This window comes from Rhipicephalus sanguineus, chromosome 1 (assembly GCF_013339695.2).
Source record: "Rhipicephalus sanguineus isolate Rsan-2018 chromosome 1, BIME_Rsan_1.4, whole genome shotgun sequence".
NCBI lineage: Eukaryota > Metazoa > Arthropoda > Arachnida > Ixodida > Ixodidae > Rhipicephalus > Rhipicephalus sanguineus.
This window is the reverse complement of record NC_051176.1, coordinates 134,707,376-134,851,554: the sequence shown is the minus strand read 5'-3', so window position 1 is coordinate 134,851,554 and position 144,179 is coordinate 134,707,376. Positions and strand designations below refer to the sequence as shown.

Sequence of the window (144,179 nt, the reverse complement as noted above, 5' to 3'; positions counted from 1 at the left end):
TTGTCCTCCGATGGACACGAATGGAAGTGAACGATAAAGTAAACAGCTGCGAGCAGTTCCAGAGCGGCCTATGTACGCTACCACTGGCGATAAAGTCCCCACACGATCTAACCGGAGAGCGCTTTTTGTTTGTTTTTTTTTTTGTTTTTTTTGGACAGCCGACATGGAATCGATCGAACGCTCGGGGCGCCATAGTAGCCACTGCACCACGCGCCGCGGCTGCTGGCCCGCTGCATCGTGTAAGGTCAGAAAATATGGCTCACGCGCCCAGTTTTCGTACGGTCGCTGTTGGGACGGACCTGAGAAGAGTGTACCTAGTTCAGACGCTGCCGGCTACACTGAGCAGCGCGCGTAAAGTACAGAACTCAAGGCTGACGCGGTATATATAGGCGCACTAAATACGGTACGACGAGGCAGTCGTGACGCACTGGCCCGCGCGTCCATGTTTGCGAAAGCTTCGTGCACGCAGTGTGATGTAAGAGCCCTTAAAGGGACCAAGACAGTGACGCAAGCAACTTCAAAATGGGTTTAGGCAGAGACAAGACTTAATCTCAAGCGTTCATTCTACGTTTATGAAAGGTGCCCGTTGGACTTGTTGGTGTAGGTTTAAGGTGTAGCGCACCCTAACACAGGACAAGAGAGAGCTCAAAGCGCACACACACGCACACTTAGCGCTACGCGTTTGTGTGGGTGTTCGTGTCCAATATTGTCCTAGGTTAGGTGCGCCTTATCCTAATCCTGCACTTAATTGCCTACTTTGAATCACCGTAGAAGAGCGTAAGGCGTCAAGCCAGGATACATGCTATATGAATAGTTAACTACGATTAAAGCCCCAATATACAAAAACGCAAAAGGAATGTCCGTTGAAAGTACCTTTATTCTCCCTCATGAAATGCGTGATCCATTTGGAACAATGAAATCGATGATTTTATGATTCACCGTTGCCAGTGGCGTAGGCAGCAATTTTTTTCGGGGGGAGGGGGGGGGCACCTCCTTGATCCGACATTGGGTCCGGGCAGATAAGTGGGGTCGAGTTTCATTTTGTCCTCTGTATTCCATGGGGAAAAATATTCGGGGGGGGGGGGGGCGGGTGTGCCCCCCTCCCCCCTAGATACGCCCCTGACCGTTGCGTAGTGAAACCCTCACCCTTGCTCACCAGTATACATGCGAAGGCTGGACCGCTCCAGTGCAGGAGGTATACGCCAGTCACACATATAGGCGCTTGTAGCATATTAACGCACGTTAAAGAAGGTTCTTCCATGAGTAGCTTCATGAGTGGAAGTGTCTCTCATTATTCTGACCTTCCTGCCACGGAGTAATACATGGTGGAATATACGCGACGTGGAAAGAGTCTCTCAGGCGGAGCGAGTGCCAGCCATGTCTGCCAGACCAACCCCGCCTGTAGCAACACCATGACCACTACCGAGAGCAGCCGGTCCTGTAAACTACCCTGCATCGCAGTCGAGAAAACAGCTGGGCACGACTGCAGTAATTCGGAGAGATGCTCTTTCTCTGATTCCGCGTTCTCCAATATTTCGTCAAGATATCGTGTCATTTGCTGCCGGTGACAAAAAAAAGAAATAAATTGCTTCCACAAAGCTTTCGCCTAACATTCAGTTGCCATCCTCGGCTTTTCTGCTTGCTACATTATTGTATTTGTCAATGGGCCTTTGCGGAATAGGGACACTGAGCAGCAGCTACGCGCGCTTCCCCTGTCAAAAAAAGCGCACCTTTATTTTCGATCTTCATTTCCATAAAGATGTTCAGTTGAAAGTACTTTCTCACACATACTTTAAACAACCCCTCCCGGTGCCTCTTTCCTTTCTTCTTGCTATTTCATTTTTTTTTCGCAGATGTCAGGTTCATTATGCTGACGCTGAAACGTGCTTCGTGGCTACAGATTACGCTCTTCGTAATTGTCGTTTTATGCAATATATATAATGATACACGTTTCACTTAATTTCTGGGTCTTTACCTGCCAAATCCACGATATGATCATGAGACAAGCCGTAGAGGTAGATTACGGTTTAATTTTCACCGCCTGAGGCTCCTTAACATGTACCTAAGTCTAAGTGCACCGGTGTTCTTGCATTTTGCCCCCACTCCCCTTCCCTTTCCGCTGGCGTAGGGTAGCCAACCGGACTTCTGTCTGGTTAACCTCCCTGCCTTCTCCCTTTCGTATTCCTTCCTTCCTTCCTGCCCCCATCAAAATGCGACTATCATGGTCGGGAATCGAACTTGCGACCCCGAGCTCGGCAGTGCGACACCTTACCTGCTAAGCTATCACGGCGAGTCGGCATGCATTTTTTTTTTTAAAAGAAAGTATGTTGTAGCAAAGGCACACCGCCTCATGGTGATTCCACTATGCCGCGATTGTAAGCAATGCGCGCTCCATATTTGAACACAAACATGACGAGACCCCATTTGTAAAATTTTGCTAGCGCAGAGCTCCAACGAATAACGCAGCATAATTAACTTGGTAGATACAACTCCGCGCTAACGTCACCGAAATCGCGCAGTTCATCCACCGTGGCAGGAACGCGAAGACTGCCAGGGCACGGGCAAGCGCTCCCTGACGACCTCAAGTGCCCCCTCATTTTGTTTTCGTTTCAGCGGCACGCAAAGCCGACGCAAATAAGCAAGAAAAAAGTGCGTGGGAGGCAAGCTGGCGCGTTTCTGTGGCCTCGCTAAGCCTCTTACATCGAAGTACACGTTCAGTCGCAGGTACGCGATAATCACCGACTTAGCTCGCTCATAAATTTGCTTTCCAGTGGCGCTTTTTGGTAAAAACCTAATTCTTAGAAAAAATATATCGGTACACCTTGTTTTTCTGCTGTTTCCTCGTTTAAACGTACCGAACAACGTGGTCGTGTATCATGCCCTTCTGTTGGCACCACAAACACCCTTACGTCCGTTATGCAACTATGCCGTAGAAGCCCAATGTGGAGGAATTGCAAACGCTGCTGCTGCCGGAGCAGAAAGAAAGAAATGTGATACCGTAGTTTCCGTGACAGGTTGTCAAGGTATACAAAGGAATAGCTCGGTGGCGACTAACCTCATGAATTTCAGATTCGAAATTCGGTGACACCAGTGCGAGGCGGACACAATTAACACGTCGTCCGCGACCACGTAACTAGCAATTTAATTTTTCCCGGAGCCTAATCAGCGAAGATAAGGAGTTGTTTACGACGAGCGAGGCTAATTACGGTTGTATTGTCCGAAGCAGACCCGCACGGGGGTTCCGCTTGCGATGACCCGCTGGCGAGCCTCGCCGCGGGAGAGATGCACGCTTTCTTCTTTATTTCGTAGTTTCTTTTCTCTTCCTTTGTTCTGCACCACCTCCCTTGCAGCGAGGATTTCCCACCGCTGAAGAGATGTCCGAAGAACGCGTGGACTCCTTCGATAGCGAACAGTAATGTAACGGAGGCCCTCGATTTCATTCTCCCCTCCCGCCGAACCTAGCTACTGTGTCGAGCGGCGAGACAGTCGTAAAAAAGAAATAAAGAATGGAGAAAACGACGAGGAGCTCAGCACCGTCGCACAGAGCGAGAGGAAAGGGCATCCCACCCACGCGTCGGGTTGTTGTCGCCGTCGGCCTGCCGCGCATCTGCGAAAATGCATCTCCTCCGCGCTCTGTTACCCAACAGGACCATCCCTGCGGAACGCACCGCGCACCGGGAATGCTGCCCGCACGGGACTTGTTCGAGGAACGGCGCGAGAAGGTGTACATTCCGAACGGTTTATCTCGGATCTCGGAGACGAGCGCATTGTTTTGTCAGGCCGAAGAAAGGACACACATCAGTGGACTCCGACACCCCTCCTCCCACTTTCTAAAATACTGCGGCGTTGCTGGCTCTGGACAAATGCAAGGACTGAAGAGAGGGGAAAGGAAGATGCTAGATCGCCCTCTCGTGTGGCCAAAACAAATAAGGACACCTTCGAAGCGTTCTTTGTTTTCGAAACCTATTTGCCCGGCCGCCGTTTATTTCTTTCTGCCTCTCCTATGCCACCCGCGACAAACACGCACCTAGGGAGGAGGGACGGCCGCTTGCGCGCTAGAACACAAGGCGATAGCGAAAGAAGAGACGTAGGAGCCAGGGAGTGTGTTTTGGGGCATTAAAAAGCTCGGGAAGGGTGGGTGTGTGTGTGTGTTACGCTTAGAGGGGTGGTCGCATGCGTGGCCGAGAAACTGAGGAGGGGAAATACAGGCCCGTAAGTACGGGACATCCTTTCGTTTCTGGAACGTTTCGCACAACCAGCGCCGTGGATAACATCGCGCGGTGGTTCACTCACGCTGCGGCGGCGATAACTAGGGCGCCGCGAGCGCGCTCGCTGCACTGTACGTGTATGTAAGAACACGATGCCCACGGCCGCTCCGCTTATCACCGTCGCTGCAGCAGTTTCGGCACGAGTGGTCAGGTGCGAAGAAGGGGAAGCAGAACCGGCAACAGAGAAAAGAAGAAAGAGGGTCAGCCGCAAGAACGCGAAAGCAGCGGCGGCGTCTCGGCCCGTTTTGCACCGGAGGCCGTCCCGAAGGGCCGGCGAAGAAAAACTCAACCGGTGAATTGAAGAGGTTGGGGCGGGGGGGGGGGGGGTCGTGCAACAAAGACATCTACAAAGATCGCAATCCGGACGGACAAAGTAATAGCGAGTAGCGACGTGGTGTACGCCAAAAGTCTTCGCTTCATTAGAATTCCTTCGACACACATATGCAGTCCAGCGCCTCCCTCCTGTATTTTCTGCACGCCTTCTAATCTCGCGCTACATCGAACGGAGAACAGTCGAACGCTATGAATGGTGTCAGCCACAGGCGTCCTGTAATGTTCGGCGTAGATTATTAGTCGGGAGTGTCCTCCTCGGGTGTGGTCGAGAAAACAACCGCGCGTCGTTTCTGTTCCTTCTCTCGTCAGGTTCAGTGGCCCGTTCGCCCGATTTACGCGTATGCATGAGCGAGATTATCAGAACGGGTTTGCTCGGCAAACGCGCCACTGACCATTGGCCTCGCCCAGAATTGTTCAGATGAGTTCGTTCTCGTTGAAGCATACGTTAAGAGCATGGGTCCAGGCGCTGACTGATTGAGCATTTGATCCGTTTTAATGTGACCGAAGACGTGGCGCCGTGCAGTGGAGTGCTTCAGGTTAATTTTGACCACTTAAGCTTCTAAGAGTTAACTGAAAGCTAACTGCTCGTACGCGAGTGATATTGATTGCACCCCCATCTTATATTGCCCCGGAAGGACCTACGACTTTGGGGACGGAGCTGGCTTCTGCTTCTATGTAGAAGGCGCAACCACTGCACCATTGCTATTACAACGACCAGCGACTGGGCGCGTCCCAGCCAAGTTTAGCCAAGCTTGAAGAAAATGCAAGCAAAAACGCGTACAATAAACGGTTATTAGACTACACGGTGTTTGGTCATCACTTTCGCCAAGGATACTATCTTCGTGCATCAGTGACTTAGCTAATGCAAACAAATAACCAAAAAATAAAACAAGCAACACTTTGGATAACGTTAGCTCAGACCCCCCTACATATGGTGCCGTCTACTCTGCGGAAAATCACGCTCTACATTCAATCGCATTTCAAAAGATAGTCTACTAAGGGCAAAGAAAGCTCTATAGGAAAGCGATGTAATTTATATAGGAATTTTCGTACGAAGTGTCCCTGTGGCCATCTATCACAACAGTCGTTTTCTGGAATCGTCACGAGAAAACAGGTTCACGAGTAGACGACACAGCGTAATGTTCCTCGGCGATCACGTATTTTGAGCGGTTGAAAGCTCCGTCGCTCAAACCAGTATCATTTCTACCTTTTCTGTTCTTTTATTTTCATCTGCTCTTCCATTCGGGTATTTTGTCACGTTCATGGATGGTGTTTAGTAGCCAGTTTTTATTCTAGCGATTATTCAATGACTCCATTATCGAATCTAAGGTGCGCACGACGATTTTTTGTTGCTTTATTAGCCGAGAAATGTTAAGCTGACTGACTAACTTGTTAATTTAACACAAACTGACTGTGTAACCGAATTAACGAATGAAGATATATCTTATCCTGCCAACCATGGATCTGTGCTTCGCGTGAGGTTTTATTAAATATGTCACACGCACTAACTTGAAGCTCTGTCATGCCAGTAACTGTTTTAAAGTAGAATAATATTTCATCTAATCTAGAAATTTAACAACAGAGTGTATTGGTGCTAGACTGCCAATTTACAACAATTTACCGCGGCTCGCAGGTGTGTCTCGGCGCGTTACGCAACTTCCTCCTGTTAAGGGCTACCACATTTTTTTTTTTCTTAAAGGTGTTTTGCTTGGAATCAACGGAACATCGTGCCAGACAGGTGGATCTCTGTTGTCATCTTTTCGCGGTCTGCTGCTTTGAACGAGCACCAGCAGAGCACTGAGTCTCAGTGCTAACTTGTGTGCAGCTATCGACAACGAGGTCTCTTCTAGCGCAGTCTCGCTGCTAACGAAGTCCGCGTCCAGTGGCAGCGAAGGCAAGCACGAACTGGTTTTAGCTAAAGGAAAGATTGGCGCGGCAAATTTGCACATGGTGTACGTAGCGTCAGACCATATCAGCGGATGCCCGCAAAGTGGAGGAAGATTCGTCATGAGAGGGAAAATTGTCATCTGACGTGCAAGAAGACACGGAAGATACTCACACGAATTTCTCGGCTGAAGAAAAATTCTGCAGAGGCAATCGACGATGATTGTCAATGCACTGCGAACAGCTACATGTATCCGTTTCAAGAAACTTATTCGGTATATTGCATTAAACATGCGCATCACGGTGTATACTTGTTCCAACAAGGGCACTTACCTATGTGGAGTTCGTTGTTCTGTTGTGTAATCTTGTAGAGAACAGAGTTGCTACGGCCCAAAAGACGCGGGTTCCACCGCGGCCGCGGCGGTTGAATTCCGATGGAGGCGAAATTGTCGAGGCTCGTGTACATGGATTTAGGTGCACGTCAGGGAACCTCAGGTGGTTGGAATTTTTTGCAGCCCTCCACTACGGCGTGTCTCATAATCATACCGTTGTTTTGGCACGTAAAACCGCTTTAGTTATTATTATTATTATTATTATTATTATTATTATTATTATTATTATTATTATTATTATTATTATTATTATTATTATTATTATTATTATTATTTTATTATAACACAGTGGCTAACCAGCACATATGTAGCAGATACCATATGGTGACGTACGCGCACCGAAACACGGATAAGCTTGTGCAACAAGCGAATAAATAAATAAATAAATAAATAAATAAATAAATAAATAAATAAATAAATAAATAAATAAATAAGTCATACTATCTCCTTTATTGGCTTACTTTGCTGTGACGCAGGCTGTTGAAAAGATATAGTGCAATACTGAACTGGAACTGTGAACTGGTGAGCCCGACCAAGCATGCGTACGAAACCACAAACCTCGTGAGAATAGGTGTGATGTGCTCTTGGCGGCATATTTCTTGAACTCAGGTTGCTTAAGTACTGTTACTTTCTTTGTTTCGCTCTGTAGTTGTGCAGAGAGAGAGGTAAAAGCAAAGGAAAGGCAGGGAGGTTAACCAGGTTGTACCCGGTTTGCTAATAGTTGTGCAGAACGCAGTATAAAGCAACCAGAGCTACTGTCGACTAGTTACGATGAGATATATCAACCACGGGTATATACGCCGTTTAGCGCCGCTTCTGCAGCGGCAGGTGCTTCCAATAAAGGGCCGTCTAGTGGGATTGGAAGGCTGAGGACAACGGAGGAGTGCGTCCAATTAGAAGCAGCAAGGCAACTATAGCTAAGCGACGAAAACTCGGTTTGCGATCTAAAGGATCCTATTGCCATTAAAAATCCGGTCCTGTCGTTCCTTTTCACCGCGGAGTACAAAGTAGAGACACTGTATGGTTCCCATAGGTAGCACACAAAGCAAGTATGATTCACCGAATTCGTCTTGGTGTGGCCTTCACAAGACGTTATGCACATATCATCGGCTGCGGTGACACCGGTCCCAACTGTGATCACTGTCAAGTGCCAGAAACACTCGAGCACATATTTTGTACCTGCCCAGCATACGTACGCGAACGACAGAAACTGATTTCCTCTAATGAAGGAGTGCATAATAGGCCATTAACTGATGAGGATGTGTTGGGCCCTTGGCCTGACGCCAACAATACAACTGTGGTCATAAGAGCGGTCGTACCTTTCCTACAAGCCACTGGACTGGATGCGCGGCCTGACGCGCCACCTTGACGGGACTGTGCATACTCACCTCCCTCACTTACCGTAGTCATCCATCACCCTTTTACAGCGAAAGCTGTTATGGGATCATTTCAACGGCCGTTGTTGGCGCCGCAGTTGTCCACCGCCGCCGCCGCCGCCGCCGGTGTCCGTAACCGCTATCGCACGAAATAAAAAAAAAGGAAATAATAAAAAATTCTAGGATGGAACGAGGTTCGTATCTGGGCTCTCTGCGTGGGAGCCCAGTGTTCCACCTCAGGGCCATGCCGGCGCTTGAAACTGCGTTGCAAAAAGACCCTATACAGGCTTGTCGCGAAGGAACCACATTAACATATCTAATGTAGTGTGGCAGAAGAGTAAAATAACAACCAGGCGTCACACAACCGCGAATTCTGTACCCGGGCGTCACACAATGCGAATAGTGCAACGAGTGGGTTGTTGAATGCTTCCAACCCATTACAAAGGCCTCTGCGATAATTCTTCATCGTCATCAGCCACAGCATCCACGAAGTGCACATAATGCCTTACAGGTGTTTAGCGAGTACCACGGTTCTCCGCAGAATGACGAAAAATTTCATAGTGGCTGCTTCCCTACTTCACAAAAATTATGATTTATAGCGTAGTCGGTTCCTCGTAAGTGCACTTCTATTGGTTGCCAAGGAAGCCCATAAGGCTCTCATGATCCATTTCCTCAGGTTCTCAATAGAGTTAATTCCCTCTCTCTCTATCTCTCTCTCTCGCTCTCCGTATCTCCGGTTAACGTATGGTATAAAGCGTGGTGGGACAGTTAAATAGCGACCGGGCGTCACACAATATGAATTACGTAGCTAGTGGGTCGTTTAAAGCTTCCAACCCATTACAAAGGGCTCAGCCATAATTCTTCATCGTCATCAACCGTCGCATCAACAAAATGCACATAATGCCTTACAGATGGTACCTCGCTTCTCCGCAGAATAACAAATAATGTCGTAGTGAGTGCTTCCCAACTTCCCAAAAATTATGATTTTGGCGTAGTGGGTACGTTGCTAATGTATACTTGTATTAGTAGCCATAAGAGAGTTTATAACGGGCTCTAGAAATGCCGCTTTTCCAGCTTTCGCTGTGACTGTGCTGCGCTTTCCGCGCAGGCCTGGCGTTTTTTTTTTCTCCCCTTTCCCCACCCCCGGTGTAGAGTAGCAGGCTAGAACATACTATCGCTCAGGCCGACCTCTCTGCCTTTCTATAAATAAACCTCTCTCTCTCTCTTATGTGTCGTTTCCAGGTATCTGCTATTCTCTCGATTTTCATTCCCTTGTTTTCCTAATGTCACCACTTAACCTTAGCGGAGTATATGATGTAGACTGCCAATGTTTTATCTAATATGTTTTGATTTTTCCAATAATTCTGTTCATTTGCTGCTGTCAGTTATTACCTACAATGCTTGTATAATGAACCGAGGGTCCCACTACAGTTCTTTTACTTTGGGACCCTTGCCTGTACATTCGCTAATCTTGTATTGCCTCTTGAAATCAATAAACTGAAACTGAGACTGAAACTGAAATAGCGGGACTACATTTTATTAACTATATTTCTCGATCGTCTCCAAAGTAAGGAAGGGAAAAGAAAGACAGAAGGCGAGAAGGCGAGAAGGTTAACCAGACAAGCGTTTCGTTGGCTACCCTACGCTGAGGGAATGGGAAAGGTGAGACCAGGGTTTCCAAGTGTGGCTACCTTGCGCCAATTTGGCTACACTTTCAGGTCAGTGGCGGCAGCAAAAACGCCTTGGCTGCTAGGTTACTTTTTGGCTACTTTAATTTCTTCAACCTGAGTCAATTCATGAATATCTGGTGACGCCACAGCCACCGAAGCTAAAGCATTAAGTGCCAAAACATGGTGGCCAAGGTGTGTTCCCTGCTCCCAAAATTAAATTTGGCGCTTGCAGAACACCAAAGCAAATTCAGATGTGTGGCTGGGATTAAGGGAAAAGTGTTGCATGGAGCCTGAATTTGCCTGTGCCTGAGCGTGACATTACGCCAAAGTTGGTGTAAAGTGGCGCTCATTTCTGGCAAGGAATCATGTTAACAAATGTAATATAGCGTGGTAGAAGAGTAAGATAACAACACACGTCACAGAATGCGAAGTGCGTAACGTGGTTTAAAGCTTCCTACCCATTACAAAGTGCTAGAACATAATTCTTCATCGTCACCAGCCACAGCATCAACACAGTGCGCATAATGTCTTATATACGCGTAGTGGGTACTTCGCTCCTCCACAGAATGATGAGTAATGGCGAAGTGGGTACTTCCCTATATTGCAAAATTTTGATGATTTATGGCGTCGTGGCCACCGTGCAACTCTACTTGCAGTAGTCGCCCAAAGAGAGTTTACAACGGGCTCTAGAAAGGCCGCTCCTCCAGCTTTCGCTGTCAATGTGCTGCGTGTTCCGCGCAGGACTGGTATTTCTTTTGTTTTTTTTTTTAATAGCAAACTCATGCCGTAGTCATATTTATTGCGGCCAAAAGGCTGTTGTTTCCAGTACTTTTCAGAAGACTCGCGCAAGACGCAAAAACAGAGTGCCATTTTTGCAACAGCACAAGGCACTTCATTACGCTGAGTGAAATCATTGTTAATTCGACAATTAATGCTTGAATCTCCACCATTCCAATATTAAAGTGTTTACACCATATTTGGTTACATTTTTGCCAGAAGGCTTTTGAATTTAGCCGTTTAAATATGAACTTGCCAACTGTTTTCACACACGCTTGGCTACGTTGGCTACTTTTACTACCCTTGATTTAAGTTGCCTACTTTTTGGCTAGATTTTCGAATTTTTGTGGCTACTTTTTGTCTTTTTAACCTGGCAACCCTGTGTGAGACCGAGAGAGGGAGAGAGAGACAATGAAAGAAGGAAACAAGCAGTGAACATCTGGTATTGGACCACAAGTCAAAGGCGTACGCACAGGCCAGTCGTCCTAGAGAAGCAGACAAGTGCCTTCACTGCCTTGTGGGCCGACGAGCGATGGAGCCAGTGTTATTTCTAGAAGCACCCGCACCAAAGCGACCAATCGTAAAGTCAATGCAAGGCGTTAGAAAGCGTTTGTCTTTCTGAAGCAAATTTATAGAACAGCTGATAACGCTGCCTGCCGTCGTCGCGAGGAGGACTTCGAATGCGCATCGTGACTGTCCTGGTACGATGCACGCAGACAGTCGCTTGCGACTGCGCTATGTCGCGTTAGTGACCGACCCTTGTCAGAACGAATCCTTTAGGAATACCCACTTGATAAGCCATTGCAGCGAAGCTCTGCGAACGCGTTGTTGCAAAAGCTAAATTCCAATTTCCAACCCTTTCCCAGCGGCAGAGCGGCAGAGCGGCGTGCGGGATTAGTTTTTGTTTTTTTGGGATTCTTGTGGTAATTACTAATTAGTCATTCTCTTGTAGCGTTGCTAATAAATGTGCTCTATAATAACACCGGCTGTTGCAAATTAGACTAAGGTAATTGTTGATTGAAGGGTCAGTGCCTAAGAGTCTCAAAAGGAAAGAAAAGAAAAAGTAACTGCCCAGGTTAAAGAGAAGAGACGATGCTGCGTTTTTTTTTTCTTCTCTTCGAACATGTTCATTATTATGATTTTATTTTTTACCGCGGAAGATATCGCGGTAAAATCTGAGCTAGCTTAATGAACTTCATGTCCGGCTTAGCATCATATATAGGGGATGACGGCGCCGTCGGCCAGTATTCTTCATTACGCGCTGGGCCGATCGGCAAAGCAATCAGGCCAGCTTGCCCTTTCACCTCAGCCGCGTTAGGCCGGATGCAGCGCACCGATGAATCCTGTTCTCGATGCGATGCCAATGAGATGGCACGAGGTGCTAATAATTAGGTCAGTTTCCCGTGGGACCCACTCTGAGCACACGAGCAGCGGCTGGAAATATGTTCCGTCTGCGCTCGAGCGTTGCTTTTTAAATCGAGACTTTCTTTGCCACGGAGAATGCGGATTTTCACGGTTGTTACCAGGATTCCAGTGCTTGGAGATCTCGAGCTCGAAATCGATCTTCCAACTGCTGGCCTCCTGCTTAGTTAACATAGCAGCTTTCCCAAAGTTTTTGTCATCCCGGGTCCAATCTATAGGATACAGGTCGTTTCTGATAATGATTATTTCGTAGATATGCTAATTAGTTCTGCCCATCTCTACGGCCGAGTCAAGGGTTCCTTTCATGACAGGTCGTCTACTTCGAATGAGACAATGACTAAGCGCAAAATCAGCGAGAAATTTGTCAAAAGAAATGCTAACAAATTCCAAGAAGCAGATGGTCATCTGTGCTTGTAATAGACAACTCTCAGGAAGCACTGGGAGGAAAGCAGCACATCGCGCGAAAAGGAGAACATCTGCTTTTATTTTCACTGGGGCTTCGTCATAAAATAATAATGTTATCAAATATGTACACCGGGTGCACCGTCTGTTATTATTACGTGGCACTGGCACGTGTCCTAGTGGTCGCTTGCTATACACTCCTATCCAACCAAAAAAAAGAAATAAAGTACGGCCGTTCAGAAGGTACTCGTGGTCAAAACCGTGCAATTTATTTTCTTACCCTATAAGGATTCTAAGCATCGGCATACTACGTTCGGAAGTGGAAACAATTTCAGAGTGTCATGTGCACCAGATGTTCAAGTGTGCAGTTGCGCAGCTTCACTTTGATCGTATTTACTGTGATATTGCTTAGCCACGGGAGCCGCTTGCTCTGGTACAGACTCGCTAAATAAACCTGTTGGCGATCTTGGAAACGCATTTGCTGTAACGATGTCCGATCGCAGGTATTCTTGGTTGTGTCACCAACACCTACCGTCTGACAAGACGTCAGCGAAGTTGCTGGTGGTGCGCTCGCTCACTCTTACTCCGGATCCAAGTGATCCGGAGTGGACGTTTCGTGCGTAGACCGAATCCGTTGCTTGTGTTACTGCTTTCCTTTCATCTTTTGCTCGAGTTGCTTCGATAAGACATTTGACCGCACGTCAGGATCCAGTAGTTAAGGTACTACAGCTGGTGTTTTCGTGGGGCGTAGTCATACATTTAAGAAGCATGCGAGCTATTTGTCACGTGGAGCTGCCTTCGGCGTCTTTCTTTCGCTGTTACCTTAATACTAAAGCACGTTCTGCAGGCCTATTTGCGACGCCATTTGAGACCCAAGAACCCACTCATGTTGCATTACCGTTTGGCTCGGCGCTCAACCGCTCCGGTGGCTAATCATGTCAGCAGGGGTGGATGTGAATTTTTGTTTTGTTCGTCGTCACCGCATCACGTGATAGGGCATTCGTCGGCGCAACAGTCATCAGCATTGCCGTCGACTGCGCTTCTGAGCTTTTGTTTGCCGCTTCCATTGCGACAACTGTTTCTTTAATGGTATAAAGTCAAATTAGAAAGCTCTGAATTGGCACTGCTACAGCGAGTCGTAATTAATTCCTGCCTCTGTGCGATTACGCAATCCTCGGGCATATAACGTGCAAAAATCACCGTAAACAAATTTATTAAAATGACTGACAACCGATTTTTATTGAGCCAGTTTTTTAGCTTAAAGCTGCAGCGGTTGGTTCCAAAAGCGCGTGGATATTTTGTAACAAGAATTTTTTTATCTGAGAAGCCACTAAAAAAGTTCGAGTCCCTCCTCCAGCAACGCTGGGAAGCGATAGCGATGCCGATAGCCCTCCTCGCAAACTGTTCATTACGCTCAACGTTCTGCTTTCACAGGAGGGAGTGCAACTGTGGCTAACCACCTTCATTTTGACATTTTCAACCGTTTTTTATTATAAAAAGCAGGTAAGTAAGTTTTCCGAACGCTCGTCGTCACGTCAGTGGCGTAGGCAGAAATTTTTTTCGGGGGGGGGGGCTACTCCTTGATCCGACATTGGGTCCGGGCAGATAAGTGGGGTCGAGTGTCATATTGTCCTCTGTATCTCATGGAGAAAAAAAATTTCGGGGAGGGGGGGGGCACGTCAGTGGTTGGTCTATGTCACTGGGGGGCGCAAGGGGAGGGGCGGGGCGGGGGCAGCAACCTACGCATTGCCGCTTCGCCGTTCTCACTGTTTTGGCTGCTAACATCACTACTGCAGAGCCAGGGTCGACAGCGACGTGCCGTTATACTAGGGACGTCAGATAGTGACATTTATGTTCAGGTCACGTGACCTCGAGCTGTCGCGGTGCAAGTAGACTCGTCCACCTATGACGGCTTCGTTGGCGACAGCGTATTCTGTAGCGGTGATTATGTGGCCGGCCCCGAACGGGCGAGAACGGCTCACTTTTGTTATTTTCGATGTCGTCGGCAATAAAATATCGTTATGCCCGCTCTTGATTATCATCATAGCTGCTTTTCTCCATGTTGGATGTCTCAGGCGCCCCAATGCACGGCATTCTGTAGTGAGGCGGACGACACCGTCCAGAAGCAGCCTCAGCAGAAAGAGCAGTGGCAGAAAAAAATTCGTGCGGCTGTACTTTAAGTTTCTGCCATACCTAGCTGATTTTATAAGCTGAACAAGAACGCACTTAATGCCCGTCGGTTACGCTATTTCGCAGAAAGCCAATAAAAAAATACAACCTTCCTTAAAACAAAACGTCTGGCATAGATTTAATAGAAACAGAACCGTATAAGCCAATCACAATGTCCTCACGACGAAAACAAAATAGACGTTTTTTTTCTTTTGCTCGAAGTGCACCGAGCTGGTGTCCTTGCGCGCAGTTTCCCGCATGCAGCAATGATTTGACCCTATACGTACCAAGAGGCGTGTCTTTCACTGAAACAGTAATGAAATTACTGTCATTGTCTGAAGCCCTCTGCGCTATCAAGTATTCACGATGACATCAAAACCCATCTCAGTCGCTGAATAGTTCTGGCGTTCAGTTGCTGACCTTGAGGTCACGTGTTCGTTTCCAAGTTCCTGTGGCAGCGGAATGTAAGAATGACCGTCATTTAGGTTATAGTTCCTCCGTATAGGTCAAAACCAACGAAGACCGTGACCAACAGGTGCTATGCAAAAGTGGTTTTTGATAGCTTCGAAATAATTTCGGGAGGTATCTAGTCCAACGCTATTAACGAATCGACATCCACCTTGCATACTGACATTTTCTTTAAAAAAACGTATTTTTATAAGAACGTTTTATACAGTTGACACTCGATTTAACGAAGTGATGACCACGCTCTAATTACTTCGTTAAACGACCCCTAAGCCACCAAGGGTTCAAAGAGGAGAGAGTGGTTTCTTTCTCGCCTCCACTCTCCTTTCTTCAATCTCCTTCTCGCCACTTATTTCTTCACAAAACACGTGGACAATGTCAGCACTGAGCGTCGAATCTATCAGGACTTCGCGCAGCATCTCGGCTACGCGCTGTTATCTCCGCTTGGTGATGATAACAAAGGCATTACACAATACACATTCCTTGAATTATTAGCTCAGTGCATCAGGCTTTGCATGTTCGTCGCAAATCGCAAGTGGCGAGAGTTATAGCACATTTCAAGCATATTGCCAGTAGCGCCGACGAAGCAGCGCTCATTTTATTCGACGGGACTACAACTTATTTCAAAATTTCATACTCGTAACACTGGTGTACTCATTGGGGACTACTGCTAACAACAAATATTTTTAAAAATTAACGACGTAAAAAAAACTGCGCAAAAGTATTCGTCCGAATCTTATTTATTTGTTTATTTATTCTTTATTAGAGCTATAGCTTTATTCCTCCGGGTGCAAAACCAGAAAATGCCTCGTTCCTTGAATCTGACCTTCGCGCTCAGTCAAGGTCATGACGCCCGCCACGGTGGGCTAGTGGCTACGGTGCTCGACTGCTGACACGAAGGTCGCGGGATTAAATGCTGGCCGCGGTGGCTGCATTTCGATGGAGACGAAATGCTAGAGGCCCGTGAACTTAGATTTAGGTGCACGTTAAAGAACACCAGGTGGTCAAAATTTCCGGAGCTCTCCGATACGGCGTCCCTTATAATTATGTCGTGGTTTTGGGACGTAAAACACCAACAATTCTTATTATTAGGGTCATGCCAGCTCGACGCGCATCGCGTGTCGTCGCAGCGCCGGCCAACGAGCTTCAGCAAAACGTTAGTGCGGTGCGTTCGCGAAAACGAACAGCAGCTCAAGCTTATAGTCTTTCGTGCCGACACCGCCAGGGGCGCTGGCTGCATCCAAGTTCACAGCATGTTTGCACCAAGAGCGTCGACGGCGCCTAGCAGCGCCTTTGTGTGTTTTCTTGTGGTGCAATTGTAGATGCGGTAGTAGCTGCTACGAAAGAGGCCGTGGAGCCTTGAGCCTCACGAGCTATCGCTAGACAAACTTGGTTTCACCGCGTTCAACCACGGCAATTCTATCATTCATTCAACGGAATTATCGACCGGACCAAGGTGACAAAACCACACAACCAAAAGGGAATCGTGTGGCGACTCTAAATAAGGTAAGTGTAACGCTAGTTTCAGAGCGCAATGGGGCTCTCTTATCTTGACTTTTGCTGGGAAAGAATATTTCCAGTTGAAGCAATAAAAATTAAAAGCGGCTGTAGGTGCGTGAACGAACACGAAATCGTAATTTGTCAAACGTGTCAATCGTCTCACCACCTGTCTCGGAACTGCGCTCTCCCCTTCAAACATCTTCTCAGTGCACCTTATATATGAGCCACAGAAAGCCTTCGATTTTGAACGCTTGCTCTTGGCCGCTGACACAGATGTCCATCGCGGAACGCCATACATTCTGTGGCTTGCAGACTGCACTTCATACGTTCGATTGCGTTTGTGAATTTCTCTACATATAAAGAAGGAGTTCTAAATTGCAAAAAAAAAAAACTTTTTTTTTTTTTTGATGTGACGTATTGTCGTGAATGGCTTCTTCTTCGTGTCACGCCTGAAGCATCGGGAAAAGCAAAAAATCCAGCTATGCATCGTGATAGCTTAGCAGGCTGAGGTGTTGCGCGTCTAGGCTCAAGGTCGTGGGTTCGATTTTCGGCCAGGGCGGCCGCAAAAAGATGGGGGCGAAATGTAGTAGCACTCGTGTACTTAGATTTTGGTACACGTTAGAGAACCCAAGGTGGTCGCCTCTACGACGTACCTAATAATCACATAGTGGTTTTGACGCGTAAAATTGCAGTTCATTGTCTGCTGCGCTGTTCAGCACGAGATGGCGAGTTCGCTTTCAGGCCGCCGACAAAGCAATATAAAAAATTGTGAGCAGCTCTACTCTAAGTGAATGCTGGGAACGTGCAATGCACGCCCTGTCCCTGTGTTTCTCTTTTCGCGGCATTTTTTCGCGCCCGCACCTCGGGATCCGCTCAATACCGGTGTTTCGCTTGTGTTTCTTTGGCTGTCACCATGGGATTTTTCTTACGTTGTCGCCGTTTGGCCGCTGTATCCTGTTTTCGTAAAGTAGAGTTGAGCAATCGACGTAGTCGCTCTTCCTCTGCTCGCTTAGTCCTGACGGCGGGATCTGCTCTTCGTCGGCACTTCCGTTCTCGGGGGAGCGCGCGCTGTCGTTCTCGGCGAGCCTCCTGGCGGGAAAGACCCTTCGCTAGGGCGGCTAGAGGCGAAGGTAGGGTGGCTAGAGCTAGCCACCCTACCTTCGCCAGCCGTCGCCTTCCTATTGGCTGCTGCGTGGGAGCACCTCTAGCGGCGAAACCCTCAGAAACTTTTCAATGATGGGATGTTGGCACCCTCTCTCGGCCTAGCGGCAAAACTCGGTGGCTGTTTCGCTTAGAACTGCGTGACCATGCCGCCGTCCGCCTTCCGTCTATAAGTGCATTGCACTTAAAACGTTCGGGCGTGTAGAGTTGGGTGCACTTAAAAGAAATCCTGAGTGTCAGAATGAATATACAGCACTCCGTTATACTGCGTGTCTCATGACCCAAGTGTTGCTTTGGGATGTTAACAACTCGAATCAACCAATTCAACCGGGAACCGATTCTGTCTGCTCGATTACTACGACATCAGCAGCGATGTCCCGGCATATTGTCGGCTTACAATGATTTGGGCCTCTGTTTCGCTTAAGCGAGGTCTCGAAGTTATACGCACATGCAGTGGCAGGAAACAATGCCATAGGCCCTATATTCACAAGATGTATTGAACCATAGTGTATTTCCTTACCGGTCGATGTTTGGATTCCCGGTCACTCATTATAACGACCAACCTGATAGCGAAACAATCACCGGAGCGGTGGCCAATCGCAGTCGTATATATTAAATAAGAAATGCTGTGTGGACGCGAGTGCCAATTAATTTTTGCGCCATTTAAATCGAGCAAAAATTCCCTAAGTACACTATGTCGTTTACATTTATACACAATTGATACAACAACACATTTGCATAGCACTAATTGGAAATACGGGGGAAATTTCCTGTCAAATAAGAGGAGGTTGTTCATTTCATCCCGGACCTCTTCAAACAGCGTCATGCCTATACAGACCACGCTATCAATGACAGCTTACCGCTCGAGACGTCGTACAAATGATTCGGCAAAAAACACGTCAGAACAAACAGTTCCCGCCCTCTGGTAACGACCCCGCCCTTGCGTGTGGACCCATGGCACTGGAGAGGGCCGAGGCAGAACGCGTGGTTTTCAATCGTCGGTGAATGGGGCCACACGAGCGACGCCCTACGCGCGATGAGAAATGGCTGATAAGCGAAGGATGACAGTCGCCGGCTGTTGAAAACAGCCCCGTTGAAACCGATTTCGCAAGGGTGCCGCTTGCGAGTCCCGCGCACTCACACGCGGAACGCCTCGGTTCGCTTGTGCAAACTGCATGTATGTACTACACATGTATGTGCATACACCGGGTACACCGCGGACAAGGATGGAGGGCGACCGCTAACGGGTGGGGGGTAAAGGCTCCTCCCGGGGACGGTGCGCCATTAGGGATGGGGGAAGACCTGAGGGCGACGGATGCTCGCGAAAACGATCATGATGGGCGAGGAAAGAAAACGCTGCCGCTTCCGTTTTGCGCAACCGGAGACGCGCTACTTCTTGGCAGCGGGTCATTGGGTCCACCCGGCGGTCTTCGGCTATGCGGGACGCTCTAACGCAGCTCACGCACGCGAGGAGGCGGCGCCACGCGCGCTGTCCCGCGCTGATGCATGCACGCCTCGTCCCTCGATAAGAGGAATGAGGCCGTATTCAGCCGTTTGAGCGATCGGCGGCCGCGCAGAGTTCCTGTGACGGCCATGTTAGTAGACAGTGTTCAAAAGCGCCAACAGCAGTACACTCAACAATAGCCCTGGGCCAAGAGATCCATTCTTGAACTGTAGGAGGAAAGAAAGAGCATTGAAGAAGCGTCGTTAGCACGAAGTGCGAGCGTACAACGCTAGAGTGGTTTATCCTCGAGCACCTCGCGTGCGATGGTGGCAAATAAGGTTCATGATTTAAATCGATATTGTGGTGGAGCAGAAAAAAAAAAAGATACTCCCGGCTTGCGCAGAACACGCAGCACAGACTAAGCTGGAGGAGAGGCCTTCTAAGATCCCGTTGTAACCTCTCTTAGGACGCCTACTGAAGTACGGTTGCCAAGTACCCACTGTGGCATAATTCATCATAACTTTGCGAAGTAGCGAAGTAATGGCTTCGCGTCTCTGAGGCAATATTTGTACCTATGTGGTTGCACACTTTGCTGATGCTGTGTCTAATGACGACGGTGAAATATGGCTGGGCCCTTTGTAACGGTGGCCAGCTTTAAACCACGCATTCGTTTCGCAATTCACATGGTGTGAAGCCTGGTGTCATTTCGCGCTTATGCCACGCAATATTACATCTGCTAACGAGACTCGTCACCCGACATGATGCCTGTATATGGTATTTTTCTAATGCAGTTTTTATTACTGACGTGGCTCGGTGGTAGAATACTTCACTGTCACGCAGAATGCCTTCATTCGATTTCGGCTTGTTTTCTTTCTTTCTTCGGCAGACGAGAGACGGCAGCCGGTTTCGGCGGACGACATCGCCGTCGAAGCCGGCTGTTGTTGTGCGGTCATAAGAGATTACGCTGTAAAACCCTTAATCTGGCCATTCAACGGCCAAGATCTTGTAGGTGCACTTGCAGTCGCTCCACCATCGTGGTTGCCAACGACGTAACTTTACAATCTGATAAAGTAAAGGAAGCAGCCAGACGCTGAATGCACGTTAACTTCGCAATATTGATAACATGGAAATGATTCCAAACGATGCTGCAGCGTGCTCCAGCAACGGGCGAATCGGAGGTCTATACTGGACATGTTTTAGCTGTAACTCTTGTGTCGTACGTGCTAAATCGACGGTATGATTATGAGGCACGCCGCAATGGGGGACAACGGATTAGTTTTGACCAGCTGGGGTTCTTTAACGTACCCCTAAATCTAAGTACACGGGTGTTCCTGCATTTCGTCCCACTTGAAATGCGGTCGCTGTGGCCGGGAATCGAAGCCGCGTCCTCGAGGTTAGCAGTGCGATACCTTACCTGCTTAGACCACCGGGCGAGTCCGTGGGAGCTGAAACACTTGGAACCTCGACCGAAATCAAACGAAGGCTGTGACTAAACTGACGAACACACTGCTTGCGTTTTCAAAACGACCCCCACCCCCACTTTCTTTTTTCGGTTTTGTATAAACAATGAGGTTTAGATTTCTTTAAAAGTCATATAACGGAAACCATGTCGGTGCTGCGATCCTTATGCAACTACTTAAATATTTCTCTCCTCCTTCCCTCCCCCTACAAGCTAAGTACAAGCTTGCAAACGCTGACATTGTGTGGTCCCTCCAGCGCCCGCTTTTTTGTGTTGCTCGGGGAGTTATGCTCTCAGCAACCGCGCCCACTTACAGTGCACCCCATTCCTATCTGTCTTTTAATCCATTGATTCTCTCACATTTCAGTTTGTTCTACTCCAGAATGCATTCAAGGAATACCATTTTTCATCTTCCTTGGAAATGTCTTCCTCAGTCACTCTTCCGTGCATTCTGCACGCAGAAGTCTAACCTCTAACGCTTCCTCAACATGAACCTCCACAGGTCGGTCACCTTTAACTGCGCCGTAATAAATGGCAGGCCACGAGGAAGTCATACTGGGTGTTCGGAGGCCGCTATCGACAAAAAACATGTCGATGGCTGTTGCTCTTGGAGTTATGTTTACTCCTTCGCAGACAGAAAGAGAGAGAGAGAGAGAAAGCAGACAGAAAAGTCGAACAAGCGTTGTCGGTCATGTCTTAGGTGACAGCGAAAGAAAAAAAAAAGAAAAAACGCAGGGCCCGTCCGGGATTTGAACCCGGGACCTCTCGCACCCAAAGCGAGAATCATACCCCTAGACCAACGAGCCACACACGTTACGCGTTATCTGCGCAGTTTCACTGTTTCAGCATCTTGGCCGACTGCCAGAGGCAAAACAGTACAAAAGAAAGTTACATAGGCAACATTCATTGCATGCGAACTTAGCGCTAAAAGAAAAGAAAAGAAAGAACAGGTTTGCCCATAATTTGATCACGGGTCTTTCCTCACAATACGACAATCATTCTCCCAGACCAACGAGTTCCTTATTGTCTTTTTACTTTCTTAGGTGTCTTAGAAATTCAGTGTCACTTACGTAACAGGCGTACTTCACTTGTCTCCACAAAACACATACAATGTATCCGGTTTTATTTATTTATTGCGAATTGTAATTTTAAAGACTGGAACGTCTGCTTCTCCCCGACGTCAGATTGCTTAAATGAATGAAATATGATTGGAGCAGTGATGCGTTTCGTGTAAGCAACAGACGCTGGATGCGGCAGGCGTTGCCTCCAAACACTCTTACGCTTCGAGCTGGTTTATATTTATGCGGTAAGCATTCTAAGACTACTTCGCTCGGAAAACAGCGCGTCCGTCCGCCTATAAGATAACGCTTTAGGGGCCATAGCAATACACGCGATCTTATGTTGGTATATATCACAATGTTTTGCTGTAGGAAGAAAGCAGGACAATACGGTTGCCCCAGCAAGTGACCACACCATAGCGGTGGCGCACACGAAAAGCAGGAGAGTACAGCTGCTGGAGCAAATAACCGTATCATACAGTCGGCGCATAAGGAAAGTATGCCACTGCAGTTGCCGCAACGAGTGATTATAGTATAGGCTAACGTCGGGTTAGTTGGCTAGTGTTGGCTCATATTGCCATATAGAGTTAGATAATGGTGTTGCAAGCAGCGATTACGATCTCTATGAAAATTTTCCTTATAATGATATTCTCCTGGAATCTCATTTTACTGATGAAAAAAACTGTTTTATTTGATCAGGACCGTTAGGTTAATGACTCTCATTGCATTTTCTCAGGTGAAATGTCAGGGTTAGGCCACGTTTCGAAAGCTAAATTGGAAGCTGACGTTGACCATCACGTGACATCCTGAGGAAAACGGTGGAACGTCAATCCAGAGTAGCCAGCCTCATCTTGCCGAAAAACGGCCGAATAACCCCGAAAGCCATGCGCACGCCACCGGTGACGGCAGCCTGCAGGACTCAAGAGTTCCCGTCAGCAACTTTGATTCACTTTAGGCTCATTCTATTCACCTGTATGCGCCGCCTTTAACCACAAAGTTGCTGAGTGACGCAACCTGCCATTTGTTTCAGCGATGCAACGATGCATGCTCTGAACCGCGCCGCTCGAACCGCGCCACTGGAAAGGCTTCACGATTTTCCTGCGTTCTACACACAGACGGTGCCGACTTGTTGCAGGCGTGCATGCAGGTGCGAAGCAGCAACAAAGCAGACGATACATTATAGAGGCTAGATCTTCTAAAGCCCCGCTTACGTGCATCTGCTGCGGATATACACAACGCGGGAAGATTGTTGACGCGCACATGTGCATAGCGTACATTTTTACCGCAACCCGTAAGTGACCTATTGCTGTGCGCGTTGTTCGAACTAACGCGATTTTTTAATTAAATTCCACTCCACTGGCAACGTTTCTCAGCGCTGATGGTTTCCGTGAACTCATTATTGCCCTGTAAAAACAAAGGGGAAATAAAAGGAAAGAGATAGAGAAAAAAAAACCTTCCCCATGTTCACCAGCGAAGGTACGACAATTTAAGATCACGATATGTTCGACGGCCCACATTACTCTCAGAGATATCCTGCCGTAATGTCTGCAGCGTAGCAACAGCCATGTTCCACGTCAAAAAAACGAACTCTTAAGAAACGAACCATGCGTGCAGTTCGAACGCGTTTTTTTTTTTCAGGCCTCTCAGAGTTCAAGTGCACAAGCCGTCCACCATGCACCTGACATTGGTTTCGCGTGTCCTGCCGTGCTTGCACGGCTGAATTCGAGCTGCAAAATGTCCTAACTTCCCGTGCCCCACCGTGAACTGGTTCACAGTGGAGCAGGCGAAACGAACCTAACTCGCCACCTTGTCGAACAACGTGAGTAAACATTACGGTGCTGTCTTGCGCACTTTTGTTTTTTTAAATGCGAAGCATTTCTTAGCGAACTTCTGCGAGTTTGGGCGTATCTATCTATCTATCTATCTATCTATCTATCTATCTATCTATCTATCTATCTATCTATCTATCTATCTATCTATCTATCTATCTATCTATCTATCTATCTATCTATCTATCTATCTATCTATCTATCTATCTATCTATCTATCTATCTAGCCGCCTACGACTTTGTGCTCTCCTGGCCGTTTCGTTAATTGGATGTATACCAAAATTGGTATGGAATAACATGACCATATTACGAACATAAATGACATGTCATACATGAAAATCATGACATGCATGTCATGAACAGCATGATTTACATTCCACGGCCTTGGGGCTCTTGCGGCCATTCCGTTAATTTCATATATACCAAAACTGGTATGACGTGACAAGAGTTCATGGCGAACATAATGACAGGTCCTAACGTGCAAATCATGACACGCATGTCATGTGCGGCATGTGCGGCATGATTTACATGACATGGTCTCGGGGCGCTCGCGGCCGTTTAAATGAATGGATACATACAAAAACTGGTATGACGAGACATTTCGACATGACGAACATAACTGCCACGTGGTAACATGAAAATCATGACACGCGTGTTATGCACGTCATGATTTACATGCCACGCTCATGACGCACTCGCGGCCGTTTCGCTAGGTTAATATACACCAAAATTGGTATTGCGCGATGTGACTGTATGAAGAACATGAATAACAGGTGGTAACATGAAAACCATGACATGCATGTCATGTATGTCATGCTTTACATGCCACGCTCATGGTGCATTCGCGGCCGTTTCGCTGGCTTGATATACACCAAAATTGGTATTGCGCGACGCGACTCTATGACGAACGTAAGTTAGAGGTGGTAACATGAAAATCATGGCACGCGTGTCATGCACGATATAATTTACATGCCACGCTCATGACGCACTCGCGGCCGTTTCGCTAGGTTGATATACACCATAATTGGTATTGCGCGATGTGACTGTATGAAGAACAATATAACAGGTGGTAACATGAAAACCATGACATGCGTGTCATGTATGTCATGATTTACATGCCACGCTCATGGTGCATTCGCGGCCGTTTCGCTGGCTTGATATACACCAAAATTGGTATTGCGCGACGCGACTGTATGATGAACGTAAATTAGAGGTGGTAACATGAAAACCATGACATGCATGTCATGTATGTCATGATTTACATGCCACGCTGATGGTGCATTCGCGGCCGTTTCGCGGGCTTGATATACCCCAAAATTGGTATTGCAAGACACGACTGTATGACGAACGCAAATTAGAGGTGGTAACATGAAAATCATGACACGCGTGTCATGCACGACATAATTTACATGCCCCGCTCATGACGCACTCGCGGCCGTTTCGCTAATTGATATGAACCAAAATTGGTATTGCGCGATGTGACTGTATCAAGAACATGGATAACAGGTGGTAACATGAAAACCATGACATGCATGTCATGATTTACATGCCACGCTCATGGTGCATTCGCGGACGTTTCACTAGCTTGATATACGCCAAAATTGGTATTGCGCGACGCGCCTGTATGACGAACGTTAATGAGAGGTGGTATCACGAAAATCGTGACAGGCAAGTCATGTGCCACATGATTTACATGCCACGCTCATGATGCGCTCGCGGCCGTTTCGCTCGCTTGATATACACCAAAATTGGTATTGCGCAACGTGACTGTATGACAAACATATATTACAGGTGGTAACTTGAAAATTATGATATGCATATCATTTACGGCATGATTTGCATGCCACGCTCATTGTCCGATCGCGGCCGTTTCGCTAGCTTGATATACACCAAAATTGGTATTGTGTGATGTGACTGTATGACGAACATAAATGACAGGTCCTAACATGTGAATTATGTTATGTATGTCATGTACGGTATGATTTACATGACACTGTTATGGTGCGCTTCCGGCCGTTTAGATAAGTGGATATATACCAAAATTGGTATGGCATGACAGGAGTGCGTGATGAACATAAATGACCGGTCATGCAGTGTATATACCAGAATATACGTTTCATTGGCATGGTGTATACCACATTGCGCATGCATGCGTGCATGGCAAACATGCGATATATGGTGAAGTAGATGTCATGGTATGAACGATTTCATTTGGCTCAAAAATAAACAAAGCGATGTATGCAGCTCTTTGCTGGCTGCTTCGCATTACATCGATTCCCACAGTGCGTGGGATCTGCCGGATTTTTTTTCCTATATATTAAAGAAACCACCGTTGTCGTAGCATCTCATAAACCGGGAAGTCATCGATCTTTATTACAATATAGACCAGGTTATTTTTACTCTCGAACCCACGTTTAGAAGAGGCATACATAATCTTCACCCCAGTTAACAAAAAACGCAGAAATCAAAAGGACACGCTGGCAGTAAGCTATCCGCCTATACTGATACGCATTTTCGGTGCAAGGTAGCCTGGTTGAACTCCCATTATTTCCTTCGTGACTTCCTTCCCTCTTTTTAACAGCGAATCTATTTAAGGCAGCCGTCATTTGCGCAGCCTATCCGTTGTGGCCTGCCCTGTGTGGCCTATTAGGTATGTGCCACAGGAATTGGGTAAATCCCACTACTCGCCACTGGTCCGCTAAAAAGGAAGAAGGCCCAACACTATAGGAAACGCAAAAGGCAACGGCTACTGCGAGAAGACCCCGAAGCGATGGAAGGCCTATGCTAACGACAACGTGCCCGTAGATCTATGAGAGGTGCGAACGCTTGGTTTCAGCGCGAGTTTCTGTCTCTGGAGTTTGGACATCCGTGTCGTGCCTGCGACTGTCTGTGGTTTAACTCCAACCTCTCTGTGTTGAGAATCAACGTATAAAAGCCTAGCATCACCTATACCTAAGGCCTAGAAACAGCCTAGAAACAACCAAATTAGTCTTCAGAATCGTCCAGATTCGCCGTGTCAAGCTTTGCGCGGCTTAATGCAAGCTTCGCCAATTGTTTTGGCAGTCCTCTTGCATTGTTTCTTCAGCAATTTTTTAATTGAAATAAAAATTCACGTTTTTAACTCGAAAGGCGAAGCATTGACCGCGATAGCAATGCATTAGACAACTATATAAAGTTAGGCTCATGTATTGTCGGACCTATATAGTGCAGGACACATCCCCACTCTAATTAAATGAATGAGCCTGCTGTCACGCGGGCACCGATAAACACGAACACAACACACTCAATGTCCGCGAACAGTGATTTTCACAAGGCTGGCGTGATGAAAAACAGGAATAGAAGGGACAGGCCCGTAGCCAGGAATTTTTTTTCGGGGGGGGGGGGCACTTGCTGAAAACCTTGACTTTTTGAGAAAAATACTTATTTTTGTTATTTATTTTTGGTAAAAACACCTACTTCACCAAAATTTCGGGGAGGGGGCTGGCCCCTAGCCCCCCCCCCCCCTCCTGGCTACGGGCCTGAGAAGGGAGCAAACGTATCGCGTTGACGCTTGCTTCTGTGAGGTAACGCAGCCTCCAACATTATGCACGCGGAGACCAAGCACATGAAGTGACGAGCCATGTCGGCTTGCCCAGCTTTAAACTGCCCTTTTTACCAACATCACAGCGCTGAATATACAGGAGGAGGAGGCGCATATTTGAGCTTTCCGCTTATAAGGGAGTACGGCGCAGCGTCATTGGGGAGAGCTAAGGGGAGTGAAAGATAAGAATATAAAGGCAGTGTCGCCGCAGCGGTGGTCAAGTGGTAGAGCGTCTGCCCCCGATGCGTGAGGAATTGGATACGATTTCCGGTGCCGCCAAGCACCCAGAAGTATTGCCGATCCGCCTTTCCTCGTGATGCCACAACGCAAGCGCTATTCCCCTAGTGGAAAAGTATTGCAACGCCTCCTGATCTCGGAGGCTTTCATTCTGGCGATTCCGGTTGGCCCGACACCAACCAAGACGCTACCAATACAGCAGAGGGCAGCAGAGTAAAATGAAAAAATGCGGATTGCGGGAGAGCTACCTCAACGTGGCGCTCGGTGGCTTAGGTACTCACACCAAGAAGGTGAGCTCTGCTTTTCTCTCTCCTCTATCGTTCACTCCCATTCTGCCTGCGACGGCATAGGCGCTGTGCCGTGCGCCCAGCAAGGGCTGCAGAAATAGCGGCTTTTCCTCAGCTTCAACCTGAATTTTCTCCCCGCGCGCCCCCTCCAAACGACATACGGTGTTGCGATGCTGAGCCCGATATCGAAATTTTATCCTAGCCGAAGCAGCCGCATTTCGATCGTGTGTAATGTAAGAACGCTAAGTTCGATTTAGGAGCGCGTTAAGAAGGTATCAGGTGGTGGAATCAATCCGGAGTCCACTGCGCGACTTATTACTATAGTCGGGTACAACACACACACACACACACACACACACACACACACACACACACACACACACACACACACACACACACACACACACACACACACACACACACACACACACACACACACACACACACACACACACACACACACACACACACACACACACACACACACACACACACACGCACGCACACACACACACACACACGCACACACACACACACACACACACAAAAAGGGGACTTTTTTTCGAGGGGCTCGTTTATATGCCAGACACAACATAAATTGAACAGACAGTTAGGTCAGGGAAAGCACAGATCACGTTAATGGTTGCATTTAACTGTAGCGTACTAACTCTCACGTAAATTGAAATGAATTGGACGAAAAATGACCCTTTCCGCCGGTGGGCTCTAAACCCACATCTTAGAATTAGGGGGGGGGGGGTATTAGACAGCTGCCGCTTCTCACAAAGATCACGTACCACGTGACAACAGGCCTCTGGCAAAAAAGAGTGTTCCACACTCGGCGCCTGGGCTACGAGCGGAGCTGGCTAACATGCCCAGGGATTACACGCACAGAAATACGCAACGAAGGGGACGGGGAGGCGCCTTCCGTCGTAGCTGAATTGGTAGAGCATCGCACGCGTGATTCGAAGGTTATAGGTTCACATCCCCTATACGGAAGGGGTGATTTTTCGTTCACTTCATTTCAATTTACATCACAATTAGTGCACTACAGTTAAATTCAACAATTAAAATCATCTACGCTTTCCCTGGCCTAATTGCAGTTCATTTCACTTGGTTGTGTATACATACACAACGCAAACAAAGGATGGCTGGACTTTCTTTCATATGGATCAATCAAAACGCGATAGTGAGATGTGTCTTCATAGAAGTAGCTACACAGGACGTTTGCACAGTGTATTCATAGGCAATGAAAGCGCTACTGAAATACCTAAGCTCAACAGATCTGTGCGAACACCTGTAGACTGGATGTGCTTCCCCATGTGTGCTTGCGATTCTGTCCATTTCTCTCTTTTCACCCCTTCATTCTCTCTTCCAGTGCAGGGTAGCGAACCGGACGTGCGTGTGCTTAACCCTCCCAGCCTTTCCTTCCTTCTCTCTCTCTCTCTTTCATTGGAGGAAACCGGCATAAAACGCGTTCAGGTTGAAAAACAACTTCGTAAACCAGACCTAGGACCGAAGAGCCACGGGCGCCTAATGTTAGCAGCATCATTTCGCATTCTCAATCTTTTAGTGAACTGCAAAAAAGGAAAGAAAATGGGGCTCGTCCGGGATTTGAACCCGGGACCTCTCGCACCCTAAGCGAGAATCATACCCCTAGACCAACGAGCCGACGACGATCAGCAGCTTTAATCTTTTGTTATATGTTTTCTGGCTGTGTGAAGAAAAAAAAATAGAAGCACGAGCAAACGTGAATATTTACATCCAGGATAACTGTGCAGAAATGAAGCGAAACTCAAATCGTCCCGTACTTGAATCCGGGACATCTCGCATCCTATTCGAGAGCCGTACCTCTAGACCAACGAGCCAAACCAGCTGTGTACCAGTGCCACAGATACATATCTTCATTGGCGTAGTCAGAGGGGGGGGGGGTACAACCTCTCCCCCCCACACCACAGGCATAAGGTATGTCCACATACTTCATGCCTTTCTGTTTCCTACCTTCCGTCCTATGTGCACATATACACGCGCACATACAAACACACGAACATGCTTAACGGGGGGCTGGACTCCCTTCCCACCCCCCTGAAAAAAAAAATTCTGGCTACGCCCTCGCATATCGGTAATGATTGTGATACTTTCTTGCAATCCCACGAGGTCACTATAAGTCATGACCACTCCAAACTAAGCGAGAATCATGTCCCTAGGTCAACGAGCTCTTCTTTTTTTTTTCTAAATTGTCTGTTCTCAACAGCTTTACGTCACAACACCATAAGTCGGCAAAATAATTGGAGCTCACTCAGAATCACTCAAGAAATATATTTTGCTCTGACGGCTCACTCGAATTCAGACTCACAAAAAATTTCCTCAACCGCACTCACTCGGACTCAGACTCACTAAACTTTTTCTCAACCAGGCTCACTCGGACTCAAGCTCGCCAACATATCGCTCAGCCGTACTCACTCAGACTCAGACTCACGGCTTGACCTGAGTCTGAGTTAGCCTGAGTGAGTCGACTCGTTAGTCCCTTCGCGTAAAATTAGCTTTTTATATCATTGTGTTAATGCTCTTTAACGCCAATATCTCACATAATCGGTGCTCTACAATACGTCTTTTGATCTTGTACTTTCAAATACGAATTATCCGTGGTTTTACTCCAGTAAGGACACTTTATGAAATAGGCAAATCACACGAGATATTTTTATTGGGGAACCTCCCGTGAAAGAGTTTGCGTGGGGAAGTTAGGGACCCCCCTCCCCTCCCTTTCAACTCACGCATGTGATCAATAAACATTGTGGTGGCGCATGAACGCTAGTGCGTTGAGATATGTGTGAATAGAACTGAGTATAAACGTAAGCCGTTATAAGGCTGATAGCAATGCTGAAGATCAGTAGATGGAACCTTAGGTCGGCGATAAAAGGTGGAGCTCACTCAGACTCACTCAGTACATATATTTTGAGCTTAGGGCTCACTCGAACTCAGACTCACCAATATTTTCCTCAGCCGGACTCACTCGGACTCAGACTCACTAAATTTTTTCTCAGCCGTACTCATTCGGGCTCGAACTCACCAAAAATATTAGTCACCCGGACTCACTTAGACTCAGACTCACGGCCCGATCTGAGTCTGAGTGAGGCTGGCACAACACATACATCAATATTCACACACATACCTCAAGATTTGCACGGTCAGGGTGCCAGTGTGTAACTTGAAGAAAAACAGTTTCACTCCTGGCTGCATCTCCATTCTTTTTCGATATTTTCAAACGCCCTGTTGATCCTTGGATTCTTCTGTATATGGATCGGTACACTGGCACTGGAAAAATATTATTACGCAGATCCCTGTACACCGTGGCGTATTATGCGAGTGTTGTGTGCCTCGCCAGTGCTCGTGCAGAAGTTGCAGCGCGCATTTATCGTTCCTATTTGGGCGTCCAATTGGTAACGCTACAGCCACGCAAATCTCGTCGTGTAAAACTTCAGGGCTTGTGTCTTGGCCTGGGCGTTAAACTCAGCGTACGCGCGAGTAACGCTATGTCTGAGTGCTTATCATTCGTTCTCTCTTTCCTTCTTCGTTTCTTTATTCGTTTTCTGCTCCCTTCCCTCTCTCACGGGTAGGGTAGCAAATCGGGAACAACCAGGTTTCGTAAGCTGATTCCTTTCTTTCCTTTAGGGACGTCAACGACCCGCGTTTTTCGCGAGCGGTATGGGAAGTGAGTCTGTCGTGCTTTGCCACAGCTCGTTATCAGCAGTACATTTTATCTTCTGTGCGGCGGTTGTTTTTCAGGGAGATAGTCGCAAGCATAGAGTTTCAAGCATGGGTCGCAAGTGTGCGGTTTTTTTTAGACACTTTCGAAATATTATCTGCCCAGCGTTAAAAACAAAAAGAGAGAAAAGTGCTACCCATACATTAACTAACCGGGCGTGCTCGGTCCCAATGCCATGGTTCGTGCCATGCTGCTGCTCATGTTGATTTTTTTTTCTTTCAGAGCCACAAAACCTTTATGGGTGATAAGCTCTTAACCCAGTAGTATTATTCAAGAAATAATGATGGTAACAAATAATGGAAAAGAAATATGTAAATGAAAGTATGAACGAGACACTAAAGAAACTGCAGTAGTGCGTAACAGCATTTAGTGAGCACTGCATGAACTTAACTAGTTGAGCAAATATAAACAAATTGAAATGTAAAAGATAACAATAATGTCTAATGTATTTGTAAACTGTAATGAAAAACAAAAACAAACAAACAAACAAAAGTGCATCTTTGCTCACATTAAAAAAATCATGGTATCGTTCGGGTCTACTCCCAGACCAATTAGCTTTATTTATTTATTTATTTATTTATTTATTTATTTATTTATTTATTTATTTATTTATTTATTTATTTATTTATTTATCACCCTTCTGCACAGTGCATAAAAAGTTATCGCTCTCTACAAAGGATAATAGTGTCAACCGGCCTTCGTTTGGCACGTGCTTAAGTTTAGCGAGCTCTTTTCACAATTAAATCCTTTCTGGTTTTTCAGTCTGAGCATTGTATACTCCTTTTATGTAACACACGCCTCCAGTGAAATATCTATATAGTGTTGTGCCAGAGCACCTGACCGAACGGGGAAACGAACAAACACCTGCACTTCGTTGGAAGTTCACGGCATCGCGGTCAGCGTTTGCCCTGCGACCAAGAAAAGGGCCAGCTCCTGCCACCTGGAAGAAGGGATCAACCCCTGCATGCTTTGTCTGCAATCCCGGAAAACGGCGTCTTCGCCCAGCCGGCCCCGTCAACTGAGGCCAGTCGTTCTTCCTAAAGTCCCTAGATTTTTAACAGGGAAAAATCTAGGGACTTTAGTTCTTCCAAGCTACCCAGCTACGGAAAGCAGCATTCCTGAGGATGATGGAAAGGCTGCTCGACACCTGGGACCAAAGAGCCTCCCTGTCCACACCTGGGATCAAAGAGCCACCCTATCAACAATGGACTGGTCCCTTATTTAAGACCGGGCTGGTCCGCTGTTAGAGAGACGCCCCAGCCGACTTGGTCGTGCTGGCAGGCTCTGTCCTGCTATAACCTGCTATAACCTGCTATTACCTGCTATACCTGCTATAAACGTTGTTACTGTTTTGTAAACGTTTTCCTCCCTGCTCTGCTCCTCAGCGATAAGTCCGATCTTCGGCATCATCGGCTCGCCAGCCTCCCGGCTTTTCATCGACGCGAAAACCCCATTCGTAACAATAGACTTCGAATATTTATGTTCGGATGCCTAACACCCATCTGCTCCCGCCACAGGCTGTGTAACCCTAATAACATAGACATATGTCACATGGTACTCCTACATTTCCTGTTGGGAGAAAACGAATGCGATATAGTTTATTGACAAGCCTTTCTTTATAGTTGTCTGAATTACGTCCCAGTGGAACGCGGTGTCCCAACCGTCTATGAATGTTTGTTGTAGTCCAAGCCACAAACAGGGGGGCTCCTACTCACGCATTTGGAAGGAGATAGTGTTTCGTTTTACTCGTTTGAGGGGACAAAAAGGCCATTTTTTTAAGTAAAGTGATGCAATTGAGACTATATACGGCATTTCCCGAGTTTATTGTATTTACAGATGTAAACGAAGGACGCATGACACAATTTGTGCTCCAGTTAAAATGCGCTTCTCGGTGGAGTGCCTTTGCCCCGTCAAAAAGAAAGAAAGAAAGAAAGAAAGAAAGAAAGAAAGAAAGAAAGAAAGAAAGAAAGAAAGAAAGAAAGAAAGAAAGAAAGAAAGAAAGAAAGAAAGAAAGAAAGAAAGAAAGAAAGAAAGAAAGAAAGAAAGAAAGAACACTTTACAAAAATCTAATTGTTGTGGCGTGGCCGGTGCTGATAAACAGAACAATGCTTAGTGTAGGAAGTGAAATAAATTTCCCGTAAGGTCGTCGGCTAAGTCTTTCTTTCTGCCATTGCATTCGAACGCAATACCAGCAAAACCGCGGCTGCGTGAAATGGTTTCATTTGTTCAGTAGATTAACGAGCCGAGCGTGTCCGGTACCAGCGCCACTGACACATATCGGTAATGATGACGGTGCATTTTTTCCAAAGCCACGAAACCAGTATTGGGGTTGGCCACGAACCAGGTAGTATTAATAAAGATTCCACAATCATAGCAATAACTGAAGAAAAAAACACGTAAATGAACATATGAAATAAACTTATACGATAGATTCAAGCAGCCTTGCATGAACAGGAATAAATGTAAATGAGGAAGAAATACCAATAATACTTAATATACTGACATGCTGGAAAAAAAAAAAACTACGAAACAGGCAAATAGCCGCATTAAAAAAATTCACGGGCTCGTCCGGGATTTGAACCCGGGACCTCTCGCACCCTAAGCGAGAATCATACCCCTAGACCAACGAGCCAGACGCGCTCAGTCCCCTTGCAACGGATACATATACACAAGGCTGTTGATGATGACGCTCCTCTCTCCCGGCCCCCCTGTTTCTTTTTTAATATCGCGAATCCACTGTTATGGATAAGCCACAAACTGGGTAGTATATTACAGAACTATTAACGATAACGATATCATATATAAAAGAAACACAAAAAATATATAAAGGAAATGTGAGCTAAATCTTATTCGACAGTGTGTACTAGCATCTAGTCAGCCTTTGACGATATCACCTGCAATAAGTAAAAAAATCAATAACGTGAGATGTCCTGGTAAACAGGAATGAAAAAAATCAAAATATACAGCAGAAACCCTCTATCGATGTTCATCCCTTAAAAGAGTTAAATGTGGGACTAGTTTGTCATTCCGACATTAGATTCACCGTAAATAGTGCCACGGAACGGGACAACAGAAAGGAAGACGAACGCTGGCGCAAGCAGACGACTGATTTTATTGAAGGCGGAACCGCAGGGTGTCCCAGCTATCACGCAGGACGATTTAAAAAAAGAGGAAGGCGTTACGCGAAGCGAACCTTCTGCATATTGTTCCTAGTACACTGGAGTAGCCAGTGCTATTTTTTTCGTTAATGAGATTTAATTAATTAGTCGTAATTATATTTACAGCTCGACGAGTACTCACCTAATTGTCAAAATGTCAATGAGGCGCATCTAGGCATGTTCAAATGGCATCGAACTGCGCTGTTTTCAACAACGTGTTATTTGCGTGCTCATTTTTTCCGGTTCATCAAGAAAGCCCGCGAATAATGAAAAGTGACGCGTGACTAGGTCGCTGCGCGCATCGGGAACCAACGCCCTCAAACAAGCTCGCTACGAGGTAGCCAGTATCAAGGAAAAAAATGCAGAAAGAAAAAAAATATTTGTATTGCCCTATCTAACACTCCCTGGCCGAAGAAACACACCGCTTGGTTTTACAGAGTCAGGCCGTAATCAGAACAGCGCTCTGCTGCGTGACTTTTTGTGCGTGCGTGCTCTCCTTCTCTCTCTCTCTCTATCTTTATATCTCCCCATCCCTTCCCCCAGTGTAGGGTAGCATACCGGTCCTTCTAGACTGGTTAACATCCCTGCCTTTCCTTTCTCTCTTGTTCCTTCCTTCCTTCCTGCCGCGTTATCAATGAGAACAATCGGCAGTGAGATATGGATAATGATAGTGGCGTATTATCAAAGGGAATGAATCCCAGTGAAACTGCGAAGCATATTGTTGGCACCCGACCTGTACCCTTGCCAAAATGCGGAACGCTGTCTCTGGCAACGGACAACAGGATAATCGGTTTGCAGTAAGCTTATTTGAAGGCGCTGGTTTCCTTTGCGGGTGGGAGCGTAGTCACGTGTTATTTTTCATATTTCGCGGGCTTTCTTTATCAGCTGGAAAAAATGAGCACGTAATTAATGCGTTGCTGAAAATAGCGCTGTTAGATGCCATTTGAGCATGCCTAGATACGCCTCATTGGCATTTTGACAATTAGGTGAGTACTTGTAGAGTTAAAATATAATTACGGCTAATTAATTTAACCTCAGTAACGAAAAAAACAGTAGTGGCTACTGCAGTGTACTAGTAACAATATGCAATAGGTTAGCTTCGCGTAACGCCGTTCCTCTTTTTTTTAATCGTGCTGCGTGATAGCTGGGACACCCTGTATATCGACAGGCTGCATAGGCGTAACGTTACTACGAATAATGGAACGTAGGGAACAGAAATTTTCGCACCTGGTTTGTTAACTTCTGTTTGCTATGTTCCATTGTCCCTTGTATAACGTTGCGCCTACGCAGCTTGTGAATATGTATGTATATATATATATATATATATATATATATATATATATATATATATATATATATATATATATATATACATATATATATATATATATATATATATATATATATATATATATATATATATATATATATATATATATATATATATATATATATATATATATATATATATATATATACCCCTTGGATGCGGGCCCTTGGATGTGGGTTGCGAGCTTCTGTTTCGCTACCTCACAGTGTCCTGCAGATGTGCCAAATGTCTGACGGAGTTGCGCCGTGAAGGCTGCCCAATCAGGAAAGTCGCTTTCATGGTTGTAGAAGCAGGTTTTAGCCACTATATACCTGTGGTTCTGCCTTCAATAGAATCAGTTGTCTGCTTGCGCCCGTGTTCGTCATCCTTTCTGTTGTCCCGTTGCGCGTTTCCATATCCTAAAGAGCGCGATAACGGAACTTCCGACCTCCGTCGCCTGAGCACGCAGAAACGTCACGATATGACACCACATGGTAGAGCGGCGCGTCGCAGTTGTCTGCGGTTCCGGCAGTAGGGACGCTGGCAAAATAGTGAGAATCGCGAAGCGGCACGGCTTAGATTACTTGGCCCCCAGTGACCCGGGCCAACTACCGACACTGGCCAAACAGCGATACTTAAGCAAAGCCACGCAGGAACCTTCCCGCCCATTCAAATTTTACGGCGGTGGTATACGACGTCATCGGTGACGTTTCAGTTCAGGTGAGTTTCAGCTCAGGTGGCGGCGACTGGAAGTTCCGCTGTTGGTCTATTTAGGATATGTAAACACGCTGTCCCGTTCCGTTGCGCTGTTTACGATTAGTCGAATGTTTATTTCACTCAACAAGTGACGCATTGAAGTGCATCAGAGAAAATTATCGATTCGATTGAACGGCTACTCGACGACTCTTCGTCAGTGTTGTGAAAACGCGTCAAGTGCCTCAACGCGCTGGCTTGTTCGCAGAAAATTATTCGGGAAATCAGCGGTGCTGGGGAAAACACCTTCCAGTGTCTGAACGCGCTTGCTTGCACGCGGGACAACGACCATCTATTCCGCGCGGTTAGATATCCGTCTGTGGAGATCCGCCTGCATCTAATAAAATCTTCCTCCTCGGCCCCTTTGTAGTGGTTAGCGCAATCTTAGTTACGTTTATCCGGTGTAGATACACACTGCGTTGAAGTAACTTCCGGTTAGACGAGCCATGCTTTACGCCTTTAATAGAAGAATGACCACCTTTGACCATGATTTGAACTAGGGACATCTCACCCTTCAGACTAATCAGCCTTTTCCTGCTTTTATTACCAAATTTATATTTTCACAGCAGTGCGTGCTTTGTCTTAGAGCCATTCATAGGTAAGCGCAAGGATGATGATTCTTTCATTTCCAATGGCATAAACACACTATGAGAGATACGCCACGAATCGGGTAGTATTAGTAAAAACAAAATGATTAATAATTAGCAAACCAAATGAATAAAAGACAAATGTGCAAATTACGATATGCAATGAACTTCCTGGTTAGATGAAGAATCCGCAATTTGTGTGTCGTTTTTCTGCCACAGCTTTTCTGCAACGCCTCTCTGCCAGGGATTTTTTGATGACGGCGGCGTCGCACAATGAGCCAAATAAGGCTCTCGCATTAAAAACTGATAGAAACGGTCTACTGGTGAATTTCCAGGTAGTCCGTAAACAATATCTATGACACCTTCAAAACTGTAGCGTCCTTCTTCTCTTTATTGCCCAAAGAACATGATATAGCTACTTGTTACTGTTGTCTTTTATTTTTGCACCAGAAGTGTGACATAGTCGCGTGTTGAGTGAAACTGTAGGGGCATATTATTTTTCTGCATAGTATAATTACTTGTGACAACAGTGCTGGGCTGCTTTTTTCTTTCTGCGCTGATGGTTGCGGCATCTGTATATGTTCTCTATGCTTTCATTAGCAAGCCAAATAAAATGCTTTGTAGAAGCTCTCTTGGAGGCTGCCTTGGTTCTTTTTTTTTTCTTTTTGTTTGTGACGCTGTCAAACACACGGACACACGCTCGCGCACCACGCTTTTCGCTGCAGACTTCTAGCCGGGAAGTTGATCACGCATTAAAATGTGGTGGAGCATTACGTGACGCAGCTATAGCCGTGCCCAGTCAACCTCCTCAGAAATCATCCGGGGCCTATCAGCGCGCTGTATTTTGGGGACGAGTCGGCCCTTCACGGTTGCCAGACCGTTTAGGAGATTGTTTGGTGAAGGTAACGTTTACTGGCACCGGCCAGCTCGGTGCTGCCTTCAGGACGATAGCCTGCCACATTAGGTCTATGGATTCGTTATCCTGCGCTTTTTTTTGTCCGGTTCTTTTCCGAAAGATACTTCCATTTGCTATAGATTTCAGTGATCAGTGCTTCGACAAGGATGTATTAGCGACAGCTCAACGCAGCTTCCGAGATCCGTTCTTGGTTTCTGCGTCCATTAGGCCTCAAAAAAAGCCTATATTGTTGGGCATAACCTCGGAGATTCTACTTCGTACCCGGCAAGCCCGACACACCGTTGGATCTGAGTGACCATACATTACGAAGCAGCCTTGCATGAACAGGAATAAATATAAGTAAGGAACAAATACTACTAATGTGGCACGGTGCAATTAAAAAAAAAACTATTAAAAAGGCAGATGCAGACATATAGCCACATAAAAAAAACTCACGGGCTCGTCCGGGATTTGAAACCGGGACCTCTCGCACCCTTAGCGAGAATCATGCCCCTAGACCAACGAGCCGGACTTGCTTTGAATGCAGCAATGCACTGGTGACTCCTCGTTACATTATGAGTATGTGATCGCCGCTGAAACCTATTTCTTACAAGTTCTTGATCATCTAGACGTTTCCTTGTGGCATCTAGGATACAATCTACCCATCTTGTGCATGAGCGGCCTCATTGTGTCTTACCGTCCACTTTGGCAAACATTAATTTCCCCTCCATTCTGCTGGAGGACCTCATGACACAACCACAGTAAGAAAGCTTTAGTTTCATGGCATTTGCTTCGAAAGAACATTCGGGATAGATATCTACTATAAACGACATGTTTATTCGTTTGACAGTCCATGGCATTCTCAAAACACTGCGCTAGCATCATAGCTCAAAAGGATCAAGTTTTCTTCTTTCATATTTCCGCAAGATCCGCGTCTCGCGCCAGTGTACATATTACCGAGAAAAGACCACGGCGTTTACCATTAGAGCTTTAGTTTTGAAGCTGACGTCCTTGTGCTCCATAATTCTTGAAAGTTCACCCATTGCTATTTTTCCCAATACTTTATCCTTCGCTGTGTTTCTTTTATGGAGCTGCCGTCAGCGCCTCTCTTGCATCCTAGGAAAACGCAGTGTTCTACAACATTTATCACGTCGTTATTTGTCTGAATGTTCTGCGTTTCACCTGCTGTACTAATTCAGTCTTTTTTTTTTTTTTGCTTCGAAAAATCCCCAGGAAATCCCCAGGAAGGAATCGGAAGAAGACACGGTATGTGCCAATTATAAACAGAATATTCTCGTGGTCAGCACGCCATCAGAGGAGCGCGCCGAAAAATACAGAGCCATCGCTCGACTGCGGATAGGGGACAAGGAGTTCGAAGCCAACGCGTACGAGTCGGCTCCGGAAGATACATCTAAGGGAGTGATACGAGGAGTAACGCACGAAGTGTCTCCAAGAGAAATAGTGGAGATGCTAGTAACACCAAGGAATCCGACGGTCCTCATGGCCAAGAGGATGGGAAACACCACGAACGTTATCATCCTTTTCGACGGGCATCACGTCCCAAATTACGTGAGATACGGAAGGGCACTGGTCAAGTGCTCACTATACCGAAAGCACATCGACGTGTGCTACCAGTGTGGACGCCTCGGTCATAGAGCCGATGTCTGCCCGAACCCGAACAGCAGGATATGCAGAGGCTGCGGGACAGAGAACTCGCCGCAGGACCACGAGTGTGAAGCGAAGTGCCAGCTCTGCGGCAAAGACCACCCTACGGCGGATCGCCGGTGCAAGGCCAGATACAAGATACCGTATCTGGTAAAGAGGCGCCGATGGGAACGAGCACGACGAGAGGAAGAAGAAGCGATGTACTACGAAAAGGAAGCGGAAGCACTGTACAGGCAAGGACGGCATGACTGGAGACAACAACCGGAACATCAGGCAACGGACGGATCCGGACCGGATGCCTTCCCCAAGCACCAAGCAAGGGAAAAAGGCCGCTCGACGTCCAATAACAAAACAAGATCAGGTTCCAGGTCCAGATCGAGGTCCAGATCGAGGTCCACGTCGATGTCAAGACCCAACATCAGCACTACCGGATCTCCCCGACCACAGGAGGGAGCAGGATCCCAGAGCCCAAAGGGAACGAGTAGCATCAACGGCACCGCGGGACCCTTCAAGGAGAGCTGGGCGGACGCGGCTTCTGGGGCGCGCGCGGAGGCAGAGGCTGCTCTTCAAAACAGAATTAAGACGCTAGAGAACGAATTGGCGCACATCAGGCAGAGCAATGTTGCATTTATGGATGAAATTCGAAAACTCAGGGCAGAGAACGAGCTTTTGAAAAGCGGCAGAGTTACCCGCAACGAGGAAACCTCGCGAGTTGTAGCGGAGGAAAAAGACGCAGCGATGAAAGACGAGGCAGCAGTGCCCATTAAACGTAAAACCGAGAATGCGCCGATTAAAACCGGAGTAAAGAAACCGAAGCCAGCGAAGACGCTCCCAGAAGGGCAGGAGGAATTTGCAAAAAACATCGAAGCCAAAGTCGAACAGATTGAAACTACATTTCAAACTAAACTCGAACAACAAGAAGTGGGATTTGAGGCCAAGCTAGATGCGCTAGGCAAGACAATATTGCAGCAAGTGCAACAAATGATGGCTGATTTCGATGCGAAACTAGCAATATGGGGTCCGCAGACAAGTGGGGGAGGACCAGTTAAGACATCTATCAAGCCGTACACTAGGACCCCGATACCCGCCGAGGCATCGGAAAACCTGTAACGCCGCCATGGACAGACGAAACAGATACACGATTTGGCAATGGAATTGTAGAGGATACGATCGAAAACGATACATTTTGCAACAGCACCTTAAAGCCACAGATAGCCCGCATATTATAATGGTGCAGGAAACGCACGGGCTGGCAAAATTATCAGGATACAAGTCATTTGGTAGTGCCGATGGGGACACAAAGGTGCTAACGACGTTGGTTAAGCGAAATCACACGGTCGTGCAACACAACACGGCGGTTAAGACAATAGATCATATTCTCCTCGAACTCATACCCATGCGAAAAACGGAGGACAGTCTTTTCATATTAAACATTTACAGGAGTCCCAAATGCAGACAACATAAATTTCGCACGCTGTTTCGAAAAACCCTCGCCATAACGGGCAACCGAGCGGTAGTGATCGGAGGCGATTTCAACGCCCAGCACGGCGCATGGGGCTACAGAATAGAAACCCAGAAAGGCAGGAACCTCTGGCTGGACGCGCAACAGGAAGGCCTGACGCTTGTGACCGAACCGTCGGTGCCTACGAGAACGGGTACCAGTGTTTGCGCGGATACTACGCCAGATTTGACATTCACCAAGAACATAATAGACACGCAGTGGATAAATACGCACCACGACTTGGGAAGCGATCACAATATACTTGAAATAACGGTGAGGGCAGGACCGCGCAAGAAAATAGGCAGACAACTTAAAATTGTGGACTGGGACAAATTCAGAAAAATAAGAGAGCAGGCCACCGAACCGACACAGGGTATTGAGGAATGGACCGAAAAATTAAAGCGAGACGTGACGGCAGCTACGCAAACGGTCCCACCGGAAGCGCAGCTACAAAATGTAGACAGTAAGCTTCTACACATGTGGGAAGCTAAGGTAGGGTTACAGCGGAGGTGGAAGAAGCAAAGACATAACCGGACTCTTCGTAGAAGGATAGCTAAATTGAACAGAGATATAGAGCAGTATGCCCAACAGCTATGCAGACAACAATGGGAGGAAAAATGCAACGACATGGACAGTCAGATCGGAATGGCAAAAACGTGGAACATCCTTAGATATTTGTTAAACCCGGACGGGACTAAGTCAGCACAAAGGCACCATATAAATCGGCTAATAAAAGCGTAGCAAGGAACCGAGCAGGACTTGCTCAAAGAAATCGCGAAAAGATACATCTCGCAATCGATTCCCGTCACACACCTTGACTACACAGGGCAGGCAAATGCCGATTTAGACAACGAAATCAGCGAGGCAGAAGTCCGGGCAGCCCTGCAAAAACTCAATACTAAATCGGCACCAGGGCTAGATGGGATAACGAACAAAACGCTCAGGAACTTGGACGATGAGTCCATAACTAAGTTAACAGAATATCTTAACGAATGCTGGGAGGCAGGGCAGATTCCGCAGCAATGGAAGACGGCTCAAATCGTGCTAATACCCGAGCCGGGCAAGAGACTGCAGATTGAGAACTTAAGACCCATATCTCTCACATCTTGCGTGGGGAAACTCATGGAGCACGTGGTCCTGGCTAGAATAACCACCTACCTCGAAGACCGTGACACGCTCCCACTCACAATGCTAGGATTCAGGAGAAACCTCTCTACGCAGGATGCGATGTTACAGCTAAAACATCAGATTATTGAAGATCCAGGCAGATCGACAAAGGCCATTCTTGGGTTGGACCTAAAGAAGGCCTTCGACAGCGTAACACATGCAACGATACTAGAGAGAGTACGAGATCTAGGCCTGGGAAAACGGACGTACGACTACGTACGCAATTTCCTAACGGGAAGAAAGGCAAAGATCACCGTAGGGGACCTAGTTTCGGAGGACATTGTCATGGGCAGCGCAGGTACGCCGCAAGGCTCGGTATTATCACCAATGCTATTCAATCTCGCCCTGATCGGACTGCCGGCCAAGCTCCAAGAAATCGAGGGACTCAGTCATACAATATACGCAGACGACATCACCCTATGGGTGAGAAGCGGGAGTGACGGGCAAATAGAGGAAACGCTTCAAACAGCCGTCGAAACGGTCGAACGGTATCTAGAGGGGACAGGGCTAGTGTGCTCGGCGGAAAAATCGGAGCTGTTGTTGTACAGACCGACTCGCAGAGGACGCAAACCAGGCAACTACAGAGGAGATCTCGGTCACAGAGAGGAAATACACATAAGAACGGCCGATGGCAATACTATACCAAAGGTCGACAGGATCAGGGTACTCGGGCTTCTCATCGAAGCCAAGGGAAACAATGGTGAAACCCTCAGAAGACTGGAGGCAACTGTAGCTCAAATAATGAGGCTCATCGCAAGAATAGCAAATAAACACAGCGGTATGCGAGAGGAAAACACGATCAGGTTAATACAGGCCTTCGTCATAAGCAGAATAGTATACGTAGCACCGTACTTGAAATGGCAGGTCGCGGAGAAGATCAAACTAGAATGCCTCATTCGGAAGAAGAAGAAGAAGAAGAGGAAGAGCAGAGGAAGGCAGGGAGGTTAACCAGAAGTTTGCATCCGGTATGCTACCCTGCACTGGGGTTGGGGAATAGGGGGTTGAAAGCGAGAGAGAGAAAATAAATAATAAGAAAGAAAACAAAAAAAAAAAACAATCACATCCACACACACACAAGAGCGTTCCGCTCAGAGGCGCTCTGACAGGCCAGTGGATCGCAGGAAGGCGAGTAGTGCTTGTAAAGCCTTCTTCTGCGACGTTATGTCCGGACGATGGCGTAAAAGTCTTTCTTCTGATAGAGGCTGGTCGTCTATCTTGTTGAGAGCATGGCAAAGAGATTGTCTCTGTGTTCTATACTTCGGACAGTCACACAGAACATGCCGAATCGTTTCTTCGTCGCCGCAGTGTTCACAGGCGGTGGAGTCGGCCATCCCTATGCGAAATGCATACGCATGGGTAAACGCGACGCCCAGCCATAATCTACAGAGAACGGTAGCGTCACCTCGGCGAAGTCTTGATGGCAGTCGAAGGCTTAACGTTGGATCAAAGGTGTGTAGTCGTGCATGCATGAAATGTGGCTCATTCCAATTTGACATGGTGCATTGGCGAGCGAGCATGCGGAGCTTCCGAGCAGCGTCTGTCCTAGAAAGAGGTATCGACAGGTCGCGGTCCTCTGTATGGGCTGAACGGGCAGCTTGATCGGCCCGTTCATTGCCGATAATCCCACAGTGACTTGGTAGCCATTGAAATGTAATGCAATGTCCTTTCTCGGTGAGGTTGTGGAACATCTCGGCAGTCTCAAATACCAATTGTTCGTGCGGACCGCGGCGTAAAGTCGACAGTAGAGACTGCAGTGCCGCCTTGGAGTCGCAGAAAATCGTCCACCTTTTTCTCATTTGGTCGTTAATGAAAAGCAGCGCGGCGCGAAGCGCTGTGAGCTCTGCTGCCGTCGATGTTGTTGGGTGAGCGGTCCTGAACTTGATAGTTGTGGCGATCGTTGGAATCACGACCGCCGCTGTTGAACTGCTCGGTAGGACGGAGCCGTCAGTGTAGACGTGAGTCGAGTCGTGATACTTCTCGTACAATAGAAGTAAAGCGAGCTGTTTAAGAGCTGGTGCTGACAGATCTTGTTTTTTCTGGACGCCTGGTATTGTCAGGTTGATGACTGGTTGTTTCAGGCACCATGGAGGAACCGAAGGTCTCGCCGCCGGTGTGAAGCCAGTCGGTAGAGAGTCGCCGTGTGCGGTTACTGTTCGGCAAAAGGAGGTGCGTGGTCTGTCCGCTGGTAGAGAGGCTAGGTGGTGGTGTGGTGTCCGGGCAAGATGCCTTATTGAGGTTGAAGCCTCATTCGGAAAATATTCAAACTAGCCATAGGGCTGCCTATTAGCACCAGCACGGACAAGTTGCTACAATTAGGCCTGCACAATACGATAGACGAGCTCATTGAAGCGCAACGTACGGCACAATATGAACGTCTCTCTAAGACACGAGCAGGAAGACATATCCTAGAGCGCCTAGGCATAGGCTATCACACGCAACACGGCGTCAAGGTGGACATCCCAAGAGAGGCGAGGGAAAGAATGATAATACTCCCCATACCAAAGAACATGCACCCAGAACACAATACGGACCGACGAGAGAAAAGAGCAAGGGAAATACAGAAGAAGTTCGGCAATGACAAGGACGCAGTATTCGTAGACGCTGCTCGATACAAGCGCAGACGGGGGTTTAGGGCAGCCGTACTCGATAGCGACAAACGCTGTAAGACGTGTGCGATGATACGCACCACAAGTAACGAGACAGCGGAAGAGGTAGCCATAGCGCTCGCGGTAGCTCAGACACACGCAACTGTGATAGTCAGCGACTCTCAGACGGCTGTAAGGAACTTTGCCAACAGCCGCATCTCCCCGGAGGCACTACGCATTCTGCTTGTAGGAGGCCAAGCGTGCAAAAGAGATATATTCATTACATGGACACCCGCTCACGCTCTCGCGGAGGACAGCAGCAACGGCGCGGTACACGACGCGGCTCGAGGACTTACGGACCGAGCTGCGATCTCACGTGCCGCCGCAGCACCCTCCGGACGTGACGGCGCGGTAGACGAATGGGAGTGGGAAGACCGAATGACCAGATACAACGACATCACAAAACATTATAGGTTACAGAGGGGCATATTTCCGCCACCTCACCCAAAATTGACAAAAAAGCAGTCTGTCGAATGGCGGCGGTTACAAACTAGGACGTATCCGAATCCCGCGCTCTCGCACATCATATATCCGGATATATACGAAACGGACCAATGTAAACAATGTGAATCCAGAGCCACTCTGGAGCATATGTTATGGGAATGCCGAGGGATTAGTCCCAATACCGAGAAAGCGGCCTCTAGTGACAGCCTTCGCGCACGCTGGGAAGCCGCGCTGCTCAGCTCCGCCCTCGAGGATCAGCTCTGGGCCGTCCAGCGGGCCGAGGAAGCCGCCAGGGTTCAAGGACTCCTGGCCGTCTCTTAGGCGGGGCCATCGGCCCGCCCCACCAACTCGCAGGACTCGTAATAAAGTTATTTCCTCCTCCTTCGAAAAATATCAACATTCTCGACTTCTTCTATTACCTTCATAATGAGTGTTCTTAAGTATGCTGTAATATTTCTGCTTCTAACATAGTGTCGTTGTAGTAGTGCTTACATTTGTTCCTCCAATTGTTACTCCTATACCCCCCTTAGCGAGGTCACTGTTTCTGAGTACATATTCTGCGTATAAATTAAATAGGTATCTTGAAGAAACAAAATCTTGCCTGACTACCTTCTGTAGCTTAAATCAATCTGTGTTACTAACATTTTTCATAACAAGGACTTCTTGTGCCGTGTGTACTGTCGCGAGTTCGTGATGTTAAAGAAGACAGCAGTCGGCGTGTTCAAGACGAAACTCTTTATTCTTGTGCCCAAGAAATGAAAAGTTATAATACAAGCAATACACGCTGTACTCTGATAGCGGCAAGCGCTGTCGTCGGTCTTCAGTAATCTGATCGGCAGTAAAGCACGTCAGCAGTAAAGCGCATTTTGTACCTGTGGCGCCGAAGGTTCCAGCGTTATCGGTTGTGGCCGGGTTAGTTCCAGAATAAATTCTACAGTTCGCGGTGCACGCTGAAGCTTATCAGAAGATTCTAAAATAATCTGGAATGTTCCAAGACATTTGGGCGTGGTTTGCGCAAGGCAGCGGTTATACGTGTAACGGACCGGTTACATAAAAATACAAAAAAAGGCGCGCGTGGCCATACGTTTCATATTGCAGAATTATAAGGTGTTCGGAAATGCCCACTCTCCTATGATATACCCGGAACCTTGAGTGGTCGAGTTAAAAGCCCTGCTACAATGAATGAAACAAAAAACGCAAAGACTACTGGTGTTTTCGCCTAACATTACTTTTCACTCCATTGAGCTGGTAGTTCGTATAAGGCCACAATGAGAAAGTTTCGCAGGTTTCCGGCAACCATCTCATACTTGCAATGCCGTCTCTCGTGTCATACCCTTTTCTGAAACCTGCTCGCTTCGTTCATCTCTTTCTACGTGTAAGGTTATATCCTTTGTCGTAATGGTTTGAGGAGTAGCTTACTATAATGAGAAATTGAGGCGATGTTTCTATAGCTTGAGCATTCTTTCGCGTCGCCTTTTATGTGCAGTGGGATAAAGAGAGACCTGCTCCAGTTTATTCGCCGTTCTGCTGCCTTCCAAATTTGTTGGCAGATTTTAGTGGCAGCCTTTATTGTTTCTGGTTCAAGTGCCTTGACCAGCTCTATATGAATGTTGTATGGCCTACTTGCTTTACCGGTATTAGCTGCTGTATAGCCCATTTTATTTCATCTTCTAAAACCGCTTCTCTACACAAGGCTGTTCCGCCGTTTCATTTGTCTTAATTCGTATATCCTGTGCATTCTTTCCATCGCTTCTTTAAGTCTTCCCACATCATAAGAGTCTTTCCTTTCGTGTTAGGGACTACATTGAGTTTGAGCTGGAAAATTCGAGTGATTTCATTCACTTTGCTGAAGAGGTCCCTTACTTTTCCATTCAAACAGCTCTCCTCGATTTCTTTACGTTGTCCCTTTCTGTCCTTCTTCTTTGTCTGTCTGAGTTCGTTTGCGAAACTAGGCAGTTAGTGACCTTGCCTGTGCCGTGTCCCCCTTAGCTTTGGCCAGGATTCTTTCTTGCGCTACGCTGGCTACTTCCTTTGAGGTCATGGGTATCTTTTTTTCTCTCTCTCTCTTTTACTTTCTCGAAGTATGTTTTTCGGCTTCCTCGGTAAAAATATTTTTTTAGGAGCGGAGCTCCTTATAGCATCACCTTGTCGGTCGTCGCTCCATCCGGCGTGCCCCCGCCGTCGCGTCTCCCGTATCATTCAATAGATGGCGCTGTCCCATAGAGATGCATGCAAACTGCAGTTGGATGACGATATACTAGATGGCGCTGTCCCATAGAGATAGAAAAAAATAAAAAAATAAAATAAATAAAGAAAAGTTAAAATTAAAAATAAAAGAATTAAAACAATAAAGAAAAACAAAAAGATGAAAAAAAGGAAAAAGGGAAAATAATCAAAGCGGCGTATCGCTTTGATTACTGCCGGGCGAAACCACTGAACATTTCACGGTGTAACCATGATTGCTTCAGGAGCTTCGCCCAAGCTCTTCATCATTCACCCGTGGATATCCTGTAATTTTTTTTGTATCACTCCAATACTCATCCGGTACCCTATCCACGAGATCCAAACCTTAGGATTGGTTGCTGACATCAACGTTATATCTAATGGTATACAACCAATTAATGTTGTAACTAATATATAGATGACTTCCCTAGCCTTGCGCCATCTAATACGCACCTCTACTAGCTAGCTATAATTCATTATATATTCCAAAATCTTCCCCATGAGGTCTGCTGCAGTTGATTACCGAGCTTTTCCATTCGTTATTGCTAATGTATGGCTTTTTAAAAACAATCAGATGGTCATGTTTCACATAAAAAGTATTCGCGGGGTCAGCCGCGATTTGAATTCAGGGCCTCTCGCACCAGAAGTGAGAATTAGGCCCCCAGACCAACGCGTCGGAAAGGCTTGCTTTCTTAATTTATCTCATTAACGTATTCTTAATTTTATCAATAAATGTATTTAGGAGTAGGTTGGGGCCTATGGGTGGCGCCGGCTACTCCTCTTCTGATGCAAATAGTACTCGTCGTAATGTTGTCACCAAGCACAACAACTGGACAAATAAAGACATTAGTGGAACATTCATATAGTAAGTCTCAGTACTGCAATACAAATGTTCACGCTATAAAAGAGTTCACACTGGCCGCGGCGGTTGTACAGTACTTACGGTGCTCGGCTGCTGACCCGAAAGACGCGGGTTCGATCCCGGCCGGGGCGGTCGCATTTCAATGGAGGCGAAATGCTAGAAGCCCGCCTACCTAAATTTAGGGGCACGTTAGTAAACTCCAGGGGGTCATAATTTCCGGAGCCCTCCACTATGGCGTGTCTCATGACCAGATTATGGTTTTGGTACGTAAATCTCTATAATTTATTATTATAAAGAGTCCACGCCGCATAAATGTTGTCTTGGTGGACTGCCAATAAAGAAGTGTACTTTAAAAATTTTCAAGTTGCCGTGTTTGGTCATAAAAAGAAAAAATGTCGCCCGCATCTTCCCACGGGGGGAACTCGAGTAAATGCGTCGCAGAGTGGTGGGGGTATCGCATGAATGTTGCGTAATTGCGTTTCGCAGAAGCGTCGCGCTGCCCGAGTGATGGATCCACTGCTCGACGTTCACGAACGGTTGCTGCTTCTCGAGCACGACGTTCAGGATCCACAGCCCGTCGTTGCCGTTTCGCAGCTGCTTTTCGTTCCCCGAGTGAAGGATCCGCAGCCCGTCGTTGCTGTCTCGCAGCAGCTTCTCGTGCACGAAGTTCCGGGTCCGCAGTTCGCTTCAAACGCTTGCGTTCAGCGTCGTATGCTCGTCTCTTCGCAGCCTTGTCTTCTGCGTTGCTTGCTGTTGTTGACGCCGACGACGGTGAGGGTGGGGTAACGTTGCCTTCAACGAGTGATGGGACGCTAATTGAAGGTACTGTTGCTTCCATCGCATCTACTCGAGTCAAGCAAAGCGTCAAGTCAAGCGAAAGCCAAGTAAAGACGCCCTTGACTGAATTCCGAATGCGCGCTCCGCCGCTTATATACACACCGCCCGCGTTCGATCGAGAGGAGGGAGGGACGGAGAGGAGGGAGGGAGGGAGAGGAGAGGCCTGCTGCCGGCACGAGACGAGCCGAGCATGCGAGGGAGGGAGAGGAGAGGCTTGCTGCCGGCACGAGACGAGCCGAGCATGCGCAGTGGGGGTGTGGACGGCGGCCGACGCCGCAGGTGCGACTAACAAATGCTCCGCATTTAAAAAAATCCTCATGGGCTTGTCCGGGATTTGAACCCAGGCCCTCTCACACCCAAAGCGAGAATTATACCCCTAGACCAACGAGCCGGGCGTGGTAGAAGCCAACCCCATGGCTTCTATCACGCCCAGTGCGGCCCAATGCGGCACTTGATGCATTCGCCTCAATATAAAGTTCGTAAGCATCGCACAAAGGAAACGTGAACGCGAACACTAAGCATGGGCATGCTGCGCAGTGTCCAGTCTTGATGCGACCACGTTTTCTTGGTCATTCGAGATGCAGGTAACCGAGATGCGGATTCGAGACGCCGATGCGGGTATCAGTGTTCCATATTGAAGTTGTGTTCCTGCAGATTTACATACGGTAATGCTAAATCTGGTGTTTCCCTATTTTTCTCGCCTTTGCATTTCATCGTTCTCATATGTATGCATGACTGTATACTTTTCAAATCAACTGCAGCTCCGAGTGTTCCACTCGTTCTAGCCAGCGATCCAAAGGCTTCCTATATTTCCATGTTAGCATGCTAGTTTCACACCTCGTTCGCACCTCCATTCCCCGCGAAAATGTTTCCCTTATTCCTTCCCGTAATACAGATAATTTCCTTGAAGTCGCTCTTATAAATGATCTATTGGCTTTATAGTTATTGAACTCATTGTTGGAAGCAGTGTTTCGGATTCGCATTCGATTAACTCTCCCCGAAGCTATTTAAACTGTAGCAGCAATCGCTTCAACTAGGAACTGCTGTACTTTGATGTTTCCCTGTTTCTAAAAAAAGTTGATCATATATGCCGGAGTGCATCTTCCGGAGCTTTTGCACGGTTTGTCTGTCTCACTTTCTTGCCCTTGCACAGGAATTAAGATGATTCTTCCACGCACCACTTTCTCCAAAGCACCTGTGTTAAGTCACTGAAAGCTGCACATTCTATCGCGAAGCACGTTCTTGTACTCCTCTGAAGAACGTGGTCATAGGTCGCCGTTCCACAGACTGCGCAGTGAGCACACGACGCAACTGCGTGTGTAAACTTAACATTTAATTGACTCAATAAGGAAAATACCCCTCTTTTGGGCATGTTCGCGCAGCTACATCGCCCCACCTTCTAGCTGTGCTATAGTAGCAGTTGTCTTTACTTGCTCTGCCCACCTTTTGTTCCTGCTTTTTTTTTTCGCTTGTGAAAGCAGCGTTGTGTTGACGCTGTCACACAGCGCACAAGAGACCTCTGCTGCCGGTTGGCTATCCGGACGATAATTGCCTCCGCACACACGAGCGGGTGCGACCCTGAGAACAGGTAAGCAGAAGCCATGTGTTCATTTCCCCCCATCTTTATACCATAGCGGGTCCAGCGGGATACGAAGTTACAACGGCCCGCGAGTTGTTGTCCACGCTGACGCCACGCCAATGTCGTGAAGAGTTCTCGCGGAAGAGAACGCTCGCGTCATTTCGCGTCGTTAAGAAGCGCCACAACAATTTCAGGCGTTGCGCTGTAAGTGCTCGGGAAAGAACACCTGACGAAGCTGCTAAGCGAGGACACCGCTGAATGGCTCGGCTACCTGTTCCGGCTTCCTCCTGGGGTCGCTTATCTGGGGTCACGGGATTGAAGGCCGACCACTGCAGTGGAATTTGCGTAACGGCGGAATTACGACAAATAAGTTCTGTGTGTACTGTATAGATCATGGCGAATCAAAAAAAAAAAAAAAGATCATTGACCTGCATGGCTTGAACTCTCCCTCAGGTGAAACGGGCGTTTATTGGGCAAGTGATCGCATACGAGGAAAGCCACTGCGTGTCTATGAATGGAGGCGCTAGAGCGTGGTTACATATATAACGTGACAGCGATAAAAGAAAATGAATATGTTCTAAAGGGGCTTTTTCGCCTCCCCGGAATAATGTAACTGACTACTCTGCTCCGCGATTCTCCCATGCAGCATTGTGCGGATTGATGACTGAAACCCGAAACAAAGTAATAATAATATCTGGGGTTTAACGTCCCAAAACCACGATATGATTACGAGAGACGCCATAGTGGAGGGCTCCGGAAATTTCGACCACATAGGGTTCTTTAACGTGCACCTAAATCTAAGTACACGGGCCTCAAACATTTTCGCCTCCATCGAAAATGCAGCCGCCGCGGCCGGGATTCGATCCCGCGACCTTCAGGTCAGCAGTCGAGCGCCATAACCACTAGACCACCGTGGAGGGGCCGAAACAAAGTAATCTTACATACATTATATGCATTATATGCCTACGATAATGCTCAACCTTCCAATCAATAACAAAAAGCCAAGCAAATCCAACGCATTATTTCATTCTAAATGAAGGGAGGCGCTACACACTATGAAAAAACAGTCTCTTTTGACTCCTTTCGGGGGGTATTGACTTCGACGTACATGACTCTCTTTAAAGAGGCACGTCAACTCTCTTTGGAGATCATTATACTCTTTTCGGAGAGTCGTGTGACCCAGAAGAGAGTTAAAGTGCCCCTTTCAAGAGGGTCATACTCCCCAAAAGGAGTCACACATACTTTTTTTTTTTTCTTAGAGTGCATGGTCGAATATATATATATATATATATATATATATATATATATATATATATATATATATCAAACGTTTATTGAGGGAAAAAAAGAAAAAAAAAAGTGTTAAGGGAGCGGGTGGGTGGGGCCCCTATTCCAGGGCTCCACTGGCTTGAGCGGCCCGCCGCGCCTGGTCGAGGAGTGCTAGTTGCACCACCCGATCCTCACTGGCGAGCAAAGTCTCCCACTGCTCCCTTCCGGAAATTTTGCCGGCTATTTGCGGCGAGTTAATTTCGGGTGGCCTGTTCTGGCAATCCCACGTTATGTGGGCGAGAGTGGGCCAGCCTCCGCACCACGGACAGCTATCGCTGTACATTGTGGGGTGAATGGCATGTTTCAAAGAAAGGTTCGGATGTGTATGTGTTTGTATACGGCGCCAGTTGTAAGAGTCCCGCCCGGATAGATCAGGGTGGGGTGAACTGTACTGTCGTCGCTCAAGCCGTTGGTGCTCAAGGATGTCTCGCGGTAAGAAAGGGCTTTCGTCGGAGCGGTCGGCCGCTCGGTTTATAAAAGCACGAGCTGCGCCGTCCGCTCTCTCATTGCCATCGAGTCCTGCGTGACCCAGGCACCAGATGATCGCATGGTCCTGCGTTAGGTCGGGTCCTAATAGGCGAATGGTGCTGTGTGGTAGTCTCCCGGTGAGAAAGAGTCTACATGCGACCTTGGAATCGGTAAGAATAAGTGATGATTGTCCCAGGATATCCTTAGTTTTAATTGCTAGCGCGATGGCTGAAGCTTCTGCGGTATTCGCGGACGCAGCTCGAGTAGTGGCGCATGTCAGAAGCCCTTGACTTGCGGCTGCGAGGGCGTACTTGTTGGTACCGAATCGGGCGACATCTGTGTATACCGTGTCAGGATTTCCCCCGAATTGCCGCTGTAACTTGCGAGCTCGAGCGCTTCTACGACCTTTGTGGTATTGTGGGCTCATGTTTTTGGGAATAGGGGCTACTAAGATCCTTTCACGTACCTGTTTAGCCATGGACTCTAGTTCTTCTCCCGCATACTGAGGACGAGATGGGTAACCTACACGGCATAGCAATTTTCTTCCAGGAGTGGTTAAGCTAAGCCTTTCGCGTTGAGAAATGAGCACTGCCGCGCGTAGCTCCTCATAATTATTGTGGATACCGAGGGCTTCTAGGCGTTCAGTGGATGTTCCGATTGGTAGGCCGAGAGCCGCTTTGTACGATGTTCGGATCAACGCATCTAGGGCCTTTAGATCTGTCTTATTGGGGTCCTGGAAAGGAAGACTATATGTGAGCCGACTGAGGACAAAAGCCCGAACAAGCCGGAGCGTCTCAGATTCCTTGAAACCTTTTCGGTGATAGGTGACTCTATAAATCATACAGGAGATCTGCTTCACCGTCGTTCGGAGAGTTTTGATTGTGTGGTCCACTCGCTTGTTACTCTGAAGCCAGAGTCCGAGGACTCGCATTTTCTGGACCTCTCTTATCTGGTAGTCTCCTAGAAAGAGGTTGACCGGCTCGTGAATTCTACGGCCTCGGCCTCGGATTCTAATAAATTCAGATTTTTCGGGGGCACAGCTCATTCCGCTGCGGCGAGCGAAGTTTTCAACAGCGGTCACTGCGTCTTGTAGGATTTGTTCTTTTTGTCCTAAAGAGCCACTGGCGGCCCATAGGGTAACGTCGTCCGCATATAACGCATACCCCAGCCCTGGAATGCCGTCGAGGTATTTGGCTAAGCGCCTCATGCCGATGTTAAAGGGGAGGGGGGAGAGTATCGCCCCCTGCGGTGTACCTTTATTGGGCATGTGGAAAGGATCTGAGCGCGTAGTGCCTGCGACATATGATTGTCGAAAGAATAATGTTAACGACAGGTGTATGCATAGAGACACTACAGATTGTTTTTTAGACTGTTTTTTTAGACAATACAGATTTTTTTACAAAAAATGCTATGAAAGTCAGGCTCCTGTCGTCATCGCACACGAACTCTATGTCGAGGCGGAAGTACTTTATTGATTAGGAAGGGTGACCGCAAGAAACACACAAGACGAAAAAAGAGACAACACGAAGCCGTAGTGGTTTGTTTTATGGAATCCCTCAGACACCACATGATCGATGTCTAAATCTGCTTACCTCGACTAGCGTTACTAACACAAGTGCCATTGTAAGTTGTAGTAGAAACAACAAACTTGAACATGTAAACTTGCCCTGATGTGCGTAGTACATGGGCAATACGCTTGCGACAATACGCAATACGCCGGGACAGTGTGCGCACTCTCGACGGCTTTCTACATGTGCATCGAAAGGCAACTACAACACACCGAAGTGCCCCTCCAACATCTCATGCCGAAGCAATCCTAGCGCCTAAAATGAACCTAACTTCTCCTAGACGAAGCGAATTCCCCATATTACTGCCAAATTTGCTACATTAACTACGAACGCTTTCTGACAAGAGTGTCACCATTTTCCTTCGCTCTGCCCTTTCGAAACATCTTGTAAACCTTTTAACCGCATCACTGCCATACACTAATTATGATCTGCGCTTTGCGGGATGCGCCTCACTTCGATAGAGTGAGACCTAATCGCGACTGCCTGTTCGAGAGAACAAAATACATTTCTTACACGGATCGTTATTGAACACCGGATAAGATTAACTTATCGTGATCTGAGGCATGTAATCAGACCAAGAATTCATTCCTTATAGCCAAACGACATCAACGGTGCACAAGTCATCATGTCATTCTTCTTTCCTCGCATTTTCGCTGAATCATCGGTGGTGCCCGTCTCACTGATGACGCGGAATAAACTGAGATTATCTACCACCCTTGCTATAGAAGTTGGGGCAGCTTCGCACTGGTGGTACCAAGCCTCAAGGAACAGCGGAGCTGGGCGTCCTTCCTTAGCATATCAGCCAAGCCTAGCCTAGAGGTAGTCAGTGAAGCTTAGATATAGCCACATGAGCATAGAGAGGCGCAGTTAAGCCTGGAAAGCAAAGTTGACGCTCTCTCTATTTATTTCCTTCGCTTTCTTTCTCTCTTCTTTCTATCTCTCTTTGTCAATTTCTCGCTTCTTTACTTCTGTCTCTTTCTGTTTCTCTTTCTTTCTTTCTTTCTTTCTTTCTTTCTTTCTTTCTTTCTTTCTTTCTTTCTTTCTTTCTTTCTTTCTTTCTTTCTTTCTTTCTTTCTTTCTCTCTCTGTTTTTCTCGTTCTCTCGTCCATAGCAACGCAATCATATGGTTCACAGAAGTGCTTGTTCTGCTAGTGTGGCTCGATAGGCGAGAGGTTACGACGCTCGCCTTCAAACCGTCAGTACCCAGGTTCGAATCCTGCCTCGCCAAGGAATTTTATTTCGTTTTATTTATATATCCTCCTTCTGCTCTCCACTTCTCTCCTCCTACTCTCCTTCCTCCAACGCGCAGCTATGCGCGTTGGAGGAAATCACAGTTTCGCCGTAAGCGCGAAGCAATGAATGCGATGAATGAGCTTTCGTGCTGTCAGTCCTCTAAACGCAAAGCGTTGAGAACACAGCAAGTTTTCGAGCCGTCTCTTGATGTCTGTCGAGATAGCGCTCGCGACCGCGCCCTTATGAGCAAAACTCGCGGTTGCTGCTCGAGCGACGCAGCCGACAATATGCAATATGTCGGCTGCGCCGGATTACATTGTCCTCCCCCACCGACGCTCCTTCACCTGGCGAAAGACGGCCGGGGCGCTTGCTCTCTGCTTGAGTAGCTATCGACTGCAGGCCTCGCAGGCGGGATGATGTTATCGCATGCACCCTTCGTGCGACGGAGATGGCCGGCTCGTTTCATCTCTGCTTCAGCCGCGTTCGTCCTCAGCGCTTGCGTGCTTTTACTCGCGCGTAGAGCTAACGATGCGCAGGGCGATGTTATCGATTTGGACTTTATACAGAGCACGACGGCGGTGGCAACGGCAAAAACTCGCCGGGAGCGTCCATATAATTGCTATCGCAATAAGAAATCTACTAAAAGCCCTTGCGAAGAATATAACGGGAGAACTTTGGTTATGCAGCCAGAGCGAGTAATTTTACCCGGTTTCAATTTCTAAATCCTTATCGGAACTGTGATAAAGTACTAAGCACAAGTTTCACTTCTTTCTTGTACCGAAAGCGCTAATAATTAAAACTTTTATTTTGGTTTTGGGCCGCTGAGATTGGATTCTGGTGGCGAACTGTAATTGTGAGGCTTCATAAAGAAGTGTTCGACGTGTACAATGTATTGTATCCACGTCATCGAGCAAGTATTTGAGCAACCTACGGAGTGCATCAAACCTATGTATATAGATATACGCCGGCAGATTTCTCTGTATTTCAATACAAAACTCTCTCTCTCTTTCTGTATACGTTTTTCATAAAAAGAAATTAATTCAGCAGAGATTAACATTGTTATGAAAGGCTTGCGTAATCATTTAGTACAGGCAGCATATGGGAACACCTTTGCGAATATCTATGGAGACTACACATCTGCCTTAATTCTCCACAAAGCGAAAAAATACCGAAAAAGAAGGCGACCAGGCAACGCGACACAATCTTTCCAATGCTATTAACTGATGCTCAGAGGTAATCAAGCTATTAGGTTTGGACGGCTTATGAAGGAAGATCAATCATTAATATCTGACGAAGCTACGATTTGCAGATTACATGGTCCTCTTCAGCAATATTGGTGGCGACTTGCAACAAATATCTCAGGATATTTGCCGAAAGGTTCCAAAAGTAAGGTAGAGGATTGACATGGAGAAGACAAAGGGTAATCTTCAACACCCCAGAATTGGCAGTCAGCCCCTATAATATGTACAAGAGTTCGTTTGTGGCGATGAGCGACCTCGCCGACCGGCGAAGTCTCGGTCTTACGAGTGAGAGAGCGAGCCCGACACGACCGCTGGGATCAGAGGTCCTTTAATAACTGATTCGAACGTTAACGTGCCTAGGTCCGTACCAACGGCACCTGCCTCGTGCAAGAGGCAGGGCCTGCGACTGTAATAGACTTTCATCCGAAAGTCTATTACAGTCGCAGAATTGGTGACTCTAACGTCTTTCCTGATCTGGGTGGAAAGATTAAAGAAGACTCACCTGGTACCTTATTATCATGAAGAGTTCAAGCTCCTCATGTTTAATCCTGCCCCAAAATCCACCATTACCTTGGCACTGTGCTCACATGCCGAACCCCGTATGCCTCCTGCGGCTCTTCTCTCTAACTAATTGCCTTATTCGTGACCAGGAAGAAGGACATGCAATGCACAAGCTCTTGGTCTGCGGGCTTTATTTTGTTCTATTTCTCTCTTTCTCTCCTTATTTTGCTGCAAGACATATTTTTAAAACTTTGACAACGTGGGGAAATGGAAATTGATCACAGCCACCCCAGTATCGGCTATCGATCATCTCCGCGGTGCATCCTGGACCTAAGTGTCAAACATCTATCGGTCTCGCGCTTAGAAGTGGATACATTGTTTGTATTCTTTTTGTATATTTATTATTATTTTCATCCTCTTGACCTGTAATTGGTATACCCGGCTAAAATTATTTCGCAGGCCACCCTAGGCTGTGCTTGTGGATGTCTGCTGGAAGACATCACCCGGCTCTTGAAGGAGTGCCCTCGACAAGTGAACAGATTGTCGTAAAGAGAAAACTTTAACTGATCTGACGGTGACCTTTATACGTCTCGAAACTACTAGACTGGTGGGTTGACATTCCACAAGTGACTAAGGATGCGCTCTCTTATAGAGACATAATTGCCGCCAGAAGGAGAACACGGTAATAAATACCGTAAGACGCTGGCGCTGTCGCTTTGTTTCTTCGTCATTCGTTATAGCGGCAATTGTGCCATGCAGCAAGTACCGACTTCGTCGAAAACTAGACCTCCTGTGAGGTTTATATTGTAAACGTCTTCCGGACTACAACTCTTTTTTTTTTTGTACCCGCCGTGGTATAGCTTAGCACCTAAGATGTCGCGTTGTTAAGCTCGAGGGCGTGGCTTCGATTCCCGGCCACTGGGGTCGCGTTTGAATGGGTACGAAATGCAAATGAACACTCATGTGCTTAGATTTAAGTGCACGTTAAAGATCCACAGGTGGTCGAAACTAATCCGGATTCCCCCACTCCAGCGCGCCTCATAATCATGTCGTGGTTTTCGAAATTATATAAAATCTTGTCCCAAAGATTGGCGTGTTTGTTTGAGAAGTGGCGCATGTTCTATATTTTGAGTGTCTGATGTCCGTTGTTAAATGCCTTATGAGCAATAGGTGATAAACGCACAACAGTAATTCTTAGCGTGCAAAATATATCTCTTTTATAAATCATTCTTTTTTGTCGATTACATAATGAGACTATTGTATATGTAGAGTACAGGTGGTGCAGGTGTATGTAGAGTATAGGTAGCATAGTGTAAACAGACTGTGTAGAAAGTAGTGCATGTGTTATTATTAGCACCATTCACTCGCATATACCTTAGTTTGTTGAAAGTAGGCCCTTTGATCTGAAAGCTCAGAAGTTTCAAAAGCTGGCTTCCATTGGACAAGGCAACGTCCTCAACTTCACATAAGAAGGCCCTCTCTGATGGAAGGCGCAGTGCTATATGAGCTTGGGGAAGAGCCAAGAGTCAAACAGCTGTGCTCACTTCGACTTTCTCAGTTCAATCCCTCCTTCACGACGCGTCATTCCTTGGCGACTGATCACCATTGCCTGGACTAAAAGGTAAATGAGGATGCATGCTACTGAAGAGTTTTTCTTTCTTTTTTTTTAATGACTTCCACAATCATCAGCTATCGGAAATGATTTGGAATGGCACACTATGACACTCGACACCCGTGAGAAGTGTTTTCGTCCCTAAGAAATGGCCACGCGTAAAATGCTGTAGCAGTGATCAGGGAGGGATAAACAAATACCAGGATCGAGGGACGACCCCGCTCTCAAAACTCCTTTGCGCGCTAGGGCAGAAAGTCCCGGTGAGTCATGATAACAAATATACAATTAGCGAAGACGAACAATGACTCGAAACGTGTCCAGTGGACCTCCTTATATCTTGATTCTTTTTTGCTCCTACACGGAAGCTTGACGAAAGTCTCAGTCTCACTAGCGCCGACAGCGGTCCCCTCAGAGGACGCATACTGAGAATGGGATCAAATTCAGGGAGTTGAATCCTTACAAACCATGGCGCCATGCATAGTCCGAACTTGCAGAGCTTTTATCCCGTAAAGGACTGTTTTCCAACTGCCTTCGTTAATGCCGAGTTGTAGTCCTTTACTTTCATTCATTAGCCCTGCGTAGGGTAGCAAATCGGGCGTGCTTTTCGTCGACCCTTCGCTGTCTCTCATGATTGAGCTAGCGCGTGTTGGTAGGAACTGTTATGCCGTAGGGCCTACTGGCGCCAATAAAGAGAAGAAATGCGCTCTAAATACGGCTCTAGACCTATTCATTCCGGCTTACTGTACGGCATTCACCGTGAATATTGTGTAAGTGCACTGTGTTCGCGGATAACGGTTGTAATTCAATGAACCAAGGTATACGTCGCTTACTGCGCACCCGTATTGCGAGCATGTGTTCATGGGTGTGTATCTCCATCTTTCCTGCAACAATAATAATTTCCATCTGAAATGTGTAACACGTGTAGCCAGAATAGTATGTGCAGGTTACCTTACAACAAACTCCTCGACCTATCACAGCCACATTTGTCTACCTTTTTTCTTGCTTTTCACTTGCTGTTTTCCCGTGTACTTGTACATATGCAGAAACTCGAGAGTCAGTGCCCAGTCTTGTAACACCTATCGCAGCACTGATGGCAAGAGCTGCTCCTCTACACCAAGCCAAAGCCAAAGCTTATTGGCTTCGTTCTCCAAGTTCACTTGCAGCTGAGGGTAACAGCGTGTGGAATGACCACGCAGAACACTCTACTGCTTATAACGTACATCCCACTGGGGATTTTCAAATAGTGCCTCGCTACAGAAGCATGTTTATTATTGCACTAAGTGATACTATTGTGTAGGTCAATGAGAATGCGAGTGGTATAGCGCTTTACATGAACTAATAAAAATCAGCTCTCAAGTGTCTCTGTGTTAAGTACATTTGAACTTTATGTTTGCACTCGAAGCTTTGTACACACTTTAGTTGTACCCAACCGAACGCTACACTACTCGCACAGCAGTGCCTAGACGAAATGGGTGCATTCATTTCGAAGGCAAAACTTAAAGCGGTGCGAAGCGTAGCGCGTAGCGAAGCAACGCGCGCTCAGCCGCCGCTGTGGGCGGTGGCCTGGGCGAACGTGCGCGGCGGCGGAGAAAGGCGAAAACGAAATCCGGGAAGGCGCCGCAGGAGCGGCGGCCACACAGTAGTACTCGCAGCACAATGGGGCAGAGATGCACGCGTCGGCAGGTTGCGACGCCCACTGACGCGCGCGTGCGTGCGACAAGGGGGTCCCCTATCGGACGACACGCGCGCGGCACCAATGGTAGTGGGTCGCCGAAGAAGAATAGACACGCGAGGGTGCGGGCCATCGACACCTTCGCGACGGCGTTGCGAGAAAGCAGTCACCGGGAAAGCCGCGGCGTGCCGATACAAGCTGCGTGACGCACGACCGCTCGATCAAAAAACGCAAATTGCTTTGATCCAGCGACCGTGCAACAAAAGACGTAGGTAGGATAGAGACACATACGCGTGCGCACGAAAACTAGCAAAAGCGCCAGCGAAGACAGTTGCAGCACATTTCTGGCTACTTGGCGGCCGTGCTGTCGCTGGTTCTGCCACAGAACCTCCGCGTCGTTGAGACAAGTTGGTCCAGCTCTAAAACAAACGTGGTCGAAAACACATGTGCCGTTATTGGGGACGGGCACTGCACATCATCTTCACACGGAAGCAGTCCACCGTTCATGTTACATAAGCACGCTTCGTAGAGTACACGCTGATCGCAGGAATCGGAGGTAGCCGACTGACGAGCTATCGCGCGAGTTGCTGCATCGCATTTGCGGTTTTGCACCGTACTTGCAAATTTAAGAGCAGGAGGACTCCCCTTCGGTAAGTCTGACATAACTGCGAGAAATCAATCTCTCTTTCAGCACGGCTGGTCGCATGTAACATCCGCTTGAAGCCTGCCGCGTGAAGCTTGCGGCAGGAGACAGTGACTACGGCAAGCTATCTTCACCGCAGCGCTTGCGCGCTCTCGGTGGCGGCGCGCGTGAGGGCCGACGGCCAATGCGGACGCAAGCGCGGACTGCGGCCAGCCGTAACCGGCTGTGCTACTCTTCGCCTCACAGGGACTCCGGACCAGCGGGGGAGACCCCCTCCACAGCGGCGGCGGCTCAAGGAAGAGAGGGAACCCCCGAAAAAGGGAGAGGGCCCGAGAAGCTCATCTTCGAAGTAGGCCATCACGGACCGGTAACTGAGTATAAGAGACTCGCGAGGTCCCCGGGCTACATTTGGGTGCCTGCTATCCGTACGTACCGGCGGCAACGGGACACGCTGCCTCCTCAACAAGAGAGAGTGGGACTAGAGAGACGCTCGTGTCGTGCCTGCCGCGACGGGATGAAGGACCTGTGTGTGGTGTAACCGCGGCTTCGCTTCCTACCCCCCTCCTCCTTCGGATTTGACTGGACGGCACGGACTGCGTGCGCGAGACACACACCTCAGCGTCTACACCAGCCGGAACAGACGCCGCGCGCTTCGCTCGCCGCTCTCAGTGATCAGCAGGACGAACCCGCCAAGGATGCTGCCGCTCTGTTTCTGAGCTCGTACACAGTGTTTCCCGTTTGCCGCATCTGACTTCGCACCCTGGTCAGAAGCCGGGGCGACACGGACGCACTCTGAATGCGTTGTATCGTGCGTGCGCGACAGTCCGCTCTCTGACTTCTCTTTAAGACCGCGCGACGCGTTGAGAACAAGGATACCCCCTCTGGACTAAAACGGACGCCTAACGACCAGGTGAGTGCACTAGCCTACTCCTATACGCAAGTGTCGCCGATTGTTGCTTTTAGAAATGCCACCGTTTTTTCATGACCACCGATCACTACGCGCTATTTCTTTTTGCTTCTACACTACAATATTGTGGATAGCTTACCTAAGACCGAGAATAATGCCTCACATCCTTATGATCCTTATGTTGCACTCTTGATGTCAAACGAATAATTTAAATCACGCGACTATTCCAGTTTCCGTAATGAGAGACAAAGCACTAGTACACGGACGCCGTTGCATTTCGATGACTTTCGAATCGAAATGCAGCCGCTCCTGTCTGATGACCGCTCGTCTATTCAAATCCTACTTGAATTAGTCGAAGGCTCTAATTAGGGTCGCGCGTTTAAAAGCTTACGACAAAAGTTTCCTTGTCCGAGTCATCCTGCTTTGTTGAGGCTGAGAACTTATATTTAAATTACCAGTGCAAATATTCTTAGATAATGAAGGCGGAGGTTATAGCTGTATGTGATCAAGATAACACAAACAGTTTAACAACCTTGCGATTACCCCCCTGAAGAGCGGCTGCGGCTAATGATCGTGCGAATACGATTTGCAGTCTGAGGAGGTGACGTGAAAAAAAAGAGCGTCTGACCTGGCTGAATAGGGATATTTCGGCCTTTTTTTTTTCGCTCCTCCTCGATGTCCAATCTACTAAACTGTGTAGTATAGGATAAGCTTACAGTGCCTCGAAAGCTATTACAACATTTTACGTTTGCTCGCGCAACCTAACGGGAAAGTGCTCAAGTAACGTCTCCGCATAGTTAAGCTCACTTTTTAAACTTCATGTTACAGTGCTGGCAAAAGAAAGAAGAAACTGAATGGCAGGGACTATAGGCATGAAAGAACAAAGAAAAAAGTGAGGACCACTGGATGCGAACTTTTCACTAGACACTGAGAGGACAGGTTCATCTTAATAGCTACGACGAAAGGAAAGAGTCAACCGAACCAAGACAGGGACGCAAGTGCGTTGCTTCGTTGGTATCGAAACCCTCGAAACTTCGACACGCTCGGGGAACGCGGAAGACGCGCGCACACTTTCAAGTTCCTGCGCAAAGATGCAGAAAACGCGAAAGAAAGCAAAGCTCCGTGGGCATCCACGTAGAAGGGGACGCAAGGTTTTCCTCCGTTCGAAGCCATGCTTTCTCATTCGTAAAAATAACCGAACGGTTAAGGGGTCAAAGACAGCAGCGACGGTGACCTGCGCGAGGGAATGTAAGCGGCTTTCTTGCAGCACGTGTTGGATAAAAAGAAAGGAGGAGAAGAAATAAAGGGAACGGTGCGATGCTCGCGGATGGCTGGCGACAGCCAGGGAGCGAATCCCGCAGTGGTCCGGCACTCAGCCGCTTCTGTCCCCGCGATCGAGCGGAACGGCTCTCTCTGTGTATACTGGTGGTGCGACCGAGGGGATCTTCTCTCGTCGGCCAAGCGCGCAATCGTCGGGCGTGTGTTGTATAAAGAAGCTGATGCTGGCTTCCAAAGCGCGTAACACTGCCAGGAAAGAAAACGTTCTCTTTAATATTATTTTCGCTCGCTTCCCAGCCAAAATCCCCGTTCGTTCTCTCTTTCTCTGGCGCGAGGGGACGAAAGTCGCGTCGCGCGGTCTCGCGGAACGGGGATCTCCCGTTACATGGAAAAGGTCAGTGTCGCGCCTAACGGTCCGTTCGCCAAGGTCAACGGTTCGCTCTCGCGAAAGCGTGTGCACACGTTGGCCGCTCGCCACGGTGGGCTTTCCGAATTAGACCCGCTCGATGTGCCACCAATATATGCGTTTACTTGAAGCGGCACCTCAATCCGAGAGGCATGAGCTCTCCCTCATGGCATCTCACTATCTCTCGAGAGGTCGGTTAAGGTTAGGAAGTCCTGCGAGAGTTGTGAGGTTGGAAAACGACATTATGTGGACGGGGTAGACGTCGCGACACTTACGCTCGTCATTTCGGGCGTTCGCCACAATAGTGGCTCCCGTTCTTGTGGGGTTGCATCGACAGAACCGAGCGACGAAAACTTTCAAGAACACTCTCAGTACCGCATTAAAGCACTACTAACTATTATTCTCCAACCAGCTCCACTCTGTAGATAGCTGTGAGGCTTCCAGCACACATGCGGTGTTCATGAATACAACGTACTGGTGATCGTCCATCTATGATAGACGTACTTCTGACTGCTTTGTTGCGAGCGATGTTGTGGCACACGCTGCACTCAAGGATCCGTCGGAGGCCTTCGTCGCTCGCAAGACCTTCTTCGCATTTGACACCCGCCAGAAACTTGGCTCGTATTCACAAAAGTGTTCGTATACGCCAGAAACTTTCGTGCGAATGGCCGTATAAGTACAGTAATGTTGCCCGATGCGGCCCTTTCAGTGAATGACAGTTCTAACCAACTGTGTTGTCTTCGTGATTCTACCCGCTTTCCTTTTGTGATAACTCTGGTTTCCCCGCAGCGGTAACATGATTCAGCGGTGCGTAATAATTGGCGCATCGTTATAAACCTGACAGGGTACTGAACCCGTCACTTATTTCGCGGCGAGCCAGCAAATGCGGAAAATATCATTGAAAGCTACGAGTCCTTGAAGTTCGATCGTTTACATTTCTCTGACATTGCGGTAATAACGCAATCGACTGAACGCTATACACCGGATTCCATTCTAGATGAAGCTCGTCGCACTGAGTGCTAAATCAGCAAGTAAAGGTGCATTTGACTGTGACTTTCAAATAGCTTCTTTCGAAGTATCGCTTAGGAGAAACCATTAAAAGTTCGAGTACCAAAGTTATACAATATATTCCTATTGACCAAAGTTACACCATTTTTCCAGCAACTCAGCAAAGTTATTTTGCTTGGCGATATACCATGAGTGGCGTAATTCAACGGTAGCTCGCATCGTTCAGGTCGCGCCACCTATGTAGTCTATGTAACCAACGTTTATAGATACTATAAACGTTGTATGTAACAGCCTCCGTTAAATGATGGTAGTAAATGATGACTACTTGCCAAACTTTTACAATCATTCTTTGACTTACAATCCGAAAAGAATAAAAAATGTATACTTATCTACATGCACGTGGAAAGAAGTCACCGCTTGCGTAGTTTGTTTTTTTTTTATGTGTGCGTGCGTGCGAAACACTATGCTCCGGGGAATACATGGAGCCGGCCGGTCTTACACAATGTGATCCTTTAATGTCAATGGCGCTACGAACTCGAAGAGCTGTGGTACAATCTGCACCAAGCGCTCTGATTGTCGCTGATGTGACAAAACGCGAGCACGCATATTAATGTGCGGGAGTCGGATGAAACTCGTGCTTGTTGACGTCACACTTTTCTAAGGGCACAAAGATTACTTGCTTGAATCTCTCAACGCGTAGAAAAAGACAACCGAGAACGACGAGGCACGCGCTGGGAGTAGGTGGAGCACAAACGCGTCCCGAATATATCCTGGCTACCACCTGGCACAGACAATTATTGGCTCGATTTGCCAGGCATGAGCACGCTTCCATCGTAGACGTATTCCAGTACCATTACACTAGTCCACGTTGTTTTCCTTGACCACCACTGCAGGAATTCCAGCTCTATGAATAATCCTTTGATTCATCACTCGCTTATTGTATGTCATTTCCTAGCTCAGCTGTTGCGGAATACGCGAATGTCGATGTAACTGAGCTACCGAACGCTCAAAATAATACGCACTACTTGTGAAGAAAAAATTGGCCGCGTATCTGCGTGCTTCGCTGCAAATGTCGTCTAAAGACGATAGAAGAGGCGCTGCGTGAGATATGGACGCCCTCTGGCGATATGTCGGGAAACATGTGTGCTGTGTTGCGGGCTGGTAGTCCCGGCGCAGCAGCAGCGAAGACCGGTGGTGACCAACGCGACCGGCGGGGACGCCAGCCAGCCCGAACACGCGGTTCGGCGCGAAGCGCCGAAGCAGAAGAAACGTCCGCACTCAGCGAATACTCTCCACACACTCTTTTATTTACACCTCGCCTGGGTAAAACAGGAATGCCAGAGCGGCGCCCCATGGCATTCGTACAGTGCAATACTGAACCGAAACCGAAACACAACAATGAGCTCATGCAGAGGGCACGGAGGAAGGCAAGTTTCAGCGCAGTCGCATTTTCAGCGCAGCTTAAGAAACTAGGGTCTCTAGAATTACGTATCTATGTATTTTCTATTAAAGGAACACACCACCTAATACTTTCCTAGTGATGTTGTGCCTCAGATATGCGTAATGTTTACTTTCTGATCGACAACGTTCATAAGTATGAACAGCCGCACCAGTTCAAGCTGGGTGGGCAAGTGGTTCAACTTTGGCCGGGTGGCTGAATCAAGTGACGTGCCGACAAACAGAAAAACAGACCAAAATTTCTGCGTTTAAGTTCCCCAAGAAAGACTATCGTCTTCAAAAAAGCTTATACAGATCCGACATTACATATCAAGTTCTGTTATGTACGTGAAAAGAAGCTTTCGTGAACTGACTAATTAAATGAAGTCAAATAGATGCTATTTTATACGATTATCTTTGAAATATCTTATACAATGCGTAGGGTCGTGCAGTTATTATGTTTGTGTCCTATGGCGTTCACAAGCCACGCCGAAATGCGAACGTCAGTGAAGGTTACCGTACACTGTGGCAGGAGAACAAAACCGATCTCTGAGGCTCGTCAAAGGAAGAGCAATGAGAAGAGGTGTACGCAGGCAGAAGATCGAAACATACTCAAATAGCTTTAAGGTTTCCATGCCACTTGCAGCACAGTGGCGCACATCCTTCGGCAGGGCCAAGAGAGAAGAAATGTAACTTTATTGTTGCTCAACAGACGGCCTCGGTCGAGGCCTCCACGTCTCAGCGATCTTCCCAGCGATTATGATGCACACTGCCTGATATTTCAGATATGTATGCGCCGAGAACAGGCACATACCCGTTCTCCACACTTCATATGAGAAAGGGCACCACGTGACGTTTCAATGGCTGCCAAGTCACTGCGGCGTCATAGGGAACGAACAGGCCGATAATGCCGCTCGGACAGCTCATGAAAGCACACAGGAAGATACCATCCCACTTTCAAGGTCTGACGCTGCCAGCAGTCTTCGAGGCCTTGCACAGGAGATCACGCTCGCTCTACGGTGCCCACCAAGCAGCCAAACCAACCGGACTATTCGTCAACGCCACCTGTCCTCTTTGATGCATGTCTGTATGCCAACTGGACTCCGCCGAAGAGAGGCCACACTGCTTTATCGCTTGTGGCTAGGGGTGGCATTTACGAAATCCTATTCCTTTCGAATTGGAATGGCCGACAACGCTCTCTGCGATGCCTGTCGTTGCGAGGAGACGCTACACCACGTCCTGTGCGACTGTCCGGTATATAATGCTCAGAGACAGTCATTGGCGTCCGTTCTAGCGCGCCTTGATAGTAGACCAATGTCTGTTCAAACAATACTTGCATGTTGTCAACAGAAGACATCACAACTGAAGGCGACGAAGGCACTGCTGAGGTTTTTGAGAGCGACGAACTTGGCCAAGCGCCTGTGACAGAAATGTCGCGTACCACGCAGGAGTGACCAACTACCACGCAAGAGTGACCGACTGTTTCTATGTGTGCTATGCTACCACGCAAGAGTGACCGACTGATTCTACGTGTGCTGTGTCGTGCTATCTTTTTATCTTTCTCTCTCTCTCTCTCTTTCCTCCATCTTTAAATCTCCCCCACCCTGTCCCCATGTGTAGGGTAGCAAACCGGTTGTCCTATACTGGTTAACCTCCCTGCTTTCCTTCTCTACTATTTCTTCTCTTCTTGAGGCATACATCCAGTAGCCCAAATACGAGAAGCCCAAATATGAACAATTGCGAAAAAATCACGTAAGCCGTTCAATATCATGTGCTATCCCACTAAGCGGTCTGTGGACTTTAGGAACACATATGAGACAACATTATATGTACAGCTTTTAGTCGTCGTTTATTGTTTGAATATGCATAACACAAGCGGGCGCGCTCACTGGCGCTACCTGTCGCTCAAAATTTTCTGCTTAAGAATCCTTATGATCCGGTGTGGCAACAACCAGTATCGGGAGATACACTAGAGAAAGTTTAGGTTCGGGGACATGAGATGCTTGCGTTCCGCTTGCGTACGGATGCTGCTTCGCCCTCAAGCCGCTTCGTCCCCGACATAAAACTGACTACTGATCCATCCGTGTAGGCATGTAGGCAAAGAATGCATCGCTTTGCAGTACAGGAGAGGGTTATCCGACTCGCCTACACAGTGTTTGTTTCACCTTTGGGTCTGTTTCCGAGTATTCGATCTCTGAGCGCTTGCACAACGAAGCGCTCTACACATCGGTGCGCAGAGCTTGCTTGTTCTCTGTTGTTGCTATGTTCGCTGCTGTTGTTATTGCCCCAAGTGAGTTTAACGTGGCGATCTTTTTTTTTTTTTCCCCTACCACTTCAGCCGCCTCAGCTTTAACGAAACAGAGGCCTCGGGTTGATGTCCATGTCGTACTGACCCGGCAGGGACAGAACCCATCCCTCGCTAGAGTATGTGTGAACGGTCATTTTATAGAGCATAGTTTCCACCGCCCCAAATCATGGACCACGCGTATATCCTCAAACAAAACAGTTAGCATATTACCAATAAGCAAAATTGGCTAACATAACCATTCGGCTAAATTGACTACTCTCGACTTTTACAAGCATGCGCGTACCTGTAAGCACACGGCAATAAATGCCAGATATGTTGTATTAAGGTGCACTCGACTTCCTAAGATCGCTACAATGCTGCGTTTAGCAGGAGCTCGAGCTTATCATGACGAAAGCTTAGTTTGAAAGGATGACGCGGCAGATCTTACCGAATATCGCGAGGACTTGTAGAAAATGTACTGCAAGACCACATCGCCACCTCTCCTAACATTTATTCCCGAATTAGTTCGCATGACAGCAGGCTCCCCTGTCAGTGCATGTCCATTATCTCTCCGCCTTGTTCCCAGCTCAAAGTTTTCGTCAAGCATACATGTGCTCGATCTGAATTTCAATACCATACCGAGAGAAACACAGAACAGAAATAAAGTGGTACAGATACAGTCTTCTCGTATTAAATTCGGCAAAAGAACAAGAGAGATCACGCGACACTCGCAATCCGCGGAACTGTAAGACTCTCGAATGTCCAATGACACGGAGTGCTGCATGCATCCAGCTTGATAACTCAACCGCAGCACACCAGCTTGACTGCACAGGCACCGACATCAGTGGCGTGGCAGTTGCGAGACGCCGGTGTGGCATTCCTGCTGGCGACAGCCGAAGGCTCGCAAAAATGTGGACGTCACAGATGGCAGCGCCTTCTCGGGGTCGCTCACGTAATGCGGTAGCCGTAATGGCGTATGCAGTGACAGAGCTTTCGCAATGGAGGCTGCGCCGGGTCGCCTATTCTCTTATTTTATTTATTTTTCCGGGGCGCCGGGGGCTGCTCCTCTTAGCCGCGAGCGGCTATCGGAGGAGGACGCCTTCCCGGTAAGTGACCCAGAAAGCTGCGGCGCGATGACCAGCCAGCCGCGTTCGGGCAGGCAGGCGGCCGCTCTAAAACGGGTCAGCAAGAAGACAAGAAACGCGCCCGCCGGCGAGCCAAGGTCTGCGCGCCGGAGGAAGGAGGCTTCCCGCTGGCTCTAATCGATCGAGCTCTCCCGGACGCGCTGCTCGAACTGTCGCGGAATGCGGTTTCCTCATATTCGACAGTTCAGGGGCGATCGGTGTTATTTTGGCCTGCGCTGAATACAAGACTTAGTAACCCTGCACGAAACAAAACGCTGACACAATATGCGGCACTGTGATGCAACCCAGAGTTGAGTGTATCGTCGTTGTCGACCTTTCTTGATATACTAAAGAAGAAAAAAAGAAACGTAGTTTAAAAATAACGCCAATAAAGTGCAGAGAATTAGAAGTTCTCTCCTCATTTCTTGCAGTAAGAATACTTGAGGAGCTCCAACTATCTCCCCCCTCCTCTGTCACCGCGAATGCCTATTTTTGTGACGAGCAAAATAATTTAAGAGATAATGATCCCGTGAATGGCAGCGCGCTGTTGAGTCGTCTTCTATCGACGGGAGGCATGTACAGAAATAACTATGCCATACGAAGCAAACTGTCACGAAGAACTCGCCACAGTTAAACATTCGACTGTCGCCATCTTTCGTAAGAACCTCGCGAAAAAAATGCCTAAATTTTCACGTCGATAGATTGGTACTCGGCAACGTTATACGACGCAAATTCTTCAACTCCAGCTGGGACTCCAACGCTTGGTATATATGGACAGTTCAATTACCGACACCACAGTGTGGTACAGACTTCCCTCTTTTACCTTCGTTAGACAGGACCGCAGTTCCCTTATGATTTCTAAGCGGAAAATACTGCGCTCCTCCGTTGTGGACGGTTTCAACCTGATACTATACACTCGAGCGAAGGCAATTAATAATCCGAAGTATAGGTCACTAGAATGCAACTAAGTCATTCAACAAGGTTACAAAAGCCTTGACTAGCATTGTGGGCTGCCTATATTCACGCACAGTCAATGAGTGACAGCGAAGGTACTAGTCATATACGAGCTGACCCTGGCATGCGAACGCCTCTCGCATTCCAGCCGCTGAGACGTAAGGAATGACTTGTCAGTATAATAGATTTATAGACACCGTTCCACCGAGTGTTCTAAATTACACGCTCCTACAATATGCGCGTATAACGAGGAAGCAGAGGTGACCGAGAGACGGAAGTGAATAATGTTGCTCTTGCCACGGCATTGCGCACGGCGAGGAGGAGACATACCCAAAACAATGTTTAACAAAAATTAAAAGAAAGGCCAGGGGCTGAAATTCTCACGATATATTTGTTCTTGCGGTACCACGCCAACGTTTCCACGTGTTTCATCCCCAAAAAGCCCCTCGAGGTCATGAGCTTAGTAAACAAACAAATTGAGCAGAGAAAGAGAAAAGGGCGGGGAGGCAGGCGAGAGATGGGCTGGCTTCTCGAGAGCGTCGTTTGCGACGAAAGAGGCGCCTTTCGGAGAGAATGGCCTCCCTTGCCCCGAGCCTCTTTTTCAACGGCCATCATTGTCCTTGGAGAATCGCGGCCGGCGGACGGCGGTAGTTGATGGTGGTCGAGCACAAATATAAATTGTGCGCGATAACGGGGCTCATTTTGGGAGTCGGAGCTTTGCTTTTGTTGTTGTCTCCATGGCGCCGCTGTTGCTGCTGACCTAGCTGCAGCGTGTTTTCGTCGGGGGACCGTTTTATTCAGTTTCTGATGGACGCCCAGCGCGCCAATCGCAGCGGAAAAAGAGGACATACAGGTTCCTCAGTGTATGCTTCAGTATGCAAATGCAGTTGTTTACTCAGTGCCCTTTATCTCTCGACCTCTAGCATTTTAACGACGATCGGATCGTTCAGGACTGCAGTATATATTCGCACGCCTTTTCATCGCGGCCTGTGATCTGCTACTAAAAGTAAAACATGAAAAGGAAAAAAAGAAAAGAGGAAACGATAAAGGAGGGAGCTCGGCGCGCCGGTTGTTTACCGACGGAAGCTCCTTGCTTCACCAGTAGTTTCACACACCGCAACCTGCTGCCTTGGTGACCTAGCTTGTGCTTTGTCTGCCCTCCCCCCCCCCCCCCCTTTTCCGCCTTGAGTATTGAATACAGCGACCAAACACGACACCAACAAGACCAGAAGACAACATTGCGTTGTTGCTTTTATATATATATATATATATATATATATATATATATATATATATATATATATATATATATATATATATATATATATATATATGTGTGTGTGTGTGTGTGTGTGTGTGTGTGTGTGTGTGTGTGTGTGTGTGTGTGTGTGTGTGTGTGTGTGTGTGTGTGTGTGTGAGGAAGGAAGTAAGTGTCTTTGGATAGAGTAGAATCAATACTTCGAAGTAGAGGACGTGCAAACGAAAACATTTTATTTTTCCGACGTTTCAGCTGGAGACCAGCCTTCATCAGGGAACACATGATACAGAAAATCGATACAGAATTTCTGTATAGTGTGTTCCCTGATGAAGGCCGGTCCCCGGCTGAGACGTATATATATATATATATATATATATATATATATATATATATATATATATATATATATATATATATATATATATATATATATATATATATAAGCCACTACTCTTTCCTTCAAGCTGAGCAAGTTGATGCGGCTACCATTCTGATGCAGGTGTAGTTGCGAGACATACCTCACTCTACAAGAACACTTACATTTTGTTGCATCCGTATCGAGCTTGCGCGCTGGACTGCACGTATGTTCGCTTGTGAATTTTATAACTTACGCATCTTTCGGACCCTGTATCTACGTATCTCCAAGGAATACGTCAGGAATTGTAATTATACGACGTTCATAATGACGTCAAGTTACGGAACGGAAGAGGCAGAAAGTGGAATAACGTAGACAAGCATATATATAGGGTTCCGCCTTACCCATTGTGACAGGGGTGCCAGCCGCCAAGGCTCCTTAGTTAACCGGTGAATCCCTCCCTGCAGGCACCGACTCTTATGTTAGAAAAAAACACGAAGGTTTGACGTTTTGCTTGTATCGTTTGCTACATCAACGTTCGCGTCTGTACACTTCCGAAGCCTATTGCCTTTGGCATTTCCGTATCCGACGAAACCACTCGACAGGCGTTTAGAGTGAGCTTTGCGAAATAAATATTTCCTGAAGACCGCCCACGACGTGGCAGCGTCACTTTGTGTACCGGCGCACTTTGCACCGTTCGCTGTCCGCGTCTTCACGGCGGGAGTTTGCGAGTGGGTCCCTTGCAGACTGTGTGCGACTCCAGCGGAAGTGAGCGTGTGTGCAGCGCGCATCTCCGAGCTATCGCGCACGGAAGAAAGAGAGGCTGCGTCGCAGCTGCGGCGATGTCTTTCGCAACGCGCGGTGCGGCGCACCGGGAAGTTGCGGGGCACGCGGACCGGGGCGTCAGGAAACGCGCGCCGGTCGAGGTCAATGGCGCCGGGAGCCGATGCCGCCGCGGCGAGTAATTGGCGCGCCTTCCCGGGGGCAAAGGAGGAGCGTCCCACGACACACGCGAGGCCACGCAAATGCATGCAGCCACGCTTGTGAGCGAGAAACGCCGGCTGTGGTATAAACCGTCTCTGTGCCTCACGAAACGAGAAGGAAAAAAAAAAATAAATAAAACGCTCCGCGACTCGAAGGGCTAGCGCGTTAATGGTATTACGTCGAACGTTTCTAACGCGACCCTTGTTACACGCCTGCAAAACTGAACACCGAACCGGAGCCGGAGACTTGAGACATAATTAAAGGCATATTGCATGTGCTATGCTCTTTTGATGCCTCGAAATTTCGCCCGCAGTTGTGGCACGGCGGCTATGGCGTTGCGCTATTCAGCACGAAGGCCAGGGCTCGGTTCCCGGCCACGGCGCTGCCCCACTTCGATGGGTGTGAAATGCAAAGCGGATGCATATACGCTTAGATTTAGCAGCACGTCAAAGAAACCCCAGGTGGTCAAAACTGATCCGGAGTCCCTCACTGCGGCATGTTGCATAGTCAAATCGTGGTTTTGGACGCTAATATCTCAGAATTAACTGTCTCTAAATTTCGATTTCAGCACTACAAACTTAATGCACAACCTGTATACGCGTCTGTGATATGCTGGAGAGAGTATATAGTTTGTCAAGCTATTGATTATTCGAAATACTAATGAAGTTATAACTGAAGCAACATAGCGTAACTCCATTTCTTTTTTCTTTTCCTTTTTCTGTGAAACTGTGCTGGGATATTTCAGGGCTGTGGAGACCTTGGATGATGACGTCTCTCTTTCTTCCCTCGCGTGCACTTTCTTTTCTTTTTTCCTGCCATGCAGCCCATTCGCTGAATGACACAGTCCTGCAAAGCCCGAGTCCTACAAAGCCCAAATCCGGGTACGGAAAACAAACATAAATGTTTCTCGATTGCGCGCACCTCGCGATTCTGGGGCCTCGTTGACTGCAGGCGCAAAAAATTCCTCGTGGTGTACTATAGTACAGCATGGCATGCCTTGTGCCTTGCGGTACCTATACATTTCGAGTGACCGGCTGATATGCGAGCGGAAAACATCTGCAGTTCATCGCGATACAGGCCCCATCCTATAGCAGCGCGATCCGATCGACCGCGCCTGCGGTGTTTCGAGTTGCCGGCTCTATTTCGACATCAGCAAGGGTCGGGCCGTGACATTCCGACGTGTTCCCTTAGTGCAGGCACGAGCGATTCGCCGTGTTGCAATATTTGCGCTACGCAATGACGAGTTGTTCGTATAGGCGCACTTTGTTTCTGCCTCGGGACTCGTTTAACGCTGCGGCGAAGCCCTGTAGAGAGGAAGGCCATCGTAGACGATGCCCCAGCACGCACGCAGTTATTCTTAAACACACACACACACACACACACACACGCGCGCGCGCGCGCATATATATATATATATATATATATATATATATATATATATATATATATATATATATATATATATATATATATATATATATATATATATCTTGTTTCCTCCACCCGGCGTTCACACGCGCGCGCTGGATGAGGGACTTGCCGACGTCACACAGTGACAGTTGCTCGTTCGAGCTCGAATTGGGCAGACATTTAGCTACACGGCGCCCAGCACACCAGTCTCAACCTCAAAGATAAACAATAAGAGTTCGGAATATAGAAAGGCTAAAAAGGAGTCAAGCGAGGTTGTCGCAGAGCACTTTCCAGTACAGCCCATGTGCGCCGATGGCTTGACTGGTGGCTTCCGCAACGATGCTGCCACATCCATGACTCCGCAGTCGACGCTTCCAGTATATCGGAAGCGCGCACCGGAAAGCGCTTGCAGAGACGTTCCCGCCTCATTCAACGAAGTCTCTCTGGTGGAGGCCGGAGAGACCAACACGGCAGTCGCCATCGGTGACATGCCGCCTCGATCGAAGTGTCGCTATCTTACGACCAAAGAACGTGAAGTTTTTTGGCAGACCCAGCATCCACATGCGTATAGCGCTAAAGTAGTTGGCATTGATGACGCGGCAGTGCGGAAGCTTGTCCCCAGGTTGCAGGAAAAGTGGCAGCTGCTAGCGTCGTCTTCTGCCACTCACCACGTTAGACCACAGCACGACCGAGGCCTTCAACGTCTACCCGGACACAGCGAGTGTCGCCCCGCAGAATGTGCGGTATTTTAGCGAGAGAAGTCGCGGCTTACACAAGACCGACCTTCGCGGCACAGTCAAAGCCGCCCGCCAGAGTCAGTTTCTCTCCATCCAGGCCAAAATATACTAGGCCAGGACGCCCGTAGCCATTCACCACTCTACACTATCTCCAGTACCGGCCTAATTATTGATACGCGCAAGCGTTGCATCACAGACGGACGGAAGCATGAATCCGAGAAAGCTTACGCATCGATCAAGGGCTGTAGAAATTGTCTCATTCGCAAAGCATAATGAAAACGCTCTAATAAGGACGTTACCGACATAATGAAGACATTGATTTATTTGCTTCGAATCTCATTAGTCATAGCCCACAAATCAGTTGAAGCAGTGTTTCAAAAAAGCACTATAAAGAAATGTTCGCGTCTTTCGTAGAAAAAGCCTAAGATGCACGTATACGCTGAAATGGACGCATGTTTATCTCTAAATTGGACTACAAGAAACGGACGAAAGCTTGCACTCATCTGTCAGCTGCTCATTTGCCAGCTACCCCTCATCTTCGACCTGTCATAAAAGGAAGACACCCTCGAAAAAAAGAAAAAAGATTTTCGCTTTTTTAATGATGTCGAACTGTATACGACTGACCATTACATCAGACATCGACATATACTGCCCACTTGAACGTCCTGTATCATCGCACAGCATGCTGTACGCGTCTTAGAGCATGAAATTTGCAGTATATTGGTGCAAAATGTTCCACAAACAAACTGTAATTTCTACACTGATGGAACATGGAGGATGCGTGCGCAGGCATTATCTCGCTTTTAATGTATGCTTTCCGGTTACTGCTGAAAATACACTGTGCCGTTATGCTATGTTTAGGCTTTCTTTTGACCTATATATCGCGCGAATGCACTCTCGTATTATTAAAGAAAAGCCTTAAATGCCTCATCGAACGCGAAAATCGGCCGTCGGCGTCGGCGTCGGCGGCGTCAACACGAGTGATGCAAGAAATCATCATCACGTGATGACGTCACCATATTAGGCCAAAATTTGTGATCTCATCATGATGTAATCACGGGACATCATCGCTTGGCCAAAGGTGGGCCGTTTGCGGAGGCAGTGCAAAACTCTGATTGGTGCAGAAAGCTTTCGGAGGGAGGCGTGGGAGTTTCAGTACATCGAGTGATAAGAAAAAGAAGAAGATGGCTTTCGCCTTCGAGTTGTCTTAGGCGCGAATGCACACGGTGTTCTTTGGGAATGGTATACGTGAGAACACGCAGGAAAATTAGCGATATGGGGCGTTCTAAAAAAATAAAAATATAGTGATTGTTAGTCAGGCTCATCTACGCGTTTAAAGCAATGCGAAACATTAATAGAAATACCGTGTTATTTATTTAGCAGCTATTAGAAGTAACTTGCAATTTTATCGTACAGCCGTAGGCGCGCTCTCGGCGCACGTGTATATTGCGGTTCCCTTATTTAGGAATCTGGTGCGGCGGAGCTTTACATAGTGAGAATTCTGCTTGTTTTATTGCTATAAAGCGCCGCCAGCATACGCATCTAATATGGCAGAATCAGCGACAGTACCATAATGCACGTTTTATCACCGTTTGTATCTGCGAGCGTGCCATAGGTGCAGACATGTTCGGTGTTCCAGCAGCGTGTTAACTTGAGGTATATATAATACCTGTTCGCAAGAATTGAGCAAATGCTCAGGCGGCAGGGCACGGCGGCGGGTTGCGACATGCTCAGGCGATCACGCTCGGGGATAGTTTGGCGAGATTTCCCGTTACCCTCAGCGGAACGGTTGGCGTCTATTGGTGACAGTGTTCCCGTATGCAAACATACTGTATTGACACAGGTGACATCGTGCTCGTCATCCATACAAGCCGGCGCGTCTGGTGAGGTTCACGTGAAATGTCGCTTAAAAACTCACGAAAGTGATCGCCACGAGGATGCCACCACAGGAAAACAAACAAAAATGACATCGTCTATACATATCTTTACTGAGACGAGGCTGGTATTATACGGACGCTTTGCCCACAGCGAACTGCACTTCCAATTAAGAGCACGTGGTTGTATGCTTATTTTTAAGACGGTAGTCGTGTATTGAATTGGTTTTCTGGGCACATCGTATCACTGTTTAAACTATTTGCCTATTTTACAGAGAAGTTAACAGATATAGTACTATCCGTGCACTTGCAAGCATCAAGCGAAACACCACGAAGTGATCCGAGAAACGAATCCCGAAGGGAAATTGGTTGTGTTTACTACGCCCCTGATAAATTTATTTCGATAATGTATAGGTCACATTTTGCATGAAATTAGAGCCGTCTACTGAGGAAGGGACAATCGTATCTGTAACCAGTGAAGCCTTAGAAAGTTGCAGCGGGGAGGCGCCCGACGCACAGTAAGGAAAAGTCTCGGTTTGTTTTTCGTCCACTTCTTTTTCTCTTTCGCAAAAACCATTGATTAGGACGCTTTCTCCCAATGCGAAGCTCCGTAGACGGGCCTTTCCAGCACGATATGGACAACGTAAGTTCTGCGAGTCATGCTTATGTTAGAAAGAGCAATTCGCAGATAACATTTAAAAAAAATTGCGTTACGGTAAATGCATCTTTCTCTTCATGAGTAGCTGTGAAAGACGGAAACTGTGGTTCTTGCTCCATTTTCTTCTTCTTATGGATACGTACGTGATAATGGAATAAGCAACCCGAAGACGCGTCCTCACACCCTTGACAACCTAATATATTGTCTGACGTACGGAGGCAATCCTCGTCGTGCCACGATGAAGACATGTCCGCGAAAATCTGTGCGACTGAGCACGCGTTGACCGACGTGCACGTATTAAGATGGACAAAGTTGACATCGGCAGCAGCGGCGTGCTAAAGCAATAACTCAAAAGAAAAAAAAAAATTGGCGCTCCGCATTATAGAAAGATTGGCACATGCTCTCGGCACAAATGGCGCGTGATTCACGCGTCTACACGAATCGTCCGATCTCAATCGATAGAGTGAATGTTGAATGCGATGACAGCGAGAGATAACTCGACTGAGCGCGCGCACGCACGGCCGTCCAATAGAACTGAATACGAGTGGTCGCGGGGCCTGTCGGCAGCTCGACAATGGACGTCGAGCGCACGCAGGTGGAGGCAAGTGGCTGTACTTCGCCTGACTCGAGCGACGGAACTGGAAGACGTCTAGAGAGACGGGCGACGCCTCCTTCCGCTTTATTGAATCCGAGAGCGCCTATATAACGCCGAGAATTAGTTGGCTTTTGTTGTTGTTGTGGTTGTTGTTGTTATTGTTGTTGTTTCGCTGCACGCCCAACCACTGGTCGTAGTTCAAGGAGAGTTGTCTGTTAAGTTGAGGGGGGGGGGGGGGGGGGGGGGCGGTATCCTCACTTGTAATCCTGGGGAGCCAAAGTTAAACATTCGACCCCGGTTAGCGAACGAGGTCGTTAGTGCACCGTCAAGTCGGCCGCACACAAATGGATGCGTTTAAATCTTGCCGAGTTGTACATCAACCTGTCCCTCGCCCAAACGAGTCGCGTAAGCTCACCTCGCCACTCAACGACACCCTGTGTAGGGTTATACCGAGACAATGGTGTCGGGCACTGAACGCTATTTACTCGCGTATAGCTGTGCTTTCGAAATCTTAGCTAGCCGTAGTAGCGTACTTTAAGAGTAACCCGCACCTGTAGCACCTCTAGTTAAGGAAAAGTGTAGAGTGCCTCATGCAGCTTATATTGCATTCTCCTCAAACGTCCGTCGCAGCGTTCGCTGTGCGGCACGAACGACAACGCCGCTCGTACAACAGCAGCAGGTGAGAACAACACATCATCATGAAGGCTGGCCGAGAGCACGCCGAAAATGACAATAAAAATAACAGCGAGGAGGAACGGCGTTAAGCAGTGGCGCTCATACATGTGGCCAGCGTAAGTATACTTACGCATAATGCCGGCCGTGGCGTTTTACTCTTGCGACCGCGGCTATTATCGCGCGAGGTGTACGCGACGGCCCATCGCAGCGTGACTGTTCCCGTCGGCTACGCTTACGTCGCCGCGCTGTCCGACTAGACGGCAGTGCCGTTCGGAATGGCCGGACGGACACAGCGACCATTTCCCACTGGCATGCAAATGAACGGGAAAAGAACGCCGGACGGGCTCGTCGATGCGCGCGGCCGTCTGCACGACCGAGTCGCCCCTCGGAGGTCAGAACGATTTGGACCGAGGCACGTCGATGGAGCGACGGCTCGGCTACGTGACTCCAGAGAAAATGTCATCGAGCACATTATGCGCCAGAGTCTGCGTTCTGGTTTCCTTGTTTTTTGAAACTCTTCGATTTATTCGCTTCACGTTGAGCCTAGATTTGCAGATGTCATATAACATATGGTTAACTATTGGGTCGGTCTGTGTGTATTTGTTTCCCGGCCATGGGTTCGCATTTAGATAGGGGCGAAATGCAAAAGAAACCATGTGCTTTAATTTACATGCGCGTTGAAGAACCCCGGGTGGCTATAGTGAATCCGCAGTCCCCCACTGCGGCGTGCCTCATGATCATGCCGTGGTTAGGACACGTCACATCCCAAGATTTATTGTTATTACTGCTTTTTTTTTATCCGTGCACGCGTGTCTTTGGCTTCACCCTGTTTCCGTCTATGGACTTAAAGGTTTACGAGCCGTGTGTGACTTTCAACCAACAATACCCGTACGGGCCACTCGCTGTTTATACAGACTTCGATACTGGCATACGCTTTGGTTTCGATGGAATGTGTATAATGTACCGATATGTCGTCGTTGAAATAGTGCTATGAGAACATAAGACACCCCAAAAGCGGTTACGGCCATCGTGTTTCGTTCTTTTGCTCCTGCACAACTTTGTAATGCAGGTAGTGTAACGGCGTGCAGCGGTCTCAACACGCGCGTGCTCCGATTTCGTCTGCATAGAAAAAGGAACAAAAGGGGGAGGGGGAGACTGGACGATCTACGCTGCAAACGTCTCATTCCAAGAAACGACGGCTTTCTGCGGCGCACAAGGAGAACACGGCGACAAGCGTTATACAGAGGGTAAATCTCTTAACCGCGCTCTTCAAAGGAGAAGCATCAGCGTATAATGACGTGGGCGTATATGGGTTGCGGCGCTGTGTGTATACTATATACGTCGCCAGCCTGCGGCGCGCTATCGCGTATCACGAGTCGTCTAGCTCACGTCGTGCCTAATGCAGCCGCCGACTTCTTTGTGTTCCTCCTTTGTGAACAGCGGGCACGGTCGTCCCGTAAGAGTGGCCGCGTAAACGCTGCGCGCAGTTTTGTAATGCGCCCGACCGTGAAAACCGCGGCCGCGGAACAAAGGCTACGGCGGCGGTTCGCCAGAGAGCTGCCCCTGACAGCCGGCGGGAAAGTGGCGCACTTGCGGCCATCACACACTGAAGCATCGGGACGGCGCCTGGTTAAGTATCGCTCTGGTTTATTTTCTCTCTCTCTCTCGCTGGGTTTAGTGTTACATTCTCTGTGAGCTCACGATCCCATTGGCAAAATGAGCCCCTCCCCCCTCTTTCCAGCCCTCTCTGTTCAGCTTTTCTTCTCCTTTCTCTCTTATTCTTTTCCTTACACGCTCTACAGATCGACAGGTTCCTCAAAGGGTGTGCACACCGAGGTCGATAAGGGACGCCTACCATTGTGGTATTCGACATCTTTTTTTTTTCTCGATCACAGTTAATCTGAGTAGGTTAAGGAACTTCCACGCGAGGCGACCCCATCCGCTTATACCATAGAAATAACAGTCATTCGCTTCTCAAAAACTCTTTACTGATGGCTATTGCGATTATCCTGCCCACATATTTTCCACTAACTGGATGATAAGCACAGTTCTCCATTCTTGCCTTGAAAAAAAGATATAGTCGCGATCCACATTTTTAAAGAAAAATCTTGTTCTTTTCTCAGTTCAATGAAATGTATGAAGTTAAACAAGGCTTCATTGATCAATAACAGGATGGGGCACGGCGGTTGCGATAAAAGGGCTACTTTCTTCTTCGTCACGTCCTTTGTAATGTCTCCCAAAAAGGCATTTTCATCACGATACGCGCGTGCGTGTATCGACCGTAAATAAAGAAGAACGCTGTCTCTGGCAGCTTTCCTTGAAAGTGAGTACAGGATACACAGCGTGCTCAACGGTGCGTCACATTAAAAAAATAAAAAATAGCCGCGGCACTTTATAGGAATCGCGACTTCGTGACGCATGAATGACCGAGTGTCGTGGGCGTCGCACACTTTGCAAAGAAATGCGTGCCCGTCTCTGTGGGACCAAACACGCGTGAAATTAACGGAGGGAAGTAGCGAAAGCCACGTGCAGATGCAGAAGCGGCTTCTTCGAGGCGCCTTCGAAACATTCTAACAGCGCGAACATAGACAGGGCATATTTTAAACAGTACGAAAGTTTTGAAAATCGCCTGCGACAGATACACTCACAACTTTTTATTCAGAAACAAGGCTATATATATATATATATATATATATATATATATATATATATATATATATATATATATATATATATATATATATATATATATATATATATATATATATATATATATATATATATATATCGAGAAAAGGACGTATTTATTTTACGAATGGAAAAATGAACATATTCAATGGGACTCTGCTGTGGTCCAAAGCCAGCGGCGTAGATAGAAAGTTTTTTCGGAAAGGAGGGGGTTGAACCCCCCCCCCCTGGCTACGCCATTGTCCAAAGCATCTCAGCTGAAAGAAAGAAGCAATATAGCTGCTTGTAGCGAACGTTCGGAGTCTACTCCTGAAACTCTGACCTGCTCTTTAAAAGTGGCTTCTCTGCAGTACTCTTTCTGCAGAGAAGCAACTCTTATCTTCAACAAGCTGAGTCGAAAGTGGTGGCCCAAAAGTGTTTTTCGCACAAGGAGTAATGTAAAGGAAAAAGAAGTACCGTAAAATCTCGAACAAGCGCCCCGCTCCCATTTTTGAGTGATTTGAAATATGCGCTAGTGACCAAGGCAAGCGCCCCCCCCCTCCCCTTTCACCGTTTTCACTGTTTTATTCACTCTTTTTATTGACCCGATGAGGTGAATCAGAACAGTGAACGCATGCGCGTTCAATAAGCATTTCATTAGAAGCACGGTGTGCCTTCTTTTTTCTGAGCGGCTCTTCCGCCGCCATCTTGAATTTTGATGACCGAGCAAGGGCCGGGGGGGGGGGGGGGGGTTGTTTGCTCGGGATTTTACGGTATAGCTGCCACAGAACAAGGAATATAGCATGGAAGGAACTCACCGGAACAATCCTATACAATAGGTGCTTTCCTCTAAATTTAAATTTCAGATATTTCACAAGAGCGGTAACGTCGAATTTGTACGCGACCATTGCGCAAATGTCTCGTTGAGGATTCCTCTCTACGAAATGTACATAACGCAATTCCTGTCACGTCATCGTAGCTATATGCGCAGCGGCTTATTCTTGGTGGCGTGTTTTCATGAACGTCCAGCAGCTTGGCAGGAAAGAAACTGTAAAATAGTGCTGTTCAATGTGTCACGCCTCACATGACATCTATAAGCACTAAGCTTCTTTTTTTCTCTTTAACACAATTAATTTTAATTCGTCGGTATCATGCAACTGCTCACCACAGGCTGAAACGTCACTGCTGGTAAAATGCCGCACCGTCCGGAAAAAGTTTGAAGAGTAACGCTTTTTCAGTACAGCAAATCGCTTTAGTACAAGACGCCAGCAAAACGCGCGCCAAAATCAGCATGTTTCTATTTCTAAAGAAGGAAAATGTAAAATAAATTTGTATATGTTTAAAGTTCTTTATCATACTTAGAATAAAAGAAAAATCAGAACAAACCAGTTGCGCTTCCATCGGCAAGCAACGCGACTGAATACCTAAGACGGAACAAGCGAAATATAGGTCAAACGTGACCCCAACGAAGAAAAGCCGTGTTCCGGCTGCTCGCATTTTCTGTAGGCCACGGTACCTGTTCTCGATCATCGTCTTTTCGTGCTCCGAAAGCCAGCGGTGACTCAATGCTCAACCTCTAACGAGGGACGCACGCCCGGCAGCCTTGACCCTAGCTCAGAAACGATTTACGACAAACATAACAAGCGAAGAGACCAGTTCACCACGGTATGCCGCAGCCGGACCATCTCTGCGGACACGCTGTTTGAAGCCGCGTTGCTTTCTTCGCCAGCGCAAGGCCTCACCGTTGATCTCCCCCCCCCCCCCCCCCCAAAAAAAATGGCGGCAGCGTCTTTCTATCTGTTTTCGTATGTTCGTGGGGTGGGGAGGAGGAGTACTCCTTACGAAGTACGGTGGTCTGGGCAAAGCAAAAACCGAGAGCGTCCAACGCCGCACCTTCGGGGACTGTTCAGCAGTGGGAGCGTGCACAACAGAAACGTCGAGACACGCGGCAACAAAGTCCATGGAGGAGGGCGTTCCCGCGTAGCCATCGGGCAGCGGCGAGTCCCCTGTGCGGCGAGCGCGTTTATGCGTATCGCCGCGCTCCGACGAGGCGCAAAGTGCGCGAAGGCGCGTCCCGGTGTTTGTAAACGGCAGCGCGCCCGGCGCAGCACCCGCCGCGCCGGAGAGGAGGAGCAGGTTCCTGTCCGACCTTGAACCAGCGCCGAAACGAGGTCAGCGCGCCGTCTGTGGATCTACGGCCGCTCCCGGCGCGCGTAGCGCGCGTGCCGCAGGCTGAGCGACGCCGCGACTACGGCGCGCGTGCCTTCTCGGTGGCAGGCGTCACGGCCTTGCACTTGGCACTGTTCAAGGCGCGTGCATCGGCAACGAGAAATAGTCGCATGGTAACGACGCCAGAGACAAGAAGGAAGTAGAAGCGAGTATATTCGATAGTGAAGTTCCAAATTTTTCTACGTGCTTTTGACAACGCGGATTTCGTGGTAGGAACCTGGGGGCAGCCGAATTTATTATAGGCAAGCATGGAGACGTTTGTACGTACTACGTCCACGTGCATCTGTATGAAGACTTTGTTTGTGGTCAGAACGTATAGGGAGCAAGCCCTGTCCAGAAGTCATTCTTGTTTGCTTGTTTCTATTTCTTCTTTTCTGACGCATTACATATATACTTCCAACTTTCTAGCCCAACAACAAGTATTTAACCTATGCTACTTAATGCACGTCCAAGGGCAGTGAAGGCTGCTAATCAAGCACTGGCAACTGAAACGTATGTACTACATGTTCTGCGCTGACACGGTAGAAAAAGAAAGGAAGCACGAGAAAAGGAACACGTCACTGTGAGTTGACGCGCTCACTGCGAATATATCAAGGTTTTTTTTTTTTTTTTTTTTTTAGTGTAACCTCATTAAACGGGTTTTAGTAACTCCACTTCGTTCACCACAGAATAGTTTGAACTCATGCTGTGCCGAAGCAAAATTTATGCGGACCTCATGAATATGGAGGCCACAGCGATAGCGTCAAAAGCGAACATGTTGCTCATTAATGTGGTCGTGTATGCTCGATTCTTGCTCTGCAGCAGTGAGAGCCCCAGTCCTGATGCCTAAGTGGCAGATAGCTGTGCCACTGATTCAATGAAAAGTGCATGGCACACAGGGCATGTCACAGCTGTTTCACACAGTGGCGTCGACTGCGACAAGAAGTGACACGCGACAATGAGAACGCAATTGTCTTTTCAGCAAAAGGCAAATGTGAATGCGATCCCCTTCAGTTGCGTCCATTCTTGCCTCTGCATACTACCCTTAGCTTACCATGTAAGCGTTCGCCGAGTGGTGGCAAACGCGATGACACCTTTGGCAACCTAAGCGCATGCGAAACATGTTCGCGTCAGAGGAAGTAATAATGTTTTTGTGACGACCATTAGTGTTTGCGGCGCCAAAAATATTGTGCAAATTACCAAGTACCCGTCTTGACGTATGGTTTTCTACGATGACCGAAAACCGGCACGGTGGCTCACTGGCTTTAGCTTGGCGCTACTGAGCACAACGTCGCGAGTACAATTCCTGACCGCGGCGGCCACCTTTGAATAGCGGCACAATGCAGAAACACTCGTGTACGCAGTCAAAATTAATCTGGATTCCTCAACTGCGGCGTCCGCCATAACCCACTGCGCAGTTTCGGTACGTTAAAAGCCCGCAACGAAAGAAGGAAGGGAAGTAAAAAAAAATTTAAAAAAGGACTGAGTGTGAAGCTAACTTCGCTTTGAATATGAAATGTGACGTGCTCTGTGATGGGAGTACTCTGTCTGTTCGAGACCGCGTGTTACATTCCGGCACTGTTTACTGTGTACGCATCGGGTGCAAAAAAAAAAAAAAAAAGAAAAGAAACGGCAACCGCACAATTTTACGAGCAGGGCCACAATGAAGCAACCCCACAGCTTCGGCGTGGTCCACTTTTCAAATTCAAATACCGTAAAAAGAAAATAACGGCAAGCACGAATTCCTGCCGGGCACGGCTGCGCAGTCCCACGTGGCACTTCGACGGAGGAGCAGCGTGCAGCATGTTCGCCAAGGCCGGCCAAGCGCGCACCCATGACGTTTAAAGGTCGGCCGCGGCGGCTGTCTCTCGACGTCCACCGTCTTGTCGGCCAGCCCTCCGATGAGAAGTGGCTCCCGGCGCAGAACGCGGTCACGGTGCCGCGCGTACACAACGAACAGGCAGCCCTCCTTTCCGGCGTGTCAATCCTAAACGGCACCGCGGATCCGCCAAGCAATCATAAAGGCAAGACGGGACTGATCGCTTCTAGTTTGTGGGGCGCGCTCGAGTCGAATGCGCGCGCACCTGTATGCATAAGGGTGCGTGTACGGCGTGCTCCCACTGACGCGACAGGCTGTTGGAGGCCAGCTCGAAGAGCGCTTCACCTTAAAATCACTTCGAAGCCTTCCGTTGAACGCGCTGTCAACCGTGAAAGGTATCGAGAAACGGGGGCCGCCGTCAGGAAAGAAGTTCCCGCCATCGAGTCGATCTGTTCTTTTCATCTTATTTTCTTGGCGGAGATAACCAGCAAATGTTTGAATCACGCTTATTTTTTGACGTCGACACGGTCCCACGAATGTAGCATGCATCCTTCCTCAAGTACAATGACCGGGAGAGACTCAAACACATCACCTATCCCCGTATCTTTAAGGAACACATTCTCAGCCAATCCCGCTACATTTCTCAACACAGTGCTTGCCAACAAAACCGTTGCCGCAGACAAAATTCTCAAGTGACAGACCCTCGCTGACCGCGCAGAAAGGGCGCTGGATCTCTCTTTTTCTCGCACCAGTGATCTGTGGCTTTCTGTTTCCTGGATAATTGAACTCCCTCATTCATTCGTATTTTTACATCGGTGAGAAAAAAAAAACTTACATGAATCGAAGCCTCAGACTGAATATTGGACGAGAGCATAGGCGACGCGTTCCTCGAGCAGTTTTGTATGCGGTGAAAACGTCGATGCGAAAGATACCATCAGGAGCCTTTTCCAGGTGGCTGCCTGCAGGTGCCTGTCTCAAAACATTTTCGACGAGTGCGAGAAATAAGACATTACATGATACATTTCGGTCTGGTAATAAGTGAGATTATTAGCACCTGTTTATTGTTTACTCTTTTCGGGCAGGGTGCACACCTTGTCGCAAAATGTTTACAGAGTAGCACGCAGCTGTGAGGAAGTTTTACTTCCTTGAATTCCCTATTCAACCGGAAATAGCGACAGAAAGGCGTCGTGGTTCGCTCGCAAGGAGAAATACACATTCCGCATTTTATTTTCAGGCACAATGCATTGGCCTGTGACGACATTCCTTTAAGTTTGTTTGCTTTTTCTTCTTTCTTTCGTCAGTTTCACGAGCCGAAAGCTTTTGGAATCGGTAGTGCGAGACGTTAAAGCTAGCGCAACTTTGTGTGCAAGATGTGTCCTTCTGTTGGTTCATAATCTCTTCACCTGTTTTAGGTTCTCGGAGATGTTTCGCATTCCTTATCCAATAGTAATCATGACTATAGTTAACATTACCATTCGCAGATGTAGAACCATTAAAACGGAATGTACTAAGTCAGGCTGGAAGTGCGTGCCATCATCGTTCGGCATTTTCTCTCTCGTTTCCTGCCTCGTTCTCAGACCCGCCACGGTGGTCTAGAGGTTATGGTGCTCTACTGTTGACTCGAAGGTCGCGGGATTGAGTCCTGGCTGCGGCGGCCGCATTTTCGATGGAGGCAAAAATGCTACAGGCCCGTGTACTTAAGTTTAGGTGCACGTTAAAGAATCCCAGGTGGTCGAAATTTCCGGAGCCCTCCACTACGACGTCCCTCATAATCATATCGTGGTTTTGGGACGTTAAACGCCAACAATTATATGGTGTCTATGTTTTGTGTGTGTGCCTGTGCCTGCGAGAAAGATTTAAAACATGTAGTGAGTCTGTACGGTCTTCCTAGATTTTTTTTTCGAGGTAGTGAAAGAGGGAGACAGACCGTTGAACACTCATTTATAGATAGAGATCGTTGCTGCACCACAACAAGGCAGCTGTTCTAAACCTTGTAATTGTAAAGGGGGATGAACATATTTCAGTTTTGGCAGTATAGTAAGTGTCAAAGTCCCGACGCATGCTTATGAACTTACGGAGGGCACTGTATAGTGGAGAGCTCCTGATGATTCGGCCGCCCAAGAAATTCAGCGAGCTGAGTTTATTATTAATTTTGCTTCCTTCAATCCATCCTCTCAAAGGTGCAACCGATGTGGCCGGTAACCGACGTTGCGACCACATACTCAGAAGTAGAGGACGCTCCTTAATCACAGTGGCAGTGCACTTGTTACAGAAAAAAATGAGGTAAACGAGGGGAAGCATAAAAGCTGGAGAGAATAAACGTTTTTTATTTATACATAAGCCATCAATTCGCTTACGCTATTAACAATGTGAAATGTGTCATGTCAGCCGCCAATAAGCCACTCGCTCGTACCCCATCTGTCCAATTGTTTCAATGTCGCTCTCTCTCTCTCCCCCTGGCTGACAAAACAAAAATGAAATTAATAAAGTATATATCGAGGCAACGCAGCCTTCTCGCGAACAGTGCCAGCCGCGTGTCTGACCCTGACGCTGAGCTAATTAAAATCTCCTGCCGTAACTCGATTGAGCAAACCTTTATTAACCTCTCTATCGATGAACGAACAACGGACGTGCAGTAAAAGATAGATGCTCTTATCGGAGCACTGGACAGAGTTCACCAGTGGCGAACATTCTGTGCTCGCATCGTGACGATCTGGAAAGCGCGTGGTCCGCGTTATACACGGCGTGGGGACGCCCCCCTGTAATACTAGTTCCAAGTGGGTCGCGTTCGGTCTGGAATCGGGTTACACGCGTCCCGTCTCGTCCGCCAGAGGAACGCGCGCTAGCCACTCTGAGACCGCGTTGAAAGGGGCCGCATGAGGGATTAACTGGTTCAATCAGACGGGGCAGCGCCTTATAACGCGTCGAGGCGCCGCTTGCAGAGTGCGCGGGAAGGGGAATTCGCCCGCAGGCGCCGGCGGGTCCCGGCGACGACGAGACAAAACGGAAGGAAGCGACGTGCCCTGGCCTTCGCCTTGTCGTATACCCGGAGCGACGAGGAATTGCGCGCCGGATCGCCTTCCAGCCGACGCACTCGATTGCGCACCTACAGCCGCAGGAGAAGACGTGCAGGAATGGGTCTTTTTTTTTTTTCTCGTTAACGCCGCACCAGCGACGATGCACACGCATACACACGCGTGCGCGCCCAGCGGCTGCGAGTAAACGCGGCCAGGTTGGGCCACCACCGCGGTGCCGGAACTGGTTCCCTGGCGCAAACCGGTATATACGCGCTCCTTCGGTGACGTATATACTGTGTGTACGCGCTCGGCGTGTTCGGTCGCTCGGTCGTGTCCTCGCCCCTGTCCTGTCGTGGCTAAAAACTGGCGCCAAACGGTGCGGCGGATTACGTGCAGGGGCGACAGCAGGGCAGAGCTGCCTATACACCCCGAGGCGGAATGTATACTAGGTGCGGTTCCGACACAGCCTATAGGCGCCGGCAATCCCCCCAGAGGTGTAGACTGCGCATTCCACCAAATTAGGGACACGCGGCACTGCGCTTATGATTGGGCGCGGCGAGCTCACTGCTCGCGCTTACACGATGTCCCTACGCCTTTGCTCTAATAAAAATACACGCCGTAATTGAATACTGCTCATCCTATTCTGACTAATCGCAGCGATGCCACTGCCTCGAGGCATCGACTAAACGTCAGCCAGCCGTGCGTATACGCGCGGTTGGCGGCCAAGTGTGGGTTCTTGTTGCACTGTACGAAGTCTATACGTACCTTTCATATCAACGACCACTGTGACTCGGCCGTTGCAGCTTGTGCAGTGCGGTCGTACTAGGGCGGGCACCACCGACACCTGTCGAGCTCGGACAGCGGCGGCTGGCAGCGGAAGCTACGCTCCCTTGCTGCACTAATGCTGGAGTACATGAGCACGTTCATTTTAATCTCTCGCAAAGACGTACGCCAATCATAAGTTCGGTACTTCGTGTTTGCCAGTGGTTATTCACACAAGTTCAGTGTTCAGAAGTTATTAACTACAGTGACCCACTGCGTCTTCTCCTTAAAAGTGTTCGAAAAAGTGGTCAACAGATCGGAGGACGAATGCTGTATAAATTGAAGGCACGCACGCGTTATCCAGGATTCGGCACGGTTAATCTTAAAATGACGCGTGAGAAACTGCGGCGCTGGGCATCATGCGCACCTGCTGTTTTGATTTCTGGAATGGTATAAGCATTTAAAATGCAGGAACGTTACTTTTATGTCAGCGTTCTCTAGGTTGGTCTTGGTGATAACTAAGTTTTGTACGCAAAAAAAAAAGGCAAAGAACTGTAAGAGAAACGTTTAAGTGAAGCGAAAGAAATGACTGTATGAGAACCTTCCGCATATAGTAAACTTATAATATCTATTGGAAACAGATCCATGGAATATCCATGCAGTTTTGCAGTGTAGATATATCCGAAAAACGCATTTTGCAGAGCCAGCGTAGAGTAATATTCTGTTTATTTTTTCAATATGTGGTCAAACCCCTTGAAAGCTGGGAATGATGTTTACCAAGGTATCGTTGTTACCACTGTTCCTTTCTATTGTGTCGTTGAAGGATATTATCACATTTATTCAAGCTTGGTCGATTACACTGCGGAAGCCTGGGGACAGACACGGAACAAAAGAGTAAGTCACTGCTGCTTGCTCTTTCACAGCAATAACCTTGCGCATAGCACACATTGCAGACTGCCCAAGAACAACTACCGTCCTGAGGAGCAGTGCGTTTTCACTGCTGTATGTAACTGTTGTGAATTATTCTAGAAAAAAAATTATTTAGACCATATCTTCGCCTTTAACGGCCACATTTAAATGACAACTTTAAAATTTTGGCACACTTTCGATGACGGCCTGTGACTTGTCCTTTGCATCCGGCTCGCCTTCAGACTCGCTTTCGCATTATATCCTGCCAGCGTTCGCTGCTCCACTTACCATGTCTACAAGACCACCCATTTGTCAATCACTTTTCCGCTACGCGACGTGCTGACCGATATGAGTGCACAGCGTGTGGCGTGCGCACCGCACAATTCTTGTCGAGGTATTGGATCCTTTCAGGCAAACACTAGTGCACCTTCTGTGCGAGCAAACCCGCTTTAACTCCGAAAAAACGCCAGGCCTGCGCTGAAACCGCAGCACAGTCACAGCGAAAGCTGGAAGAGCGGCGTTTCTAGAGCCCGTTGTAAGCTCTCTTGGGGCGACAATACAAGTACACTAGAAAGGTACCCACTACGCCATAAAACACAATTTTTGTGAAGTTGGGAAGCACCTACTAAGCCATTATTCATCATTCTGCGGAGAAGTGAGGCACCAGCTACGCGTCTGTAAGGCATTATATGCACTTTGTTGACGCGACGACTGATGACGATGAAGAATTATGGCTCAGCCCTTTGTAATGGGTTGGAAGCTTTAAACGGCCCACCAGTTATGTAATTTGCATTGGGTGACGCCCTGTCGCTATTTCCCTCTCCCGTCATGCTGTATACCATACGTTGACGTGGGAGAGAGACGGGGAGGGGGGGGGCGAAGAACTTTTCTGAGACCCCGAGGAAATGGATCATGCGCTTATGGGCTTCCTTGGCAACCAATACAAGTTCACTTGCGAGGAACCCACTACGCTATAAATCATTGTAATTTTTGAGAAGTAGGGCAGCAGGCACTGCGCCATTTTTCGTCATTCTACGGAGAATGCTAAACGCATGTAAGGCATTATGCGCACTTTGTTGATGCTGTGCCTGATGACGATGAAGAATTATGGCAGATCCCTTTGTAATGGGTTGGAAGCATTCAACAACCTACTCGTTGCGCAATTCCCGTTGTGTGACGCCTGGTTACAGAATTCGCGTTGTGCGACGCATGGTGCTTATTTTACTCTTCAACCACGCTATATTGCATATGCTTGTCTGGTTCCTTCCCGACATGAAGCCTGTATAGGACCTTTTTGCAAAGCAGTTTCAAGCAACGGCATGGCTCAGAGGTTGAATACTGGGCTCCCACGCAGAGGGCCCAGGTTCGAACCTCGTTCCATCCTGGAAATTTCTTCTTATTTCGTTTTTTTTTCTTATTTCGAGCGATACTGGTTACGGACACCGGCGGCGGCGGCGGCGGCGGACAACTACGGCGCCAAAAACGGCCGGTGAAATGATCTCATAACAGCTTTTGCTGTAAAAGCAGCCCTCTCAGCCGCTCTAGGCCAGCTGGACAACCGCCCTCGACCGAAAACGAAATTCTAGGGCATCGGCTTACGCGAACTTCAACGCGAGTCGCTATGAGAGCGTTGCTACGGTTTCTTAGAGAGACCAGGTTGAACTGCACGTTGTGTCCCTTCATAGACCATGTTGGTGCCTTGTTTTGGGGCATCGCTAGTGTTATGACCTTGTACTGTCTTCGCAGACTCTTCTCTTCTTGCGCATCCCTTTTCCCCGTAACAAGTACAGGGTAGCCAGCCGGAGATTTTCACTGGCTAACCTCCCCGGCTCTCCTTTACATTTCTCTCTCTCTCTCTCTCCCTCCTTTTTCAGGTACCCGATGTCCTGTTTGTGTATATATATATATAAAAAAGGTGGTCTCAAGATACACGTGGTCCTACTTTCAATGCTGGCCCGTGTGACTCAGTCACCAATTTGCTCGCTAACTTATGCACGCCGATACTTACAGATGCCATGAATAAAAATGATACATGGAATCTGCATGCGGCACGTATATTGACAGCGCGCATAAGTAGCTGTAGAGTAAAGGCTATCACCTGTAGAACGAAGGTAATACCAGAAGCGGGCTTCTCCCCACAAAAGATCACCTAGTGGAGAAGACAGCTTTGAAGGCGTGCGCTACGTACGGACGCATTTGAACTTGCGATTAATGTTGCATTACACGTTATAGTATATTCTGTGAAGTTCAGAGTTCGTGACGATTTGCTTCAAGTTCATTCAGATTGTAACCAACAAACTACCTTGATGAGGAAGCTATCGCGAAAATCCAGCATACGCATAAGAATGAGGCCATGATTTCCGCTAGTACACCTGTTTCACGAGCGTCAAGTCTCATCAAAAGCGGGAATCAATACTCTCTGTCCATTATTTGGCTCAGTACAAGGGTAGCTAACAAGTCTAGGTGCCGCATTCATAAATCTACTCATTAGTGCCCATTGCGTTGGCCAGCTGCCTTCGCTAGTGATGCGTCGAGCACCAGGCTGAAATTTTTTTTAGCGAACAAGTTTAGGGCGTAAGAGCTTTTCATGAATGCAAGACCAGAAGATTCAGCAGCGACCTTGGTTTTGGGCAAAAATGTTGACCCATGTTGCCTGGCTAGGATTTGTACAGAACTAACAATGTTTCCGAAATAAGGCATGGGATGGTGTTATGCCGAGCGAAATTTTAAGCGAGATCCCTCTGGTTATTTTTTAATGAAATCTCTCGCTAACATGAGCAGAGCAGTGGAATATATAGAGCATAAGCAACGCTAACAATATTACGGATGGGTAGTTCATTTAATTGTGTGCTGCGACAGCGATGAATACACGAATCTTCAGAATACGCGTGATTATACGTAAAGCAGAGACAATCATCGACAGATGCATTCATCATGGGAAGAGCCAGGTCACGTTGTATTACCCGATGTAGTGTTTCACATCATAGATTTGCATATCCAGCCAAGCGAGGCAGTTTCGGTCCTCCCGTCTGCAGTCGAGCAGGAACGACAAGTTTCTCACGACCTCTTGTTAGCAGTGAAAACATTCTTATCACCGCTCTTCCACATTTGTTAGGATTCAATCTCTCTGCTGGAAGCTAGTGTGTATTCCTTTCGCTTAGGATGGTGGTTATTTAGTGCATGCAAGACTGTTAAGGATTGCTCGTCAAAACAGAACGCCATTTCTCCCGAAAACTGTCCCTATCTACAGCCTCATGACACCTATGCGCATAGTTTCATTCCAGATTAAGCCGCACCGCCGTCTCGTGTGAACTCGGTCGCTTTAGCTTAGCGCCCGCAGAAACCTCGCGGGTTGGCCCAGTCCGGCATGCCCGTGCTTCGTCTGGCGGCGAGCTGTGACCCCTTTGCTTTCTTTGCTTAAGCGTGGGACGGCAGTGGTAGGGAAGGGGGCACGCGGCGAACGTGCTAAATTCGGGTCCCGCTAATGACCTCGTTTGGCGCGGGCGCCAGAGCCGAGGTGCTTTCAAACAAAGCACGCGCTGTGCATACTGAGTGCAGCGCGTCGTCCGTAGCATGCATGCATGCCCCGAAAGTTCTCACGAGCGTTCTCCGCCACCACCGGGGTCGCATGTGAACGTGGTGGTGGGCATCTCGCGAAAGCGGCTGCACTTGGCGCGAGTTCTCTCTTTAGTAGGTCAGCCTCAGAGCCTACGCTGTTGTGGAATATGTGCGCCGCGCATATCTGCGCAGAGTTGTTGTGGAGTCGCGAGCGCGGGATATTGTTTTCTGCAGGAACCAGTCGCCTCGTCCGAGTCGGGTTCGCAGGAAGCAGGGGAGGGTGGAACATAGGTGTGTGTGGATACCTAAGTCGTTCAGCATCACGTTGGCTTGGCTTCACCTGCCGAAGCGGTGCATTCTACGTGTGCCGAAACTAAGGATAAAAAAAAAAGAACGCGTAAAGGCTTCAGCGCCACATTCGAGCGCGTTTAAAAAGATGGCATTGTTATGTTCTTTCTTTCCTCGGCCGCTACTGCTACGTGTTATAGAGCGTTAAACTCTGCATAGCGCTACGAAAAAAGAAAAAAAGACCTTAATGAAAGGTATGCTCGAAATGTGTTGCACCACGCTGCAAGAGATTTTTCGTTGACCGAAGCTGTGACACCAGGCAATCATTCGAGTGTTCCTATAGGTCGTTCTGAGCAACGATGGCTCTATAGTCCCTTCTCTCTCCCTCTCTCTCTTACTCTTTATCCTTTTTATGTTATTTGGTAATCACTGCCTAGAAACGGGCACGACACGCGTTCGGCGAACGAGCGGGTTCGGTCTACATCGACCCGCGGCGGGCGTCGTTGAGACGAAAGGGGGCCACCCAAGGTGCGTACACACGGCCGCCCCAACTTCGAGTCCAAGCTCTTTCGTCGTCGGCGTGCACTGTTCGAGGTGGGAAAACAAAGCGATCGCCCTTATACACACTCGCCCCTCGCGCTGCCGCTGTTTTAGATGCGAGTAACGGGGAGAGGGGGGATCGGACCTGCCAAAACAAAGACGAGTACGCCACACGGATGACGACGACGACGGAGTGAGGTCCCACTTCGGAAACGGGTCGGATCCCCCTGCGCACCGCCTAAATCGAGTTGTGGCAGAGACAAAAGGCGCGCGCGCAAAGAGCCATACAGCGGGATCTGCGCAGGTTTTGCGCCTCGCCAAAGGCTCGTCTCTCCCCGGGTTAGGTGCGTGGCGCGAAGCGAAACGCGGCCACTGAGCTGACAAATACGCTGCGAGAAACGAGCCGCGCGAGCTGCCGCGCACGGACAATGCGATCGGAAGCAACGACGTCGTTGTCCGTTGACCCAGACAGAAAGAGGCGATCGCGCGCCTTATGTGTATATACGGGTGAGTGATGCGGCATACGATGGCCCGTCTTTGTTCGTCGTGCTCAAGAAAACGATGGTAGCTATACATAAAGTGCGCGCTCGCTTGCTTGATTCCTTGGCAACGTTTGCGCTGTCCTTCGGTATACTAAATGACGACGCGAATGCTTGACTCGGGCTCCATAAATACAAGCTGCGCGATAACCAATGTGCGAAACTTATCAAGGAAGCTGCATGCAAACAACTATCTCGTAATATTATATGAACAAAATTACGTCATTCGTAACTTTAAAAGGAACAACTATTATACATCTGTTACGTGAACGTAACTACACCTGATATACATGTAGGGACGAAAATCGTAACATTAACAAAATATAAGAATTACGCATACCATAACATTCCTCAGATCTGTGGGCTCAATAGCCCAGTAGCAAATACTATTACCTATGTAGTAAGAACTCTTTATATTCTAATATAGGTATACAGTCATGATATCCAGCATGTAAGTACTTTCCAGGATAGGGCATTGCCACATTGATTATCTGGTTATCTCATAGATCATTGTATCACTAATTACGGGCACCCGAATGCTGGCCAAAGTAGACACGCTCTTGCGTACTATCCGATACAGTCATTAAAACGGAACTGATTTAGAAGCTTTCAATTTTGGCACGATAAAACTTGATATCAATGACCTATACTCTATATAAGTACCGCCGAACGAATGAGGATGTGTTGAAGTCTTACGTAAGGCCGTTTGCTTTCGAACCACCGAAATGGGATCGCAGTAGTATAAGGTTCTAGCTGGCACTTAACAAGAATGAGGTAGGTTCCACTTCATTAACAAGGCCCTCTTTTTGCGTCTTCTGGTGTCAATTGCAGAGAACATCAAGCCCTCGTTCACGCAAGTTTCTCCTTCTCATCATATGATTCTTTGCTTTAAAGGTAATGTAGGAAAAGAAAATAAACTAGAACACCTGTCAGCGATACGACAGCAGTTAGTATAAACGCCGCTTCTAACCGTTCTGCAACGTGCAACTCCGTTTATGCATGTACTGGCGACTCGCAAGCCATAGGAATGAGTGAACTAAGATGCATTGTTTTTGCTGGAGAGCTTATTGGAACTCTTCAAGAAGAAGAAGAGGACGTACTGTAAACCAGATAAGAATAAGCGTTGTTTCTTCTTTTTCTAGCTCTTGCTCTCCTTTAGGCTTATTAGTGAAAAGAATGTGTTTAAATACTAGAAAAGAAAGAAATGTTTTAAATACTAGACGTATTTATCATCCTCACTATCGTTTACCAAATGCGGAAATAGGTCGGACAAACAAACTTACGCTCGCACGCATTTTGTTTTCACTGCTGCACCTGCTTTGCTGTCGGCTCGTAGTTGTGAGGAATATTTTAACTATAGTGACAAAAGTGTGCTGCCTGAGTGGCTAACTAAACAACACCAATAGCTTTTATGAGCGAAAAAGCTGGGCTAGCCATGAACTAGAGACTAAAGGTTCTCCTTGCGTAAAAAAATATATATAATAAGGACAGTCAGCCAGAGTACGACAAATTAACACGAGTCCTGTCGTAATTTATTCGCTAAACCTTAGTTTTCTTTATAGAGAACAATATTTATTATAAGCATTTCTTTGCTACGAATGGCTCGACAGAGAGCGCCGCCTACTTCTGTAGTTATTTTTATCTGCTATTTTCTAATGCATTATATAATAATTACAGTTCGGTTTCTCCCGTGTGCAGTGGTTGATTTTCGACTGGCGAAGTGAAAGAATGAGCCAGCATGCACTCCAGGTCCACACAACTGCTATTACAATGCGTTAATAGCCATTCGTTTTCGGGAACAATGCACCTACGCGTGGAGGAACTATAAGCGGGTGTCATGAAGTCAACGGGCAGATGTTCATTGCTCTGGGGCCCAAATCAACAGCTATCGTATAATACCTGGAGATTCGATATGACAGCTTTACCATTATAACTGAAAGTGTTTTGGCGGGGCTACATCCCCCGCCCTCGGGTAATAATCTCATGCTCTTATAATGCGTGTTTTTTCTTGTAGACGTACACCCTCGTGTACAGCTGTCTACTATAGAATAGACAATGTATGTACGTATATAGCAGACGCCACGTCATTTTATTCCGCCTCTGTACTTGAGCCACTATTTGTCCCGCCAACCGAAATTCTAGCCCCACTGCCTGCAAGTTGCACGGTATGCTTTCAGGTGCTATAGAATACCAGGTAATACACGAGGTGCACCTGATATTCCGGTCTATACTACTTGTCCTTGTTTTTCAGGTCTAGACAAATACGATGCATTTGCTCCGGACCCTAGTAGCAAACATATTCCGACGCTAGCGCCATCGTTCAGACCCGAGTACCTCGCCATAAGGCGATAAAGTGCTCGTAAAATTATGCAAAATGAAATTCACGACCTGGAGAGAGAACGAAAAGCGCGGTATGGCGGCACCAATCGGCCATTTCTGTAGCGCCCAGTGTGCGTCCTTTATTTCTTGTTTTTCCTCCCAGCCAAGCCTCTAGTCGCCGTTAGCGTACTCATCTCGGAGGCGACCTCTTTTCGGCCACACAAGTAGTGCCAGCATACGTGTATGCACAGCCTCGTTTGCAGGTTATTCATCATGTTATGTTGAGTACGTTAGAGCGGGAACTGTTATTAACAACGAATGTAGCAGCTATCAGGGTGTGGGGTAACCTTGTCCGAGCAAAGCTAGGCGTATACCGCTGCAGATGTTGAGAACGAAAAAAGTTATGCAACAAAATCACACCCAAGCTTTCAACGCCGTTTACCGAGTCTGATAACGCCTGCGTTAAGACTGAAGGTTTAAAACAAGACCATCGTGATGCACTACACGAAGGCGGCACGTCTTGGTGGCCCAAAAAACGTTCAACCCCGGTCAGAGCGAGAGTGATCGCTCATAACAAGCATGGCAGCCCACGTTCAGCTCGCAGCTGCATGTAAACAAGAAGCCCATCCATTTTGCGGAGAATACTCACTCACTTGTGAGTTCGCAGATATAAGAAACGCGTTGATGTATTGCTACATTGGAACTCAAACGATGGGAGAAATTATTCGTTCCGTGAACGGAAGTACTCACGCTGCAAGAGGAAGGCAGTATACAAATCGAAGGAATAATTCAGGGGTGATGAGCTCGAAGAGAAGAAGGGGCTTTGCTTCGAGAGCATTTTCTACACGACTTGAAGTAAGCTGCTGAGGAGCGTCCAGAATGCTTGAGTAGATGTAGTACATTATTTGACAGAGCCTGGCGCTGTTTTATGAAAGATGGCCATGCACGATAGTTAAATCAGTCTAAATATGATTAGTCCGGTAACATCGAAGAAGCTAGACACGAGGCTATTAGGCTTTTTTTTTTACATTGTTATATGGGGTGATTTGAGTCCACTAACTCGCGACGACAGCAGTTACTGCGATAGAGAGAGAGATAAAGAGATCGATGAAAAAAGAATAGGTAGGGAGGTTAAACAGAACAACTATCCGGTTCGCTATACCCTACATTGAGAGTTGGGTGAAGTACTAGAAAGATTAGAAGAGATATAAAATAATAACTGTATGCACACAATCGCTGCTGTTCACGGCCCGGTTTGCATTTGTCAGTACTACAGTTGTTCGTGTAGGTTTGTCGTTCGTAAGTACTGCAATAACGCGTTCATAGTCTTATTCTGCCACGGATTGTATGTTTTTCGTTCTAAAACGAATCCTTCCGACAATGGTCTGTCGTCAACACGCGCTAGCGAAGCCGCGAGCGCTTGTCTCTGCACACTGTATCGAGAACAGTCGCCCAAAACCCGTTCGCCCCCCCCCCTCGAGGCCGCAGTTATGACAGGTATCATTGTCAGTCATTCAGGAGCGGAGTTCAGAGGATTGGTTAAAGTCCACTGCTAACCACAGCCGACAAAGCAGGGTTGCATAGCGTCGGTGAAGCCCTGCCGGCGGGAGAAGCATGTGGAGTGAGCGGCCAGTTTCAGCCAGAATGCGCATTGCTCCAGTGTTCGTAATTCGTTCAATAATGTTTTTTTGTTGCCGTTGCAGCAGCCACTGGGATGCTCGTAATGAGCGTGACCCTTAAGGAAAACTAAAAAAAAAAAATCAGAAGAAACGATCTCGCAGACAGAGCGGGTCATTCTTGCTCTACGAAAGTCGCGTGACTCCCCCTTTCCAGGTCAGGCTCAGCATTTCTCGGTCGTCTCCAGAAAAAGAGGGAGAGATAAAGAGTCTCACATTGAGAACACACTTTTCATGCAGAGACGTGCGCAGTTGAGCCGAGAGAGATGCGTGAGCGCTTCGTGGACCAAACGAGCAAGGAGCGTCTGAGGGCTGCGTTTCGTGTTCCCAAATGCGGCAAAAGTTTCGCACCCGTCACCGTAACAAGGAGCATTGCCGAGACGTGGAACAGCGGAAGATACGGGACACGCAGACAGCTTTTGTTCTCTCACAATGCCGACTGTTTATTTTTATTTTATTACCGCACCTTGAGTAGCATACGAAAAACGAAGGTCTCCTCTCAGTGACAATAAAAAAAACAATATGGGGGAGCCTGTGCGTTTCGCTGCGTGGTGGCGACAACAATAGACAGAGCACTCGCGATGCATCATTGTCGAAAAAAAAGAAGCGCAAGCACGCGGACGCACTCGGCAGCGGCCGCCGAGTGAGGGCGCCCGCGGATCTGGGTAATTGGCGGGGCCGGCCCCGCTGACCTAGTTCCCAGCCGAAAATCGGCTCTCCCCGATCTCGACAAAGGCAGGCGCACAAACACGACGCTGCATGCAGCGAACAGTCCAGAGGAGAACGCGCACGTGCCCCTGTAAAAAAATAAAAAATAAATAAAGAAACCAACGAGCCATCGGCGGTGGCGGTGGGGGTTACGACCTCCGCCGTCGGCCACGGTCACTCTTAAAAGAAGGCGCGAAAGAAGAAAAAAAAACCAGAAACGGCCGGGGAAAACCACGGCGGGCGCCAAAGCAGAGCAGTTTTCCCGCCTTCTTGAGTGCATCACGCAACGCGGACCTCGGCAGCAGGTGATGCATGCCCCGTGGCTGCGCACGTCACGCGCAACCGTCTCTCGCGTGTAATAAAAGCGGCCGGGGCTGGGGCCGACTAATGTCGACGACGGGGCATCCTGAGAGGCCGTCCGTTGTGGGCGTGTGCGTGCGTGATCGTTCATAGCCCGACGGCGATGTTGCGTAGGAAGAAAAGAAAATTATCAAACATGACAAAAGTCGAAAGTGAACGGTGTGTGCGTGTTTTTTTTTTGTTTGTTTGTTTGCTTTTGGAGTCCGACGTGCCGTCGTGAAACGGCGGGCAGCACTTGTGGAACCGGAACTATACCTTTGGCTGACCTTCTTGTCCAAAGTGAAGCTTTCTGGAAATCCCTGGTAAATACCCACGTCCGCTTTTGGGAAGAAATAAAAGCGTTGCTGTACGCGAAGAACTGCTGCAAATTGTATACAGTTCCAAAGCGATGGCAGAGTCGAGGGTTCTGTGCCACAGGTAAACAACCTCGCAAAAGAGAAGCCCGATGAAGGTGAAACCTTTTAACAGCACTGTATATACATCCGGGCATCACGCACTCGTATCAGTCTTCGCTGCACTATTAACACGTCGTACTTGGTTGTTTGCGGCGGTATACGGGGCTTCCTCGATTCTTTTCTTGGGTCAAAGTGTCCAGCTGTCAGACCAGCGCAGCCTTAGGCGATATCACCAGTTCAGGCACTCATTACCCACACCAGCAAAATATAAACGCGGCCTTGGAGAAATCCCTAAGGCTAATTAGACAGTAGGCAAGAAGTCTGTTTCCTTTCTTTTTATCCTTCACAGTAAAGGTTGTTATGAGATCACAACAGCCGAATTTGGTGGCGTAGTTGTCCGCCGCCTCCACCGTTGCTTGAAACTCCTTCGCAAAAAGACCGTATACAGGCGCTATGTCGGGCAGGGAGTCACGTTAACAGATGTAATATAGCGTGATAGAAGAGTAAAATAACACCAGACGTCACAGAATGCGAATTCAGTAACGAGTGGGTGGTTTAAAGCTACCCGCCCATTACAAAGGGCTCAGCCATAATTCTTCATCGTCATCAGCCACAGCATCAAAACGTGCATATAATGCATTGGAGACGCGTAGTGAGTACCTTGCTTCCCCGCAGAATGATGAATAACGGCATAGTGGGTATTTCCCTACTTCGCAAATTCATAATAATTTGTGGCGTAGTGAGTACCTTGCAACATTACTTGCCGTAGTCGCCCCAAGGGGCTCTAGAAAGGTCACTATTCCAGCTTTCGCTGTGACCGTGCTGCGTGTTCCGTAGTGAGTACCTTGCAACATTACTTGCCGTACACTCTAAGAAAAAAAAGAGTATGCGTGACTCTTTTCGGAGAGTTCTGACTTGCCACGTATAGGACTCTCTTTAAATAGTCACGGTGACTCTCTTGGTGGGTCAGGGTCGGCTCGCTCTAGGAGAGTCCCCTGACCCTCTAGGAAGAGTGCAAAGACTCTCATCGGGAGGATCACGTTACCACTCATAGGGAGTCAGACGACTCTTGCCGGTAACGCTCCTAGGGGGGCAAGGGACCCACACCGAAGCATCAAGCGACTCCACAAGTATTTTAAGCTACTCATTTGATCCTTGCTCTACTTTTGCGCGACTACGGTTGAAAATAGTGGAGTATTCATTTTAAGCAAGTCCAATAATACTTGCCGTTCTGCCCAGCGACTGTAAAAAAAGAATAGTTCAGTTTTAGCATTATTTTAATAAACTCGTCAAAACAACACATATTTTCCAACAAAGTTATATAGAAAGCGCGAAAAAATGGCCTGTGATTTCCAATTAAGAAGTTTGGGTATTCCTCATTTACATGCTTCTATGAGTATAGCCAACTAAAGTGTGTGACTGTGATGTGCACAGTGTCATATGGTGCTAAATGAACAGCAGAAATCGCCATCATATTTTCATATTTATTCCTTGTGATTAAGAATAAATCAAAAAGTGGTGACGGCTTGAGGCATCAGACTTGTGGCTTGCTAGGTTGTCGCTCCTGTCCAGCGTGAGCACCATGAAAAACGGTATCTGAAAAGCAGAACGTGATATATGATGAGAAAATGAAACTGCAGTAAAGGTTTGCAAAACCTACACAATAAGTGGTTCACACAGACATAATAAAGGCTAACAACAAAGCACATCCTCCGGCAGCCAGGGGCATGCCGTGAGCGGTTATTGACCGCACGTTTTACAAACGTAACCCATCCTTAAATACGTAGATAAACAGATGCGAGTACTAGGGCCCGAACGACACCCAGCGCGTGCGTACGCCGTCTACGTCGAGATCAGACATATGCTAGAATTAGCGCACATAACTCCCACAATCACGTACACTGACTCGATTCTGTTATAGCGCCCAACGTCATCGCAGTGTATGCAAACCACGAAAACAGCAAACAGAAACGAGGGAAAAGAGTGCACGCCGGCGGCCGCAACAACGCGCGCCGTCGAAAGTCTAGAGCTTTTTCACTTTACCGGCGAGGCGTGTCCAACTTGAATGACTACCGCGTACATTCTGGAAGCCACCGTACTATATCTGCACCTCAAACTACCGTCTTTAAGCCAACAAAAACCATTACATATAGTGCGTCTGAGCGTTCTGTACACAGGCTTTTTTTTTTTTTCACGTTCCCACGCGTGGAAACACGCCGCACACTCAAGGTCGATGGAAATGTTATTATGAAGTAAAGTGCATCTCAAAACGACATCTTGCACCTTCAGTAGTGCAGACACGACGTGCGATGAGCAAGAAATGACCCTCGATTATTGTTTGCATCGATCACTTTATGGGAGCTTGTACAGCAACGCGCATAACGGTGGCAACTCGTTAACTGACAGCTTTAGTTGGGCATCCGCAACAGCCCCGCGGATACAGGCTACTGTTGGAAATGGCTGGCAGATTCCGCAGAGCTGCTGCAGACGCCCAGCTAAAGCTGTATAATTAGTACTTACGCAAGCAGTACGCTCACCGTTAACTGGCGCCCGTTGTCGGTGTCCGCAGCTCCATGAATATTCTGCCCTCCAAGCGTCACTTCGTGCACGGAGCCGGCGTCAATACCACCGAAGACGCCCAACCAACTCATCCACGCAACGCATTCCAATAGACCAGGAGACTGAGATGACTGAGACCGCTGACGGCCGCTGAGACGACTGAGAGAGGAGAGCGGCGCGCCACCCCGGCGCCAACCCCGTCTGCGTCGCCGAGCAATGCGCCACAACGGCGCCAAAGGGCGAGCGTGCGATATGTATGGCGTATACGGCGGCTCTTCCGTATACCGAAGCCAATCGAAACGCGCTTCAGGAGGGTCCAGTGACTCCTTCCCAAATGCGAACTCTTTTTTTCTGCCTGTACCTTCCAAAAGGGGTCAGATGGACACCCGAAGAGAGTCACGGTTCCATGACCCTCTTTTGACTCTCTTTTTTCTTAGAGTGTAGTCGCCCCAAGGGGCTCTGAAAGGTCACTATTCCAGCTTTCGCTGTGACCGTGCTGCGTGTTCCGCGCAGGCCTGGCATGTTTCTTTTTTTTTTCCTATAAATGTGCCTGTATTCGATATGCCACAAAATTTTTTAGTCTGTTGTTGAAGGTACACACGTGCATATCGCGTTCACATTTTCTGATCATGATACAGAGCTCGCGAGCTCATTCTCAATTCCATTCGAAGACGGCTAGCTTCGTTGAAAGATTCGAAAGCGCGAAATCTTGCCATTCATTGCCTTATCATATATTTCGAGACGTACCTGACGGCAAACTGCACCTCCCCGGAACATATAATAGCACCTATCAGAAAAACCAGGAGGTGGGATGTAGCAGAGGTCACATAGCGACGCCTACAAACAGGCGGCGTGCTTACATTGGTTGCTTTAACCATTACAACGGATGTAATAAAGGGAAAGAGCGCACCGACCGCGTGCACATAAGTGACTACAAAAGGCGTAGTGCAATAAATCGAGCGGCTATGAAGAACGCGAGCCCCACCAAGACTCTCATAAAACAACCTCTTCTTAACGGCCGGTCTTCGTGATAATTATCCAGGAAAGGACCTCAAGAAAGTAACATTTCAATTGCGGTAGAATTTCTCGCGCAGCGGCATATAATAGCGTTCAAGTATACAACCAAAACTAGCCGTCATGCATGCTCTTGTCAAACGTATTTAGCGGGGTGAACACTGCAGCAAATGTATACAGTATGCATTACCGTAGTTTCTATATTGGGAAATTCTAGGCAGCAAGTGTATTCTCAAGCCGACATCCCCCGTGCAGCCATGCGTCCGCCACACACCGGTTGTGAATGCACGCGAAGTTTATCAGGGAGCTTTTGACTTCTCACCGGTTAAATGCAGTCCTGCAAGCGCGAATAAAAGCGCGCGTTGAGTAATTATCTCAGTGCAGTAAAGCTTCAAAGGCACCCTTTTTAGCCTTTCGTTCATTCAAGGAAGTCCATAATACGAGGATAGTACAGTAGTAATGAGGGTCGCATAATCAGTGAATTCATACTTTCATCCGTAAGCATGCAATTTTCTATTCTGTTCGGTTATGAACCTGCATTCCTTCTGTCCTGCAATGGATTAGTTTGTTTTGTTGTATCAAATTCGCTTTTGCACGATACATAGTGAAAGCACGTGAACGCGTCGAACCATATCGCTTCTGGAGTGCGATATATCGGCGTTTACAGACTGGCACCTTGTGCTTAAAGGAGTACTAACATGATTTTGAGGTATTCCAAAAGGGCTATTTTTCGTTTCCTCGGCAGGCAGTGTTAACGCTTTCCACACAGCGGAGCCAGGAAACACGTATAAAATGTTTTAGTTTGATTTTAAAGTTTTCGTCACCCAGCATCTGCAACCCAGCTGCACCGCAATGGGCATTGCCATGAGGATTGAACTCAGTTCGCTGGGTTTACGAACTCAGCGTCCTGTATGCGGCAGAAATCGCTACTGGGGTCGCTGGTCGACACATCACTCATCGTTGTTTTACATGGACCACGCGCAACTGACGGCGGATGAGAGAGCTGGAACGAGTTGCTTTCCCCTACGTCATTTAGACCTACGTCAGACTACGTTGACACGTTACTGTGAACCCCCTCCCCCCTTAGATATCCAAAATGAGAGTGGTTTTTTAAGGTACTGGTATTAAAAATATATTGAATACGTTCCTAGGCACCATGATACTCTTCTCAGGGTTCTCAATGCCAGTGTTTCTATTTAGAGCAAGAACACGACAATTTCTAAAATTCGTGTCAGTACTTCTTTAGGCTTTCCACAGATGACAGCAGCGCCAGAGCTTGTAGAGAGTGGTAGGAGCAAAAAACAGGAAGGACGCGATTGTACATTCACCGTTACGCATTCTCCGATTGCTTGTTGGTACGGGTGGGAAAAAGTAAGACGTGCAAACACGGACTCAAGGGAAGTGAGCCAGACAACACAAACGGCGATGTTTGTGTTGTCTGGTTCTGTTCCTTTGCGTTCGATTGCTTATGACGAGTCTAGAGAGTGTCAGGTGTGAATGTGCGCATGCTCCGCATCACCCGGTGTGCTATATTTAGATGTATACAACCATCCCCAAACTCTGAAATGCTCAGCGCATGTTATTCTTCAGATAATATACACACTGAAGCGAGGGTCATTGACGTTTTCCAAGTCGTCTCACTTTGCTTCGCATGCCTCGCATGCCATGCGACGCTCGGATGATAAATGAAAGCGTCATAGCTCGCGTTTTGGCCAATACAATGAGGTTATACAATCTGGCGCCTCACGTGGTAACACCATGTCGGGTTACAACGCTGACAGCGCGACAGGAGGAAAAAAAAATAAGAATCTCTGCGGAGTTTCGCCCTCGATGAACAAACCTGGGAGACCCAGCAGGTTCGTGAGGCGGCGTCGAGGCAAGCCCTTGACGTCCCCTCATGGGAGGCCTAGGCCGGCTGCCACCCTACACTTGCTGGTTTCTGTCAATAAAGTTCATTCCTCCTCCTCCTCTTTCATTTGAGTTGGCTTGACCGTGAGAAAATACGAATATTAGTATGCGCTTACTTGATAAGCACGTTCGCCGGTAGCTCCGTGCACCGACAAGTACTTGAACAGGGCGTGTCTATGTACGTGTGTGTGCAACGCAGTGCCGACACGGGGCGGCGCACTCGGATGCCTGACTATATGAGGATGCCTCCGTTATACGCAGGTTGCTGTGGAGAGATTTGGGCAAAGTGTGTTGTGTTATCTCGTCTATTTATTTATGTTGTACGGCGATTATATCTACATTTTTTTTAATGCGAATCCATTTCTTAGTCGGGCTATGTCAGGCGTCCGGCGTTGTCCGCGCGCCTCTCCGCTCTCACTCCCTCTCCCATAGCAACAGCTGCGGGTGCGCGCGCTTATCCTCGCCCCTAGCAACCGGAGCAGCTGGTGCGGGCGAAGTAGCGGAGAGTGAGTGGAGAGGAGGAGCGTGCTCTGGCGTGTGAGGGCGCTCGCATCCTGGGAGCTCGGCGGAGCTCCCGCGTGTGTGGAAAGTGTGTAGGAGAGGGTAGGTGCAGTGCTTCGCCGCTCCTTCGCTCGCCGTTCGCTCTCTCTCCTGCCTGCGCCACCGCCTCAATGCAGTGCGTTTGAAACGCGTTTGTAGCGTTTGTGCTGCCTTGGCACAGCCTGAAAACAGCGCGTTCTAAACGCGTTTGTGCTGCATTGAAGGCGGTGGCAACATCCCTGAGGTGATTACGAACGCACGTAGGAAGCGTTCGTTGAAAGAGGCGCCCAAAAGGGAGACACTTGAGCGCGTCGATGTGTCCAGCTTTACGCCATTAAAATTACTACGCCGTGTACTCTCGGCGCAAGAAATGCATTCGCATTTCCTCACGATTCCCTTCGGGGAGGGGGGGGGGGGCATTTTTTAATTTACACATAGTAATGCGAAATCAGTTGTCGAGCTCTGGCACCATTACTTGGGTGCGTCGAAAGGCTGGACAGTGCAGACAACTTCCCACACACGACAACATACGACGCACGCCTCGAAGGGACGCATACAGTAATGCGACACAAATGTGTGTGCACACGAAGTGCTACTGTCTCTCTGCTTAAGCTACCGCTAGCCAGAGTTCGGTGCCCAGCGCGCATAAAAATTAGTGTTGCATGCACGCAAGTAATCAATTTATGGCTAATAGCATCCCCACTTATAATATTTTGGTCATGCGTCGAGTCGCAGGCCGCACTGATTTGTCGAATATGCATTTAGATCTCGCATTACATATGACATCGTGTCTTAAAGCGCACACAACAGCAGGCGGCGCGCTTCGCCTCGTAGCTCAGAAGTGCTGAGAAAAAAGCCATGTTACACGGAGACGCACCGCTGCGTACGTCTCGTGTAATAAGCGTAATAAATGCGTGAGTCGGTGATTTATACTGATGACGCTACAGATGTTGTAAAGTACTGTTTTGCCGGCTTCTCCCCAAGGCATAAGCTTTTCTACGATTAAACGACGACAGACCAAGGTGATATGAACATTGCTCCTGAGGCAAAACGGCTCTCGTGAACGTGCTTAAACAGACGTTATTTAAGTAAAAATGAAGGAATACAGGCAAACCTGCACATTCCGCGCTATCCGCTATTAAACGGGGATTGATTATTATTCACTAGTTATTTAATAATAATTATTTGATAACTATGACACTCACCTGGCGACTGAGACGAACACAACCTTTTTTTTATTTTATTTTTTCCACCTTCTTTAATCCGACAGTGCAATCATTCTCACAGAATAAGCTGCGTATAGCAGTGGCGGACATCATAATTCACGAGATAATCGCCTATATGGCTGTAATAAACTATAATTAACAAATCCACGGCTATTTTAATTAAAGAATTTATGGAGCATGCTGTAACACCAGCTCTGCGCGAGTCGCAACACAAAAATAATTCTTTTTTTTTTTTAATGGAAGCTTTCCTTCTGACAGCTGCTTTCCAGAAATATGCGCCTAATTTACGTATCGAAATGTATTTCGTTTCTAGTCAACGTGCTTTTTGCGTTCTCAGAAAAAGAAAAAGAAAATGTAGAACCGAAAGCCTCAAGGCGTGTGTATCCAAAAAAACGGCAGGAAGTGGAAGATGGAAGCTGCGATGAAAAAATCCGTAAAACAGGGGGTGGGTGCTCGAGCCAACGTTAGGGTGGCTAGAATGGGGAGGTGTGAAAAGCGAGCCGTGTTTCCCTTGCCCGAAGGTGCCGCGTTGCGCGATCCCTCCGCTAGGTCGAGATATAGCGCGACAGTCGGAGGCGCTGCCTGCTCGCATGGGGGATGGTGGAGACGGCAGTGTAAGGCGCTTATTGCGACGGAAGCTTGTTAGCTTCGTTGGCGTGCACGTGCTTTTACGAGTTCCCTGTGTTAGTGTTCCTTGAGAGGAATGACGTGTACAAAAAAGAAGAAACTCAGCGACCATCTTAACGGATTCGCGCAAACGCACGGACAAAAAGAAGATATACACAAGGACCGTGTTTTGTGCCAGGCGCTGCAATTCGGTGTGCAGAACATGTGCGGAAAAAGTGTCACTTTCCCGTGCGCCGGCATGCCGACAGATTCGCAGTTTGGAAGCGGGAAATCCTAAAGGCCGACAGAGCGATACAGCGAGAATTTGGCCATCTGTGAAAAAAAACATTTTGACACAAAGTAAATGTACTGAACCCGTTCCTGCAAAAGTTTTTGCGTGCGTCTGTGACAAGCACGGACAAGTGATACATGAATTAATCTGAACGTTTTATTTTCTTCTTCTGTTTTATTTTATTTATTATGCTTTCATCGACTATAAAGAGCAACGCAGTGATGCTCACCTTGTGTATTTAATCGCGGGCTACGCATTTACAAAGCGCATTCTGCTATCGGGCTGCACACACTGCAAAAATGCGTGCATCGTGCTAATAGAAAGCACTGTATGACAGCTGCAAAGTCAGATAACTAGCAAATGGAATATTTGAGGGCTGCTGTATCCATCAAAGTTACTATACAACTTGACACAGATATATATGTAAAGCAGGCTGACACTTGTGTAGAGCACACTGCGCTTTCATTCAAAGATAGTAGGCAGCTTGTTGCAGCTCTGTAAGGAGCGTGTTGCAGAAATTGGCTACGTCGAACATGTGAAGAATTGACAATATCAGTGGTCAAATTCTTTTGCATCACGATTGAGGGTTCATTTTCCTTTGAAGGGGCTCAACCAGGCATAAAACGAGGACAAATTAAAAAAAATTGAATACATGCACATCACCTACAAGAGCACTAGTATCCACCAATGTATTGCTCAGAAAATGATGGTAATTAAATTTTGTTGAAGCCATGAAACTAATTGATGTCTCAATTTCTATTAAACTTTGAGCATACTGGCTCCGTGACAGCGCGACCTCGAGCGTAATGCAAATTCAGCATTGAGTAAATGGCAAGGAACAAACGGACAAGGCAAGGCACACTCTCGAGGTATATTCAGTAGTACGAGTAACTACAATGTATCAAAGGTTATCGCGTGATAATGTTAGAAAACGTCGTCAAAGATATAACGCTCCTGCAGGAAGAAGCTTTCTCGTTTACTCCGTAGACGTGTAGATAAATCTTATGAAGATGAAGATAATTTTGCCTTCATCAAACATGTAAACATTGGTTCATTCGAAATAACACTTCATCGAAGAACGGTTTCATTATGGAGGCTCGAATTATGCGTGGTTGTTGGCTGCCGAAAGCTTCGCACTAATGCCGTGATCCTTGAGTGAAACAAAAGTGTATTGGCAATTCGTAAAAATGTTTATGTTGATAAAGCTCTTTCACTGGCGAAAATCTAGCAACGACCGACGCCAGTGCAACACTTCCGGTCCCCAAGAGACAGAAAATATACAGAGTCATACCTTATTCACAAGTTCAATACACTCCAGCCCGCAGGCATTAACGTTTCTAAGGGGGCTCTGGAATCTATTCGATATGGTACATACACAACGAAAACGAATGAGAGTTAATCCCTTCTTGTAGGCATTTCGAACCTGCTATTGTTAAAATGCCACGTGCTTCCATTGACAATCATTCAGTGAAACGTACACCCTCCCGTCCCCCCCGCCCCCGCCCCCCGCTTTTTTTTTCTCGTTCCTTATGACTCAACCAGTCGTCGCGGTGGCCTCTCCCCCCCCCCCTCCCCACTCCTTCTCTCCTCTTTTGGAGAGGGCACAAAGCATATACACACGATAGCTAAGGAAATCAGTTCCAGCCTTGAAGAAGTCCACTTGTCGAAACGTTGGCTCGAGCACCCACCCCCTGTTTTACGGATTTTTTCAAGGCGTGTGTATGAAGTCCAATCTCCTGTTAAGAAAATAAAAACGATTCAGCTGCCCTCACTATCAGAGCTGTATCAGAGCGTGTCCTATTTGTCGGTAGGCCTATCCTATTACTGATATCGATTATTATTAGACCCTCATAGCAGACAATAATCGAAGAGAGTAGAGTCGTAGTAACCCGCGGCATATATATAATACACATATCGATGCAGTTGTCACGTTCTGTGTTACTGATACTTGTTTTCCACGCGCTGAAAGAGCAGATTTCTGCGTGTTCGTATACGCGAAACACGTTTTCGCGTGTTTCGAGGAGCACACGCGTGCGCCCATCACGAGAGAGCCAGCCGACCGTTGCCGCCGTGCAAGGCCGGGTGCCCTCTTTTGATTGCCCGCCGCCGCCGAAGTGCACGAAGAGGCACGCGGCTGATGCGTGCCGGGATCAGCTTTATCTCGCCATCATCTCTCTCTCTCTCCTCCTTTGTGCCGCTGTCGGGAGCCACTGACTAATCTGAGAAGGATACACGTGAGCAACAAACGGCGCTCACGACCAGTCATAAGAAGCGCGTTCGTCCCCGTTAGTATGTATAATGCGGCATACATATATACTGTATAAATCCTTGTGACCGGTCGTGAGCAAACAATTCGCCGCGAAGATGGCGCGACTATCTATAGCAGGTTATCTTTTAAGGCTGCACAAAAAATTTTCACGACAATGTTCTTTTTTTCTTTTTTTTAGTGGTATATATAACGCAGTCATAACCTTTCGACTGCATTGCTATGCGTTATGCAAGAACAGCCGCGTACCTAAACTTAAGCGCAAGACCCCCCGGGCAGTCAAAAATTGATCTGGAATCCGCCACAACGACGTGCCTAATTTATAGTTATGGCACCTAAAGCCCCAGAATTTCACTTAATTTTTTTTTTTCTCGACTGGATCTCTCCAAAAGGTGAACATTACTTGCAGGATAAATAGAAATGTGCATTTGACTGAGTAATAAGATATGGCTAATGTCGCTGATTTTCAATGATTAACTTATGGTGCGCATATCGCTACTTGTGAATTGCAGCCGGTGAGTTCGTGATGCGTACGCACTTAAAATAACTTGTGAGGATGACTCAGGTTTCGAAATGTGCGCCGTCAAACTTACAGTGAAAACACGCTGTTGTTCCACTCACTTTTATTTTTTTTAGCAAAACTCCATTTTATGCGCTGTACTGGATTAAAATTATTTTAACACCTTCGCGTTGCACTGGCACATTCTGTAAACGACCACCTCTAGAGTGATGGCATCCTTTAATTTGTTCACAGTGAATACTATACGCCTTGGGAATAACCTGCGGTCAGTATTGGTTGCAATATATGCCGTAAGTTTGCCATGTAATTAGATAAAACATTATTAACTGAACTTGATTAATCGAATATGCATTTAGATTTCTGTTACACGTAATATCCGCCTCTCTGTACATTTCATATCTCAAGATCTGCAAATATGATATCTGCCACGGGCGATTTCTAAAAAAAATCTTTAAAAAAATATGAAGCGCACGGGTTTTTAAGATTGTTCTTCGCTGCGAATAAAGGAACGCACTCTGCGCCCCAAACAGCGTGATACGGATACCGGGTGCGTGCATGTTCAGCTCAGTGTAGGTGTAATTTGCGCGTTCGCTCACCATGGTGCTCTCTCGCTGCTGTCCTTGATTACATGCGTTGCAGTGCGCGCGTCCCTGCGTAATTGGGTCCCGGCAACATTGCGCTGGGTAATAGCGTCTGCCGACGTGTACCGAGGCTTACGTGCACGGCGCGGGAAATCAGAACGCGTAAATTATTCCTTGCAAGCGGCAAAAGAAAACAAAGAAAAAAGAAAGGGGGGAGGGGGGGGGGCTTAAACTCTCAAGCAGAACAATAATAATTAATGTAGAAGTTAGTTTCCAGTGCCGTCCCGATGCTGTCCAATGGGTGTGCGTTCATATAGCACCTGTTATAGCTTCCGACACTTTCACCACTTATACGGTATTTATGGTCAACCTGAACGTCTGTTGCGACCATGCCCCCACAGTCGGAGCAGTGTTTCATGTAAAACCCGACCGAAGTTACTCCGTCAACCATCCTAAAAGCGCACATATGTGCATGCACGTTGTTTAGGTTTTCCTTGTATCTGAAGTTCACTTAAGGGCGGTTTTCGTGCTGTTCTAATCCATTCTGCAAATTATATTTGTTCAACGGCACTTTCAGATTGAAACTCATTGCTCGAAGCACGGCTCCAGCCCGCCGCGACAATTTCTGTGCGGGTAAGCCAAGAGTGTGCGATCCAGAAGACAACCAGCCGCGCACTCGCTGCACAAAACGATACGGGCTCTAAAAGAAGCGCGCGTGCTCGTGCAGATGTGGTCCTACACGGGAGCACTGGACGAGGAGCACGCGAATGCCGGCTGTCATTCAATACGGAGCGCCTCGACGAACTTGACCTCAGCGCACGCAAGGTCCCCGCAGCAATGGCAGGGAAGCGCGTCGTCCTTGCGGCCCGCGCCCAGTTAACAAAGTGGCTCAGTGGAACGCCGCTTCCCCAATAACGCGCATCTCAATCAGCGGAAGACGTCGATCAAAGCGGAACTCGAGGAGGATGCGTCACGAGCAGCCGCACCAACGGTGGAGAGAGGGCTGGCTGAAGGCATCCGGCTTGGCCAGTGAACGGCCGAGCGGCCAACCGCGGCGGCAGACGGATCTCCGACGGCACGCTTGCCTGCGTGGCCGGCCGCAGAATGGGGTCTCTGCGCTGGGTCAGCTCACGCTGGGCGCTGCACGCCTACTGACACACATGGCGACCGCCGCCCGCGACGCGGTGGCGTTTATTTAACAACGGTGGCCCTTTCTTCGGCTTCGTGACGGACAGCCGTTCCCTTGCAGGGAGAAAACACACCGCCGCGCTGGCGAGCCTGATGAAAGCGTAGGGCCCGCCCATGTCGTCGGCCCGCAGACTGCTTGCGAAGCAGCTAGAAATTCCCCCCATAAGGAAGCGTTTCAAGCGAGTAATGCGACGAGTAACAGGAAACGTTGCAGCGTCTCCAGTGAACTGCGTCTTAGATCCATAGTAATGTTTCTCCCACACTCCCATCGCTAGATGATTACTTTTCATTGTCATGAAGCCAATTCAGTATTCATAATCGTATTTCGATGCAAGAAAGTATACATACTTATGCAAGTGTCTTCTCCAAGTTATTTTCGTTCATTGAGATAGTCATTGACATATGGAAGTAACCAGAGATAAGTTCGGTAGCCCTGACAACGCATTTCTGTAATCCAAGCGCTGACGTAATTATGTTACAGCAACCCATGCATACATTTTTTTTTCTATGCTTCCTTTACGACTGTATCACTTAGTTCTTCAAAACAAGCTCTTTTATACACAAAGTAGTAGAAACAAGTATGCTCATGGGCTTGACTGCTGACCCGAAGGTCGCGGGATCGAATCCCGGCCGCGGCAGCCGCATTTCTATGGAGGCGAAAATGCTCGATGCCCGTGTGCTTAGATTTAGGTGCACGTTAAAGAACCCCAGGTGGTCGAAGTTTCCGGAGCCCTCCACTACGGCGTCTCTTATAACCATATCGTGGTTTTGGGACGTAGAACCCCAACAATTATTATTATTATTATTATTATTATTATTATTATTATTATTATTATTATTATTATTATTATTATTATTATTATTATTATTATTATTATTATTATTACAAATGTGCTCACGGGCCAGAAGTATATACTCAACAGGATGAGCCCTGTACTGTATTTTTTTAAGCACAGCTAAAATTTGGTCACAGTGAGCCAACCTGTTGAAGCTCTTTAGATACATTTCATGGCGATGGTCGCTGCTGTGTGGCGAAAACACCTTTAAAACACACGCAGCGCAATGTGGAGCTTGTGGCAGCAAATCCCTGACACACAGACGATAATTTTGTATCTCTGAAGATTAGTGCTTTGTAGCTAGAAAGGCCCGTGGCCATCTAGGCTAAACCGCAAAGCAATGAAAGTGTTTCAACGTTTTTTTTTAAGACACCAACATTTCTGATGAATATTGAGCAAACTACATTGAAAGTGTGCACCGCGATTGTATGTGTGCTCTATTCAAACGAGAACTTTTGAACTTGCCAAATGTAGGACTGTACGTACGTATGTATATATATATAAATATATATATATATATATATATATATATATATATATATATATATATATATATATATATATATATATATATATATATATATATATATATATATATATATGTTATTTTTGTTTCTTAATATTTGTAACCTAATAACCATGTGGAAAGTGGTAGCCGTCGCCAAGCAATGGTGATAACAACTCCTTCATTTATTTTATTTCAATAAAAAAATGTGAAAGGGCAACACCCCTGCGATGGTTTAGAAAACTTTACACAAAATAACCGATGTCTTCAGCCCACCTCGCCGCATGGATTCAAGTTCATAAAGCCGCCGTTTGGTTTTCAAACGTTGATGAACTGCCAGCATTTACAACCGTGCCTCTGCATGCGCGGAGAAATCCACGAAGCCAGCTCGAATATGTGCTTAAACAAACTAGGAAAAAGATCCGCAAAACACATTACCCATTACACATCTTTTCCCACTCTGGTTCAAGCACTCACGTAAATGTACGACTATTTTTTGTTTTGTTTTGTTTTTTTTTACCTTAGAAGACTAATGGTCCCTTCGCTGCGCGCCACGAAGGGACCACTAGTCTCTCTTTTGCAGGCAGGCACCTTGGATGCATATTAGTACCACTGAGTCGCGTATGTCGTGTGCTAGTTAACCTACTGTGTTCTACATCTGCCACCATCGCCGCTAGTGGCGCTGGCTAACAGTCCCAGGGTCAGATCTTCTACGCATACGCAAGAAAGTCGACGGGATCCTTATACTCGAAACTCATTTGGTAGAACATCACACGCGTAAAGTTGCATCGCCAGCCGGCATTAAGGAACGCCTTATTCCTCACTCATATTGCGGGTACGTGCCACATACATCAAGGACAACAACAACCAGGCCCTCATAAACACGCGACATGCGTGCGAAGGGATCAAAGACGTACTTTATGCGGAGCGGAAATACTGAAGTAAAAAAAAATACCAAAGTCGTGATCAAACTATATGATAACCTTAAGCGTTGGACGTTCATTATTTTTAAAAATGCGTATAACAAAAACGCAGGAAACATTGAGAAACAAGGCGGAAAACGAAAATGTCGGACTAAAATACGACGAACAACGCTTGGCGGTGATGAGCTAGTATATGCAGAGTTTGCATGCAAGCTAAAACAAGCCCGCCTCGGAGCCGGGCCTAGGCAGTGGCCAATTTTCGATGCCAGAGCAGCAACAAAAATAAGTGTGTGGGCTCCGCTAACCCTGCTCTGCATGTGGCAGGTACGTCGCAATCACGACGCCCACTTGAGCTGCCACCGTTTAGCAGCACCACGTCACACGTGGAGGAGAGAGCGGAGTTCGATATCCGGGGACGCTCACTCCATTACTTTGCCTCGCATACATCCTTCACATGGCAGAAATGCGAGTGCGCATCGGTGTTATTGTTGCACTCCGCTTGCTATATCGGATTATACTCCGGCTCTTATTTCCTTGGCGTTTCTCCCCTGTTTCCGCTGCAGCACCTGTTTTCCTTTCTCACTTTTCATGCACTTTTTATGACCCGCAGTTCTTCATAGAAGCTCTGCTGTGGCGTTATCATTTCTTTCCGAGCTTAAGTGGTAGGTAATCCCACCGAAGCGGCTGCAGGGAACGCCAGCAGCGGTATTTCTTCCATTCATCTTCGAGGCATGCAACCCGTTATAGCTGAAACCTACTAGCACCACCCCCTCCGGTTCTGGTCGGATCTCGCCGTAGTAATGGAAGTAAGAAATTTGGACTAATGGCCGCCGCGGGCGCCCTGAGCGTCGGGAGACAGGCCAGTGAAGAGCGCGTGAGAAGCGACCACCAAGACCCCGTGGCCGAGTCATGCGCGGAGGCAAATTGCGGTCGCTCTAGAGAGTCGCCCGGGGGCGTCACTGTGCGGCGTCCCATCTGTAGAGGCGTCCTCGCGCTGCGCCGGCCGCAACAAGGCCCGGGGCCGCTCCTCTGGCCGCTGCCGGCTCAGTGACAGCGCCAGCAATTAGGCGGCAAGCGTAATACTCCGGGAGGCCGAGCGTGTATTTAGGCATTCATTGTGCTACGCCGCTCCTCCTCCTTTCCTGCGGCGGCAGAGGAATATAACGGGGCGCTGCAGCCGCTCCACTTATTCTAAGCACGCACTCTTGGGCATAGCCGTACGGGCGACGTCTTCGCGTCATCTTTCAGCCGACGTCACCACGGTAGCGAAGTATCGCGGCCTCGCTATAAGATGCCACACTGAGATCAGCTCAAGCATTTTCTAATCGTCCAAACAAACGAGTTTTGCGGGTATTCGCGAACTGCTGACGAAACCTTGCTCTGATGTTCGTCGTAAAATTTGTAATACAGCTTCCTTATACAGTCGCCGTTGCTGTACGAGCAACATCATGTGCAAGCGACTTTCACACTGCATTCGAACTCGGCTGCATTCGAATAATTCTGCAGCATGTGTCTCTCATTCGAGCGGGAATCCATGTGCGATAGTGAGCGTAGGTGTGTGTGTGTGTGTGTGTGTGTGTGTGTGTGTGTGTGTGTGTGTGTGTGTGTGTGTGTGTGTGTGTGTGTGTGTGTGTGTGTGTGTGTGTGTGTTTGTGTGTGTGTGTGTGTGTGTGTGTGTGTACTTTCTTTAAATCCCTTCACTGTCTCCAAGACGTTCAATTATTCCTTGCTTACTTACCCTGAGATCTATCATGACAGCACCTGCAAGGTCTGATGTGTAGAAACTGCTACACTCAAACACATGCTCTGGGAATGTGCAGCAAGTACTAAAGGCATTAAGGCCGAAGTTCTCTCGGCGAGATGGGCCGATGCCCTGCACAGCTCAGAGCTAGCCGACCAAATCTGCGCCGTCCAGCAGGCCTCCGAAGCGGCGACTGGGCAAGGCCTAGACGTCCCGGCGTGCGCATATATATGGGAGGCCTGAGCCCGTGTCATCAATCCGCAGGACCCCCAATAAAAGTTTTTATTGCGATAGCAATTACATGGACACTCTTGGCTGATTTTTGCCGTCGCCATCGCCGTCATGTCCCGAATATATATATATATATAAGCCACAAATAAATATAATTTAGAAGAAAAAAATTCCGAAGCGACCGGGGTTTCGAACCTGAGACTCCTCGCTCCGCAGCTTGCCTTGGACAATTACGCCATGCCTCATTTTTTTTCTTTAATTCACGGAAAGATGACCTGTTATTGCTGTGAACCGCGCACTATATAATTCGTCACATTATAATTACCTTAACATACACAACACCCACATAACACCCTACAATAGGAGGCATTTCAAAAGTCAGGCAAACACACACAAGCGCCCAGAAGTACAAGCCACTCCGGAACGGGCTCAAAAGTCTCAACAACACTGCGCACTTGAGCAGCGTCTTCTCGGAAGACAAACCTCGTCGATCGCGGTGGCTCGGCGTGTCTGTCACATTCGTTCTCCAGTATATTAACGGCAGAATACAAACGCACGCGGCGTTGGGTGAAACGCACGGGACGCCACGCGTGGCGAAATTAAAATTATGTGAGACGCGGGCCATACTGCATCGTTGCCCGCGCTGCGTTTTCGTCGTATCACTGGCGACCCTGGCTAGTTTTCCATTTTGGGGTTGTAGCACCGCGCCACTCATGGCCAGTCGGCCAGGGAAAAAGAAGAGCGTCCCATGGCTCGTGGCTGCGCGAACTAGTGGAAACACTTTGGCTCTTGTAGACCATAGTGTTTCCTAATGTTAACTAGAGGGAACTCTGGCGCTGCGATCGTTCACCCAACATGGGAATGATGGGTAGCACACGGACATGCCTCGTCTTAATTCGCGCTTTCGGGCTTCGTACGCACTTGTGGCTTTGATTATTGTTGTTTTGGTTTTGTTTCGGGTAAAAGAATGGATGGTTGTGAACTTCGTGACCATATTTAAATTGGTGAGCCTAAAAGGGTTAAGTGGTGAAGTGGAACTGCTGAACGTTTGCTGAATTTCGTCTTGCGACAAAGCGGATGCAGGCGATGCGTAGCCAAACGGAGCCGAAAGAACGAAGTTTAGACAAATCCGTGTACTACCCATCATTGCCATGCTGGCTGCAGCGCCATGCGTTGCAGCTCCGATAGACACTAGCGCCAGAGTTCCCTCTAGTGTATTTATAGGAAACTCTATGTTGTAGACTTATGCCACAAGAGGGAAGAAACGAGACGGCTGAATCAGAATCACAGTATATATGTTACACCGCGACAAGAATTCTGAGGCTAAAATTACAGCGCAAGTGCACAAGACACCCACGAAAAAAAGAAACGCACGACACAAGCGCTGACTAACAACTACTTTATTATTTCATACGCCAATACACATATAAGCCCAAGGCAAACTTACCGCACATGCGCACACAATAGCTCTAAACCAAAACGTGTAACAAGGATGATAGTGCATTAGATACGCGAAGACGTGAAATCATATTCAGATGGGTGCAGCTACAAGGAAGTAAAGAAGTAAAAAGGACAAAGAAGTGCGTTTGCGCTGTAATTTTAGCCTCGGGAATATGTACCAACTAGAGCCAAATGAAGATTTATCTTAGTGACCAGAATCGACGCCCGCAGGAAACGCGAGCCGTGGCTTCACGTGTTACTGCCAAGCGCCGTCTTTATTTTCTCTTGAGGTCGTGCGCTCTGCGGTTTTGTTTGCCGCCCAAAGGAAGGCGCTGCAGGGTCTTGGTACAACGCGAGCGCAAGATTCCGAGAGTGGCTTGCGTTCTGCGCATGCGTCCTGGCGGCTGGCAAATTTCTTGGGTCCCCAATTCTAAAACTGTATCCTGGTGTGTGACTGATGGCGGCGCTGCGAACGGCGCCTGTATGACGTGAGAGCGGGGATTCGCGCGCTTTCGTCTGCTATGTAGGTCCGGCGCCGTGTTGAAACCACCGTTGTGGTAAATCTCAACAAAAAGCAGTTCAACTGGTTATCTTGAGTATAGTGGCGACTGACGCTGTTCGAACAACCGTGGGTCTGCTTTTAACGTTCATTTATAACGACAGCTCTTTGGTTCTTAGAACTGCGGCCACTTGTCTCCGTGGCGAGTGCTGCGCGATGGTGAAGTACTGATCTGTGCCTCATTGTACTTCGTCCGCTCGTGGAAAGCTTTCACAACTATCGTAAGGACCCAAAGCTGAAGAAGAAGTAGATAGTCAAGAATAACAGAGAGCTGAGCTAGTTGGTACGTATTCATTCTAAAAAGAGCCAGGGCGTGCAAACACGGACACAAGAAAGAAGTCAGGACTGGTGTGCCGGCGTTCGTGGTGTCCTGACTTCTTTCTTGTGTCCGTGTTTGCACGCCCTGTCTCTTTTTAGAATGGATAGTCAAGCTCAGAATGGGAAAGCGCCCCACGCCTTCATCGACCGTGTGCAGCAAGCACTTCGCGGACAGTGACTTCTGCTACCCACCTTACGCGCCACTCTTAGGTAAGCTTGTGTCCGCGTTTAAGCACCTCGCCAATACTTAATAGGCGACTTACACCAGGTGCGGTGCCGTCCCACAACCTGCCGCGAAAGCCCCTAGACAAGGAGCCGACGACGCGGCCTCCGAATCGCCTCGCAGGAAAGCGCGCCTCGTGAGCTCAGCTGAGCGGCGCAGGATATCTGAGACTACGGCTGCATTTGGATGGTGTACATACGTATTTTACTTATGAAGGCAAGCGCGCGCCTAGCGGACTGCTTATCATAAATTCATAAGCGAAACCTGTTGCCGCTGTTTAGTGCACATTCTTTAAAAGTTTTCACTTGAGGCAGTGCATAGAGACACATTTTTAAAAGCGGAGTTCTTTAAGGTTTTCGTTAGGCTGCGTGGCGTGAAACTCGACCCAGCTTGCCTTTGCCACGTTAATCTCTGTGGCCCTGTGCGTGGTATAATGAGCGATTAACTATTTCTTATATTCTAATACCCATGCGACGGCCCTGTGCGGTGTCAATACGAACTACAACGTAATATCGTTGTCACTGAACCAACATTACGGGACATTACGGGACATTACGGGACATTACGGGATATCATTGGCATCGGCAGGGGGGTGTGCAACAAGGCGGCACTTGCTCACTTGTTTGCAGGACGAGAGCTGCGACGGTGATGCGATCTCCGTTGACGGTCTCGACCGCGCATTCAACAACGTGGCCTGCGTCGTACACCGCCTCGCCCTCGATGAGGCACCGCGACCTTTCACAAGGCTTTATCTACATACTTGTAGATGCTGGAGAACGGCACGCTTACTGAAATGTCGAAAGAAACACCCAAAATAATTAGTATCGTACGGCGGAAACACGATAACGAGCGAGAACACTCACACATAGTTTCACTTTCTTACCAGCAATGCGGTCGGTGCCATCGGCGCACTCGTCGGCCATCCGGGGATTTCTTGGCCCTGTCAATTGGGCCGCAACTAAAACAAATTCAAGATTACACTCGAAAACATTCGTTGCATGCGTTAGTTGACAGTCGCGAGGCTGTTCGTTCGACAAAGTTCCCGCCTGAAGCAGACGATTCGCATACAGGAGCAGCGGCTGCTGCAGCGCGGTTGAGAGCGGAGTCCCCGCTCTGATTTCACACGCGAGAGGGCGCCACACCAAGATCTCGAGGCCAATAGTGTTTCGCCGGAGTTGGGACGTGCGCCTTCGACTTGTACTTTGACATACAGGGCGTGGTCGAGCGTGCTCGTGCGATTATCCCTTGCGGGGGAGTTTTGTACGTCTTGTGCTTTCACCGCAAAGTTTGCATTGAAGCTATAGACCACACGAAGGTCACATTACTCGCTGCAGCGGCCGCGTTTGCGAAAGGAGTGGTCTGCTAGCTAGAAGAGCCAATGTATAAGGGTTAGTTGAAGTAACAACTTTGACAGTTCGCGCTCGTCCTATGTCTACCTGTGCGTTCTTTTCGTGCCTCCTTTGTGTTTGAGCAGCGCGCTGCAAGTGTCGAGCTGTGACAGTTGTTAGTTCGCACTCGCCTTATGTGTTTTCTTTTCCTGCGTCCTTTGTGCTTTAGCAGCGCGCAGCGAGTTTCTAGCTGCTTGCCGTTCTTCCTGTGACATTCCAATTTCTTGCTACCGCATTCATTGCTTCGCCCTTGAGGCGAAACTGTCACTTTTTACCAACCAACCAACTTCACTGTGATAATACACGCAAAAAAATAAAAGGCACAGTTTGCATTTAAGAAGGGGTGAAACTTGTCTTTGGCACCTGTATGCAGCAGAATGCAATAATAGTTTAATCTCGACATGTTTGCTCGAAAAAAGAATCAACAAGTTGAAGGAAAACTCGTCTTGTATCCGAGATTACACAAGGACATGAGGTACACGCTTCATTGGAATGCTTCGAGAAAAGTTTTCTTGTTTATTCATTGAACTGATACTTAGCGACGACTACACTTTAGCGGCCGAACATGCACCATGAATTCATAGTGCTCGTCCATGTCGAAGTGCGCTCAGGAACTATGAACGAGCGTCATTTGTGTAGTATGGAACAGCCATTCACACTGGTTTTGCAGCTTGGCCACCCGAGTCTTGGCACGCAGTGTCACAACTGACGACAGCCTCTTCAATCTTTTGCAAATCGTGTAGTATAATCGAAGGTATTCATTCTACAAATCTGGGTGTACAACACGGACACAAAAAAGAAATCAAGACATCAAAGACGGGGTTTATGGTGTCTTGACTTCTTTCGTGTGTCCGCGTTTGCACGCCCCGTCTCTTCGAGTAAATACTTACCAACTAGCTCAGCTCTCTGTTATAATACAAGGTTTTGCAAGCCTGTGCTCCTCACGAGCCTCTCGTGACTTTAAAGATACAGGCTGAAGAGAAGGCGCTAGTAATAAATCTTAAAGCTCCCTTTACAAGCGTTGCTTCCATGACCGCATTTAATTCAACTTAGAATGGGTTTAGAAAACATTAAAATAAAAAAAATAGTGCGCAGTAAATATTGGTCAAAAGACATGTCTACGTTAACATAGGACTTATTGGGTCTGTCGTCGTTTAAGGGCCCTTAATAACATCGATGATAGATTTCAGTTTATTTAAACGAAGGCACGCACAAGTCACTAAAGGAGGAGAAATACAGAAAAAGTATTATATGACAGACGGTCCTTGCCATGGACGATATAGCTAAAAAAGTGAAACTTGCGTTAAACTTACATATCTACTTCCTGTTGCAGGAGTTGCTGTGCAGAGATGGAGTGTGGCCCGGCTACTCCATTTTTCTATGCCATGCAAGAAAAAGATACGAGAATTAGTCAAAATGCGAGAATAAATAAATAAATAAATAAATAAATAAATAAATAAATAAATAAATAAATAAATAAAACTATATCAAACTAGCAATTAACAACATCTCAATAAAGTGTTCAATTGCGTCTGTTAATGACAGTACTCGAATATGTATATACACCTTGTGATCTTTACACATTGCTGCAAGTGTCTTTCACGCACTATGTAGATTATGTGTCTAAGCAGGCACACACTTTGTTCTGAGTTCTATCCACAGTACAAAGCATAAGCACGTCGTTTCGTATGTCATCGAACGAGACTCTGCATCGCGTACGTTTATCTAGCTCTATGTCCTTTGAAAAAAGTCTTATGAGAAAACGTTTGCCTTTTGCTACAGGTGCCTTGCTGATCATGGTTCACGTAATGTTTGCATTGTGATGACGTGCATTCTCTATATTGTTTCTGTGGACTACGTTGAGCTTATCGCGAGGGATATCATTGAAATTGAAATCCATGCGTAGGAAATGTTTTTTTAAAGCGTGTTCGTTTAAATCTTATGTAACCGAATTTCTGCGATGCCTACAAGTGGCATTTATAGTATAGCATAGGAGCTAGGCGACAAAAGTTTTTGGGCCATTGTTGTTGTTGAGAATTGTTGCTCAAAGGAACTGCAAGTGCATGAAAATAAATTTGATACGCCCTTCCTGATAGGTAGAACTTAAAATGCGAGGTTTAACATCTCGAAACAGCACAGGGGTTTATGAAGGCTGTTCTCGACCCGACGTACTATGCTGCTACGTTTGTGCCGCACTAAACGCCACACCGCAAAACAATCGCTGCGTCATCCCTATACTGCATTGGGTTCACTAAATTTCGGCAGTCCTCGCGGAAACACCTGGTTCACTCGTGCTGCATTATCTGCCTACAGGTGCCTCAAGGCGTGCGCTTAGCGACTATCGGGGCTCACTGTGAAGCCGCGATATATAAAAATACCGGTATACAGCAGTACTGCAATGCGCGTTCCCTCGTCCTTCAGAATGGGTGCTCGGTTACTTGGCATGATCGAGTACACACCGCCTTACTGCTTCGCAACTCGGGTATATACACATACGGGGCAAACGTGTTGCCGAGAGGCTCCAGCTTCCTGCACCTTCCTGGGTGGAGCCACCTGGCTGAGCTAGCGGGACCTCTAGTCGCGTTCAGCTTCTGCCACTTTTGGACCAAATAAAGTTGTCACTCACTCACTGCGGAGGCTCGTTGGGCAGTGGGGATACTCCTTGTTAATTTTAATTTTTTTTTCTTGGATAGTAATGGAGATGCTAGCATCATGCAGTGAAAAGTGCGTGCTGCTGCTTATCGCGCTGAGAAAAGTGAACATACCGTAACCCAGGTCTTTCCCGCTGGCGCAGGGAGGAGAAGCGATGCCCCGACCGTTGTGCCTGCTATTCTTCCTCCTGGTGGCCTGTACGTGGCCCCTGCCGCATCATCAGGTGAGTTCGCGTGCCCTATACCAGTCACGTGATATGCTTTTGTGTGTGTGTTTGTGTGTGTGTGTGTGTGTGTGTGCGTGCGTGCGTGTGTGTGTGTGTGTGTGTGTGTGTGTGTGTGTGCGTGTGTGCGTGTGTGTGTGTGTGTGTGTGTGTGTGTGTGTGTGTGTGTGTGTGTGTGTGTGTGTGTGTGTGTGTGTGTGTGTGTGTGTGTGTGTGTGTGTGTGTGTGTGTGTGTGTGTGTGTGTGTGTGTGTGTGTGTGTGTGTGTGTGTGTGTGTGTGTGTGTGTGTGTGTGTGTGTGTGTGTGATTACGAGCGTGCGTCGAAGTTGTGTCATCTGCTGCGAAGCCAACGCAGAAGCAGAAACCAAAGTATTTTTCTCGATTTTTAAGCACTGGATTTTATGAGCACAAATTTTTCGCAATATATAGGAGACAGCCTAAGTTGGAGAAAGGACGAAAGAGGAGGCAGAGACAGGGCAATAATAGCAGCCACTAAATTTCCTGTCTGTCTTTCTCAATTTTGTGCTATCCGACATGATAATGTAGATGGAAGTGAAAGACAGTGAATTATGAGAACTCCGAATACACGAGAATAAAACTTCAGATCGTGTCTGATGTTCTGACGAACGGACTAGTCTTGCAGAAACGCTGGCACCATATAGAAAAGGGCTCGGCGCTTCCGCAGTCTTGTAGTATATTGTTACTTAATGTGTTGTTCGGGCTTAAAGTTATCTGGCCGAAGTGTGATGAGGCACCGTGAATGCTTGTGTTATATTTTTTATTCGAATCTTTGTCCCGTGTCGTAAAACGATCGAAGCACGCTACTTGTGTACAGTTATTTATGTCCAATCAATACTGTTATGCGTGTCATTAGTTACGTTCGGTGATATCCAGCAGGACTAATAATGATTGTTGGAGTTTTACATCCCAAAACCACAATATGATAATGAGGGACGCCGTAGTGGAGGGCTCCTCAAAAATTTTGACTATCTGGTGTTCTTTAACGTGTACCTAAATCTTAGTACACGGGCTTCAAGCATTTCCGCCTCCATCGAAAATGCGGCCGCCGCGGCCGGGATTCGATCCCGGGACCTTCGGGTCAGCAGTCGAGCACCGTAACCAGTAGACCGGGCTAGTCCAGCAGGACTATATAGTGCGGATCATACATAAATTCGCCATTGAATGCCTGCTTTTGGACATAAAGCTTACGGCAAACCTCCGCATGCCTTTTGAATCCAGAGACTCCAAATTCGATTACAGGATAGCTTTCTGGAATTTCGTGGTAACTTCGACTTCTGTTTTTGGGGAGAAAAAAAAAATGCACGCTGTCAACTGCTCCTCGAAGAGTTTGGCCGAGATATCATAACACAAATCTATAAAGTGCCGCCGAGGTCAGTGTGCATGCAGGCTCCTGTCTCTCTGCTCAAGCCGGAACATGCAGCCACGCTACTCTGCCGTTAACTTAATGGTATTCAAATCACAAAGTTGGCCTGCCCCACTTAGCGTTAAGGGCGGTGGGAAATTCTAGTGTCCAGTTCGGAGACGACGTGAAGCGATTTTTAAATAATATGTTTGAATACACCCGCCCATAGATATATAAGACACTGATAGCCACGCCTTTTTTTAGGCCTTGCGCGTACATTCCAGGTCATACCTGGCTACCTGCAACGAGTTTTAAGCTTCGAGGGTGAGCAAGTATAATGCCTCTGACTTGCTTGGTCTCGATGCTTCACGTACCATGTGTTCAGGTGTATGGCGGCGGCACTAGTTCTTAGCACCGAAATGCCAAGCATTCTACGTGACGTCGTGGTAGCCTAAACGAAGGACCAGCTTTTTTTTTTTTTTGCATCGATGGACGGAAGTGAGGAGATATACATACGTTCTCTTTATTAAGAAAGGTGATCTTTGCCTGGGTGAGTACGTGCGTGTTTCGGCGTTACACGCACCCATGAGAATTGTTGTCGCCGCGGTCACGAGGCCCGGCATCAGCTGTAGTCGTTCATGATCCCTTGATGAAGGGTGCATGCGACGCGTTTCTGGGAACTGGGATCTCACTGCTGTCATGCCCTGATGAAGCACAACACTTGTTTAACGGGCGAGCTGAACAAGCTCAAGGTTGCATCTATTAACTACAAGAGAGGACGCGTGTATCTTTTTTTTTCCTTATGTCATGAAGATTAAGAAAACCAGTAATTGTCAATTATTGCGTTTCATTATACAACAGAATCAAAAACGCGTACTGAGCAGGCCTTAACGCCACATAGTGGAACGACGCAGCTCAACCCGCGGTGCATGACAAAGTTTTGTCGATGGCACACTTCACCTGCGTGTATTCGTCATAAGCAAAAAAAAAAAAAAAAAAAGAAATGCAGCAAACAACCTTTTGCTGCCTTTTGAACATCGCAGAAATATTGATACGATAAACAATACGTATATTGTGAACTTTTGCGGTGTTTGGGTGCCTCCGAATCTGTAAGACCAGCGCCATCGTACTCAGTAGTTCGACCTAGGAAGCATTTCTAGAATAAATTATTTCTCTCTCGGAGTATGGATTTTCGAAAATTTTCATATTGTAGAAATAATCTGAACGTAATGCAGATACACTTATTTAGCGGTTACTGGCAAGCGACGCTTATTGGATGAGCGACTGCCCATTTGCACAACAGGGAGGGAACGACGCTCACCAGAGTCGAGGAAGAATTCTCCTCTTCTCGAGCAGCCGCAGCACTGCCAAATCTAGTTCATCTTTCACAGCCAGGACGCAAGGTCGATGCAGGGAAAAATGAAAATAGGCGAGTTTTTTTTTTTTGGTCGAAATAAGGGCCGCGGATTGTGTACGCAGTATAGTTATTCACCAGTTCGATAGGCTCATTCCAATCAGATCATTTGTGTAGGGCTGTAACCGGACTTGGCGTAAGACCCTATATTAGCGTTACCCACATAGCTATTTCGGTTACGTGGGTCACGGAGGGTTGGCGCATTACGTGGAAGTTGGCACATAACGTTAGGTTATGTAACCGCACCTTTAATTGGTTGCGTAGAACAGGTGGTAATACAACGTACAACGTGATCTAAACTTCTTTTTCGACGGCATGCTCTGTGCAGATTTAAGGAGGCAGGAGCCAGTTAGTTCAAGAGCTGCTATCGGGTTGAGGCCCCATTGCTGTTTAGTTTTGCTTGCGACGAGTTTATCTAACGCGTCAGCCAGACAGAGGACGCGCTAAGACGAAACAACCGCAAAGGTATCCTGGTCGTATTTTCTCTAGGTTTCACTACACTTTCCTATAAATTTCTCGGCGATTCATACAATGTTCGTGCTCTAACGAACGAAAATAGAATAGAAAAAAAACTGGTGTGTTCAGTGTCGCATCGCAAAGGCTGGCCCAACCCATATTGTGGTGTACACTTCCTAAACGACCTGAGGAATCCTAGTAGATTCGTTTTTACTTTTCGTGTTGTTCATATTTGGTGTCACCAGAGTAAAAAAAAGAAAAGGTAGGCCACCAGAGTGGCTGACCCGTGGAGCCGCGACTCCGTGTCTGTCCGTGCCCTGGCACTGGATACGTTCTCATGCGTGCACCAGTATAAAGTGGCCGCATCTAGAAATATAGTCTCAGGGAGCAGCACCCAAGCTCTGGGAGTGTCAAAAGGACAAGATGGGGCGAACTTCCGCTGCTCGACTCTTTCTTTCTTTCTTTCTTTCGCTCTTTTGCCGTAGATTATCTTTTCTTTCCAGGAAATGACTGAACACGGAAGAGTAAAAGACACACGAAGTGCCCGGCATGCGCCGCGCGTGCAGTGTTGCCGAGGCGCTGGGGGACATTACGTTGGAGAGAGGAAAATGTTGGAGAATAAAATAATAACAATAATAATGCGCAACCCTTTTCAGCCCCCTCCCCCCCTTTTTTCTATCTTTTGCCGGAATTAAGAGTAGCAAACGCGACCTCTTGAGGTGAATGTGCATAACGCCGCCTTCACTTCTCACTCGTAGAAAGAGACGTATACGGCATCTCGATTTTGTTATTTAGATTCTGTGTCTGCGTTCTTTTTTTTTTCTTCTTAGAAGCCGCTTAATGGAGAGAGGAGACGGGTTTCGCAAAACTGGGCAACCGAGCGTGCAGGCGCTTTGCAGCAGTTCTCCGTGCGGTCGGTCTATCGCGGAGCAGCCGCTGAAAAGAGAGAAGAAGAAAAGTAGACGTGGAGCTGAGAATTGTGCAGCCTTGAACACAGTATAGAGCAAAATGGAAGCGATCACGAATAAGAACGTCGTACAGGGAGTCGCGATTGAAACATTAATTGATGGAGGCTGCTGTGCGTCTTCCCAGCGTTAATGTGCATATCGCGTGTCACGGCTCAGTTTCCGCGTCACGCTCAATCAATTTGGGAAGTGAGGCGCGTAGGGAACACGTGTAGTACAGACAGGTGGATCGTTATTCGCGCGCTCTTTATTCTTGTCTTTCTCCTATACGTTACTGTCATCAGAATATCGATTGCTTCCGACGCCCCCATTAACCCGATTCTGGTTTTCTAACGCCTTAGGGGCAGCTTTCGGGGTGAGGCACACTTGGCAGTTTCATTGTGTTTCGGCGTCGCGTGCAGTGTCTATGGCACGTTCTCACACTGACATCGGACGACGGAAGTCAGGTTTACAAAGAAATGCTTCTCACACTCGGAAATATACCACTTACAAGCGGCATACGTATACACATATCAGAGCTTTCTATATGTAGAGAGCGCGGGAGCCATGTGATGCTGTGTGACACACCTGTGCGTCAGAGTTACCGGAGACGACGGCGGCTTTTCGACAGTGGTGCCACATGAGCAAGCCAGCCGACACATGGCTTACTTGCCCCGAAGCGATAGCGGCCGGTGCTTGTGAGCGACTGCTGAAAATATATGAGACATGATCATTTGAAACGTCAGCAAAATCGGCGCAGTCATTGTGAAAAGTTTCTAAGCCATTTAGTAAGCGACAGAATCGGTCCTTTGCCTTCGTCCACGTCTGGAGCTTCGCGGGGCGGTAAAGAACCAGCCACGGAGCAGCGGTTGTGTGTCTTCCCGAGGATGACGTGGGCAGCGTGCATGTGTCCTTACGTGTCCTTCTACACTAGAACAATGTTCAGTTTCAAGCCCCCATCTAGCTTTTCACTCTTACGCAATCTAGGACGCCTTTTTTCTTAATATCCCTTTTTTTTTGCAAATCGTAGAACCAGTTAATGGCCCCGCGGTGGCACTGCAGTAGTCATCGCCCCAGCGATGATTGCTCCTGTGTGGTGGAAGCGGCAGTTATCGGTTCCAGTGCTATAACGTCCGGGTCGCCGCACGGCGCGACTGTTCTCAAGTTATCGTATGTGCCTCGCCCCTTCGTAGCTACACCGTTCAAGGCCGTCAGTGGCGAAGTCCTCACTAAGCAAGAGCAATGGACACTATCCTATAGATGTTACACCGTCTGGGGCCTCTCGTAGTTGCAAATGTGCCGCTATTCAGGGTCGACCTCGCGCGGCACTTACAACTCCTGCGATTCTCGGTCATTCATGCATCTGACCATGCTAACTGTAATCCTCGCAATCCCTAGCGGCCTGGAACCCATCAAATACTATACGCGTGCATGCATGTCAACTTACAGCTATATACACGTACGTTTAACGGCAGGTGGTTGTTTTGAACCCACTTTCAGGGTGGGACCTACGTATTCCGTAAATCCGACCCCGCGCAAATCGCGTCACGTTACGTAAGTCACGTCGTATCTACGTGTTCATTCCGTTACAAGGATTATCTCCAACGATTATCTCCAGCTAGTGTATCCGTCTGATCACTGGCGTCTGTAAAATATATAATCTTTCGCCAACTATCTTTGGCGGCGACTTTTTTTGTTATTTCAGGTGCGAGTTTTCTTATTATGATGTAGCTTTCCACATAAAAGGGGCAGAGTAATGGGGATATCATTAATGTTCAGTGAGGGCCCAAAAACCAAGGAAACCTTCCATCAACTTTGAAAAGCAAGTGTATACAGATATTGTTTGAATTACCCAGCTCCTTTACATGTGAGCAACAGTCACCACTACGTACTACCTGCCTGATATTTCAAATAAAAATTTTGTCTCCGATGTTCACCAGATGAAGACAGAACACAACTACTTCGAGTCATCCTGTATATACCCCTTGGGGGAAAGGCATGCATTATGGATCAATCAATATTAGGCAGCTCATTAGTGGCGCCGTTGAAGCACGCGTGCCTATATTTCTCTGCAGGAGAGGACTTGAGTGGTTCGGCATCACGAGCATGTGCCCGCAAAAGCCGGCAATGAAGCCGACTGGCAGAGAAAAAAAGAGCAGATACTGGCAAGAAAAAGTGCAAGAATAAAAAAAAAATAGGCAAATGATCATGCCAATCAAGGTCGAATGGGCAAAGCAGCACGAGCGCATGCGTGCTGCAGGAAGTGTGTGTACGTGTTCTGTCCGCCGAGCTACCGAAAGGCCGGTCGAGTCTGTCTCGCTCGTCTTTAATTGCTCTTTTTATTTTTCAAGGAGCGCAGCTCACGTTCCTCGAAGAACGTTCGCATATCTGCGAGGCCTAGCATCCGTGTTCCGCATTTACTACCATACAATGCGCGGATGTCGCGCGCGCAGTCTGCCCATACACGCCCAACTAACAGTTGAAAAGCAGAAACGTGGAACGTCGCGGTTTTTCAGGCGTTCCGGGATTAGGAGGTGCTATAAACTCGCATGCGCAATTTTTGAGTAGTCGACCACGTGTGAAGGTGGAAAAAATAGCCGCCGCACTTCACTGCGTTCGCAAGGCTCAGGTTTCTGTTTGACGCACTGCATCTTTGAGCGCAACGCCCGTGAAAACGCCGCTCGTAAATTACATGCGACTGATGGAACCGGCTTGACGGCATGCAACAAAGATGCTGCTGGCACATGCCATAGCAGGTTGTGAACTCGCATGATGCCGAACGCTAATGCTGTGTTTCGTGTACCTGTTCCCGTGCTTATGTCCCCCCTTTGAGAAGCTATTATGCAACTTTACCACACGTCCATGAACGGAAAAATGACCACTTAGCCATGTTTGTCCCACACTCGTGCATGGAGTTTAAGATAAGACGAAATGTGTCACGAAATGGCGAAGTAGTCCCGTGCGATTGTTGCACATGGTCTTCTGACATCGCTCTCCACTACAGCAAATGTATACGATTCTGTGCACGAGCTAGAAAAGGAAAACGAAAGGGTAGAGACAGGGCTGGGCAAAGATACTTTGAAATTGTATCGCGATACGATACAAGATACTCAGGCCAGAAGTATTGGAGATACAGATACAAGATACTGCCACAATAATTGTATCCGATACGATACTTGGCAATTGTATCTTAAGATACTTCGATACATTCTCAAATTTGTTATTATAGATCAATATAATATTTCAGCAAACGCCTATACACGAAACTGTCTTGTTGAAAATTTCTTGACTGTGACCTATTTCGTTTCACATGAATGAAATGTCTGTTAGTATCTCAAAACTTTTGCCCTTCTTGCTCGAAGTACATTAGTTGCCTTCTAAACTTATTGGGGCTTGTTTTAGCTTCTTCTCAGGACAACTCTTTTATACACTTCGCTGTTAGCGGTTCTTGCTTGTCATTTTTGCAATTAATGGGAGTCGCTGCTCAACTTGCCGACCAGATAGCGGGTTGCCATATAATCACAATATTATTATTATTATTATTATTATTATTATTATTATTATTATTATTATTATTATTATTATTATTATTATTATTATTATTATTATTATTATTATTATTATTATTATTATTATTTGATTTGTATACATACATACAAGCACAGGGACACAGAGAAAAGAGGGAGAGAGCAAGCTGGCAACTGCCACCAAGAGGGGCACAACGCCTGCCTGCTCTTTCGGGAGGAGAGAAGAGACAGAGGAAGGGAAGTTAGGAGGAGAAAAAGAGGAACAATAACGTCAATAAGAAGCCTTCGCACGACGACGCAAATACCGGTGTCGACTTTTACCTTGTTTGCACAATACCGTATATTCGGACAGGTGCACAGCAGCAACAACGCTGGTAGACTTTTTTTTTTTTTTTGGCGGGGGGTGGGCGCATGGCGTATACGGGGTTTGAGACCATTCGCTAGGGGCCTGGCCGGCACACATGACCGTCTCCTTCCCATTTTTTTTTTCTAAATAAGTATGCTCGTGAGCTACACAGACATGACTGGTCTCAAGCATTTCTTTCGTGAGGAGCATGTGTTCACCCTGTGCTGAAACATAACCATGAAGCAAAAACTCTATATTTCAATCCGCGTCCAGATTTCACTCGTTGTATACATCGGCACTGATGTTTCTCGAATCCTGACTCCAAATCCCCTTCAGAAATGACCTGTATATGAGATATGAGAGAGGCTTCCTTTCAAATGGCAACGTCATTTTGTTCAAACTCTATCCGACCCCACCATCTTCACTGTCCCAGCCCTTGGAGCTAAATTTCGCGACTGCGGCCCACCGGCTATGAGCTGAGTCTGAGACCCCTGGTGTATACGTAGATGACGTAAAACAGCAATGAATTTTCATGTTCTACTTAGCTGCTAGCGTAAGGGATTCTTTGTTTATACACTCACTAACGTGCAATATTTTAGCAATTTTTCTTCAACGAGAGAACATGTGCAACACAGAAATGTCTCAGACGTATTGTATAGTTGCACAAAGCGTCGCAGGACACCGCCGCTATTCGCGCTCTTGCCGCTTATAGCTCCCATTACGTGGCGATTAGTAATAAGAAAAATATTTAAGACCCAAAACAGGAAAATAAATATAAGTAAAATATAGATGTGGTTGTGTATCAAACATTCACATTGAATGAGTACAGAAACACAATACACACGGCGCCCTTAATAGCTATGAGCATGAAGTCTTATCTGTTGAGACAATAGGAAATTCCGTGCCTATGGAAAATTGCCTGAAACGGCTCGTTGGGACGTTCATGAGTAAAACGGAGCATTCAGTAAAACAACGTTTCTCGAATCCCCTAACATCTTTAAGATGGCTTCTAATGATTTACATTATTATAATGCAAACTCAGTTTCGCTATTTTCTTAAGCGGTAAACAGAATATTTTGTACTCTAAACTCAAGGCACGCCTACATAATTATATAATTGCTTTCAAGATCGCCTTGGCAACGTGTAAATGTCTAAAGAGTAGTAGAAATAAAGCAGACAGAAAAACAAAGCAGAAATCTTATTTTGGGAGCGCGTTACAAAAGACATATACCGCAGTGACCAGACCGGAAAAACAGTGCAAAGACCTAGGTAATGTATGTGATGCAAAATGACAGCTAAGGAAGCACTTGTGCTAATAATCAAACTATGATGTCATAAATTTTTGAATAAATGTAGATGGAAGTGAAAAATATGGTACGCCAAGTTATTTTCTCTTAGGTAAGCGCTTGCTCTATTAGATCTAGCATCAGTACCAGTGGTGCTAAAGTTGTTGGAATCTTATTTGCATATACGTTAATTCATTGCATGCAAGTCAAACTTACATGCACGAGATCTTTGTAACTGCTGATATGTAAAATCCATGCGACGCAAAGCAACCCCATTCTTGCACGCATCACATTTCATTACGGAGCAAGACTCAAGAGAATCTTCAATAACGACACTGTAACAACATCAGAATTTGCGCGATAGACGCCGCACGCAGTGGAGTACGTGGCGCAGGACAGTGGCTAAGAGCAAGTGTCGCGGCATTGGTGCAACTAAAAAGAAAAGAAATCGAGAAAACAAAAGGTAGGTGGGCTGGGCGTAGACGTCCGCGCGCTTGTCTTCTGATCTTCTACCGTCACTCGATTACTCTGGCGTAAAAATAAAATAAAGTCACTGCCCTTAGGCTTATTCAGATGGCTTAGTGGCAGCAGTACCAGCTTGAGAAGCGGAGCTTGGCCAGTGATTATTGTGTCGCGCGGTTGTGTTGCGATAGAAGTATCTTGTATCTTAAGATACACGATATATTTTCGAATGTATCGAAAATACAGATACAGATACTCGTCTTTCGAGACGTATCGCGATACAGATACAAGATACCCAAAGAGTATCTAAGATAGTATCTAAGATACATGTATCTTCGATACTGCCCAGCACTGGGTAGAGACAAGCGCAAACTTTTCATTCGCGATACCCATGAAGATGTATACGTGTATAACGCGTGGTACGTAACTTTGTGCGATGTGTGATAACCGTTGTGACGAGTAGCTGGCCTGCAAAAGCGTCCACAGTTACCTTAGCTGTCGTTTTGCTGTTTGGCGTTAGGATCATAGTACACAGCTTAAGGTCGAAGTTAGATTACCGGTCGCATTCCAGTTGAGGCGAACTACGAAAACGCCCATATTCAGAGATTTGTGCGCACATCGAAGAACCCCAGTTCGTCGAAATTAAACCGATCTAATCCACCGTATCAAAGGACTTGGCAGTGAACAAGTAGGTTCGGATATGCGTCATATCTCAGACGTAGAGCAACGCCTGTCCTAAGTCGTCAACACCATATATATGCCATCTCATTAGGGTTAAAATTACCCGCTCGTTTGTTTTTATAACCTCTGGACCACACACAAAGAGCAGATGGCGTTTTCAAGTTAGTGTTTGCGCTCACAGTGTTCTATCCAATTGCCTTCACATATCAGTGCTCGATCAGGTATAAGACAGAGCCAAGTAAGGTAGGCACTAATCACTCTTCTTGTGGCCGGAGGTTATCTCTCGCTGTGTGCGCGCTTCTTTCAGCCGGCTATGCACGCACCGCGTTATTCTGTGGCATTCTTCTTCATCAAGTATGCGCACGCCCCGGATAGAGTCGATAACCCTACCGTGAGACACGAAGGTCAACGCGAGCTACAGAGCATCGTGCATACAAGGCAGTGCCGATCGGCGTCGATCGACGCGGGGGCGTTTCCACATCGCTCCGTATATATATATATATATATATATATATATATATATATATACACCCATGTACAGTGCGCGCATTGCATAGAAGGTCAAACTAAAGCGTCACGTAGGTCGGACTGCCGCCATGAATCCACAACTTTTTTTTTACTTGTTTCTGCCGTCCACGCTTGTACAAACTTCGCGGCGCGCACAGGAATTTTGACACGGCGACCTGTTGCCCGAGCTGTTCTTATACCAGCTATGGCGGCGCACGTGCTTTGCGGCTGGAAACACGGCAGCCGGCGCATCCCCTCAGTCACCTTGCCAACAGGGTCAGGCGAAGGCCGCTCACCGACAGCCCGCGCAGAACTCGTGGGCCGTTTGACCCGGGCTGCCGCCAGAGGGAAAAACTCCTCCTCCCCGTCCATTCCTATAAACAAAAAAAGGGGGGGGGGAGTGGAGTGGGGAGGCATGGTTAAACAGCCAAATTCTTGCGATGGCCCCACTCAAGCGCCACGTAACGGCAGCCATGGCCCGAAGGAGGGACCGGTGCCCTGGCAGTTTGTCTTCGCCGGATTCCTGTAAAACGAACTCGGGTATTTGGCCTACACGGCGTGTCACGGTTCTGTAATGTGATCGAAGAGGGTTTATTCCTCACGGCAAGAAAAAAAAAGAACACGAAGACTAAAAGAAATGGCTGACGACTTATTTACCGAGATGACCGATCTCGCGCCGGTCCATTAGATGCACGCGCGGGTAACAAATCTGCCAGCACGACTCTCGATCCGATCGCTAGATGCTTGCGTGTAGTGCTATACAGTGTGTATATATATATATATATATATATATATATATATATATATATATATATATGAAGTAGAGGCTGGAGCTGGCGCCAACCATTGACGGAATCGGCGATGTGCGCGTATAGCCAGAAGCAAAGATTGAGCACCGCAGATCGTCAGCCGTGTAATGTATATACGTGAGCGTGTAAAATAACCGTCTCACGTTCTGCCGCGCTACAGCGCAGTTGTTTCCAGCACGCACGCGTGCGTGACCGCGGGCTAGTCTCGAATCGCCGCAAGGAATTTTTTTTTTCTAGGTCAAACTGGGCGTGAAAACACCGATTCGCGTGCCTTATATGCCCCGATTAGCTCCTCGTTTTGAAGCAAATAGTGCCGGTATGTAGCTTATCGCGGTGAAATGCGGCAATTCAAGGATTTTAGTGTTATCCGTGAGTTGTCTACAGGCGTACTGGATCTCCCACGGTTTATTAAATTCGTTAGGCTTTCTTTCAAATGCGCAAAGAAGCACCGCGGAAAGCATCTGTGAGGTATTCAACGAGACGGTGCGCGGACGGAAAAAAGAAGATATCGCTAAGCGCAGAGGTTTCTGCTGGTCTGTGTGCATGCATGTGGCCGCCTTTACAAGAAGAGAATCGGAGACAGAAACTCCCCACAAGTAATGTGTGCACCGCGTTCATACAATTACCGGAAGCAATTATCCCGATCATCCACAACCACACAGCGACCTCAAAATGTGTGTCGCATAAAGTTGAAAGATACATGTCGTTTGGTTTGCAAAGCTTTTTTTGTGTGTGTGTGAAAAAAGAGCAAGCTGGATTGCAAAACCGAAAAAAACACGGATCGCGCACCCGTGTCGAAAAACGGCGCTACGACCATTCAGCGCCGTCATCTGTGTGTAGACAGACAAGAAGAGACACCACAGGAAACACGGGTCGCTTAAATTTAAGCTCTGTCGCTTTAGAAGGTGAAGGGCGACACGGTCCTCGGCACGAAGAAGGAAGTTCGCACGCAATCCACGCGGCTACCGTGGGGACACCATATCAGTATGCGAGAAGGCGCGTCCTTTTAAAGTCAAATTTAGCTTCACGGATATTTGTTTTCTTCTTTCTCTTCATATTATCCAAATCCGTAAAGGTGTTGAAACACGCATGACATGTTTACTGCTAAGTAACGACGAGGACTGCGAAAAAAAAAATAATAAAACACGACCAGCAACATGGGTGGCGCTGCGGGATCTAAGAGCGAAGCACTTCCGCATACGCGTAGCTTGCGGGGCAAATATTGTGCGGTATACGCGTGGTACGCTAGTGCTGCAAGCCCAAGCAAAGAAGATGATTCATGCTCCTTCCTGTTGAAACTCGTACATTGTTGCCCAATTCTCGTACCAACCTGCGATTAGCCAGAATAGATATCTGCATGCACCTGACTGCGTCAACCGGTAACTCTTTTTGCGCCTCATGACATTACCTGCCTGCAAGTTGGTTCTAAAGAGAAAACACCTATATCACCCCATGGTGTGCATAAAAAAACCACCTAATCTGCCGGATTTCCCGGGGTTTTTTTGTTTTTATTTTTTTTAACTGAAATATCAATTACTTATCTTGGTCAGACAATACCATTCGGCCAACTGCAAGGGATTCTAAACAACAAGCTGCAGGGTTTCACGTTTCAAAAGGTATAGGAGATGTGGGTGCATGCAATCATCAACCGTAAAAAAAGTAACATTGTCTTTTTTTCTTTCTTGCAGCGAGATATTCCACGTGAAAAATGTTTTGCGTCTTGCTTGTAAGAAAGAGCACGCTGTGAGCGATTTTTTGCTTTACTTCATCTTCGTGGCAAAGGAATAGCTGCACACGCTAGGTGGAATGAGAATCGTTACGCTCATAAGACACCTTTCATAACGTCATTCTCGCGAAGGAAGCGCTTCGTTCTTGCCGACACTGTCACCATTAAAGCACATGGCAGGTCCAAAATTTTGATCGACTCTTAGAAGTTGCCGGGGACACATTTCATAATTAAAAGACTAATTCGGCCGAAGTGTGCGAGTCTCTACACTCACGCCAATGCGATATTCTCTATGAGATCGAGTGCCATTGGCTATCATGCCAGCCTACGCGGACACGCCCCACTGTGCATTACAGTAAGTGCGTGTAGTATGAACCTTGTGGTCTTCGCGATGACGCGTCATTGCGTATGCTTCCCAGACGCATCTCGCGCGCGGAGAAAACAGCGAAGGTAGCACGTTACTATTCGTGCAAATAGTCATGCTGACGGCGTGCTGCGGCTTTCTAACATAATGTTCAGAGTACGCACAAAGTTTTCGTAATCCTCCCATCAAATTATATCCAGTAAAGTTTGCTCAAGCGCCCAGTAATGTACTTTGTTCTCAAAGGGAAAGAAACGAAGAAAGAAAAGCAACACGATTGTATTGTGCGCAGGCAATATGTGCGTCGTATACAAATGACAACAATGAGGTTATGAAAACTGCATGAAAATGTTAGCACAGGAGCTCTCGAAGTAACTGTATACTGTCACGGGGCCGTTCTGCACAACTAATATACGAATATAACGAAAATACAATGAACTTGCCAAATACAAAGCAGTAACCAATTTCAGATATTTATTAAAAAATTACAATGACAAGAAAACAACGAAACATTTAAAATAAACACGAGAAATCGCAATACCATTTACCGTATTCTAAAATGCATTGTATTACAGTGTATCGTACAACGTACGCGGATGATGAGCAAAGCTGGCTTTATTTCCGTCTCGCAGGTGTGGGCCAAGGAGATCGACAAGGCGCAGGACCTGCAGCAGGAGGAGACGGCGCACATCCCGGCCGAGCATCGCGGGGGCGGTGGATACGAGCCTCCCGAGCCGCCGCAGCAGCGGCCGCACCACGAGGCATCAGCGGGACACGTGGCCGCTGTGCCGATCATACCGATACACGACCACCACGGCGACCACCACGCAGTTGCAGCTGTGGCACCGCAGGACCCGGGTGACCCGTGGCCCCTGGGACGACCTGACATGCCACAGATCAAGAGTCTCAATGTCAAGTGCGAAAAGAACCATATGAAGGTATTCCTTGAGTTCGACCGGCCATTCCACGGCATGATCTTCAGCAAGGGCCACTACAGCGACCCCAAGTGCGTGCACCTGCCGCCGAACACGGGACACATCGCCGTCAACTTCGACATATTCCTGGGCAGCTGCGGCATGTCGAGTAGCCAACAGGGCGGCTACGACAACCTCGGAAGCGGCGTGTTCATCGAAGACACCATCATCGTCCAGTACGACCCACAGGTGCAAGAGATCTGGGACCAGGCGCGTCGGCTACGTTGCACTTGGTACGACTTCTACGAAAAGGCGGTCACTTTTCGTCCCTTCAACGTCGACATGCTGGACGCAGTGACCGCCAACTTTCTCGGAGACAACATCCAGTGCTGGATGCAGATCCAGGTGGGTAAAGGACCTTGGGCCAGCGAGGTTGCCGGCATCGTCAAAATAGGCCAGACCATGACCATGGTGCTGGCCATCAAGGACGACGAGAATAAGTTCGACATGCTGGTGCGCAACTGTATCGCGCACGATGGCAAGCACCAGCCAATCGTGCTGGTCGACGAATACGGATGCGTAGCGCGCCCCAAGATCATGAGCCGCTTCCAGAAGATCAAGAATTTCGGTGCCTCAGCGTCGGTCGTGTCGTACGCCTACTTCCAGGCCTTCAAGTTCCCGGACTCGATGAATGTACACTTCCAGTGTGTCATCCAGGTGTGCCGCTACGAGTGTCCCGAGCCCAAGTGCGATGGGGACGCGGCACTGGGCGGCCACTACCTGCCGGCACCACGCGACCCATCATCGGCGTACTCGGAGCAGAAGGCACACTTTGTCAAACCGTCTGAGTCGCAGAAACAGACCGTCTCCGTGACCAAGAAACAAGGCGCAGTCACTGTGTCGACCGACCCACCAAAGGAGAACCCACCACCGGTCTTCTATAACAGACAGGGCGAGCAGCTGCCCAGCGACAACGATGTGGTGCACTCGAACACGGGCTACGCGATCGCGCACACGGGTGGCATGCCACGCTCGCACGATGCTCGGCGACGCCGGCGAGAGGTGGGGGCGGACGCGACCGACATCCAGACACAGAAGGTAATCCAGGTGGTGGCGCCGGGTGACGTCGCCTTCAACCTGCCTACGGGAGACAACGACACCCTCGTAGACGTGTACAGCAGCCGCTCCGCGACGGCTGACGGAAACATTTGCATCTCGCTCCCCGGCTTTGCTGCGGGTCTCATCGTGCTCTTGCTTCTGCTCATCGTATCCATGTTGGTCGCCTCGTTCCTCTTCGTGCGCGTACGCCACATTGCGAACAGCAAGAACCACGACCAGATCATCTCCTACGACAGCCCCGAGTTCGTCAAGGTGGCCATCACACCTCAGTGAAGACGTCACGCTCCTCGCCAGTGCTGCGATTCTTGCGTGTTCCCCGGATGCTCCCACCGCACAAGCATGAGCGTGGAAGACGCAGGCGCAGCGTGAACGACAGGCCGTGGGGGATCGTGAGGGCTTGTGGCTTGAATTGCGGTGTGGCAACTGCCTTAAACTGAGTAGGAAGAGCAAAGAACAATGCGATTGAGCTGACTGATCTGCCGCGACAGTATCACTTGGCCAGTCGCATTTAGACTAACAATGTCGAACGTAGCGGCGAGGAATAGTCCCTCTTCTTGCCATTGCCTTACGTCACGTGACTAGCAGGAAAGCAGAGCCAGCCAAATGGTGCACGAAAGGAACGCATATGAGGTCGCGGGAGTTTTATGATTTTTTTCCCCTCTGCGGCGTCAAATGCCATACGGTCATGAGAATATCATTTGCTTCGGGCATTGCTCTTAGAAGACACTGCATTGCAGAATGACAATCATCCATTCCTGTATACAATAAGGCCCTCATCATCGCTTTTTGTTGCAGATAGATGACAGTAGCTTAGATGGCTTCGTACCCAGCTTTTACTCCACATACCTCACAAATTTCCATGAACAAAATTTTTGTAGAATAGGTGCTGATGCAACCGCTAAATGAGAAGCTGTGCTTTGAGACAGGAATGGCAGAACCAGTTGTAATATTCTGTAAACGCAGCGTCCGATTTGTGTAGAATCGGTGAGAGCGTCATCAAGAAGACCATTTTCTAGAGCTGATAAAACAAATGGCAACCACATATGCCATTGCCTAAGATATGCGTCGTTAGCGCTGTTTTGTGCTCAGGTACGCAGGCAAAGCATTTTGGCTGTTCTGGAAACAGCATAGCTGCGCGCGCCACGTTAAAGACGACGGCTTCAGTTTCGCTGCTGCCAGATCTTCATGCATTCAGGAGAATATTAGTCATCCACTGACGCCCACGCGCCGACGTATATTTCCTCTACCCCCCCCCCCCCCCATTTTTTTTAAAATCTTCTTTTGTTGTATAGGCGTCCGCTATGGCACGCAGTGTGCGACGCGATAGATTTGCAGTCTTGCCCGTCCGCGCTTCTTTTTTGTAACATATTTATTTCGTGTTGGCAATACCACCATGATATTTTGTTGTTGCAAGCGTACGCGTATATCCTGTTGTTGAAGTTGATGGACACTAATCGTCAATAGTGTTGCACCGTGGGACCTGGACTCTTAGTTTTACGGCCTTCTTACTTGAATGCATTGTTCCTGGATGTGTGTGTCTGCGTGTGTTTCTTTGTTCAACGCTTTCTTTCCTTATTTCTTGCTCGGAGTTTTAAGCCAGCGGTACGTACCGAAACTTATTGTTTTGCATACTGGGAAAAAAAAAAGACAGCAGACACGGGGTTCTGTCGGCGCACTTTATGGTACGGCCATCCAGTGGGTGTACCTTTAAGAGCACGGGTGCAGGCAAACGTCACAGCACGGTTCACTTCAACCAGGCTCCTCCAGATGCCGGACCAGAGGTAGTGCTACATCTATATTGCACCATTCCACGGAACCACTGGGAAGCCAAGCGGATTCCGAAGCATCATCGTTGTGCCGCCATCTTGACAGGCATCGAAGTTTCTCCAGCACTTGTCACGGCGTGCTCTCCGTCCTACGCATGCGTGACTGGCGGCCTGTTATTATCGGTGAAACAACCACTCGAGACAGTCGCTCTCGTTTTCGTCTCACGGGGCATTGTGTGTCTGTCTTCGTGATATAGAAATGGAATGAACGCACTGTCCCAGTCACACTTGTTTGGAACGCTTTTGTTGTCCTTAAAGGGCTCGTGGAAGGTATAGGCACTGCACTTGGGTGTGGACGTTTGTTATTACTACTTGAACACTTGGCGAAGCCTTCTCTTTACTGCTAACAGCTGTTGGAAAAAAAGTCTCATGTTCCTAACTATCGACCGACAAGCAAGAATTGCGTGTTTTTTAGCAAGTGTGACAGGGACGACGGACGCAGAGTTTCTGATTCTTTGCCAGGCGATGAAGTACGGGTACGGTCTCCGAAAAGAACCGCGCAGCTGGTTTCCTGCTGTGTACCCAGTCAACTCGCCATCTGTACAGCTTCTCATTTTTTTTCTCTCTCTCTTCTACCTATATATCTGTCCATGTTGCACCATGCATTCAAATGCCCTGCAGTATGAAATGTTTACTCTGTTGTACTACACAGAGCAGAAACTGGGCTTGGTGGGAATGATGTTTAAGTTCTTTATTACTTTTTTTGTTGCTTTAAACAGTCGTACATGCACTTCAAAATGATTTTGCAAGGTTTGTAACATGTCTAGGTTGTCACAATGCCCAGTCGAGCGCTGCTATTTTTTTTTTCGCTACGAGCGTACAAAACACACAGTAGCGTCTTAGCGCCATGGTGTGGTGACAAATGATTTTTAATAAACGTAGAGACAAATGACCCCAGTGGCCTTTTTTTTTTCTTTTATGCTCAGGCGGGCATACTTGGGTCGCTGTATACAAGGCACAACTCCCAGACTGATGGACTTATGCCTTGAACGCCCGAAGAAATGCTCTGCAACGTTTGAGTCTTAAGATCCTTGATGCGACGCATTAATGTTTGTTGTAGAACCCAAGATAGGGACGAAATGAAAATTGTTGTTAACTTGACCTTTCGGGCAGAATTTCCCGAGTGTTGTTCCCGTGGTAATTAATGTAGTGCACTCCTGCATCCGTGCATTCTTCATTTTTCACAGTGCGTCACTGCGTCTTCAAAATTTTTTTTGTGTGTGTGTGTGAAAATTCTTTGTGTGTATGTGCGAACATCAAAGCCACTCTGCTTGTTCTTTTGCTGTGAATTTTTTTTTTATTTCACGCTTGCGTTGGCGGATTTCACTCTCATATCCGAAGGACACGGACCATCGCAAGCGTGTGTTGTTTCACACCTCAGCGCTCGCATATACTGTGAGCAATCTTAGCCCACCATATCTTTCGGCAATACAGGCCAGATGGGCACTTCATGAGAGCCGACTCCGACATGCGGCGCCCTTGCAGCATCTCCTGCTCCCCGAAGCTCTGTAGTGTGATAATCGGCGTCCTCGCTACTCACAGCTTCGGAAATCAGAGGAAGAATTGCTGGAGTCTGACACAATGCAGTTACGCAATATACAAGTTGCAGTCGCACGAGC

At 47.6% G+C, this 144,179-nt stretch overlaps 1 protein-coding gene and 3 non-coding genes across 4 annotated transcripts; 1 reads left to right on the top strand and 3 right to left on the bottom strand.

Moving 5' to 3' along the window:
- Positions 1 to 21,456: 21,456 nt before the first annotated feature.
- Trnap-ugg (transfer RNA proline (anticodon UGG)) lies at positions 21,457 to 21,528 on the bottom strand. Its single transcript has one exon. It is a non-coding gene; the product is annotated as a tRNA-Pro (tRNA).
- A 7,781-nt stretch (positions 21,529 to 29,309) lies between these two features.
- On the bottom strand, positions 29,310 to 29,381 carry Trnap-agg (transfer RNA proline (anticodon AGG)). The gene has a single exon. It is a non-coding gene; the product is annotated as a tRNA-Pro (tRNA).
- Positions 29,382 to 34,036: 4,655 nt separating this feature from the next.
- On the bottom strand, positions 34,037 to 34,108 carry Trnap-agg (transfer RNA proline (anticodon AGG)). The gene has a single exon. It is a non-coding gene; the product is annotated as a tRNA-Pro (tRNA).
- Positions 34,109 to 61,761: 27,653 nt separating this feature from the next.
- LOC119398692 (uncharacterized) lies at positions 61,762 to 143,452 on the top strand. The gene is made up of 3 exons (XM_037665521.2): positions 61,762 to 62,278; positions 124,739 to 124,819; positions 139,334 to 143,452. The coding sequence occupies exons 2-3, from the start codon at positions 124,751 to 124,753 to the stop codon at positions 141,005 to 141,007; spliced, it is 1,743 nt and encodes a 580-aa protein (XP_037521449.1). The 5' UTR covers positions 61,762 to 62,278; positions 124,739 to 124,750; the 3' UTR covers positions 141,008 to 143,452.
- Positions 143,453 to 144,179: the final 727 nt, after the last annotated feature.

Excerpts from the sequence above, each read along its gene's own strand:
- LOC119398692 (XM_037665521.2), top strand. The coding sequence starts at position 124,751 with ATGCCCCGACCGTTGTGCCTGCTATTCTTCCTCCTGGTGGCCTGTACG. Across the intron at positions 124,820-139,333 it reads GGCCCCTGCCGCATCATCAG|GTGTGGGCCAAGGAGATCGA; the intron begins GTGAGTTCGCGT and ends TCCGTCTCGCAG.